At 36.7% G+C, this 131,955-nt stretch overlaps 1 protein-coding gene across 1 annotated transcript; it reads right to left on the bottom strand.

The window, feature by feature from the left end:
* Nucleotides 1–34,047: 34,047 nt before the first annotated feature.
* sema3ab (sema domain, immunoglobulin domain (Ig), short basic domain, secreted, (semaphorin) 3Ab) lies at nt 34,048–76,721 on the bottom strand. The gene is made up of 17 exons (XM_067390033.1): nt 76,172–76,721; nt 64,528–64,688; nt 59,124–59,186; nt 54,338–54,457; nt 54,000–54,093; nt 52,528–52,647; nt 51,436–51,578; nt 48,608–48,722; nt 48,426–48,495; nt 48,132–48,276; nt 47,810–48,029; nt 47,612–47,703; nt 47,366–47,407; nt 43,238–43,395; nt 42,497–42,564; nt 39,274–39,419; nt 34,048–38,358 (listed from the first exon to the last, which is right to left on the bottom strand). The coding sequence occupies exons 1-17, from the start codon at nt 76,284–76,286 to the stop codon at nt 37,888–37,890; spliced, it is 2,343 nt and encodes a 780-aa protein (XP_067246134.1). The 5' UTR covers nt 76,287–76,721; the 3' UTR covers nt 34,048–37,887.
* Nucleotides 76,722–131,955: the final 55,234 nt, after the last annotated feature.

The following is a 131,955-nucleotide window of genomic DNA, read 5'->3' as shown; positions in this document are numbered from 1 at the left end:
AATTTGCATTTCACAATTTGTATTAAATTTAAAGAAATACTGAAACTGTTTTTGTGTGAGATGAGTAAATGTATGATCACATTTAGTCTATAGCTACAGTAACCATCATGTTTATACTAGCTCATAAACTTGACTTTCTCTTTATCTGTCAATCACAAAGGTCTTTCTCCTCTAAGTAACCCTGGATAGTTTGCATCGCAAACCCCTTTTGACTCTCCCATCCACATCTCCTGCCAGCCCAGACGGTTTGCTGTTCAAAAAAAGACAGTTTAATTCGATGTTAATATCAGAGATTAGTTTCCTTTGACCTTGTCTGGAACCACTGCTTTCATGATTCACACAGCAGTGAAAATATTTTCTCTCATGTAAATGCTATGAAAACATCCTCCGCTAGCCGAGACAGCCATCCCACAGGGATGGGAGGAGTGCGCTGTCAGCGTGGAACACGCACCCCGTGATGAAAACTCGTGGAAGAGACATTGCCATCTCAATAGGGGTGCGAGTCTGCTACGTCTGTGGCCTGCAACAGAAACTCTGTTCATCTTTAGAGCAAATTTTGCTCTGCATCTAGTTTACACAGGTGTGCATCACATGTCCTTTTAGACGCATGTATTCACAAAATATCACCAAACGTCATGCATACATAAGTGATATATATTAGCTGATATTGTCTATTTGATTATGTATTAGCACAGTTTTTAAAAAGATCTATGTGAGTTGCATATTACGTTGCCACATTATGGACGCTTGAACTTGTAATGGCAACTTGTTTCTAATCTGTTTCTAAGCAAGATTCTTCAGTCAGCATAAAGAAATTCTACACAAAAACAGAAAATTGAAAGGTTTTAGGAAGATCTTACAAAGTTTGTCACGAAATTTTATAATTCTCTGCAAAATTATAAGAAAAAAAAAATTGCGTAAAGAAATTGAAGCCAATTTTTAGGATCATTAAGATTTTCTTAACATTAAAGTAATGAGAAATATTATTTATTAAAACAAGACTTTTTTCATTTTCATTAATTACTCACCCTTGTGTTGTTCCACACCCGTAAGACGTCTTTGGAGCACAAATGAAGATATTTTTGATAAAATCCTCAGTGAGGCCTCCATTGACAGCAAAATAATTAAAACTTTCATATGCCCAGAAAGCTACTAAAGACATATTTAAAACAGTTCATGTGACTACAGTGGTTCAACCATAATGTTATGAAGTGACAAGAATACTTTTTGTGCGCCAAAAAGTAAAATGACTTTATTCAACAATATCTAGTGATGGGCGATTTTAAAACACTGCTTCATGAAGCTTCAAAGCTTTATGAATCTTTTGTTTCGAATCAGTGATTCGGAGCATGTATCAATCTGCCATAGTCACATGATTACAGTAAACGAGGCTTAGTTACGTCATAAGTGTTTCGAAATTTCAATGGTTCACCACTGGAGGGCGTGACTTTGGCAGTTTGATGCACGCTCCGAATCACTAATTCGAAACAAAAGATTCGTAAAGCTTCAAAGTTTTAATCTTTAGCAAGTAATTATCTTGCTGGCAATGGAGGCCTCACTGAGCCATATGATTTTATCAAAAATATCTTAATTTGTGTTCCGAAGATGTACGAAGGTCTTATGGATGTGGAACAACATGAGGGTGAGTAATTAATGACAGAATTTTCATTTTTGGGTGAACTAACCCTTTAAAGTAATGGGGATTTGTTGACAAAAACCCTAACGGTCCTAAAAATAGGCTTCATTTTCTTTTTTTTTGTAGTGAAATGTGACCTAAACATTTTCTTGACAAGTTTAGTGAGAATTGCCCTATAATTGACTCAATGGACCGTTGAATTTTTGAAATGTGATGCACACCATGACATGCAGCTACGGCATTAAGCATCTACTGTCATTTATTTCTCACTTTATCAAAATGGCAGTCTACATAAAGAAAATGCTGATCAAAGACAATCCCTCAATGCAAAGCTTTGATTCCAGCCCTTTCAAAGGTCTTCAATGGCGATAATCACTTGTTTGAGAGAAGTATGGAAATTCACACATGGAGAGCCCTAGAGAAATGGATCGGCCATGACCAAGCAGGCAATTCCCTTTAAAGTTTTGAGCGTGTATCCATCACAATGCCATGGTCGGGCAGGCAGAGCGATTTAAGACCCTCAAGAGAAAGGCCTCTCCGCTACACTTAACACAGAATGAAGTGCAACTTTCCAGCCAGTACCACAACAAAGCCTCACTCTGTAGGACCGCGGCAGAGCAGAGGATTACCCGCAAAAACATTCTCCATAAAACCCAATTCAGCTGAGGTGATTTCTCAAATGTCAGCAGCTGTTGGTCCATATTCAATAGAAAGTCTGTTAGTTGTTTCCAACACAGATGCCTGGATGATTCAAGCAGTTGATCAGGTATCACTGTTTTTAATAGAACCCTCATCACTTTTTCATTAAGGAGATGTTGTTGTTGTTTTAATATCTGCCCACAGCTTCATGAAAGAGATAAGATGACCATCAGAAGACACAGACCTCTCTTAAAAAGAACTGAGATCTTGCCAACAAAGTCTACGATGCTGGATCTCTGCCTCTCTGCCTCTCTAAACTAATGCAATAAGACAGGATTAAAGTTGTATTAAGGTGAATGCAGGAATCCGATAACACAATTTTGAAGTTAACAAAGTTAACTGCTCTGTAAGTCAATCCTAGCTGCTGTATGATAAGGCTAAATACACAGAGTAAATATTTGTTTTACTTGCACTATGCTATTTACCCATTTTCATCAAATATACAGTAACTTATTTGATGAACAATACTGGCTAGGCCACACTCTTAAAGGAGTAATTCACGCAAATTTTGTCATTATTTACTCCTCATGTTGTTCCAAACCCATATGCCATTATTCTTATTCTGCAAAACACAAAAGGAGAACTTAAGAACATTCAAGTACAAAGCATGTCAAGAAATCTGGAACATATTTCACCCAAAATCAAAAAATTAAATTATAGTTTGTGCACAGTTAAATCAACTCTGCTCAGAGTACATTTGGTCCCTCTCTAAATAGTGTTAAAATAACACTGAAGCAGAGTAAAGTTAATGAGATAATTAAACAATTAATTGATGATTGAGCATTATTGATGAACACCTGCTGTTAACAAGCAGAATCACTGAAGAAAAGAGAAACACAATAACTATAACTGACTCCAGTCACAGCCTTATTAATTGCTTAATTTTCTCATTTTAACTCTGCTTCAGTGTTACTTTAACACTATTTAGAGAGGGACCATATGTACTCTGAGCAGAGTTGATTTAACTCTGGGGATTTTACTGTGTGTAAAGGAATACAAGTCTACATTTAAGGCAATTCATTGTGATTTTTTTTTTTTTTATTCTACCCCTTAATTCTCATTAATACATGTTGATGTTTTCCATCCTTTTAAATTATGATTTCTATTACTGTAATTACATACATATACAGTTAATAATTAAGGGTACACTATGTAACTTTTTTGTACAAAATTACCAAAATTCTATATATCATCAATCCTTCTTCCAAAACATATTTTTATCTTCACTATTGTAAGCCTATAAGGCCCTGTTTACACTAGTGCATTTTCATTGAAAATGATCCTCGTCTACACTGGCATTTCCGCAGCATTTCGGAAACCATGTCCATCTATACTACACGACCGTTCATGCATACTTGGCATGCGTGGGTAAGTGTAAACAGTTGCCTCTTGCGCATATAGGTAGCTGCATTATTTAAAAAAATGAGTTTAACTGAGTTTAACTGCACAATGGCTGCTTAAAATGACAACAAAGCCAGCAAAGATTGCAGTTCAGTCTCAATGTTATTGTTTACACGATCGTCAAGGATACGCCATCGTTTTCAAAAGTGTCCGTTTTGGTCCATTTATACTGAAACGCAATTCCAGCGTTTTCAAACTAAAACGGGCTCTGCAGCGTTTTCCAAGTCTCTGTTTTCGAGGTTCGAAAACACTGGTGTAGTGTAAATGACAGGCTTAACCATAGCAAAACGTGAGTGTTTATATATTAGACCTATAGCGGGATGGTTTTCACGGGAAATTGCGTACGTCATTTGCCTGTGTGTGTCTCGTCATATCCATAAACAGAGAAAAGGCTACTTTGACAAATGTATGGTGTAGGAGTGGCATAGGTTAATTGTCGCAGCAAGCGAGAAATGTTGACATGGAATGCTAAATTTTGAACCTCTGGACCGGGGAATCAAGAAACATAGTTACATAGTGTAGATTTAAATTAAATTATCCATAAAGCGACACCATTACAAGCGAACATGGCTGTCGAGCTCCTAATGGACCAACAAACAACATTAAAATAACATTAAAAGTACCTCTTATGATGTGCATACCATATTCTTACTAGCCATATTATAGCTAGTATATATGCAAGGAATGTTGTGAGAAGATTTACGTTACTTCCTGCCAGACATTTATCAGGAAAACAAGTTTTTGGGACATTGCATGCCAGGCAGGAGTATATAGCTGTATTAGCACACAGTTTCAGCTGTGATTATTCTTAACTGTCTCAACGTATCACTAATTTGGCAAACATAATGTCTGTCTGAGTCAGATAAAGCTTTTAGCTTCATAAAGTGTTGCAAGGCATCTCTATTCCTGACAACTTCAACTCAAAACAGAGATAAAAATCTAATCTAAAAAGTCTGATATCAATAATATTTTGCTACCACCCACTGAAACCAAAAATAAATGTTACCTTAAAAGTTCCGAATATGGAGATATGACCATGTCTGCTGATAGCTTAAGTGAAACCACATGTCCATTTCTGTCTGTGTGAACACATACAAAAATTAGACATAAACATTGAGTGCTATGGATGGGGTAAGGGTTAAGTAATTCAAAATGAAGTTACAAGATACTTTCAGATTTATTTGTCTACATTCCTTAATTGATGAGTTAGTGACTAAAAACACAGAATGACCTGAATGCCAGTGTTCTGAGAGCTACTGACGGTGAATCCAGGTGTGTTTTCACTGCCTCACGCATCACTGCACACACAAACATCAGGCTCCATGACCGAGGGGAGTTTCCCTGGACCCTGAGGGGCTACAAGAATGTCCAACATACAAATACATACACAGAAAGACAAGGTTGTATAAAAGAACCACCTGACCCGTCCAATGCATGTCAGAGAGCATCTGGAGAGAAAAGAAGGGCATCTATCATACTATTCTTTAGCAGTGTGTTATGAAAGTATGGTTCAACTTGCAACAGCATACATAATGTGACATCTTAAAGAGTTACTTCACACAATTACTCACCCTCATGTCGTTCCACACCCATAAGACCTTCATTCATCTTCAAAAATGCTACAGAAAAGTGGTCATTGTGACAATTCAGTAGAGACTAAAATTAAATTACAGTTACAGTTTCTGCGGTTAAAATCACTGAATGAAACCAGCGACCACTTCCAGGGATACTAACCTCTTTCCCACATAAACAAGAGCTAAAAAACTGTTTGGACTGGAGGTCTTATGTGGTCTTACTACAAAAAGATGACTCATATGAGTGAGTGGAAGTGGGTAAGAATAGTGCTTGAGGTAATTAGATGAGAATTTTAATTTGTACATTATTGTTCCAGACAAACTGCACTGACGATGACCCCTCTCAATTTACTGTATCTTAATATTAGAGAAGATTTCTGGACTTTGTCTATGCCACAAAAAAAATATTTTTTTGAAATCAGTAAATTTCTCTAGTTTCCAGCAGAAATATCTAAACATTCTTAAAATGAGATACATTTACTGCATAAGAAAAAATTGTGTTAACTCATGCTTAAAGGGATAGTTCACCCAAAAATGAAAATTCAGTTATCCATTACTCAGCCCCAAACCTGTATGAATTTCTTTCTTCTACAGAATGTGGGTAACCAAACAGTTGATGAGACTCCATTGACATTCATACAGAAATACATACAGGTTTTGAACAACTTAAGGGTGAGTAAATTGACAGAATTTTCATTTTTGGGTGAACTAACCCTTTAAAAGAAGAAAAATCTATTTACTAAATAAACTTGATTAAAGTCATATTCTCTGAAATTCTTCTTTGCTTGGCCCCTAATAAACTATAGCCGCGTTTCCACCGAAATTACCTGGAACAATTTGTCCCAGGAACTTTTTTCCCCCCAGACCTATTGCTAGCTATGTTTCCATAGCGGTCTAAAGTACTGTAAAGATAGTCTGGTGACGTAGGACTGTGCGCGACTTTCTAGTTCCAGCTGGATTTCATCCTCCGCATATACGTTTAACAATGCCTGAACCTCATCGTCAGTCCATCGGTTGTATTTTTTAAACTCCACTGTTGATTTTAATAGCAAACAACATTTACTGCAAGCATCGCAACAGTCTTTAAAAAAAGGATGGTTTAAATAATATGCTGTGTGAACGCAATCAGCATGTTCCCAACAAGTGCCACCCCCCAAAAGTTTCGGAACTTTGAAAAAGTACTACCTAGCGAGCAGGTACTTTCAGAGAGGGAATTTTTTTGTACCCAGAACTTCATTTAAACCCTGGTTTCTGCAGTTGAAACACGACGAGTACCACACCAAAGTTCCTAGTTCCTGGGTAAAGTTCCTGCGGTGGAAACGCGGCTTATGCTAACTGTAAACATTCTCTTTTATAGACAGCATTTAAGACCAAAACGTGTTTAATACATAAGTACAAAATATCAATCATTTTGGTTTATCCCGGCAGAGAAACACGAGCTATGTTTCCATATTATATTATATTATATATATATATATATATATATACACATTATATATTTTTTATTTTTTTCCCCTTTAAAGGGTTAGTTCACCCAAAAATGAAAATTCTGTCTTTTATTACTCACGCTCATGCAGTTCCAGACCCGTAAGACCTTTGTTAATCTTCGGAACGCAAATTGAGATATTTTTGTTGAAATCCGATGGCTCCGTGAGGCCTGCATAGGGAGCATTGACATTTCCTCTATCAAGATCCATAAAGGTACTAAAAACATATTTAAATCGGTTCATGTGAGCACAGTGGTTCAATATTAATATTATAAAGCGACGAGAGTATTTTTGGTGCACCAAAAAATAAATAAATAAATAAATAAATAAATAAATAAATAAATAAATAAATAAATAAATAAATAAATAAATTATTTAGTGATGGCCAATTTCAAAACACTGCTTCAGGAAGCTTCGGAGTGTTATGAATCAGCATGTTGAATCCGCAGTTCGGAGCGCCAAAGTCACGTGATTTCAGCAGTTTGGCGGTTTGACACACGATCCGAATCATGATTCGACATAGAAGAATCATAACACTCCGAAGCTTCCTGAAGCAGTGTTTTGAAATCGGCCATCACTAAATAAGTCCTTTTTTGACGCACCAAAAATATTCTTGTCGCTTTATAATATTAATATTGAACCGCTGTACTCACATTGAACTGATTTAAATATGTTTTTAGTACCTTTATGGATCTTGAGAGAGGAAATGTCATTGCTGGCTATGGAGGCCTCAGTGATCCATTGGATTTCAACAAAAATATCTTAATTTGTGTTCTGAAGATTAACGAAGGTCTTACGGGTGTAAAACGGCACGAGGGTGAGTAATTAATGACAGAATTTTCATTTTTGGGTGAACTAATTCTTTAAATGTTTTGGTTCAACATACTTATCTGTTGATCAAACATTGCCTTAAACTTACACCAGACATTTTTAATTTTGTTTTATTTAGTAACTTTTGGAAGGGTGTACTCATTTTTGCTACACAACATTTTATCACATTGGTAAGAAAATCTTATTTTTCTGAATTATTTTTGACATGCTTCTTTGGTAATTGATTAAACAGACTTGCTGGAACATTATATCTCTAAAGAACCCTAACATGTCTTCTAAGTAATTCAGTAATTGCTGACTTTCAGAAGTTTCAGAAGGGGTGTACTCATTTATGTTGTGCACTGTATATATATATATATATATATATATATATATAAATATATATATATATATATATATATATATATATATGCTAAAGTTAACTTGGTACACAAACATATAGCTAGCCTCAAAGCTAATGCACACACTGACTAAAAGTTACAAAACAACAATTTGGGTTTGATGGGGTATTAAACAAGTCCATTTATCTACCACAAATGCAATGCTGACATAATAAATGTGTGACAGTTTATATACATTAAGAATTTACGTTTTTGAAATATGTGAAACGGTGTCTTAACCCATGCTTATCTTCCATACAGGTTGCTTCGGAAATGAGCAGGCTTTGATATTACTTCATCCGGAGAGGAAATGTCCAGTGCTTTGGCATGGATTCAAGTCTGTGGGTGTGTCTGAATGCATTTGTGTGTAAAATATATATGAGAAACATGATGATGAGAACAGATGAGGCCCTGCAGATGGTCGGGCGTTTTAGAGAGACTTACATGTCTCCTGTGATGTGTGTATCTGACCGTAATATCTCAAGAGTCTAGCACTTGTTATCTGCATGGAAGTTATGTAGACCGTTGAAAAACACTTAGTCCCCAAAGTAATATACAGTTACTTATCCAGGCTGCCATATTGAATTGAAAGAAGTTTGGTATCACAAAACACAAAGACATCTTTAATAAAACTGCCATTTTGTTGTTTGAATCTGGAAATTCTCCAGCTTGACTTGAATGGGGTCTCTGAAAGACTCATTAGCAGCGTGATTATGCTGTAATGACCTCTCATTCTACCTGGTTGTCAAGTTTGCATCCTGTTTTTGTTGTAAGACTAACTTTGAACAATTTTGAACCCTGTCCCTTGAGTATTTCCTCAGTGTTTTTTTTTTTCGATAACTCCATTATTAAGGTCCTAGTTCTTTTCTCACCTGTTTTAAAAGCTACTTAATTTCCAATGCATGATATATTTGTGTGTCACGCTTTGTATAGCATGTCATAATGCAGAAAAAGATCTTTCATGAGGACTTACAAGCAGCCCATTGTTCCAGTAAACAAAAATGTACAGTGGTTTGCTCCAAACCTTCTTGACAAATCAAAAGTGAAAAGCCGCAGACTTGCCAGAGAATGGAAACTGTCGGCCATCAATGATGTCTCGATGTTTAACAAGACATGTGCTTGTGTATGCACGTCAGGAAAATCAAAGCCTGGAGATTTCAGCTAATTTTCACTGTATAAAGCCAAACCAAGGGCAGGGCAGCAGTGTTTCAGAAAAGGGCACTGTACAATTTCTATAAATTCAAAATGACAGAAAAGTACATGTACAAAAATTGCTAGCTATAAAGTGCAATGACTGTAAAACCTCTATTTTTTGCACGAGATTTTATACTGTGCAAAAGTCAGATTCACCACAAAAACAGTTTTAAGATGGTTATTTATATTTTACTTTTTTTTTTTATATTTATTTATTTATAAATGCAGTATTTATATTTTTGAAAAATTCTATTTGGATTATTACAATATTAGCAAAATAAATGCTTGGAATTCTTAAAAGGGTCATGAATTGAGAAATCTAATTTTCCTTGATCTTTTGACATAAGAGGTCATTTAACAAAAACAAATATCCTGTAAGTTTCCTTGTTAGTCCAAAAATGGCTTTTATTGAAACCAAGCTCAGAAAATTACTTGTTTCAGATTTTGTCAAATTATTATGTCATAGTGCGATGAAAGACTGCCTCTGCAGAAGAAGACCAACGCCTACTTCTACGTCATTGCCTCTTTAGCCCCTCCCACCGATTCACGCATGTCATGTAGTAGCATTGCCATCCTTGTGATCCTAACATTAAGAAAGCATGGATGAACTTTATTTTTAACAAAGTTCTAGTCAGATTGAGTCAGTAAGACACAGTTTGTTTGTTTGTTCGCTTCATTTGGCTGTGGATTCATTTTTAGACAAGACAGTTGCAGGCTTTTCAGAGAGAAATAAAAGATGATGCAGTGCCAGCTATGTTGGATCCAACAGTAATGTACTTAAAGGGTTAGTTCACCCAAAAATGAAATTTCTGTACTCACCCTCATATCGTTCCAAACCCATAAGACCTCTGTTCATCTTCGGAACACAAATTAAGATATTTTTGATGAAATCCATGAGGTTTTTTAATCCTCATTAGAAAGCAATGAAATTACCACGTTCAAGGTCCAGAAAAGTAGTAAAACATCGCTAAAGTAGTCAATGTGACTACAGTGGTTCAACCTTAATGTTATGAAGCATGGAGAATACTTTTTGTGTGCAAAAACAAAACATAAATAATGACTTTATTCAACAAATTTGTCTCTCCCCTGTCAAACTACTATGCTATTTTCATTGCAGCGCTTCTGTGTTTACATCCAAGCGCCGACTCAGAACTGGCCGGCTGCTGCGTCAGCATTACACACATATGTTGTGCTGCTCATGTGAATACTGCAAAAATTGCATAGGATAATAACAGGGGAGAGTTGAATTTGTTAAATAAAGTTGCTATTTTTGTTTTGTTTTTGCACACAAAAAGTATTCTCCAGGCTTCATAACATGGATTTCATAAAAAAATATCTTAGGGTGCGTTCACACTTGTAGTTCGGTTCGTTTGGTTCATTTGGTCCGGACCAAAGAAGAAAAAAAAAACATTTAGTCCTGGTCCGGTTAGCGTTCACATTGGCAATTTTATCACCGAACCAAAAGATACCGAACCTTAAGGCATAGGGATACATTCACATCGTGATTGGACGTATTGCCTATTTTGAGACGGAACTTACCGAACATCCAAAACAGTGCTGTTTGCTGAGGTAAATGCGCTTGTTGTGTGTGCGTAGCGGTGCGTAGCCTGCATGTGATGGCATTTTGGCCAGCTGGGAACTCGTGAAGAGCTTATAAAATGTGTAAAGGAGTCAAAACACCGGCGGGAATCCATCCGTCACACACACACAAATGATCTGCTGCGTGGAGACGCGCGTCTGATGCCTGTGATGGGCAAACTCGCGACTATGACGAGAAAAACCAACATGCGTGAGGATTCTGTCCTTTTTAGGGTCTCGTCTTCCTGTTTTTGGTTCGGTTACATGTCTTTGGTCCGTGTTGTGTTCATATATCATTCGAACCGCACCGCACTCATCTTTTCAGCGGTCTCGGTTCGAATGGCAGCGTTCACACATGTTCAAATGAACCGCACTAACCGAGCAACCGCACCAGGGTTCGTTTTAATCGAACCAAACATGACAAGTGTGAACGCACCCTTAATTTGTGTTCCGAAGTTGAACGAAGGTCTTACAACATGATGGTGAGTACTTAATGACAGAAATTTAATTTTTGGATGAACTAACCCTTTAAATTATAATTGGACCTCAAATAACATTTTAAAATCTAAATGACCCGTTTATGACCCTTTTAAATTGATAAGTGTATATTTTCTACTGGCACACACTAAAGATAAACATCTTAGATGATGACGATTAATTATGAGGAAGTACAAAATTAGAGAACATGGTCTAGGCATCTGGATCTACAGTATATGTGAACCTTAGTGAAGCTCAGGGAGACAGCACAGTGCAACAAGATACAATTAATGGACTACATACAAATTGGCAGAAAGAAAGAGAGAGTGAGAAAAAGTATGGGAAAGAGAGAGAGAGAGAAAAAAAACTGCAACTTGATCTTTCTCAGCTGGCTTGAGGAAACTGAAGAATTAAAGAAGAACCCTCTTGGAGGGTTTCCTTTGTACTGGAATGACTGGTGCTATTTAAGCCTGAAAACTGAATTGCTCTTATTCCATAATCCAATGAGACCACCCTGCATCACAGAAACACTTGGGCAAATGTTCAGAGCCCATGATTTTACCCTCTGCGTTTTGAAATGCTTACCACAAAATAAATGTTCAAATACTAATGTAGCTTCTGTTAAATGTCACCATAGACTGGGCTTTTTAACTGTAATCGCAAAGTCTGCAAAATGACTTTTCATCCTGTGTGTATTCAAGAGAAAGTACTTAATAGTGATACTGCTTATTTTCACTTGTCTCAACATAACATTTGGCTCAAGTACAGAAGCTGTACAATAATGTCTTGCTTTTGATTTTTTTTAAGTATTTTATTTAGTGGCTGCTTCTGCACAAACTATATATAGTCCATATATATATAATAAAACAAAGAAAAAAAGTAATAAACTAAAGCAACTTCAGGCACTTTAAACTTTTCAGAATATTAACGTCTCTAATTTCAGAGAGAAATAATCTAACCTTCCTGATCAGGGGCTATTCAGAAATTTTAGGGAGAAAGCTTTTCTGTGATGACTAGCCTTTGTGGATTGTGCCATATTAAAATTGTGATGTAAATTCACCTGTAAAATTAAAGTCAGGCAACTCAATGTAAAATTATCAAATAAGATTCATATGTCTAAAATTGTGTAGTCTCTCATACTACTAAAACTTTCGAGAGCTACGAAACAAGCTCTAAAATACATTTATTCTGTGAAATTACAGCATTTATTTATCATTTAACGAAGACTTTCAAAGATGACTGGATAAATGAACAGATTATCATAAGGCCTCTTCATCGTCATCGTCATGCATCATTTATGATTATATGTAAGGAAATCTCTGTACCTCATGTAAAATTAACAAAATTAACCATGTTTAAGAAGTGGCGTTGATTGTATACACATAGGAATAGAATATTGCTCTTACAAAGTGATCCGATTGAGTCATACTGAAACACAGTGTTCTTAAATTAAAGGATTAATTCCCCAGAAACTTACAATATGTCATCATTTACTCACGCCCACAGTTACAAATCCATATGGCTTTCATACTTCCATGGAACACAAACAATATTTGAAGACACTATCCAGAATATCCAGAAATGTTGAGGCTGACAAACTCCAAATGAACTACGATGTGAGGGTGAGTATGATGAAAGTATATTTTTTGGGGGTGAGATAGGCCACTGTTCAGGAAGATTATGGGCCTCATTTATAAAATGTTGCATAGAAATGTTCCTACATTTGATCTTACAATCATTTCTCAAATACATGCATATGTGTGATTCAGAGAACAAACCCTCTTCCAGATGTGAAATTTATAAATCGAAAATGATCTTGAAATTGCGCGCAGCTGACTGATTTCAGATTTCCGCCTAGTTAACGCCACCTAATGAATGTAATTACCGTATAAAAGAGCATCAGTCAACATCCAAATCCTTTACTCGAGAATGGCTAGTGCCAAGAATTGTTTAGATTTCCAAATTCTCTTTCTCTGCCACAAGTAAAAGTGTGTATGTCAGCTTAGACCCTGAAGTGGCGCTAAGCACTTTTCCAACTATATATATATGAACTTTGGTGTGGATTTTAGCGTATGAACATTCCCAGCCCTCTCCTGTTCAGTAAAGAGGATTTTGTGTTTAACAAGAGACACAGTGATGATAACCTTTAGTGCCCTTCAGTGCCTGGTACAAGTATAATGGACAATAAATGTCAAGATGGTACTGAACAGCCTCAGATGTGACTATTACTAATAAAGACATGAAATGCTAAACTACACTCCCCAGATTCTAAAACTGCATATTCATTTGTTTACTCTGATTTCTTTTTATTTATTTTATTTTATTTATTTATTTTATTTGGTAGGCCATGGCATAAACCTTCTTAGTCTAAAATATTTAGTTGGGTGTTCCTCAGGGGCCAGTTGCACCAGCTGTGCGCAAGTTACAACGTAGACTACTTTTGACGTAAATGGGCACTAAGTTACAACTTACGCACTACTAAATATTTTTGTGTTGCACCATTAAACTTAGTTGAAGCGTAACTCTACGCATACACTAAATATTTGCGGAAGCCTCCTATCAGGAGTAACGGTTGGAATAAAATAGCAGACTGACTGAACTGCATCAATAAGCTCTTGTTTTACCTGACAGACTTCATTCTTTACACATATATGATGCTGCTGACATTTACACTCTCTTAAATTTTAAGAGAGAGAACATCATGTGAAAAAATTACTTTGTTAGACACTCTTCAACACGAACCTGTTAAACAGCGTGCCGCTGTGTGCATCGGTCCGATCACTCCGTGTTGTGCATGTCAAATAAAATCAGTCATAATCAATAAATGTAATTTCTTATGTTTTTGTTGTTGTTTCAGTATTTATTTATTGATCCTTATTAATTTCGTTTCAAATACAGTTTCTGAATGTTATTTACATATAAAAACATTTATGATTAAGTAGTAGGCTATTATATTTAATGGGAACTTATTTTTACTGTTAGCTACGTGAGGCAAAATAAGTCAGAATGAAGGATAAACTGAAATTCACGGAATTTCAACAACTTCTGCTCCTGTATTTTAAGGATAACTGAAGGTAAACGTCATATTATGCGACTACGCATTACTTTACGGAGACCTTACGAGCTACTAGCTACGTTCTGCCTTAAGAACAAATGGTGCAACCGAATAAAGTACAGAGTTAGTTACAAACTAGCTAGTAGTTACTAAGCCACTAGTGTGGACTTTACGTTCCAATTTAAGAAAGAACTTACGAACGGCTGGTGCAACCCTACCCAGGCCCTGATTATGTTTGAAATGCCATACCATACTACAAGGACTACAACAATACACCCATGTCACGATTCAGTTCGATATATAACACTGATTTTACAAATATGGTGCTCTCACGGTATTTTGAACAAAATACAGTTAAAATGATGCTTTTTAAAAAAAAAAAAAAATTACTTCTAACACATCTGATTCACAGTTAACAAAAAGTACTGTTCATTAACAATGTTAAATATTGGTGGTATCAACATCAATCAGGGGTCGGCATGCATAGTCTTCTCCCATGCACAGGGCAATGATGACAATTTACGATTTTATAGCACTTTTGATAGCAGATTATGAGGGGGACATTCTGATACATGACGTAAGTGTGAAGTTTGCGCAAGAAGTAATGGAGTAGAACCACTTCCCGTTCGAGCTTCACAGCGCACTTAAAGGATTAGTTCACTTTCAAATATACTTTTGCTGATAATCTACTCTCCCCCATGTCATTTAAGATGTCCATGTCTTTCTTTCTTCAGTCGAAAAGAAATTAAGGTTTTTGATGAAAACATTCCAGGATTTTTCTCCATAGTGGACTTCAATGGGCACCAAACGGTTCAAAGTCCAAATGACAGTTTCAGTTTAGCTTCAAAGGGCTTTAAACGATATGAGACAATACCAGATAAGAATAAGAGTAAGAGTAAATAAGAGTCTTATCGTATAATTACGTTTTATAAGCACAAATGCTCGCCTTGCTCGGTTCTGCGATGCGTGTTCGTGACATCATGTAATACGCAATCACTTTGAAAATGTCGCGCTTGACGTAGGCGGAAGTACCGAGTCAGTGTTTACAAGTTGAACGTGCAAAAACGAATCGTTACACTTTAAAAGACATTGATTTATCCCCTAAGGTCATATGAATTACCACCACAATAGATGTGTTGTTTATCAAGCGTCAAACGCTTATAATAAAAATAAATAAATAAATGGTCTCTCTGAGATGGATTATTATTTATTAAAAATCTTTGTTTGTGAGAAAGAAAGTCATATAGGGTGAGTAGGCCTATATGACAAGAGCATTTTGTTGAATTTGTACAAAATTGCATTAAAACCCTTAAAAAAACATTAACTTAAAAAAATCAATCTCCCAAATTATAACTCATTGCTACTTTTGAATTAAACAAAAATTAGGGAACAATGTATCACACTGTTTTAATCATTTTAAATATTTAGCTTCCGCCAGACCACCTTCCATATCAACTTACGAAAAAAAAAAATTGTCAGTTAAGCTTTTTTTCGTAAGTTGAATACTAAAGGCTTAGGATGTAGCACAAGCATTTTGAACTGCGAGAGGCACTATACTTTCGTCGTGAGTTGAATACGGAAGGCAGTCTGGCAGAAGCTAGATATTTTACTTTATAACTTATTAAAATATGGATAATTATCTTACACAAATGCATCGCTTCACTTCAGAAGGCCTTTATTAACCCCCCGGAGCCATGTGGAGTACGTTTATGATGGATATATGCGCTTTCTTGAGCTTCAAACATTTTGGCCCCCCATTCACTGCCATTATAAAGCTTGGATGCGTCAAGATATTTATTAATATAACTCTGATTGTGTTCATCAGAAAGAAGAAAGTCATATACACCTAGGATGGCTTGAGGGTGAGTAAATCTTGGGGTAATTTTCATTGTAAAGTGAACCAATCCTTTAAGATACTTATTGCTTACTGTTTCAATATTATTTTAAAAAAAATATTAGTATGTAGTAAGCACTTCTATTCCATTCCAAACATAGTCTGTGTTACCTTAGAGAGAAGGGATTAAGTCTGCACTCAGCGGTCAACGTCACTCTCTGACCTGTCATTGCTCCAGGGCTCTAGAAAGTCAGAAGAAAGTGTGCTGACATAAGGATTAGCTGGTGTCAAAAGGTCAGATAAAAGTTTTGTCATGTTATGTTTGAATGACCTTGAGTGCCACCAAATTTGAGTCATATGTAACAATAGCGCTGCAACTGTGAACACCATTTCACTAGCATGTGACACACCTCTGTCAGCACTTCAAGAAAGCTTATATTCTTCTCTGACAGAGCAGCTTAGGTTAGGTCTTATTATGCAACTGATAACCATGGAGTTTTCCACAAAGAAAAATGTAGCGATATGTTTACAAAAGCAATCTCCTAGGTATATCATTTTACTAGGCTAATCTAAAACTTTTTAACTTAATTGAATCACCCTTGAATTCCACTTAGTGCTGTATCTTTCACATCTCATTGGCCTGATTTCTGATAGCCACAGTAAACTCTTCAGGTTGTAGCCAATGGGGATAAAGCTTCAATAATTAGTGCCACATTACTAGACAGGGCACAATGCCATGAAACAGGACCACACTCCTCTCGTTTACCTCTTTCTAGTGAAACAATCCCTCAATCTTTGTTGGTATTAAAGCCCTGGTCCGTCTGAGTAGAAGAAACACAGAGTTACTGTCTTGAACTTCTGGAAGCTATTATAGGCGCCACCTCCAATATCTTGCTCATGCCAAGCTACACACCTAAAGCCTGTCCCGTTGCCCCATTGCTTCTACACAGTCTCCTTCATTTGTAAATTATGAGGTTCTATCATGAGGTTCCTCCTTATACATCACAACATGGCAAGAAGTGGTGATGTATAAGGAGGTGAAGGAACATTGAAACAGGTAGACTATGTTCATATACCATTACCACAAAATGATGAATATTTTGGGGGAATATTTGTTTAGTTAGGTTCGATATTATGTTAAAATAGGATGCACAGAAGTAAACTCGCCTTGAGTTTTCCATAAATCCATGACAAGTACAATGACTGTGAGCTGCATTTACATGCAGGATGGAAATGGTAGCTAGCAAACAAAAACAACCTCTAGCTAGCATTCATTTTGATCTTGACTTTTCTTGAATAGAAAGCTGGGGGGGGGGGGGACAAAGATGATGTGTGGAGCAAGTGGTGTTAGTTTTTGTCTCACTATTTGTTTTTGACTTGATGGTTGTTGTAGGAAAAGTCACACTGCAGGACTGTGCCTCAAAACTGACACTGTTTGAGGCAAAATTTGATCATAACGGTCATTAATCGGCTGTCGACAAATATATCAAACTGGCAATCAAAGACTTCAGATTCTGGCCTAGGATCAGAGGATTTTATGATTCACAAAATTTGTCTTAGATGGTGAAATTGTGGCCAAAATCTATATATATATAGATATATATAGATATAGATATATATAGATATAGATATAGATATAAATGAGATCTACAGGTTATTTTGGCTGAAATCATTTTATTTTTAACAGTAAATTGACACCATTGTCTTTAGTGTGCCATAGTAACAACACTATAAATTGATTTCAATAGAAAGCTGAACGAATATTTCATTAAAAAATGCAATTAAAAATGAACTGATCATGTTGTACAGGTGTGCGTTTTTGTTCATTGGTGTCTTTTGTGTGCATGTATGTGTGTACGCTTGTCAAATATCTGTCAAACGTTTTGTTAAAGATAAGAAAATCTTTGACAAAAAAAAAAAAAAAAAATCACTTTAATATTGCCTTTACCTTCAGTTAAACTGCTAACAGTGATTGTAAATTAATTGCCTAAATTATTACATTATTTGCTAACTGCATTCTTTAAATTGTAATGTTGACACGCATTCTCTGTAAAGCTGCTTTGAAACGATATGTATCATGAAAAGCACTATACAAACGTGAATTGAATTTAATTGAATTTAGACTTAACATTGTACTGTACTGACATCTTCCTTTCTTTCCCTTTCTCTTATCTCTTTCCTTTCTTTGCTTGTCCTCCTGCCATACTGTCTGCAATGCATTTTTTTAAAAGACTTAAGATTTTGTATGGATACATCTAGGCCTATAAACCTATCTTCACCCTCAATTTCTGTGTGTATGCAGCCCATTTTAGCTGAAAATTGTGGCCCATTTTAGCTTAACCAATTTCTAACTAAAATGACCTTTTTCACAAAAATTTATTTTTTAAATTAAACTTTTTTATTTGAAAGAGCATGCCAAAACATTGTTCATAAACATTAACATTATAATTGCTTTAGTACCCTGAAGTACCCTGATGAATGAAAATTACTATGTCAGGCTCACTTTCCTTTCCCTAGAAAATCCAGCCTCACCACTATACCAGCGGATGAGTCTGGTCGGCCATTGAATCAATTCGATTTCTAGGGCGGAGCAAATCTTAGCAAACAGGAAGCGGAGTAAACCAATCAGAGAAGGGCGGATATGATGTTAGCAAAGCGACAAGAGAGTCAACAGCGAAAAGTAAATAATGAATGTGTTTTTGGTCATTTAAAACAATAGGTTACTTGCGCAACCCCGGTTCTCTGATAGCATTAAGTGAGGTGTCTCACTGTGGGATACGCTCCTTCCGCGTATTCGGCAGAAGCTCTATTACATTACGCCAGCCCCAATTGGCTGGCAGACGTGACGTCGTGTCAGGGAGTGGCTTCCCCACCCTTAGTATAAAAGGAGCGACACAACGACACTAAGACATTCAAAACAAGCACACCTCTTCCTCGCTTCACACAGCAAGGAGGGTGATCTGGTGAGACACCTCACTTAATGCTATCAGAGAACCGGGGTTACGCAAGTAACCTATTGTTCTCTTTCAAGCATACGTTTCGGTGTCTCACTGTGGGATATCCTAACTCCTGTATTGCCAGATAGCCTGTCTCGAAGTCTCCTGCCAACCACACCACAATCACTGTATCCGTGGCCGAATGGTCATGACTCGTGATTCACGTTTCTACACTCAAAATTGCATGTGCTAAAGTTTGAGCTGTAACGTCCAGTTTATAAAACCTTGCAAATGTATGCGGCTAGGACCAACTCGCCGCTTCACAAATCTGTATCGTGACTCCTTTAAATAGAGCCCATGAAGTTGGCATTCCCCTTGTCGAGTGTGGCCGTAATCCAGGAGGGGACACAAGACCCTTACTAGAATATGCCAACGAAATCGCTTCTACTATCCAGTGCGATAAACGTTGCTTAGTAATCGGCTTCCCCGTACGAGGTTTCGTCCAAGATACGAAAAGCTGATCGCTCTCCCTGAACCCTCTAGTTCTTTGTGTATAAATGCGTAAAGCACGCACTGGACACAACGCATTCAACTTTTGCTGTTCTGATGAAGCAAAAGGTGGTGGATGAAAGTCTCTCAGCTCAAGAGGAATGATAGCACCAAGTATTTTGGGCATGAATGCAGGATTGGGCTTCAGAACTACCCCTGCATCACCAGGCATGAACTGCATACTGAAAGTAGTGCACTGAAAACGTGTGAATCTTGCTTACGCGCTTTGCCGAGGCCAAAGCTAACATCAGCGCCGTCTTAAATGATAATATCTTGGAATCAACCTTGTCCAGCGGCTCAAATGGGCACATGGAGAGAGCATCAATCAAATCCCATGAGGCGCGCACCCTTCATAAACCTGCACACAAAAGGATGCTGCCCCACAGTTTTATTATCAAAACCAATGTGGCAAGCAGATATAGCGGCCAGAAACACTTTTATGGTTGGAAACGCTTTCCCTTGATCTATCAAATCCTGAAGAAATGATAGAACAACTGCCACTGAACACTGAAAAGGAATTTTGCATTTGGTTGCGCACCAGCGCTCAAACACGCCCCATTTGCATTCATAAAGAGACCTAGTTGACGAGGCTCTAGCATTTTGTATGGTTCTGATAACGCTGTCAGACAGGTCAGTTGTATTTAAATTGAACCACTCACAGGCCAGGCCCATAGTGCCAGGCGTTCTGGATGAGGGTGAAAAATCTCCCCTTCTGCTTGTGACAAGAGGTCTCTGCGCAGTGGGAGAGGCCACGGGTCTATCTCCGCTAGCCAATATTTCCCTGGCCACCTCAGAGCTATTAGTATTAGTGTCAGTCCCTCCTCCCTCACTCTGTGAAGTGTTGGGGATATCAACGCTATCGGTGGGAACGCGTAAAGGAGAGTGCGAGGCCATTCATGCGCCAGCGCATCTATCTGTGCAATTTCCACTCCCCGTAGAGGGGATTGCCCCTGGACAGCAGATCCGCACCCTGGTTCATGATACCCTGTACGTGCGTCGCTCTCAAGGATAAAAGATTGGCATTGCCCCATAGAATCAGTTTGCGTGCTAACGTGTGCAAGGGAAGTGATCTGAGACCTCCCTGTCTGTTTATGTAGGCCACAACTGTTGTGTTGTCCGTTCTCACGAGAACATGATGCCCCTTCAGAAAGGAGAGAAAATGCTTCAGCGTCAGAAAAATGGCTAGCATTTCCAAATAGTTTATGTGAAGACTGGACAGATGAGGACCCCATCAGCGGGACTGTGTGCATTCTCGCCAACTGTTTATTTGCAGCGTTCTGGTGCCATCGTGTGGCTGAGCGGTGGACGAGTTTGGGGTCTGTGCTGCGCATGCGTGGGGACTTAGCGCTTGGACAGAGTTTAAGCGGCTCATCACCTCTAAGGGTGCAATAACTCCCCGAGGTGATGTTGTATTGTGTTCTGTTAATATGTTTTGCAACATTTTTGGGGGAATTGTGTTTTGCAACATATTCTGGGAATACAGTGAAAACTTTGAGTTTTGAACATGAAAAGTGCTTGTGACTTGTGGGTTGGTGTGCACCACTGCACCATCTCTTGTCCTTTTCACTGCTGTGCTTCCCCTGGCCCAACCGGGCTCTGTTTTCCACACAGAACATCTGGGAACTTCGAAACTCGTCCCTTGTCGAACGCTGAACATTTGGGGGTTGGGAGCTCGCGAACAGGGGGGCTGTGGGCTCCTTTCCCCGGGGAAGACCCCATCAAACTGCCGCCTTCTTCCTCCTCGCTCCCTGAGCGTGGGATTGAGGATGAAGTTGAGGAGCTGGCCGAACCGACTGAGCCGTAGCAGGCGGGAAGCTCTTTCTAGGCCAGGCAGTTCTCTGTTCTGGGACTCCGTTGTGACCCGCTGCATTCACATTCGGTCTCTGTCGCCTTGGAATGCGATAGCTGGGGGGTGGGCGGGCCGTAACTTGAGCGAAGGTCTGCCGAGGTGGCTGAGGGGGTGCAGTCTGTGTCTTCCTAAGCAAACAGAGCTGCAAAGCCTCATCGTCCCTTTTCTTTTCCTTGCATCTCTTTTGCATCAGCGTCAGAGCCGAGCCGAAGATGCCATCTGCGACGACCGGTGCGTCCAGGATGGCTTCTTTTTCCCTGTCAGAGAGATTTGCCAAATTAAGCCAACGTCCTAATCGAGAGCGGATCCTCCCTGCACGGGCAATTTTCTGGTGAACGGTTTGTCCTTCCAGGTGATTGGAAACACAGGAAGGAGCTGCCATGCTGCCCGTTTCGCACTCGGCAGCCTCTTGCCCTCGTAGCGAGACTTTACAGTCTCCGCTACCACGGTCGGCCATGGAATGTTTAGTTTCTCTGCAGCGCGTTTGCACACATCTTGCTGATCAACACTGAGAAGCGGGGATGGTGCCCCACCCGCGTCTTCCGTGGGTCCCGCCGTGGCGAGGGGTATTACCGAGTGCGCAGGGGGAGGGAAAGGGGAGTCCTCGAAATCCTCCTCTTCCTCAGAGAGGAGGTAATCCGATTGTCCCTATTCCTCAAAATCGAGTGCGTCCTCCTCATCATCCGTACTGAGCACGTTGGGCAGAGGGACGCAAACATCGAGCTGTTCACCCCAAGATAAAGCTGCCGTGGTGGGCAGCTCTACAGGAATGGGTACCTGTGGAGTGGTAGCTGGAACAGGGCTAGGTGACATGAGGGGATCCTGGCCTGACAGACTAGCTTGGCGTGCTAGTCTGCTAAGGCTCATCATTGTGAAGCATGCGCAATGTTCAAAGGAACCTGGGTTATCGATCGCCAGTTGAGCATGTTTCAGCCCAAGACATGCAGAGCAGACTTGGTGTGTGTCTTTGCATGAGATTTTGTTCCCGCATGAACAAAGTCGCACAGCATCTCCCTCACTAGCCGGAACAGCCTGCATTGCTGCAGCCATCGTATTAACGAACAATCCTTGCAATCGAAGGAGTCAGGCGAAGAATGGCTTGGTGGCCAGTCGTTCGTCCAGGAGTTCGTAGGCTTCTGGTGTGAAGCGAGAATAGGTTTTTGAATGTCTTAGTGACGATGTGTTGCTCCTTTTATACTAAGGGTGGGGAAGCCACTCCCTGACACAACGTCACGTCTGCCAGCCAATTGGGGCTGGCGTAATGTAATAGAGCTTCTGACGAATACGCGGAAGGGGCGTATCCCACAGTGAGACACCGAAACATATGCTTGAAAGAGAACTGAATTCACGGCTGAATAGAACAAACTCTCGGGTCTCCCGTGTGCAGTCTTTGTTAATATTGAAGGGACTTTCGCCGCACTAGAGTGACGCTGTTTGCGTCACTGAAATAAACTAATCTGATTGCACGGTACGGTTTGGAGTTGACTCGAGGCGCGATGGAGGGCGGACTGACCAGACTGATATATCTTGTAGAAGATATATCATTCTGGACTTGCCAGGCAACACTTTCCTTTCTCTGACAAGCTTCATGTAACACTCTTCCCTGCCACCTTAAACTCAGACCAGTCAAAACTATTCTATAATTGATTCCGAGCTTAGTTTTTAACAGCAGACAGCACTGCATGCTTTAGAAACACCCGTACTCAGCCTGATTCCAGTTCCTTTACACACACCACTTAAACCTAAAATAATCATTCTTAAAGTTTGAAAAGGTTGAAGCAAATTACAAGGGTGTTCACAGTGGGCTGTGTTTACATTCATCTCGCGTCATAACTGCATTCTGAGCCGATGTGCAAGTATTTAACCACTTACATTTGGCCGAGCGCACAATCGCTGTTCAGCACTCTTCTTCATGAGCGTTTGAGTGTGCGGTTACAAACTAGCCTAGAGCGCCATCTGCTGTTAGAACTAAGCTCAGAATCGATTTGAGAGAGAACATATCAGGATGGATCCAGATTCATTGTATCGCGAATTGAGAATCGATGTAATGTGCCAGGCATTCCAATTTTAAAATTCTGTTAAATTGTATTAAAAATAAAATACTAAAAACAATCATTTTAAGTAAATTTTAGGCATCACAACATAATATATGGTGCAAAAATTGTATATTAATTTTAAAATTTGCTAAAGCTTAGTTTTAACAACATTATAAAAAATTATTAGTGTTTTTTAAAGATTACCTTTAAATGAACATTAGTTGATTGTAAAGGTCATCTAAAACGTAAAAAAAATAATAAAACTGCTAATTTTAATTTTGAAGGTGCACGTCATATGGATTACTATTATGGTACTTCAGTATCTCTTTGTCTTTTTGGGAGCAAAAGGGGGAAAACATTATTAAAAGAAAAAGATCTTATGGGTTTGAAGAAACATGGGTGAGTAAACAATTAAAGAAATTTTTGGTGAGCTACTACTTTAAAGGGTTAGTTTATTTAGTTTACAAAATGAAAATAATGTCATTTATTACTCACCCTCATGCTGTTCCACACCCGTAAGACCTTTGTTCATCTTCAAAACGCAAATTAAGATATTTTTGTTGAAATCCGATGGCTCCGTGAGGCCTGCATAGCCAGCAATGACATTTCCTCTCTCAAGATCCATAAAGGTAATAAAAACATATTTAAATCACTTCATGTGAGTACAGTGGTTCAATATTAATATTAGCGACGAGAATATTTTTGGTGCGCCAAAAAAACAAAATAATGACTTTCAATGGTGATGGTCGATTTCAAAACATTGCTTCAGGAAACTTCGGAGCATTATGAATCAGCGATTCGAAGCGCCAAAGTCATGTGATTTCGACAGTTTGGCGGTTTGACACGCGATCCGAATAATGATTCGACACAAAAGATTCATTCCACTCCAAAGCTTCATGAAGCAGTGTTTTGAAATCGGCCATCACTATACAAGTCGTTATTTTGTTTTTTGGTGCACCAAAATATTCTCGTCACTTTATAATATTAATATTGAACCACTGTACTCACATGAACTGATTTAAATATGTTTTTAGTACATTAATGGATCTTGAGAGAGGAAATGTCATTGCTGGCTAAGCAGGCCTCACTGAGCCATCGGATTTCAACAAAAATATCTTAAATTGTGTTCCGAAGATGAACTAAAGTCTTAAGGGTGTGGAACAGGATGAGTGTGAGTAATAAATTACAATATTTTCATTTTTGGGTGAACTAACCCTTTAAGAGTGAGAAAAAGAGAGAGAGAGAAAAAACTTAACTCAACGGGTGGTGGTGAAATGAGAGTTAGCAAAACCTGATGTGACATGGTGATGGCAGTGCGCTGCTAAACAAACACACTGCAGGCCGTTCTGCCTCCAGAGCTGCAGAGAGACGCATTGGTAAACTGACTCACTGCATAAACAAACACTTAATAAGTCCTAATGCCAAAGCAAACATTATCTTCCCTCTCTCTCATGAGCGCACACACTAAACAGTCTAAAACCTCCTCCATTATGCTAACACCATTTTATGTTGAAGATTATGGCCATGAATTTGTCACACAGAACACCGAGCCAACCACCACAGCAGGAAAAAACTCTGGACTGCATGTATAGTGTTATGTGGACTGAAAGGTGAGTGTAATTGATGCTGTACAAATACACACGTCTGCTTTGTTGCAGCGCTGAGGGTTTGGCACTCGCCCTCAGCCTGCCAGAAACCGTGACAGAATAATGCTCATACACACTGTGCTAAACAGGAGATACGCCAATACAAATTCAAAACAAATATCTGTAGAGTCTCACCTGGGTGTGTTTCACCGTCTCCATAGATCCGTGCCAGTTTAAACAAGGACAAATGGAAAGATCTGAGTGTAATGTAAAATGAAGCATTATGCTAGAATAACTTTTCATTACACACTTACAAATGCTTACAACAACCGAAGGGAATGTTACTTGATCCGCTAGTCATCGGTGGACAGGATTGTGGGATTTGTTTGATTTTGTTGTGGGGTCTGTAACGCTTTGTCATTTTCAGTAAAAGTTAAATAAAGTGATTTAAGAATAAATACACAGTCGTTCAAAGATTTTTAAATGTTGTTGAAAGAAGTCTTGTGTTCACCAAGGCTGCATTTATTTGATCATAAATACAGTAAAAACAGTAATCTTATTACAATTGAAAATAACTGTTTTCTTTTTGAAATGTAATTTATTCCTGTGACGGCAAAGCTAAACTTGTGCTGCTTAATATTTTTGTATTTGTATTAATACTAGAATTAAGGACAATAAGGACTTATAAGGACAATAATACTTTAAAGAGTATTCCAACAAGAATGTGTTTTTTTTCCTTTCAGTTTTTGCAGGTGTCTAGCTTCTGTCACCCATGACACTAAAGCAATCACTCTTGTTCATGTAGTCGTTAAACAGACATGCACTCAAACAGTGTCTGGTGTTTTATCGCAGTCATGGTTCCCCTCTGCTGGCTATGATCAACGCCTGTCTATCTGCCTCAGTGAACATCTCCACATGTGTGATAAGACAAGAGCAAGAGGGCTTGATCTCTGGCTTGTGATCTAATTTTGAAGAAATAAATCACTATATATATATATATATATATATATATATATGTGTGTGTGTGTCTCTCTCTCTCTGTGTGTGTGTGTGTGTGTGTGTTTGTGTGTGTGCTTTTGTTTATATTACATTGTGGGGACCAAATGTCCCCACGATGTAAAATAAACCTGAGTTCACCTACATCGTGGGGACCAGCCACCGGTCCCCACAATGTAAATTAATTAATAAAAATACTAAATGATGTTTTTGTGAGAAAATAAAGGTATGCACAGTTTCCTGTGATGGTTAGGTTTAGGGTTAGGGGTAGGGGGATAGAAAGTACGGTTTGTACAGTATAAAATGCATTGCGGCCTATGGAAAGTCCCCACAATTCACAAAAACAAACGTGTGTGTGTGTGTGTGTGTGTAAGTATGTATGCATGTTTTAGACTCAATTCTGAGCCTACTGGCTAATAAACACACAAAAATAAACTACAAAGCATCTACAAAGTATCTAAATCCAGCACATTACCTCCTTTTAATAAAGCAAACCCATGTAATCCCTTGTATATTCCGTGTATATATACACGGAATGTTGTAAATAAAAAAATGAAAAAAAGAAGCAGAGTTTCTAATATCCCCTTAATTTACTATTGTATTTTGCATTGCCTTTTATAAAACACCAGCAAAAGCAATTGAATAAATGTATCAATATTCTGGCCAAAATTAAAATTCTATACTATTTTGCATGCATGCATAAATATTCAACCATTCATTTTGAGATTTTTTAAAGATTTAACATAATTCAACATATTATTAATAATGAACTTTAATTGAACATGACAGCAAAGGTAATCTATCTAATTGTAAAAACAGCAGAGCATGCACAATTAAATATACAACTAAATTTATCCTCTTCTTGGTCTTTATTGTTGTCCCCATGGGGAAATTTTGATTCAAAGACTGTACAACATGAGAAAAAAAAATGAAAAAAAAAATATATATATATATGTAAATTTAAATTAAATAAAATCTCTCATATCAACTGATAACTGATATGGTACCAAAATATTGTGCATTCTTTAAAAATTGCACTAATTTTATACTAATTGCATTAATTAATGAAAATAGTAGCCACTCTAAATATTACCTCAAATATAGTCAGCTAATGCTTTTAAAATGATCAAATTGTTTGTACAATTTGACTACACTTAAAGGGTTAGTTCACCCAAAAATGAAAATAATGTAATTTATTACTCACCCTCATGTCGTTCTACACCCGTAAGACCTTCGTTAATCTTCAGAACACAAATTAAAATATTGTTGATTAAATCTGATGGCTCAGTGAAGCCTGCAGAGACAGCAATGCCATTCAAACTCTCAAGGTCCATTAAGGTACTACAAAACATATTTGAAATGGTTCATGTGAGTTTAGTGGCTCTATCTTAATATTATAAAGTGAACAAGAACAAACAAGAATACTTTTTGTGTGCAAAAAAATAAATAATATAAAGACTTTTCATCAAATATATATATATATATATATATATATATATATGAGCCATCGGATTTCATCAACAATATATTAATTTGTGTTCCGAAGATGAACGAAGGTCTTATGGGTGTAGAACGACATGAGGGTGAGTAATAAATTACATTATTTTAATTTTTGGGTGAACTAACCCTTTAAGTGTAATCATAGCTCCAAGAATCCCTCCAGAGGGCAGCAGAGAATCATGAAGTAATAATACAATATTGCATCAGAATTAACAAAGTGGAGATTCACTAATATGGCTCACTGTAATAAGATGATAACAAGCTAATATTTCCTTTAAGTAACATCTAACACAACACAAATAATGTGACAACTTACAAAACACTGTGTTGTATTTGGAAGTGCAAATGCCATAAATTCTAAATATGTTTACACATACACACATATATACACAAATGTTTGTAAGAGAAGGTATATAAATAAACTGAATAATATATATATATATATATAATACAGTATAGACATATAGGTAGCATGTGTTAGAAGGCATTGGAGGAATTTTCCATTAAAGCATGCTCTTGTCTCTCAACCATAATAAGCACAGTGCTGTCTCACATGAAGGCTTTCACGCTCTTTGATAAAGCAGTGTAAACAATCCTGACACTAAGAAACATTCTTCAGGCAAATATCTTTTACAAGACGACGGCACAGAGGGCACCCAGCTGGTAAAAATGTTGGCATCCTGTTTTTCTAACCTTAATAAAGCTAAACAAATTGTTAAGATTGCACTTTAATAGTGTGTTTTGCTTATAGTTGTAATGTGTAGACCACAAATGACTCTACAAATAGTTCACTACAACATAAACCCACTAGGGCCTTCTGTTATATATTCTATAGTATTATTAACGAAAGCTCTGAATGGCCTTCTGGATTAAGTGTCACACAGACATTTTGCAGTGCATGCAAAACACATGGCTCAACACATCATGGAACACACAGGCTCATTTGGTTTAAAGCACTCCCAAAGGTGAAAACTTCAAATAACTGAGCTTTGGGCATTTATTCTCAGTGTCAATGGTCTGGACCATGGAATCCAGCCCAGTTCATTCATCACACAACCACTAATGCACTCGTTCATAGATATGGACATTTACGACACACATCTGTGTCCACAGAGCAGTCTGTGGGGCAATCAGGCTGACCTCTGACCTCTAGACACTATACATGACCGGCCGTCACCTTTGAGTGTGAGGGAGTTCAAAAGTCCATAAGCAAAAACAATTGACCCAATGTCTTTGAATACTGGACTGCCAGTCTTGATAACCCCTTCACTTTTGTATCTCACCTACAAATATAAATCTGTTCCTCACATTTGTTACAACTGAGCTAGATTTACAGAATGCTATAAATGTGTTTATAGATTCATTTAGAGGTGATGGCCTTGTCGTAAATCAACTCTCTGGAAAGCTCTGGATTTTTAAGCCTGTAAATGCAGTAACAACCTCTACCACTAGATGGCAGACATGTCTTTTGTTTATGTATTTTAGAGTAACCAAAAATGAGATCTTTACATTTTTCTGGGGAAAATGTGAGTTGTGCTTGCCCAGTACATAGGCAAAAACAAGATACAGAGCTAGGTTGTTGCCAGGGCAATTCTTTGAGGTTGCCAAGGTATTCTGATCTGGTTTTTGCTTACTGGCAAAGAGGGACTCTGTGATATCCCCAAATTTAGTTGATGTGAATGAAAAAAAACTGACCATAATAGAAGAAATACCTGCTAAAGCAACCCTTAGCGTTATTAATTGCACTGTGACACATTTCATGATGCATTGATTCAACTGAGATAGCATAGTTAGAAGTGCTTGTGTTCAAGAATATGTTTTAGACCGTATGGTCCATAAACACTATATTTTTTGCTATAAGGAGAAGCAAGAAAGGAAAGGAAAAATGCAAGGGCTTGCGAAAGGTTTCCATTTACTGTCAAGTTAAGAAAAACCTGCCACACAGTCTGGCTACATCCAGTCCTGTTTGCTGTATTTACACTTGATTTCAAACTGAATCAGTATTAGTTTTAAAGTGGATTTTCCACATTCCCATCTATTAAATGCTAACATTAGCTGCAACGCAGTCTGACATAATCATCCTTTGTTCAGTGAGAATTTCAGATAGATGAGTAAGGTTGTACCTTTAGGAACACAGTTTGTTGTATTCACACTTGATTTCAAACAGAACCAGTGTCAATGCGGATCTTAGGCAAACCTATGAGTTTGTGGTAATGGATGGGATGTGGCTGCATCAACATTGAATGATAAAACTAATTTTAATGGCAGAATAAATCACTACACCAAAAACTGGTGTGGCAACGTTGTTTACCACTTAGGATTACAGGTTTGTTCAAATTCATAATCCTAAATATGAATAATGGTCATCCTTACACTGCTTAGTGGTGGCCTATAAAGGTTCAACATATATTGATCCACAAAAATAATAAATTAATTTAAAGCCTAAAGCCTTATGCATTATACTGTTGTAGTCTTCCCCAAATTATATGTACGTTAGGCCATACGTTTCAGTATATACTGTTTATATAGATAGCCTAACCGTGACCTTCCAGAAAATCATTAAATAATTTTCACACTGGTTTAACTGTAATTTTTTGCTAATACGCTTCCACAAACAGATGAGAGTTTTGATTAATGACGCGTTATAATATTTCCTATCAAAAACTCAACACAGCGAATGAACGAAATAAATCAAGCGTAGTAGTGGCATTTTAATAACAAACACAAACAGTCAGAAGCGAATGGAGAGCCCCATTCCATCTAACTTCTACTTATCTGTGTGAAGATAACCACCGTCCTCCACTCCTTCGTTATGACAAAGACCCTGTCATTCAATCTTTCTCTTGTTATCATCCAATACTTTGGATAGCATCGATATTTTAGCAACAATCTTTCCACATGCAGTTCATGCAGGGTGACGCTAAAAGATAATGAAAATAATGAAATATGATTGGTAAGAAATTTAATTTCTGATGATGATGGTTACGGAATGATACACATTTAAGCCTGCCCCCCATTTTAACTTTTTTGGGTGTTTTTTTGTTGTTGTTGGTGGGGTGGGGTTAGGGGGTGGTAGGGTGGTTACGCGTATGTCATTTAAATATCAATACTGATTGGTCAGTTTACTAATAAACTTTCCGTTACAACAAACAAGGAAGGAATGTGTATAGTATGTATTTATTTATTTTTATTGTATTATACAAACATCTAGGTGTATATGACTATCTTCTTTCAGACGAACACAATCAGGGATATATTTAAAAATACCCTTGCACTTCCAAGCTTTAAATTGGTAGTAAATGGCGCTCCTGATTTTGAAGTCCAAAAAAGTGCATCCATCCGTCATAAAAGTAATACATACGACTCTAAAGGCCATCTGAAATGTAGCGATGGGATTTGTCAGAAAAATATCCATATTTAAAACTTTATAAACTAAAATAACTAATGTTAGATTCCGGCAGACGGGCTACGCAAATCGACTTGAGACAAAAGAGTAACTTCTGAAGCGATGTAGGATGTAGTTAGCTTAAAGGGTAAGTTCACCCAAAAATGAAAATAATGTCACTCACCCTCATGTCGTTCCACAAATTAAGTTATTTTTGATGAAATCCGATGGCTCATTGAGGCCTCCATAGACAGCAATGGCACTGAACTTCTCAAGATCCAGTAAGTGATTTGCCAAAGTCACGTGATTCCAGCAGTTTGGCATTTTGACATGCGATCCGAAAGTCGTTATTTTTTTTGGTGCACAAAAAGTTTTCTCATCTCTTTATAATATTAAGATTGAACCACTGTACCAGGGGCGATTCTAGGATTTTGATTTTAGGGGGGCTCAGCCCCCAATAAGGGTATGATTAAAAAAATATTATTTGACTGACTGTTGCTCATTTGCAGACGTACTCCCGCACGACAAGAAAAAATGTTGTATATCCATCTACAATGAAATATAAATTATTTTAGTTTTTTAGCCTTTTAGCCTTTATAATCAACAATACGGTTGGATATTCATAAAGTCACCCCATGAAAATTGATTTCATTTTAAGTATTTTAACTAACCAGCTAATAATCATTAAGAATATAGACAAACCATGTATTAATGTAATTGTCTATTGGCAATATGATTAATCTGTTCTATATTTATTTCTATTTATTAAAAATAACAACATGAATTATCAATTTGCCACTTCTATAAATCAAGTACAAATCTAGTATAAATAGTATAAATCAAGAAAATCAAAAATCCCTTTACACTCCTCCTGATTCATTATTACTTAATACAAAACTATATTTAATAATACAAAACAAAATAACTCCACATTCTCTCTCTGGGCCATCTAGTGCTTTCAGACAATGATGTGTGTCATTTCTGTGCATGGCTGCATAATCTAATGTCAAAATGCATTATAATATGTCTGTAATTGTAAAAAGTAAATTAAAATAAATCATGATCGTTTTCTGAATCTAAAGTCAGTGGTGGACGAAGTACACAAATCAAGTACTTGAGTAAAAGTACAGATACGTATAATAAAATATTACTCAAGTGAAAGTATTTAGTACTCGTTTTCAATTTAACTTGAGTGAAAGTACAAAAGTACTTGATTTTTAATGTACTTAAGTAAAAAAGTAATTGATGAATGTTTATTTTGTAATTTTATATAGGCCACTTATATAATTTAATTTAATATTATATTATATATTTTATATAATCCTATTGCTCAAAATAATTATGAATGATTATGAATTGTCAAAGATACATATGGCTAAATACATAACATTTTAAAAAATTGCAGCAAGGGGGAAGATGAATGTGCATGTGTTATTTTTATTTGTGTTAGAGTTGCACGATTCTGGATAAAATGAGAATAAAGGTTTCTTTTTGTTTCTTTTTTGTTGTTGTTGTTGTTGTTTGTTTGTTTCAAATAGAAATCATGCTTCTCCCACGATTCTGAATAGACAATTTAACAAAATAGCCTATAATTATTTACTAGAGGACAAAATATTAATTGCTGCAGACAAATTAATTTAATTATTTAAAAAATGGGTTTGAATGAATGATTCAATGACTCACTCATAACTACTTCACTTTTATCATTAGTGGATTAAACAAACAAATCTTTTGAATGAATCATTCATTGTCAAATACATTTTAACAGTCACTTGTCGCCTCCTAGTGCCATAACGATGTAATTGACAAAACCGTTATTTGAAGCACCAAGTTAGTTTTAAAATGTGATTTGATCTGTTTGAATCGAAATCGCGATCTGTAGACATTGATGTGGACTTGTCAGTGGGCTTAAACAGATCGCCCTTTACAGCAGATTTAGTTCAAAAACAACTGAAAGTTGTGACCTAAATATGATTTTCAGTTACAATAATTAATCCTAAAATTCAACATTAGTAGGCTGACTTACTTTTCACCATCAGACATGTACGCACTCAGAGGATCCCCCAGTTCTTGGCTAATTTTCAGATTTTTAAATTCATTTACTGGAGAGTCGCTTTGAACGGATCATTGAATCAGTAACTTGTTGACTCGATAACAGCTGCAATACGATCAGTCCAATTCGCGAATGAATTGTTGATGTGATTTGTGAACCGATTTAACAGGATGATTGAAAAGAATCAGTTCGTGCACGAAACGTCTCTGAGCATGTCATAATTTCTTCCATTTAAAATAATGAGTAACGACATGTTTTATGAAATGTAGTGGAGTAAAAGTACGATCTTATGCTTTGGAATGTAGTGAAGTAAAAGTAAAAGTTGCTAAAAATAAAAAATACTGAAGTAAAGTACAGATACTTGAAAATGTACTTAAGTACTGTAACGAAGTAAAAATACTTAGTTACTGTCCACCACTGTCTAAAGTATGTTTTCATGGGTGTTAATCACTTCATTTTTGTAGGAATAAAAAACAACTATCACACAAGGGCTGAAGGTGAACGCAGCGAAACGTATTTGTATTGGATGAGTGCTCCCAATGCTCCAGTAACATTACATTATGTAAACTGCAATGCATTTATGACAAAGAACTGCACCGATGCAGATGTAATATCATAGCATAATAGCAATCTATCAATAAATGCACGCACACGCGACACACACCTTGTGCTCTCTGATGTTCGCTCTGCTCGGCGCCCCTGCAGATTGAAAAATGCGCTAAATCCAAGCAGACTCAGATAAGAGGAGGAGCCGAAACTTGACGCAGCTTGCCGCCGTTTCAAATGAGTTTTTTTTAAAGGGGACTGAAGCGATCAAATATTTATTAATCAAATATTTTTTTAGGGGGGCTGGGCAGAAGTTTAGGGGGGCTGAAGCCCCCCTAAAAAGGGCCTAGTGACGCCCCTGCACTGTACTCACATGAACTGTTTTAAATGTTTTTCGTAGCTTTATGGATCTTGACAGCTGAAATCACGTGACTTTGGTACTCCAAATCACTGACTGGATCTTGAGAAGTTCAGTGGCATTGCTGTCAATGCAGGCCTCACTGAGCCATCGAATTTCATAAAAAATATCTTAATTTGTGTTCCGAAGATGAATGAAGTAATAAATGACAGGGTGAGTAATAAATGACATTATTTTAATTTTGGGTGAACTAACTTAGATGCCTCTTGTTCAAACAATAGGGCTGGGCAACAAACTCAAACTCATCTTCTCTTATATCAATATCCTCTAATATTTTTCTTTAAATATTCTCATTTTAGACTTCTAATTCATGACCGGTGTTTTGTTTTGCTCTATCCTCTGCTCTTCCGTGTTCATCATTGCATCATGTGTCAGGTCAGAGGTTACTCTTTTGGCGTAAATTGATTTGACGTTTGCCGGAAGCTATTTATTTTAGTTGATAAAGATTTAAATATGGATATTTTTCCATCATTTCACTTCAGAAGGGCTTTATTAATTCCCTGGAGATGTGTGGATGATTACTTTTATGGTGGATGGACTTCAAAATCAGGAGTGCCATTCACTACCATTATAAAGCTTGGAAGAGCTGGGATATTTTATAATACATGTATTACTCTAACTGTATTTGTCTGAAAGAAAATGGTCATATACACCTACAGCTAGAGGGTGAGTAAATCATGGGACAATTTTCATTTTTGGATGAACTATCCCTTTAAATCACATTGTTATTGTGTGTCTGTGTGTCAGTAATTTCACCCTGAACATTACACTTTTGCTTTTCTCAGCAGTATCATAAGTTCCATGGTTGAGATTGAGAACCCAATGAACTCCAGCATGAGAGAAAATAACAAATAACATAAGACAAGGAGCAATTTTCCCTGGGCCCAGGTGCAGCGGTCAAAGGACCTAGAACACAACAACACTGCCAAGGCAATCAGAAACACAAACTCATCCAGCGGTCCACCCCTCTAAAACAGAGACATTTATTTGAACAGCAGAATGCATGCCAGAAATGAATAATTTACAGCAGCATTTTCATGTCTTTGTCCCCAATTTCCAGTTCAGGAAAGTCCCTGCGAAAGTCTAAAGCAAGGCAGGTGTCCTTTTCTGCCCAAGGTCCATCCAAACAGAGCAGACCATTCGAGTTCATACTTTTAATTGTTGCATTTGAAATCCTTTAGTTTAAAGCGGTTTCCTGTTGGTTATATATTTAGCTACAATGGGAGAGAGTTTATCAGGCAGAAGTTATGCCCGCTGATAACACCATCTGTCATGAATAACAGAATATTTTAAGCACCACCTGGAATCCAACGCCAGACAAATCACTCATTAACAAGAACAGCTACTGTAAACGAGTATAGAAGTGAGTGGTGCTGTAAATTCACATGCAGTTTGTACACAGTGGCATATATTTTGGACCATGTTTTCATAAATAGTCTATATGTTCACAGCTACATTCAGATATACGTGTGCTGTAGGTGTGAGTGTGTGCATGGCAACAATAGGGGGCAAAATCGTCTAGCTAAAACTAATTCAGTGGGAGGGGTGAAAGTAGGACTTCTCAAGGAGTCAAAGAGCCTTGTCCCGTGCTGTGTTCTGTCTCTGATCCCAGCAGTTTTAGTCACGCAGCTGTCCTTTCCTCAGCCGAGGGACAGGCGCAGTATATTATATAACAGTTGTAAATTTGTCCTCCCTTGCCCTTCATATTTAAAGTCAACATAAAATCAAAATCAACCCTATTTACTTCCGATTTAATTAATCTTAATCAGACCATAAGTTATTCCCCCCAAAATAAAAAGTTTGTTTTCGTAATCTTTAATCAAAATGTAATAACTTGCTCTATCTCTAAGGCATTTATATATAGGCTATATAAATGTATGCCTTAGAGATGTCTCAAATAAAGTCCCTATTAATTACATTTTAAAGAATATTTATATACATATACATGCATACATACATACGCAAAATGTAATTCATACGTATAGTTTATTAGCGACATTTCAAAATCCTAAAGTGAGACGGATTGAAACAATGGTGCCACCCACTGGTTCAGTCTTACTCCGCTTTTGTCACACGGATAAACGTCTCAAAGATAGAGCAAGTTTTGGTGAGAGTTTACCAAAACAAATGTTTATTTTCTTTGAAATATCTTATGGACTACAGAACATTTATATATAAATATTCTGTAGTCAATTTAATGTATAGTAGAGAATGCCTACTTTTCATAATTCAATTAATTCCCTGGGAATAAAATTTATAAAAAAAAAAAAAAAATGCTGTTTTAATCAAAATTGTCACATTATAGTAACAAAAAGGGACATAGTGACTTTATGTTGACTTCAACTATGGGCTTGAGTGTCACATAAAAAGGACGGATTAAAAAAAAAATAATAATAATAAAATATAAACACTAGAACCTCTATTTCTTCTTTAGCAGTTACAAAGGTCATCAATAAAAAAGGATAATGAAGTTATGCTGTTAAACAGAATTATTCTTCAGCTGACCGGACCATTACTTTACAGCGTTTGCAACTAAAAACGAAAAAACTTTTTATGCGTTTTGGCCGTTCATTTACATGCCAATGGCGTTTTGGTGGCCTGAAAACGCAAACTTTTGAAAACGGGTTTCAAAGTAAAAGTTTCTGAAAACGGTCTCCGTGTAAACAACAAAAACGAAAACGATGACGTCGTGCACGTGCGTATTAAATGTTCAGTCTATAGTGTTTCATCGCCATCTAATGGCATGCCAGCAGAATACGGCGTTTTATTCATTTTCACGGATTCGTATGAATGGGGATCGTATTGACAATGGTGTCGTCTTGTACAAGGAAAAACTTAAGCATATCGTTGTTGTGTAAACGTACCCTGCGTCTCCATAGTGGTTGTGTGGATTGGTCTTTTCATAAATTATTTGTATTTGTCTCTTGTAAATGTAGTGAAAACCAATATTTCCCAAATATGTGCAGCAAACTTATCAAAAAGGATCATAATGGCAGTACTCCTTAATAAATGCCACCATGTTTCACATACTCAACCACAATGGTTTATAAACGTGAATGTGAACATAGATTAAATCATGTCAACAAATAACTTAACTGAGGAGAAAAGTTATAGTGAAGAGGACTTGTGTACCCTCACAATGCAGTGGTTTACAATGAGGACAACAAATAATAAAATAAAACTATTATGTAATATTTTAGATATACTCTGGCACAGTACAAAATTAAATATTAATCTAAAAAAATAGCAGAAAAGATTTTTTAGTTGTTTTTTTCTTGTCAGGAAGAGCTTATTCAGAGGAACAACACAGTTCCATTAATGGATTTGCTGAGGCATTGCTTTCGCAGCAGATCAAAATAGAAAAACACAAGGAGGAAGATGGAAAGGGGGGGGGGAGAAGAATAAACTATAACGAAGCAATACCTTAATTAATGGATACGTACATAAACAGAAGGGCCTACAGTTCTGATACAAAGATATACAGTATATGTTAAGGTCAACACACTATACACATAATATTACTGACAAGTTCATTACCCAGAATGCGCTGGGGTTGTGCTTCAGCTAAATGGAGGTTAAACAGTGGTCTTTCAGTATCCATGTTTTGTCCCTCATAAAATGAAACAGGGTTTTTATACAGACTGAAACCTGTCTCACAGTATATTTTTGTATTCATGTCATATTTACAGGTATTTCAGTATCTGTTAGCATCACATTACATCCTCTCAGGGTTCGAGTCTCAATACGTACTGTAGGTGTGAATGAAGATGTGCTCTGGTTCACAAGTAAATCTCTCTCGCACTCACACTACAGGAAGTGGAATTCCGTCCTTCCTGTTTTCAGTCTCAGCGTTATGTCTGTGGAACAGATTTTATTTGGTGTCCAGGTCACACGCTGCGCGGTGCTCGCTGCATCTCGTGGGTCCTGCGGTTGCGTCCTTTCTTGTTTTCCTGTAGCAGCTTCCACTTACTGGCATGTGATTGGCTGGAGTGATGAAGCTGGCTGGTGTGTGATTGGCTGGAGTGCAGCAGATTGGCTTTCTGCCTGCGCTGTTTCCGTTCTCTCTTCCAAACCTGTTCGCAGAGCTGGTCGACGCTGTTTGGGCTCGGCGGGCTGATGAGGGACAAGAAGTCGCGGTACCACATCTTGCCATTGGCCGGATCGTTGCTGTCGGGCGTGTCTCGGTGCAGGAGATCGTCCAGGTGTTCTGCAGGAATGACGTTGAGGGTGAGGCGGAGGAGGGTCTGGATAAAGCCGTGCTCGACAGCGTGGCAGTAATACACACCCGAGTCCTTCTGATGGAGGGTTCGGATCAACAGACCCTGTTCAGTGCCTAACACCCGCTCATCTGACTTTATCTAAAACACACACATGGACATACGGATGAAATCACATGCTCTGAGTACTGTACATTTTGACAACAACAGTTTCAGCATTTTTGGCTGGATTCACCCCATAAACCAAAGTGATTATATTTTTGATTACACACACACACACACACACACACACACACACACATATATATATATATATATATATATATATATATATATATATATATATATATATATATATATATGTGTGTGTGTGTGTGTGTGTGTGTGTGTGTGTGTGTGTTTATTTTTGCACCTTTCTGTGTGAAACTTTATATACAATTATTAATATATACAATGCAGCTCATTAATTATTTTATGATATCAGGGTAAATCAAACACAATTTTGAGGAATTTTGAGTAAGATTGATGGAAAGCTTGCATGAATCTAATTTATGTCTGATTTATTAGCACACTGGATATTGGAAATGTCAGATTCAGTGTGATTTCTCTGTTTATATAGTCACTGGTCATATGTTTTGTTATAAATAAATAAATAAATGAATAAAAAATAAATATAAATAAATAAATAACCATGAATAAGAAATATTTAAGATTCTATTTTTTAGGTCACTAATCCAACCAGCACATCTGTAACAATGATCATGTGAACTCTTGTACAAGGTCAGGCGTTCTTTCTTCCAATAAAGCACATGATGCTCTTTGGATTATTATCAAATCATGCTGGAGATCATCAGGTTTGAAGTTCATGTGGCTCTAATGCTGCTATCATTTAAATAAAAGAGGGGAAAACCAAATACAAATCAGTTCAATTTTTCAGTTTAACTTTTTACTTCAAAATGTTGTGCTGATAATGTATAATAAACCATAGAAGAGGATTTACTTGTGGTCTCAGACTTTAGTTTTCACTTGTGGACATTTACACAACAGAACATATACCTCTTGTTTGCGGTCCTCTCCGTGTCTCTGAAACTGCCAGTAAATAAGGGCACGTTGGGATTTAGGACTGCACTCCAGAAAAGAGCTGCTGTTCTCAACCCCATATACCATCTTATCCAGCAAACCTCTCTCGCCATCTGCCTCATCTGCTCAGATAGATGAGAAAACAACACAGAAACAGAAAAAGAAGTTAGAAATCTTGATTCTGAGATAGGACATCCAGCAGTGAGAATACAAACTGATAGTTCTGACCATATGCTATCACACTAACAAAGTCACACCCAGCATGTCTATATCACAGCTGTATATATCTCAGTGTGTCTAGGGATCCAAGGCAGAGAGAGAGAGAAAATCACTTGTGTAAAGTGGCATCTATTCATCGGTCTTTCATTTTCTTCTGCCATTCTTTTAAGTCTGAACTATGAAACGTCAGAGCGCAGTGCTGTGGGTTAGTGGTCCCACTATAATGAGGTGTGTTAGACCAGAACTCCGACACAGGAAATCTGTGTGTGGTCTCCATTATTCCAGTGCCCTTGCGATGTACTACCACTACCATTCGAAAGTTTAAGCTCAGTAAGATTTTTTTATTCTTAGAAATGAATACTTTTCTTCAGCAAGAATGCATTGTTAAAAAGTGACAGTAAAGACAGTATAATGTTACACAAAATTGTATTTCAAAATAAATGCTGTTCTTTTGAACTTTCTATTTACCAACAAAATGCATTAAAAATATTAAGCAACACAACTGTTTTCAACATTGATAATAAAATAAAAAGATTGGAATGATTTCTGAAGGATCGTGTGACACTGACGACTACCGTAGATTATGAAACTTCAGCTTTGCCATCACAGGAATAAATTACATTTTAAAATATAATAAAATAAGAAACAGGTATTTTACATTGGAATAATATTTCAGAATATTAAGTATTTTATTCTGTTTTTGATCAAATAAATGCAGCCTTGGTGAGCCTAAGAGACTTTCAAAAACATTCAGAAATCATACAGACCCCAATCTTTTGAACGGTAGTGTATATCTATGAGGATGTGTATAAGTGCATGTTCTAGAACCTGTATTTTTGCAACAGCTGTGAAACGTTTCTCAGCTGTTAGACATGTCATTAACATAGTGGAATAGACTTTTTAGGCCTTGTTTCATTTTAAAAGCTTTAATTAAACACTAACCCAGCATGTTCGGCATGTATGCAGAGCTTTTATTAAAAACACTGTTATGCACAGTTTCAAATATCTCCTCTGCCATAAAATGTTCATTAGTCTGCACATCCGGAATTTTATTTTAAAATATGACGCCCTGTTCCATTAATGACACCCTGACTGCCTTCTAGCTCGCATGCTATCATGCTTAAAGGGTTAGTTCACCCAAAAATGAAAATTCTGTCATTTATTACTTACACTCATGCTGTTCCACATCCGTAAGACCTTCGTTAATCTTCAGAACACAAATTAAGATATTTTAGTTTAAATCCGATCGATCCATGAGGCCTGCATAGGGAACAATGACATTTCCTCTCTCAAGATCCATAAAGTTACTAAAAACATATTTAAATCGGTTCATGTGAGTACAGTGGTTCAATATTAGTATTAGTGACAAGAATATTTTTGGTGCGCCAAAAAAACAAAATAACGACTTATTTAGTGATGGCCGATTTCAAAACACTGCTTCATGAAGCATCGGAGCATAAATGAATCAATGATTCGGATCACGTGTCAAACTTCCATTGGCTGGAATCACGTGACTTTGGCGCTCCGAACAGCAGATTCGATACACTGATTCATAACGCTCCGAAGCTTCCTGAAGCAGTGTTTTGAAATCGGCCATCACTAAATAAGTCGTTATTTTGTTTTTTTTTGGCACACCAAAAATATTCTCATCGCTTTATAATATTAATATTGAACCACTGTACTCACATGAACCGATTTAAGTATGTTTTTAGTATCTTTATGGATCTTGAGAGAGGAAGTGTCATTGTTCCCTATGCAGCCCTCACGGAGCCGTCGGATTTCAACTAAAATATTTGTGTTCCGAAGATTAACGAAGGTCTTACGGATGTGGAACGGCATGAGGATAAGTAATAAATGACAGAATTTTCATTTTTGGGTGAACTAACCCTTAAAAGTCATCATGAAATCAAAATGGACCCAATTTACTTTGTTACTAGTCTTGTGGTGAACAATTAATCTAATTAATTGCATAAAAAAGTTGTTTGTCGTGGTAATCTTTAATCAAAATCTGAAACTTTGGAATGGCATTCCTTCTTTGATGACATCAGTTTGACGGCTTGGGTTGAATATCATTTAACCACTCCTCTCCAACCATCAGTCTGCTATGAGCGAGGGATGGAGAGGAGGTGCGATAAAACAAAACTCTTCCCTCTATTCAATATTCCGTTTCACTTGGAAATCCGTCACAACACTGAAGTAAAGTCAGTTGCAACTTCCAGTTCGTGGGGACTTTAACGTAAAGTTAAGTAGTAAAAGGCTGAACTCGTTTTTCCATTCCAATGCTTTTTCCATGTAGACGTGCTAGACGGATGTGCATGACCATTGTGCTCGCGTCTTGCGTCTTTTGCCGCGTCTCGCTCATGATGCGGCTCTCTAAAAAACGAGCCACTCAAGTCTCGAGACCTTGTTTTTTTTTTTTCCATTCCACTCCCCATGTCTAGCATATTTCAAAGCAAAAACCTGTTGTGATTTCTATTTGAATATATTTAAAATGTAATTTATTCTTCATGGCAAAACTGAATTTTCAGCTTTCAGCAACATTACTCTTGTCTTCAGTGTTAAGTGATCCTTCAGAAATCATTCTAATATGCTAATATTATTTGGTGTTCAAGAAAGATTTATTATTTTTATTATTATTATTATTATTATTATTATTATTATTATCATCAATGTTGAAAACAGTCATACTGCTTAATATTTTGGTGGAAATCATGATACTACTTTATTCTTAGATGAACAGAAAGTTCGTAAGATCTATTTATTTGAAATAGAAATGTTTTGTAGGATCTTAAAAGTATTATTTTCATTCATCTTACTGGTCCCAAACTTTTAAACGATACTGTATATTAATCTAATTATCAAATAAAAACTTAGAAGAAAGCTCTAGATTGTAAAGGTTTAGATTTGTGATTGTTAACCTACAGTAACACTGTGTTGTTGGACATATTATAAACATGATCTGAGATTCGCTGGTGTTTACCGTGATGTTGCAGATCTGAACATTGAGTCAGAGGGTCTCCGTTCCTGATATCCTGACGCCTCGTTCTCCTGCAAGCGTACATCACACAGCAGAGAATTAGAGAGGGCAGGTGAGTGTGAGCACACTGAAACTCACATATCCACTCCTACACACATCTGTCTTCCAGAAAAGCTCTCACTTTGTTATGCTCGAAGTAAATCAAATACAGCTCTTCATGAGCATATAAGTGTGTCTGAAATGGAACCTGTTTTAGCTCTGGGCTGTTTAGTCTCTAACTTTTATGAAAAGACATATCATGCAGTATATGTCCTGAGACGTCTTGTCTTGAATGTACCTTTAAGGCAACTCGGTAATGCTGGCAATATGTGAGGCATTTTCAGCACCAGTAGTGCACAAAGAACCTTCTGAGAACCTCGTCCACAAACATATTACTTGCTACTGCAACATGATATGGACTGTGAATGAGAGACCCGTATTGTTCTTGTTTGGGAAATTGAAGATGAAGTATTAAGTAGGGGTGTGCTTGCTTTTGACAGCCCAAAGGAGATGAGTTTCTACAATGGACAGCTGGGAAGTCCAATGAGGTTTTGATGGACACTTCAAAAAAGTTCAAGAAGTCAAATATGAAATGATATGTAGCAGTAGCAGTAGCTTTTGATATATATTAGCCATCAGATAGGAATTCATAAGCTCATTGTGGGAAAAACATAGGTCAACATGAAACAGCATTCCTCACTGTACCTCTTAGCAGTTGGGAAGTATCGGGAACATTGTGAGCCATCCCAGGCACAGTAAGGATCCCGTGCCAGACAGCACTCAGCGCAGGCCTTTCCGTACACGTCACAGCGATGCAGTGGCATCTGAGAAACCCCAATGGTGGATCCAAGATAGAGTTGTTGCTGTAAAGATAGAGCAGAGAGATTGAGACTTCCTTGAAACAATGAAGGCAAACTTTTTATGGTCTGTTGTGGTGTGATAGCTGAGTTAATGACTGTTTCACTGAGGATACGGGAACTTTCTCGGGGCTTGTACGCAGCTGTTTAATTATATATCGCTTCAGATAACCTCTCAGTGTCTGTTTGATTATTCACACAGTCTAAAGGAGAGCTCACGCTGCAGTCCTGAGTGTAAAACCAGCTGGTGTGTGTGACACTGTGTGTGTATGTGTGGCCTCTAATGGCAGTACCTTGTGTTGCCGTGTTGTGTGAGTGACTGTGACAGCAGCCCCTGCTCTGCGTAATGTAGACTGAGGTCAAGAAACGTGTGTGTGTGTGTGTGTTGGGGTTTTTGGTACATGATAAGTCTGGCTGGTCTATATCACCTCTGTCAACAAAATGCAGGGTGGCATGGCAAGTTCCCTACAAAACAATCTTAGCTGATCAGTTGACTCTTTTTCAAAAGTCTCACATGCTAGGCTAGTTCTGCCCTTGGGTGGTCACCTGACTTATTGGGTCTTATTGTGAGTGAATGGTTTCCATGAACAAATCATGATCTATCAACCAGTTTGTACATTTTGTACATTTAACCAACTTAAAACCACAAGTATGCAAAAATCACAGATTCCTGGCCTTAAAAATCAACCAACCATCCAACCAACCAACCAACCAACCAAACCAACCAACCAACCAACCAACCAACCAACCAACCAACGAACCAAACCAACCAACCAAACCAACTAAACCAACCAACCACACCAACCAAACAAACCAACCAACCAACCAAACCAACCAAACCTCCATCCATCCATCTATTCATCCATAAACAGGAGACACTTTGCTGTGTTGGTGTTCAGCCATTAACATAGCGAACTTCTGAGTTCGCTACTGAGATAAGTGAACGTTCTACACACTCTTGCAGCCATACGCTTCATTCGCGTTTTATCTGTGAGGACCGACAGTTGGTTGCATGCTGCGAAGTGATGTTATGGGATTCACTGTCAATTGCATCGACTGACATAACCATTGCATATGAGACAAAGATATAATAGTAATGCATTAGCATGCAACTCAGACATGCAACTCAGTGTAGATAGAATATTCATTCAAAATATTCAGTTTTTATTGAAATCTCATTCATATTATGACGTGTAAATCTTAATGTTTCACGTACCTACAAACCCCATTCCAAAAAAGTTGGGACACTGTACAAATTGTGAATAAAAACAGAATGCAATGATGTGGAAGTTTCAAATTTCAATATTTTATCAAATGTTTAAACTGAGAAAATGTATCATTTTAAGAGAAAAATAGTTTTTAAAAGTTCATTTTAAATTTCATGGCATCAACACATCTCAAAAAAGTTGGGACAAGGCCATGTTTACCACTGTGTGGCATCCCCTCTTCTTTATATAACAGTCATATAACAGTCTGCAAACGTCTGGGGACTGAGGAGACAAGTTGCTCAAGTTTAGGAATAGGAATGTTGTCCCATTATTGTCTAATACAGGCTTCTAGTTGCTCAACTGTCTTAGGTCTTCTTTGTCGCATCTTCCTCTTTATGATGCGCCAAATGTTTTCTATGGGTGAAAGATCTGGACTGCAGGCTGGCCATTTCAGTACCCGGATCCTTCTTCTACGCATGATGTTGTAATTGATGCAGTATGTGGTCTGGCATTGTTATGTTGGAAAATGCAAGGTCTTCCCTGAAAGAGACGACGTCTGGATGGGAGCATATGTTGTTCTAGAACTTGGATATACCTTTCAGCATTGATGGTGCCTTTCCAGATGTGTAAGCTGCCCATGCCACATGCACTCATGCAACCCGATACCATCAGACATGCAGGCTTCTGATAACAACTTGGGTTGTCCTTGTCCTTTTTAATCCGGATGACATGGCATCCCAGTTTTCCGAAAAGAACTTCAAATTTTGATTTGTCTGACCACAGAACAGTTTTTCACTTTGCCACAGTCCATTTTAAATGAGCCTTGGCCCAGAGAAAACGCCTGCGCTTCTGGATCATGTTTAGATATAGCTTCTTTTTTGACCTATAGAGTTTTAGCCGACAACGGCGAATGGCACGGTGGATTGTGTTCACTGACAATGTTTTCTGGAAGTATTCCTGAGCCCATGTTGTGATTTCCATTACAGTAACATTCCTATATGTGATGCAGTGCCGTCTAAGGGCCCAAAGATCACGGGCATCCAGTATGGTTTTCCAGCCTTTACCCTTACTCACAGAGATTGTTCCAGATTCTCTGAATCTTTGGATGATATTATGCGCTGTAGATGATGATAACTTCAAACTCTTTGCAATTTTTCTCTGAGAAACTCCTTTCTGATATTGATCCACTATTTTTCGCTGCAGCATTGGGGGAATTGGTGATCCTCTGCCCAACTTGACTTCTGAGAGACACTGCCACTCTGAGAGGCTCTTTTTATACCCAATCATGTTGCCAATTGACCTAATAAGTTGCAAATTGGTCCTCCAGCTGTTCCTTATATGTACATTTAACTTTTCCGGCCTGTTATTGCTACCTGTCCCAACTTTTTTGGAATGTGTAGCTCTCATGAAATCCAAAATGAGCCAATATTTGGCATGACATTTCAAAATGTCTCACTTTAAACATTTGATATGTTATCTATATTCTATTGTGAATAAAAATTAGAATAAGAATAAAAGAATAAAAAAAGTTTATGAGATTTGTAAATTGCATTCCTTTTTTATTCACAATTTATACAGTGACCCAACTTTTTTGGAATCGGGTTTGTACATGTTTCGGGCTGGGTCAGCTGATGCATGTTGGAGTCATGCCCATTAATTTCCGTTCATCTGAATGAGTTTACCTTAGGAGTATACCGGGTTTGACAATGACATTATCAATTGATGCTACATCATTATACTATTATTTGCTCAGGTGGTCGTGGAGGGTTTCTTATCTCTATTAGCCTGCAACATTTTACCATTTGTTAAAGCCACACATAATGCGCATTCTAATTGGTATGTTTGAGCCTTTTGGCTCAGACACACATAGACATAGGCCACTAGAGCCATTCTGCGTGGTAGCCCAGGCACACATAGCCATATCGTTCACCAGAGCTAAGCCATTCAGTGTGGTAGCCCAGGCACACATAGTCTAATATGCCACTAGAGCCAAGCCATACAGCCCAGAATTTCTTAGCTGTGGCAAAATTGATTCAGGCACACATAGATAGCACATAGATATGTTTTGGTGGTAGATCTGCTAGGGGTGAGGGTGAATCATCATCTTGCCTTCTGCATTGATGGGGGATCTCTGACATACAATACACCGGGCTTGTATTGTCCAATATCATGTCACCTGCTCTGTTGGGGGGTTATTCATGTCCGCTATATTGTACAGGAGCAGCATGTCTTACTTGCTCACAGCAGCGTGTCGTGTATGTATTGGCAGTAGCAAGTCCCATACTTGCTCTGCAGCAGCAGCAATAATCAGCAGCAGCAGCAATAAAGCAGCAGCAGCGTAGCAGATCTATTCCGCCAAGACCAAACATATCTACATTGTCATATCCACTACCATTCAAATACTCCAAGAGTTGTCATGACAGAACTGCATTTGTGATCAAATAAATGTAGCTTTAGGGAGCATAAAAGACTTCTTTGAAAAACATCACAAAATCTTACAGACACCAAACTTTAGAATACTTGATTCATCAGTGTTAGAACAAGGGTAAGAACAAATGTATGTACATATGCACCTGTGTTCTGTAAAGTATTATGCCTGTTTCGCTATTTTAGATTCACTCTGTTCCCTGCACTTCACATATCAAACCAATTATGTTGCTCAGTCTTGCCTAATGGAATCATGTTCAATGCTGCCACATATAAAGAGCTGCTTTCACCACCTTTATTGCATTAAGGGATCAGTTGTTTGCAGCTCTAATAATACATACCTGCTTTGTGGAGAGCTCCATGGCAGTAATGGCTGTTGGTTCCTGTAAAAAGATATTTATATACTTACATATTGTTTATCACCAAAATAATACAAACTATATCTCAGTATGAAAAAGGGTGAAATTGATAAAAGTCTATAAATAGTGCCTTTGGAGTGTGGACAGTAAATTGTTTTTCTAAGGGAAAAAAATACTACTTATAAAGCTATTACAAATAAATCAGTATAAAAGACTCTATAAACGCACTCTGAACACAGTCATCTCTTCCAACAGGACTTCCTCAAGGTCATGCCATGTTCCTCTAGGGATTGAAACCACCTTAAGAACTGTGCCCATGTCTATGGTAGAAAAATAACATGATTAACTTGTGTTTTGCATAAAGAACATGCTAAAAAAATCATATAAATCACATTATTTAATTCTACAGATTATTATTCTACACACCAGTGCCGATAAACATGACATCATACTGGCCGTCCTCTGCCTCTACCCTGTCCACCACTATCTGAGAGAACTGGTAGTCAACATCAGTTTTGATTATGATTGGACGGTTGTTAATGGGGAACACTGGGTTGTACATGGCCGGATGGCTTCTGGCAAATGTGATGACGTCGTCAGGAAAGTCCTTTGTTGATTCAAAACCATCAAACGTTTTGCTGGGGCACTGTAAGCATTCAGGAGACACGTGTTAAAATCGAAGCAGGCAATTCACTTTCATTTGAAAAGTAAATTGTACATTGGTGTCGGCACTGATTGGCCGTCTTACCGTGCCAGGTCTTGGGTATGGAACTCTACCCAAAAATGGTACCCATTGGTAGTTGGGTCCATCTCGGTGGGCATACGGGCCCAGAAACACCCTCCTGATATCTGCCATACTGTACATGCACACCGCTGAGCCCTTAAAGATATTACTGTAAACCAGAGAAAAAAGTAATTATGAGTTTTTTCACAGGTTCACCTTTAGGGACTTAAGACACAATTATCATGCTTTGAATGCAAAAAGACAATAGGCAGACAGGCTTTTGACTGGGAATTTGGTGTAAATTGGATGTATTAATACCTGGATGTTGTAAATACAGCATAGATAATAGGGTTTTTAGGATCCTTGGAGCTCATGAGAAAAACATCCTCTGGAAACAATCAAATACAATTTCAGTCACAGGCAACTGTGAGTGGCCAACTAAATACTTCAAAGTACAGCACAAGAGCAAAATTTGAAGGTATTGTAATAGGGTCACTTACGTAGTTCATCAAAGTGTGTGTCGATGCCGTTCAGGCCAGGAACGGAACAGATTAAACGAGCCTTTAGGAAGGTGGTCCATTTGTTCACCAAACTCCTGTGGCCTCCAAAGTCGTTCTGTCAAAAACAAATTAAAACCTACTTGTATCATCTTACTTCACATTTACTTCAGAGAAGCCAATGTGTGAAAGAATATCATTAAAGGTTACTTAGTTCACATTCAAACTCAAATTAGCCCAAACTTTACTCACCCTCAAGTCATCCTAGGTGTATATGACTTTTTTTTTCTGATAAATACTCTCTGAGATATTTTAATCAATATTCTGATGCATCCGAGATTTATAATGGCAATGAACAGGACCAATGAGTATGCGCTGAAGAAAGTGCTTCCATCCACATCCATCCATCATAAACCTGTACTCCACATGGCTCCAGGGGGTTAAAAAAGGCCTTCTGAAGCAAAGCGATGCATTTATGTAGAAAAAAAAAATCCATATTTAACAAGTTATAAAATAAAATATCTAGCTTCCGCCAGACCGCCTTCTGTATTCAAGTTACGAAGAAAGTGTAAATTGGCGTCATGTCAGTTATAATTTTCCGTAAGTTGAATAGGGAAGGCGTAGGATGCTATTTGAACTGCAAAAGTTTTACACTTTCTTCATACGATGAATACAGAAGTTAAATATAGGATTAAATATGTTTTTTTTGTTTTTTGTTTTTGTTTTTTTTCGCATCGCTTCAGAAGGCCTTTATTAACCCTCCGGAGCAGTGTGGAGTACATGATGGATGGAAGGATGGAAGCACTTTCTTTAGCTCATATTTGTGGGTCCCGTTCATTGCCATTATAAACTTGGATGCATCAGGATACTTATTAAAATATCTCAGAGAGTGTTCATCAGAAAGAAGAAAGTCAAATATACCTAGGATGGCTTGAGGGTGAGTAAAGCTTGGGCTAATTTTCATTTGAAAGTGAACTAATCCTTTAACACTACTTTTTTTTTTTTTTTTTTTTACATTTTCAGAGTTATATGTTGAGTGTTGCTTGTCCATGCAAAACTGAACTAGTTTTGAAATTCAAATTTAAATTTATCGAAGTCAAATTAGAAAATTCAAAGAAATTCCTATAATCCCAATAAGTGTACGTTTTACCAATAAAAAATAAAGTTTGTTAATACAAACTCTGAATTATAACTTGACAACTGCATTCTTGTGGGGCAATGCCAATTTAATTCAAATTTCAACTGAAGTTGAAACTTACTACTTGTGTTTGTTTAGAGATAGTTCAATTTGAGGTATCATTTGGTAACACCTTTTTTGATAGTCCACTTAGACATTCTACTAACTACAGTATAAGTAACTTTGCAACTACATGTCAACTACCAGTCTTTAGTGTATTTATGCTCCCCCAGTCTACTAATACTAAAAGAGAGTTAGATGACATAGTAGTAGTAGTAGCAAATTAATGAGACATAGTTGACATGTTTTTGAAAAGTTACTATAGTTATATAGTAGAATTTCTAAAGTGGACTGTCAAAATAAAATGTAACCTATCATTTATTTCATATTTTATCATGTTTCTTGAGGTGCACTTATAATGTTAGCAAGATTTTTACATCAAAAATTGTCATAATTTAGAAATTTAGTGTCTCATTTAAGATACTTTTCAATGCTTTTCAACATTTTTTAAAACATTTGACAACATTTTTTTTTTTACAACATTTTACTATTACAGCTGCCGAGATCAACCAATTGTGCAAAGTGTTGATTACAGCATTCTACTGAGACGTTCAGAATTTTATTTTTTTAATTTCTATTACATAATAGAGTCATTTTGGCAACTTTGTTAAAAAAAAAAAAAAGCTGCTATTAAACCGACAAGGAAATTTTGAGCTCAGAAACCTGCAGTGTTTTTATTGTACCATGACATCTTACATGTCAAAATATCAAGAAAAATTATAATTCTCAATCTATGACCAATGTAAAGTAGATGCAATTCAACATAACTCTCAAAAAAATCATCCATTGCACAGATAGAGAATTATTATTGATACTGTTCATTTGAAAGAGGTGTGTGCATGTGTATTTACTCACACATTTTACACCAAAACCTGGCAGTCGGCATGTGAAACACATGAGCAATATAAACAGTCTGGATTGATCAGCTCTAATTAGCAGGGCTGGAAAATGCATTGCATAAACTAAACATACACTCTGCATAATGAGACAATTGTCTGCACCAGTGAAGGGAGGATTCCAGTCATACCGGAATACCGAGCAAGCTGTAATTGAGAACACCTTTCTACCGCTTCAAGCTGTAGACTCGCACTTGAGCTGAACGAGTCTGCCAAAGTCTCACATTTTCTCCACAGAGGAGTCTTTGTTCTCTTGCCTGATGGCTCCTGTGACATTTTAGGCATCTCTTAAGTTTCACGGTGGGGGGTGAGAGCAAGGCCGCAAAACAGCAGAGGTGAAGCCTAATGCAAAAACACTGGCTCTGGCCATGCTCCTACCTGTCTCGCCACCATGAGAAGGAGAGGAATGGAGCAAAGGTTTGTGTGTATGCAGCTTAGCAAAGAGAAATCTCATGATATGAAATCTTGTTAATATTTCAACCGTCACTGCAGTGAATTGTATGTATAGGAATCTTTTTGGAGTTTTGCAAAAAAAATGTAGGAAAGGGCACAATTTTCCAATGAGCCTAGGTTGCATTTGGGGTAAAGTTGAAACATAACTGATAATTCAAGTCTTCTGAGCTATAAAATGAGTTTATATGTGTGTGTGGATCAGCCAGTGGAGTCATGTATATGGGGTGTGCGAGGAGTCTTTGTACCTTGCATAGCTGTCCGATTCTGGCATGTGTGGCTTTGCTGATTTGCTCCCCATCAATGGCGTTCTCTCTAAAGAACAGATAGATCTTGTCATCTTCAGGATTGTCACTCTCTGGGATGAGATGCACGCTGACAAACCTAGGATCTGGATGGACAACAAACAAATAATTTACAAAACTAGTGTGGACCAATAAGGAAGAGAAGCACCCTTGTTGTAATCCTAAACTTGACATAAAATGTAAACTTGTCACTCAAATCTGACTGGTTGCTTGGAATGTTGTTCCAGGATCAACAAAGATGTTGATTCAGGAACATGCTGCACTTGGTGAAATCAGGTTCTGCCACACATATGCTACTATGACGCAAAACATGTTCACTGGAGGCAAAGGTATTCGTTTACTCTTTAATTCAGTAGTTGACAAAAAGAAGTATGAGGAAATTAGGCTATTTAGTATATAATCCTAATTCACACATACATGTTAGCACACAAGCTGTAAGGTGATGACATTGATAACTTTTTTCTTTTTTTTTCAGATTAAAAATCCAGATTTTTTTGGTTAAAGAATTTTCTGTTTCTCTCTCACACATATAACTGCACATTTGTGTGGGTAGCTCATGCAAAACCATAAAATATTATTTGTAGCAACAAAATTATATGTCCTGTGTAATAGATGCTGTTCTTTTGAACTTTCTATTAATCAAAGAATCCTGAAACAAATGCTTTATGGTTTCCACAAAAATATTAAGCAGCACAACTGATTTCAACATTGATAATAACAAAGAAATGCTTCTAGAGCAGCAAATCAGCATATTAGAATGAATTCCGAAGGAGTAATGAAGCTGATTCAGCTTTGATATCACAGGAATCAATGACATTTGAAAATATATTAAAAGAGAAATTGTAATATTGCTATTTTTTCTGTATTTTTCAAATAAATGTAACCTTGGTGAGCATAGGAAACATTTCAAAAATATTAAAAAATCTTTTGAATGGTAATGCATGTGTATCCAGTATACTTATTTACTTGCATTCATTTTAAATATATAAAAAGTCATGAGTACTGTGTGTTAATGTGTTTTTTTACATGTCTCACCGTTGAGCCATCTGGAGTCGTGCTGCTCTGTTCTGATTGGATGGTGCTTGCCTAAAGTTCGGAAAATGGCAAAGTCCCGGCCCATGAAGTCCGCTGATGTCCCAGCATACAGTTCCCCATCTGATGATCAAACATGCAAATTAAAACTCATATTCAGGATGGTTAATGTGAGTTCAACGTGGATGGAAAAAATATATATCAGGAGATTAGAGGATCTAGTTCAGTCTTGGTTTTTGTAAACTTTAATAACAGCTCAGGTGAGGATTCAAAGAGGTGTGATAGTCAACACTCGCAGGCAATTTCACGCACAGGGACGGCATGAGAGAATGGGACTGTTTGTGTGTCTGTATCATAAGTGACCTTTAATCTGAGACGAGTGATTTAACAGTAAAACGCTCTGCAGGTAGAGCACAAAACCAGAGGAACAGTCTGCACCGGTCATCTTGAAGAGAGACCATTAATCAAGGGTGTTGAGTTTCCATTCAGAACACTTGAACCAGAGCTAAACATGCGCTGGATTATGCACTGCCACACACCAAATACGCACACACAGAGAGACAGAGAGAGAGAGAGAGAGAGAGAGACAGAAAGAGACCTATATTCATTTTCACTAACTGACCAAATCTTCTTTATGTTCAGTTTATAGTTTAATTAATTTCTTAGAGTGCTAAATAAACCAGCTCATTGAAGCATAACAAAACTGCTATTGAGAAGAAAAACATCTCTTTCTCTCCAAATAATTATATTATCGACATAATTTGAGTGACAGATTGAGATGAAAATGATATATGAATTTCAGTTATTATAGGTATTATTTTTCAGTCATGAAACTATTTCCAGATTTAAATTAGATTTTGAATCCCAGATTTTCCAGTGTGGTTTAATACAATGGACCCCGCTAAAATAAAATAGTAATTTATATTAATTTTTTTTTAATATACTGCTATAATATTGTAGTAATATATAGTGATATTGACTTTATATATATATTAGAGAAATGTATAAAAATATTTATTATTATTTTTTAGAAATAATACAAATTAACACAATATGATGAAATAAGTTCAGAGTAAAGAAATATAGTAAAATAAATAATTATATTATTGAATGAGTCAGATACCAACATCAGTGTTTCAGTGTTTTTAAATTTGACCATTCATATATTTACGTAGTAACCTATTACTTGCTTCATTTTATGGATATCTGACACAAACATCTTTCAGAGGGGCAATGGACCTAGTCATGTGACTATTTAGTACACCACCCATGTTAAAAGTCAAGAAAATGTATGATTCCAATTTACAGTTTAAATAAAATCAACAACCCTTTGAAGACCTTTCATATTAAATTTTGGTCAGAAATGTGACTGGTGGAATTACACTAAATTTATATAATCAATTGTTATTATTGTAATTGTTATTAAGTATTTTCAGCATCTATCACTTCAGCATCACATTTCCTCACACACTCACCGATCAGCATGGAAGCAGTCAGCAGTTTGGGGTCATAGGGACTCTTTCCACGGCCATTTTCAAAGTTTGATGACCCTAGCCGAAAGATGTTGTCCTGGGTAGAAACAAGCACATAATCAATCTCATGCAAATCCACAATGAAACATTCATCAAATTTCCCTTACATTTCACCCTTAAACACTTCTTGAAGAAGGCTACTCGGTGACTCGGTAACAGGGAGGAGAAATTGTATGATTCATTTTATGATCTGTGACCTCTAAATAATCAAAAATGACATCATAATGTGACAGAATAGAGTAGCCAAAAAACTAAAAGAATAACTGATGTGATGTGTTTACCTCCGGGCGTTTGCCAACTTCCACATAAGCACAGACGGGATGGAAGGCTCCTGTTCCACACACATACAAGTGCGTCTGATTAAACGGCTGCAGAACCTTTATGAAGTTAGAGCACTCCTTCTGCAGAGAGAGAAAACGAGTCAACATTTACTGAATTTATGATCAGAAAACATAGCATTTGTATTGATGTAGCCAATGTTTGACCAACAGGAACTTCCAAAACAACACCTTGAACTTGACAGAGAGAAAAGCAAACTAAAGCCATGGTGTATCGGCACGTCTTGATTCACAGTCGTCACTGCGTTCTCAGATAAATAAACGCATCCCATCTGTGTCAACAAATGGCAACAGACAGCTTATCACCTACACACACACGGACACACACACGTTGGGTTTTCATGTTTTATGGGAACTTTCCATAGACATAATGGTTTTTATATTGTACAAACTGTATATTCTATCCCCCTAAACTAACCCTACCCCTAAACCTACCCATCACAGAAAACTGTCTGCTATTTTAGATAATTCTGTATGATTTATAAGCTTGTGGGGACCAAAACTTTACTGGTATTACTTGTGAGGACATTTGGTCCCCATAATATAGGGAATACCAGGACCACACAACCGCCCACCCACACACACACACACACTAGAAAGTATTTGGACACTTAAGAGTACACTTATCGCCTGAACAAAGTGCAAAATAGCAAATAAATTTGACTACATTCAAAAGATTGGGGTCAGTAATTAAAAAAAAACAATATCAACAACAACAAAACAAATCAATACTTTTATTCAGCCATAATTTGTTAAATTAATCAAAAGTGACACTCATATTTTTACAAAAAAAAAAATACATTTTTCAAATAAATTCTTTTGAAGAATCCTGAAATATCAAGTTTTTTTTTTTTTTTTTACTAAGCAGCACAGTTATTTTCTACTAAGCAGCACAGTTATATTTCATAAATTCATAATATTACCTTTGTTTTTGCAGTATTTTGTTTAATCAACAACCTCTGTGAAATTAAGACTTCAAAACATATATATATAAAAAAAAAAAAAAAAAAAAAAAAATTTTTACCGACCCCAAACTTTTTAACAGTAATGAAATTGAATGGAGTATTTGTGTACTTTCTGGTTTTCAACATAGTTAGTGGAACATAGTTAATGTGGTGACCTAAACCTGTGATTATTCTGCTATGACACCTGTGTGAACCTGAGGGGAACTGACTTCATACATCCACTAATAATTACCTTCAAATTATCACCTTTTTTTATATGGCCCACGCATAAGTTTATGTTGCATGACCATATGAGTTTATTACACTGTCATCTGTGGAATGACCTAATAATTTGTAGTTCTATAATACTGCATAATTCCTCTGTTGATTGTGGCAAATGTCATTTCTGTATGCGCCAAAATCCTGCTCTCTCACACATGCAGCAGAATTCCACACACAGCGGCACAGCTGACCATCACACTCCGACAAAGCGCTTTATTAAAAGGAAAATATTACAACAGCTGGAGTTGTTTTTCAGCAGGGTGTTTAGTGCATTTGCAGGGAAATCCTGTTATGGGCGTCCAGAGCTCCCCAGTGGCCTATACTCTCAGGGACAGTGTGTGTGTACGTATGTGTTTGTGTTTGTCAGCTTCACTGTAGCATCTGAGCTGGGATTTTGCCTATGGAAATGTGTGTGCGTGTGTTCAGAAGCTCCTCAGTTGTGTTAAAGCCACGTGTCTGAGCAAGCCTCATCTGGAACAAACTGAAGTGACTCATCTCATGTGGAAAAGGTTTACAGAAATGTATGACAACATATAATACATGACTCAAAGATCTGGCTTTTGTAATAGCTGAAACTAAATCTGTGTATAAATGAAACAAACAAAAAAGTAATTCTACAATCTCCTATACCAACTCATTTGCAGTGTTGGGGAAAATTACTTTTACAAGTAAAGCATTATAATATTGCCTTACTGCCTAAAAAAGTAACTAATTGCGTTAGTTACTTTTTATGGAAAGTAAAGAATTACATTACTTTTTTCTCATCTGGGCTGGGTTGTTTTTTTTTATAACAACAAAAAAGTTCTATTTTGGGCAAATGTAAAGGCCCTTTCACACCAAAAGTTAAATGAATAAGCCTCAGGCTGAAGGAAATAAAATTTTATGACTGTACAGTAGAGGGCGCAGCTCAAACAGGCCTTTCAGCTGTGCTGCCATTCTGGAATACAGAAGAATAGGATGCAGGAGAAGAAGAAAATATATGTTCACAAGAGTAAATATATGTTCACAAGAACTACAATAACCATATTCATAGAGCGCACACAACGCCTCGGCACTTATGATTTCCCTCAACATGGGGACAGGAGAGGCGTCAGTCAATAAATGGGAAAAACAAAGTAACTATTTGAAAAAGTTACTTTTTCAACTATTTGAAAAAGTAACTCAGATATTTTGTTGTAAATTTAAAAGTTACTTTACTAGTTACTTAAAAGTAATCTATTTACGTAACTCACATTACCTGTAATGTGTTACCCCCAACACTGTTCATTTGTAGACTAATTTCTGAGCAAAAAAAAAAAAAAAACTTAATTAAAAACATTTTTAAAATGACATGTTTCAGCACACAGGCCTTCATAAGGACAAAAACACATGGTTTTAATTCAAATTTAAGTTCTCCTATCAAAATGTTGCTGGTTTACCTTTTTTATAGTGGTTTGTTATTTCCATGCACCCTGTTAGATAGTGAAATTGCACAATAACCAATGGGAAATCAGTTTGTGATCTTGCTATTGAAAAAAAAAAAAATACTTTAAAAGGTTGCTTTGTCCATGAACATGGTTTCGACCAAGCCCTATCTGTAATCTAAAGTAATGGAAATAAAATAAAGTTGCAATTTAGTTAAAAATAATTTATTTCAGAGTCCACAGATGCATTTAAAACTAACAATTTAACCTAACATGCAGCACCGCTGTCAGCATAAATGGATGTTTTTGTGAAGACTGTGTCTCATGAGCATTGATCTCACTCTTTTTTTGTTTCTTACAAATTGAGTTTGTGATCCTTCAACATAACCAGCAGTTTTCTGCCTTCATCGTCCCTCAAAAGGACCCTAAATTGACATTGTCCCACTTCACTTCAAACAAGCTTGAGTCAACCTCTCTTTGAGAAGACCAAGTCTCAGTCAATCTGTCTCTTTTCACTGGCACCCCTCTCTTCACATAAAAGCCATCTTTCAGTGAGTACCCCGCTATTCATCAAGACCATGTTTACATCAAAATCTCACACAATGCATGTTATTGCAATTCAAATAAGAGCCATTGAGAACCAACCAACCTTATGGTTTCTTTATGATGCTAACCAGGCAGAGGGACGCTTTCTATGGCTCTATATGTTAAAGGAAAGAGCCTCGGGCAGGATCTGCATTGGAATTTATGAGAGCAAATGGCAGCTATGCCTGGAAAGTGTTTACACACCATTGTCCCTCAATTCAGTGATTTGTTTTTTTATTCATTATTTCATTGACATCTGCTGAGCTGATCTTGTGGGAGAAACTTTTAACTGTGTTTGTGAAGGAAAAAGACGGATGACAGACAAGCTTTACCTTTTCAGAACAAGCGGTTCCTGTCAAAAGCAAACCTATCATGTCTTGTTTTTGGATCTATCTCAAATATTACATTTACTTTCAATAAAAAACATAATGGAAAACGTGATTTTACTCTTTTGAAATGTGATGTACAATATGTAGACATAATGTATACTAAGGGTGGGGTTGGTAAGTCTCTTATTCTCACCAAGGTTGTATTTATTTCACTAAAAATACAGTAAAAAACAGATATGTTGTGAAATATTATTACAATTTTAAATTGTAATTTATTCCTGTGATAGCAAAGCTGGATCTTCTGCATCATTACTCCAGTCTTCAGTGTCACATGATCCTTCAGAAATCATTCTAATGCAGTATGTTGATTTGGTGCTCAAGAAACATTTCATATTATTATGAATTTTGAAAACAGTTGTGCTGCTTATTATTTTTGTGGAAACTGTGATAAATATTTTTAGGATTACTTGATAAATACAAAGTTCAAAAGAACAGCATTTATTTGAAATATAAATCTTTATAAATGTTTACTGTCATTTTTGATCAATTTAATGCATTCTTGCTGAATAAAAGTATTAATTTCTTTATAAAAGTACCTGCTGGGGGTCTTACAGATCCCAAACGTTTAAATAGTAAACATACTATAATGTTCACAATACAACGCTCCATTGAAAGCGAGTTGTTCATAAATTGTACATTAAAATATGACTGCCCACATTTACATATCGTCTATTATTCAGATGTCCCTAATCATAAAAGCGGTAATTTACAAAGATGACAGAAAAAAGGACAGAAGCAAAAACAGGCTATTTAATTCTAAAGGTCGGAGGGAGGGTGGGAAATTATCATTACTACTGTTTTTGGCAAAAGAAGCATTGACAAAGATTAAAGTGAAGAATTATTGTGCATAATATGGTCCTTTAAAAACATTATGACAGATAATAGTTTTGTTCAAAGCTAGAGTTTTATGTAATCATTTAGTCTCATCTTGTTGAGTTTATATATCACACATACAATAAAAAATTTACTACAAAGTGAGATATATGAGAGATGAACCAAAGACAAGTGGAATGGTACAGACAAACAAGCAATTCAGTGCATTGGTGAAGTCTTTCCGACAGATCTCAGGGTTGCAGAGAGGCCAGAAGAAAGAGGATGGGAAGAAAATAAAGCGAAAAGCACTTACCTGGACGTCCTTCCCAGCCCACTTGCATTCATCTCGTCGAGAAGGTGAAGAAGGCCAAGATATCTACCAGTCAGAGAGAGAGAGAAAGAGACAGAAAGTTAAAGGGGAAAGAATATTTTATTTTGATTTATTTAGGAAATACTGGTTGTATACTCATACTCTATCTCTCTTTTCTTCTTTTTCTATGCTCTGGTTGTCTATTAAACCTCAGAGACCTACAGTAGTAACCTATTTGTTTAAAGCTGATAAATACTACACATTCACTCACTGAAATGTAGCATAGCAACAAGTTTAGCAGGAAAATATTTACAATTTGAATCCTCCAGCATGCCAAAGTCATACACTTCACATCAAAGCCACTGTTTACTGATGCCACCATTTTGGATCAAATTTAGCAATCTTCACAAAGTATTTGAAATGCAATTATATATGTTTATATAATTATATAACATCATTTATTTCACACTTTATTTCTCAACATGTATAGTAATTAAAATAGGGGACATTACAAAAAATATAATATTAAATGCAACAGTGGTCAACGATTATTATTGTTACTCATGAGAGGCTATTATTCAGTAGATCATACAAAAATATTCCACTTGATTGTCAACACAGGAAACTTCAGAGCATCTCAGAAGATGGAAATGAGATTCAACCTTTACTGAGAACACTTTTATATCAAAGCAACTACACTGTAGGCCTCTAAATATGCAATTTCACTTACTTTACAGGAGGGCCAGGAATATTACAGGGTGATGAAGAGAAAAAATTACGAGAAAAAAATCATTAGATTATGAGAACAAATTCGTTAAATTATGAGAAAAAAGTCGTTGAATTTCAAGAAAAAGTCGAGATAAAATGTTGAGAATAGAGTCATTAAATTACGAGGAAAAAGTCGTTAAATTATGAGAACAAATTAGTAATTTAACAAATTTGATCTTGTAATTTAATGACGTTTTTCTCATAATTTAATGAGTTTATTCCCAACATTTTATCTCGCCTTTTTTCTCAAAATTTAACAACTTTAATCTCGAGATGGTTTTATTTTTTTATTATTGCTTGGCCCTAATCCTTTTCCGTACTATCAAAAGTTTGGGTTTGGTAATTTTTTTTTTTTTTTTTTTTTTTTTATCTCTTATGCTTATCAAGGCTGCATTTATTTGATCAAAAATACAGTAAAAATAGTAATATTGTGGAAAATTAATAGAAACTAAAATAATTGATTTCTATGTAAAAATATTTTAAAATATAATTTATTCCTGTGATGGCAAAGCTGAATTTTCAGCATCATTACTCCAGTCTTCAGTGTCACATGATCCTACAGAAATCATCTAATATGCCGTTTTTATACCGTTTTAAACATAAAACGTAAAACTTATAATGCGTTTGGCTGTTCATTAACACTGTTAACAGTGTTTTGGGTGCCTGAAAACACAAGCTTTTGAAAACGGGTTTCAAAGTTCAAGTTTTTGAAAACGGTTTCTGTGTAAACAACAAAAACGCAAATCTGTGGAAATGATGATGTCATGCACATGTACATTACATGTTCAGTCTGTAGTGTTTCATCGCCATCTGTCCTGGCAGAAGAATACAGCATTTTTAGTAATTTTCGCAGATCCGTATGAATGGGGATTGTTTTGACAATGGTGTTGTCTGTACGCAAAAAACTCAAAGGAAAAACTTCTCAGTTTTAAGCATATCGTTGTCGTGTAAACGTACCCTAATATGCTGATTTGGTGCTGAAGAAACATTATTATTATCAATGTTGAAAACAGTTGTGCTGCTCAATAAAAAATGTGATTTTTTTCAGGACTCTTTGATGAACAGAAAGTTCAAAAGAACAGCATTTATTTAAAATAGAATGTTTTCATAACAGACGTAAGTATTTACTGTCACTTTTGATCAATTTAATGCATCCTTATGAATAAAATTTTAAAAAAAAAATCCAGATGTGTAAATCCTAGGAATGGTGTGAGAGGGCTTTAGTGAAAAGAGTAATGGAATAGCATGAGTGGGAAAAAACAAGGTTTCTATGGGACTGCTGTCACAGCGAGTTACTGTACATTCTCCCTGTGGGAAAGAGTTGAGTGTGCTGTAATATAGCTCCTGTCTGATGGCTGTGAATGTGTGAAACTGCATCCTGATCAGATAAGCTCTGAGTGAAATTGTGTGTCTGTGTTTCTAAGGGAGACAAAGAGAGAGAGAGTACTGTACAATACTGAATATTCACGATTTGGAAATTTGTCTGGAGGAAGAAAGTTTTCTTTGGTAGCGGTACATGTTGCCCTCATTAGACCCCGATGTCACTGTTCCTGACAATAACAGAATTTTTCGACCCACTTTTTTATTTTAGAGTGGGACAAATAACCAAATGGGAACATCTCTATTATGGTAACCACATTCAGATCCTCTTTCAGTGGTCATGGAAATTTTTCTCCATCATACAGTCAGATATTCAATTTACACACACACTCATATTGGTGCACCTATAATTATGAGGACATTCCATAGACATAATGATTTTTATGCTGTACAAACTATATATTCTATCCCCCTACACTAGCCCTACCACAAAACCTGCCAGTAACAGAAAATGTTCTGCATTTTACAATTTTACAATAAAACACTGTTTAGTATGTTTTTAAGCCATTTTAATGACTCAGGAAATGTCCACATGAACCATGTTTACGTTGTAATACAAGTCTTATACCCATGTCATTATACAAATTTATGTCCTCATAAATCACATAAACAAGCATGCGCACACACTTGTTGCGTTTACATGTTTTATGGGGATTTTCCATGGACATAAGGATTTTTATACTGTACACACTGTATATTCTTTCCCTTATACCTACCCTACCCCAACCCCTAAACACAGCCCTCACACAAAACATTTTTCTCACACATTTTTCAAAAAACATAATTGACTTGATTTATAAGCTTTTATGCTTATATAAAGAAAAAATTTTTTTCCACAAGTCCACGGAAAAACACGAGATATTCTCCATTCATCTTCACCAATAAAAAAGTGATCGCAACTATCAGACATGACTTTATCCTTATTTTGATAGTTATAGCATCAATTTAATGCATGAGCACAAATCGCTCAGCTCCACTTAACGCTGGGTTCTTTGGGAAGCAAGGTTTTCTTTCCCTCACAACCAAAAACACGCTTCTTTGGTGACATTGATGATTTCGTGGTCTAAAAACGAAGTGACAAATCTTTCTCGAGCATCCTGTGCAGCGCTGCCGATGACTTCCGTAAAGCCGAACCAAGCGCGTTGATTGAACCAAAAATGTGTGAGAAAAATGGCCGTGCTCTTGCTCTCTCGCTCTGGTCGCTGTGTGTGCACAAAGTGTCCATACAAGGAACTTACGCCCCTTTATTACATGAAGTTTGTGAGGAATCGGAAGAGTATTTTTGGCACAGAAATACTCAGTCATACGTTTAACTCGTGTTTTGAAACTTTGGCCATGTTTAGCATGAAAATCCAACTCTTTAACAGTGAAAATAAGTCAGAATGCATGAAATAGCATTAGACCCCCCCTTTAAGGAAAACATTCCAGGATTTTTCTCCATATAATGGACTTCACTGGGGTACAACGGGTTGAAGGTCCAAACTGCAGTTAAAGTGCAGCTTCAAAAGGCTCTATGCAATCCCAGACGAGGAATAAGGGTCTTGTCTAGCAAAACGATCAGCCATTTTCTTAAAAAAAAAAGTACAAATTTATATAATTTTTAACCACAAATTCCTGTCTTGCACTGCTCTGCGATGCACCACGCACTACGTGATCATGTTGGAAAGGTCACACGTAACGTAGGTGGAACGGTCACACGTACAGCAATAGGGTGAAAAACTTTTTTCCTCCAACTTCAAAATCATCCAACATCTTTGTTTTACCTTTTTTTTGTAAAGGGGGTTTGACTTAATCTTTGTACGTTCACTTTGTACTTTCGCCTACGTCACGTGTGACCTTTCCAACGTGATTACATCATGTGTGGTGGATCGCAGAGCAGCACAGGACAAGCATTTGTGGTTAAAAAGTATATCAATTTTTAGAAAATGACAGGTCATTTTGCTAGACAAGACCCTTATTCCTCAGCTGGGATCGTGTAGAGCCCTTTGAAGCTGCACTGAAACTGCAATTTGGACCTTCAAACCATTGTACCCCAGTGAAATCCACTATATAGAGAAAAATCCTGGAATGTTTTAAGAAAGAAAGACATGAACATCTTGAATGACATGGGGGTGAGTAAATTATCAGGAAATTTTAATTCTGAAGTGAACTAATCCTTTAATGCAACAACATGTCTTGTTTGAACTGCTCTTTACAATATAACTAAGCCATCTAACTAAAGTAATTTTTTCAGGATAACTTACATATCCTGTATTTCCTCATATGGCAACATTTATATTACCTTTACTCTGTGAAGGTTATGTTTATAAAGTTACATATAAGCTAAAGTGGGTTGCGGTTTTGCCCTGGCACCGTCCGTACTTCGCTATGTTTATTATTTATCCAGGTGAATGGATAGCAGCTCTCAGCCAGACTCTATGTGATCAGTATGACAGCTTTACTCTGAAATATTCATACTCTTTTCACTAGAAACAGATCCCCCTGTGTGCTGATGTGTTCATTTGTATGTATAAGGCAGAGAGAGAGAGAACAAGAGAAAGACAAAGAGACAGAGAGATTAGCAAAAGTACAGCTATTTTACATAAAACTTGAACTTTATATGAAGTATTTTAGCTTTAATTTGTTAGCAGTGGTGGTTTAAAACAGATGGACTTTAAGAGACACAACATCCCTGAGAGGGTTTAGAGTGCTGACAGCTTTAACATACTAACCGTTACACTATCAGCAACTTACAGCTAAATTGCGTAAACTCTAAATTCTGTCAAAACACAGTTTCTGTAACAAATTCACCATCTCTAATAATAACCCACAAGACAATAACTCTCAAGACTTCAAAACAGATTGTGTGAGCAATGTTTTGGTTTTCAGTCTCTGTTTGACTAGTCCCTTATGGATGTGACCCTAAACCAGACTAATTATGCATGGTTTCCCTAAGACCAAGTAACAAATTAGTTTAGACTTACCAGGCATTCAAGTTTGAAGTAAACTCTAAAAAATGCTGGGTTGTTTCAACCCAATTTTGGGTCAAATATGGACAAACCCAACCGTTGGGTTAAATCTCTAAATTAATTTTTTTAACCCAACAGTTGGGTTTGTCCATATTTGACCCAAAATTGGGTTGAAACAACCCAGCATTTTTTAGAGTGTATGCTTTGCACATCCCTACAACTAGCAAATCTACATTAGTTTCATTTGAACAATGTCCCATGTGCAGTGCTGATCGCCAAAATTGGTTTAATAGCAATTCCCATCTTCTTACCAGTTGCTGGTCCATATTGATGTCCACCAAGTTGAAGGACAGCACATGGTCTTTTGCCCCCACAAAAAGCCGACCTCTCTCCTCATCCAATAAAAAGGTGTGATAGGCAGAGCTGTTGGCCAGTCCATTGAAAGTAAGCAGGTTGTTGGATTCCAACATTTCTGTAGGGAAAAAGTGAACATAGTAAATAAGATTTACTGTACATATGAGAGATGGTCTCCAACAAACTTCAAAAGCAAACGCTGAAAGAAAAATGACCACACATATGCGGAGCTTTAAAATATGGTCAATAATATGCAAAAACCTGATGTTTGTAATCTTCATTTGAGAGTTATAAGGCTGATGGGAAGACTAAAAGATGGACCTTGGCACTGACAGCGAACAGCTCAGCAGGGATGGCAGCTCTGCTCTAGTGTGTGTGAGACGTGTGACTGTGGTTTTGGCTAAAATACAGCTGGGAAAGCTGGCGGTGCTCATGGATACACATAGATATTTGCTTGTAGATTTTGCTTTTGTTCTTCATGTAGATTTTTCTCTACAGAGCAAGTAACTGAATGAAGCCAAGCCATAAAAAACATGAGCGATCTGTAAAAATTAGTTTCAAGTAGCTTCAAAATATTGATGGGACACATTTGCTAGGGATTTCTTATTTCGTTTTCGTTTCCTTTATTATAGAATAGTTCATCCAAAAATGACAATTTTGTCTTTATTTACTCACCCCCGTGTTCCAAACTTCACTCATTGGCTGTCAAGCCACAAGAAAGCACAATAAAAATACCACACTAAAGTATCAAGTCTTCTGAAGACATGCAATAGAGCTTTGTGTGAGAGACAGAATAAAAATTGTTATCTTTACATTCAAATTTGAAAATGTGCATGCAGAGATGATAACTGTGGGGTACAGTGGGGTACTGTGAGTTCAGTGAATAATGACCGACAATTTTGGCCTGTTCCTCAAACAAATCTATCATATTGCCTCGGAAATCTGGGAACATTGTCACGGGTAGCTGTGAAGAGTCCAACAAAGATTTGTGGTGCAGAAAGATTATCAAATAATATTTAATAAACACCATGAACAATCAAGCACTAAGACTATACAGAACAGAATGACCATGATAATTTAGTGCATGAGTTATATGGAACACTTTTATGGTATTTTTACATCCTTTATGGAGGACTTGAGAGCACTTTTGTCATGCTATATGTGCACTGTGAACATGCTGCCTAACATCGCCTTATATATTCCACAGAAGAAAGTCATACCATGACATGAGGGTGAGTAAATGACGGCAGAATTTCTATTGGTGGGAGAACTGTTTCTTTAATGAACAGCAAGCTATAATTACAGTATTTGTCCTTAAGGGAAGTAAGATTTTCCCTGCCGTCACATTTAAATTGCTCTCCAGATAGACATTAATAGCAGCTGAGAAATATGGCAGTGTCGGAGTGACAGCATCGGAGTGAGGAACAAGAGAGTAAAGTGAGAACATTTTCCCCTTTAAAGGCCTGTTGGAGGGTCAAGACTTGGTTTTAGAGATAAGGTTATAAATTGGTAAAGGGTAAGGGTTCAGGTTAAGCACTTACTGAAGTTTTGATAGGAAGGGTTAGGGTAAGGGGCTAGGGATATAAGCCCTTTTCCTCATGGGGACCAAAAAAAGAACATTTTTAGGGTTAATCTAAAATGTAGGGTTTGCCAGGGACACACACACACACAGACAAACACACACACAAACACTATTCAACCTTATGCGCTCAATAAACGAGTGAATTAAATAATAAAGGAATAGTGTTTTGTTTTCAGAATTCAGTGTGACAGAAGAGTTTTTCAAATGGCCAAAGAGGAAAAACAGGAGTAACAGGAGAGAGGAAAGAGTGAAAGAGGAGAGTGTGAGAATGGAAAGACAAGACCTGTGGAGTGCCACAGAGGAGAAAAGAAGAACAGGTTGATGAGAGGTTAAAATTAGGATTGAGATGACTTAAAAGAGGTCAGCAAGACAAGAGGAGAAAGAGAGAATGACAGTGAAACTCTCACTTGGGTTTGGAGAACTCATTTTGGAGTGCCTGTGGTGTTTCCATTTGGCACTATGACTAAAAAACACTCAGAATGCCTTTTACACACTCAGACACACTTGAAACACCAGGAATTCATCTCACCATCACTTCAATGTGCATTCATGCAATACACAGGCTTTTTCTAAGACAAAGCAGCATCTCTTAAAATACAAATTGTTCATAAAGCTATAATGCTTCTATTAACCAAAAACTCACATAAAATCTGACACTTTTGTCTCTGTGCTCAGGGTTAATTCATCCAAAAAATGAAAACTCTTTCATTAGTTACTCACCCTCATGTCGTTCCAAACCCACAAGACTTTCGGACATCTTCAGAATACAAATAAAGATGTTTTGGGTGAATAAACTTTCAATGGAAGGACAGAAATCTCTCAGATTCCATTAAAAATATCTTCACTTGATGAATGAAAGACTTACGGATTTGGAACAACATGAGGGTGAGCAACTGATGACAGAATTTTCATTTTGGAGTGAACTGTTCCTTTAAACATGGTAAAATGTGTTAAACAGAGCACTGTAATTCATAGCTGAAAGCATTAGCAAATTGGCAAAACCGTAAACATAGTGAAACTTTTTTAAATAAAAAAAATATAATAATAAATGCAATCAATACTTTGTAACATTACAATATATTGGCTTATTATAAGTCAATATTTTATATATATTTATTTTATTTCCATATAATTGAAGATAAGCCTCTACAGTTCAAAGCAATGCATTTTGCAACCAAGTTAAGACTTTTTTGATGAGGTTATTTCTATTACTGTGAGGAAATAAAGAGCATAAAGTTCAATGCGCATTTCCTTTGAGCTGTATGTCATAGAAACACCTGTTGAATTATGCCACCATATGTTGCCGTCATACTCTCTCCTTCCTCTTTTATTGTGTTTTACGATCACTTCTTCCGCAGGTGTAAACGAGTGACTGTGTGCATTTGGTTGTTTCACATGAGTGTGGAACATCAACTGGCACTGGCAGTCTCATCGGATTGTCAAGTGTCTGCTTGCGTAATGCACTTATGTAGGGAAGAGGTCTAATTAAAACTGACACACATACTCATTCAGCAAGAACACACAAATAGTCTCTAAAAACTCAAAATGGCTACATCAACAATCACAAACATTCACTTTTGAAGAGGAAATTAACTGTGCACTTGATTATTGTAAATGGGAAGCTTTTGAAAAGCATTACATTTGAACAAATAGTGTGTGTGTGTATAAAAATGTGTTTGTCGTTTTGAAACAGCATGGCTTTGTGTTCTTTCCGTGTCATTATCGAAACAATAAATCAATCATCTTCACACAAGTTTTTAATCAGGCAATCAGGGGAAAACAAAGCATGATGTAATGTTTATTTATTGGCACCTTTGCTATGATCCAGACAGTTGCCAGGGCATTAACAAACACATAATCAGATTCCAAAGGTAGAACATCATGTAATTAGTACATCATCCTGCTCATTGTGCATGTCTTTGTGAGCGTGTGATCAGGTCAAGGTGTGAGAAGTGCATTTATTTGGGCTTGGTAATCAAATGCCATCTGAGAACATGAAGTTTCCAACCAAGTAATAAAATCTGATCTTGCGCAAAATGTGAACATGAGATTTATTATCTAACTGCCTAGTAAAAACGTGAAAAAGTCTTTTTTTTTAAATCAGTAATGTCGATTACACATACATACAGAGAGAGAGAGAGAGAGAGAGAGAGAGAGATGACAAAGACTTGAAATGTTGAAATGAAATGTTTGGCAAGTGGCACTAAAAAGGTTACTGCTCTATCCTGTTTGAAAATAACATAGCACCTACGCTAAACCATACACTAACCGATAGTGTTACAAAAGCAAACTTGAGATAAAAACGCATTTTCTGAAGCAACCATGCCATTTTAACTCGCTTCTACAAGTCTTTGAGGTCCTTTATCGTGACTTGCACCAGAGTGCTTTGTGTGAGCAAGTTAACTACGAAAGAAGAAGAGAAGAAGAGCTAAAGCATTATGACTGTCTCCCTAATATGTTGTTTGTCCTCCATGTGCTACTAAAACGGCACCGACCGAAGCATGGATTCAACAAGACCCCTGAGGTGTCCTGTGATATCTGGCACCAAGACGTAGCAGCAGATCCTTCAAGTCCTTGAGGTGGAGTCACCGTGGACTGAACTTGTTGGTCCAGAACATCCCACAGATGGATTGGATTTAGATCTGGGGAATTTGGAGGTTCAATACCTTGGGAATCTGGGGAATTTGTGAACACCTTGAACTCATCATGTTCCTCAAACCATTCCTGAATAATGTGTGTAGTGTGGCAGGGTGTATTATCCGACTGAAAGAGGCCACTTCCACCAGGAAACACCATTGTCATGAAGGGGGTGTACCTGGTCTGCAACAATGTTTAGGTAGGTGGCACGTGTCAAATTTACATTCAGCATGAATGGCCAGACCCAGGGTTTCCCAGCAGAACATTGCCCATCCTGGCGGCATTACTTCGTCTGGTGAACAGCGCACAGGTATCCATCCACGCCATCCACGTTATGTAAATGAAAGTGGGACTCATCAGACCAGGTGACCTTCTTACACTGCTCCAAGGTCAGTTCCAATGCTCGCGTGCCCTTTCTGCTTTCGATCACATGACGACAGGAATGCGATGACAACAGTATTTTAATATAACACAAAAGCCGCGTTTCCACTGAAATTACCCAGAACAATTTGTCCCTGGAACTTTTTTCCCCTAGACCTATTGCTAGCTGCATTTCCATATGGGTCTAAAGTACTGTGAAGATAGTCTGGTGACATAGGACTGCCCGTGAATTTCGTCCTCCGCATATAAGCTTAAAAAAGCCTGAACCTCATTGTCAGTCCATTGGTCATATTTTTTAAACTCAATTGTTAATACGAATAGCAAACAACTGTTACTGTACACACCGCAACAGACTTTTAAAAGCGATGGTTGAAATAGACCCCTTAATTGCCTACGTCACTGTGACGTCACCGCTCTAGCTGGAGGCAAAACATAAGGAAGAACTAATAGCGGGCGCGCTAAAAGTTTGAGATTTTGACTTTAAATTGTCATCTTGATGTGTTTTTGACAGCCAGAATAAAAGGAACAGCACTTTTGGATCAAAACTAAAGTTTTACCAGATCCCAGCAGACATTCCTTCACAGAAATCAAGAAGACAATTGTGGTTGAATGCAATACGGCATACAGACGGAGACGATCATAAATAATACTCGTGTTTGCAGTGCACACTTCATATCAGGTAAAATAATCGATGCATATGTAATGGTGAGTTGGTTTTATCTAGTACAAATCAGCAAGTTTCTGTTTTATAGGTGAAAAGTCACCAACCTTCAGTGCACTAGCTAGCTTAAATGTTAAACAAACATACAGCGATAGATGAGTGTGCCATCCTTTGAATGGTCTCTTAAAATAATCCACATTGCTAGCCATAATCATAGTTAGCCCAGCGTTAGGTTACATTAGACAATAAGCCTTGAAAAAATTCCCCGAACCACCCGAAAGTAATTCATATGTTGTCTAGGAAATATCCAAAACTTAATTTAATTTACAAAAATAGCTGTCAGGGTCCCGCAGAGTCAGTGACAGTACATATTCGGACAGTTCTGAACCTTCTTCTGCATCTATGTTTAATAAATCCCTCCTAAAACATGCTCTTATGCTTGTCAACATTGCATCCAGCGCCTCTTTTTGCCTCCAGCTAAGACCCCCCCACCAGGAAACGTTGAAATGTTTACAAACTTTTAAGGGGTCTATAAAATGCTGCATGGAGTCAACCAATCAAAATGCTGCATGAACTCAACCAATCAGCATGTTCAGTGCCCAAGTCCCACCCCTGAAAGTTATGGAACTTTGAAAAAGTACTACCTAGTGAGCAGGGACTTTCTGAGGGGGACGTTTTTACCCAGAACTTCATTTAGACCCTGGTTCCTGTGGTTGAAACACACCAAGTACCACCCCAAAGTTCCTAGTTCCTGAGGAAAGTTCCTGTGGTGGAAACGCGGCTAAAGGAAAACTCTGGAGAATGTGCATATACAGCCACTTGTATAAATGAGAACGGACAAAGAAACAGATTGAAACTCAGGGAATAAATACAAGAGAGGAAAACAAAGGGAGCTAATCAGGCACAGCTGAATAGAATAACCAATCAATCAGTAACCAAGGAGAATAATGAGAACTCAAACATGCAGGCAAACAGGAAAATAACCAACAGAAACAGAACATGACAATGCAAATGTTAAAATGTTTTAGTTTACAAATCATGCACTATGGTAAAATGTTTGTGGTCATAATATAGCACGAAAATAAATCTTTATTAATCGATCATCTGTCCCTGCAAACATAATTTGTGTGAAAAGGATCAAAAGTTGGTAGGTAGAGGCAATGAGCCTGAGTTTTTATTTTTGGCAGGTTTTGCTCAGATACAGCTACAGTGACAGTTGCTGTGTGAATTAATACCGCATGAGCTGTAATCATCATTTAGCCCAGAGTTATTTATCTATTAAAGATTACCTGAGAACACCCTGAGGAACAGGTTCTCAGAATCAAGGGTTTGAGCTGACAGAGACAAAGACAAGGAAATTCAAACAGTTTCAGTCTACAAGGATGTAACCAAATATTCAAGATTGTGGGGATCAAATGTAAAACTTTAGGAATCAAATCACTGGAAGGTGCTATAGTCAGACTATTGATGCTACAGAAACACATTTCAGAAAAAAGTGTAGGTTTGTTCATGAACTAATAAATGGTTAAAGTCTATAAGGACTTTGCAGATTTATTATTGAGTAATTTGTGTATCAATATATATTGATAATCGATAACCTTGATTAAAAGTGACATTAAAGACATTATAATGTTGCATAAGATAAGAAAAAATGCTGTTCTTTTGAACTTTCTATTAATCAAATAATACTGAAAAAAATACCACAAAAATATTCAACAAAAATACTAACCAGCACAACTGTGTTTAGAATGATTTCTGAAGGATCATGTGACACATAGAAAACAGCTATTTAAAATTATAATAATATGTCATAATGTTACTGTTTTTTAACACTGTTAATTTACACATCAAATAAATGTAGCCTTAGTGAGCATATGAGTTTTCTTTCAAAAAACATTTTAAAAATCTTACCAACCCCAAACTTCGATGGTAGTTTATCATAACTTAGCTGAGTCAGGACAAAAACAGGCCATGTTTTGTGTTTGAGATTCCAGAACATACGGTGCCCCTGCCTGGCATTGTGGGTAATCTACAGCACCAGCACGCAGTCACACAGGAGGAAGTGGCTTTAGACATGCTGCTAATCTGAACCTCACCGGTTTAAACAACACACAAACAGAAGAGCTAGTCTCATCCTCTATCAAATCACTGACACCATCTCTCTGTCTCTTTCCCTCCATCTATTGTTGTGGAAAAACATCTGAGAGCACGAGCAATGAGGGGAGGGCAGGTGGAGGCAGAGGAACAGTCCCATCTGAGGCTGATAAAAATAAACTTCCCTACCCTACATACTGCCTGCACTCTCTGCTCTGCAGGGCACATATGTGTGTGTGTGTTTGTATGTGGGCAAATGAAACATGAGTGCTATCCACACTCACCTTTTTCCATTCATCACAGAATGCATGTCCTTCTAATCAAATCTGGAGTTCTGATTATTTGTGTATGTGATCATTTGAACCCTTTCCACAGGGTCCAAAGATCATTTCAAAGCAATCAAATACCTAAAATCAAATCTAATCCAATTTGCATCATGTCTTTTTGCTTTCCAAGGGGAAAAACTGTATTATGGCATAAATGTTTTCCATTTCACAGGAATTTGGCGGAGTATTGTTTTAGGTGTGTGCGCTCTAATGCTGTGGCTTTATTTCTGAAGAGGATACAGAGTTCACATGCTGCAAACGCAACCCAACACCAGATTCTTGGCGTGTTTGTGAATTAAAAGCTTAATTAAAGCGAAATAAAACTTCTCTCATTCCTTCATGAGATTATAGCCGTCTTAAAAAATTCACTTTGGAATGGGATAGCTTTACACCAAAAACATTATTCCATCACACAAATTCGCACACACACACATGCTCACACTAAAGTAGCCAATCTCTTGTTTTTGTACTAGCTGCACCACTTATTCAAGACAACATGCGGCCACATATATTCTCGTGTTCTTTATGTCTTTCCACACCACTTCACTTTTACGTGAAGGTGTTATTGTTAACCTGCTCTGGGAACTTTCGGCTCAGAAGGGACACTGATACCACTCTTGTGAGGAACACCAGAGCTCAGTCAGGACTTCCTCACACGTTTGTGTACAGGTTTGATTGTACATATGTGTGATGGTTACTTTTTGAAAATATTCTCACAAATATATTAAAAAGTATAAAAAAAAATCAATATCTGAAATGCATTTAATTCAGTAAATCATGTAATCATGTTTAGCATAATTTGATAATATAAACAAATAAAGCATAAAATAAAATAATAAAATAAAATAAAATAAAATAAAATAAAATAAAATAAAATAAAATAAAATAAAATAAAATAAAATAAAATAAAATAAAATAAAATAAAATAAAATAAAATAAAATAAAATAAAATGTGACCCTGGACCACAAAACCAGTCATAAGGGTCAATTTTTTTGAAATTGTGATTTATACATCATATGAAAGATGAATAAATGTTTGTGTGTTTTCCATTGTGTAAAAGTTTTCCATTGATGTATGGTTTGTTAGGATAGGACAATATTTGGAAAATCTGGTATCTGAGGGTGCAAAAAAATCAAAATATTGAGAAAATCTCCTTTAAAGTTGTCCAAATGAAGTCCTTAGCAATGCATATCCGCTCAAAAAAATACATTTTTTATATTTTTACGGTGGGAAATTTACAAAATATCTTCATGGAACATGATCTTTACTTAATATCCTAATGATTTTTGGCATAAAAGAAAAATCTATAATTTTGACCCATACAATGTATTGCTGGCTATTGCTACAAATATACCAGTGCGACTCATGACAGGGCCACAAATAAAATAAAATAATAAATATTTTTGCAATTCCACTTGGTGACAATAGTGCCAATTGTGAAATTACACAACTCATCTTTAAATAAATACAAAAACAATACATTTGTGTTTTGTTTTAATAACTAATCCAAAAAACCTGTCTCTAAATTAAGTAAAGGCAGTATAAAAAACAAATGCCTGCTCTCCATGAGCAATTACTTCCACAAACCCACATGCATTTTAACTGATGAGAAATCAGCAAAAGATGAATCAGCCAGACTGTGCTGACAAATGTTCACAGGTGTGCAAGCTTGCTCCGGTGCTGGTGGATATTAAAATCAATCTTGGCGTTTCACCAAGTCGTGTTTGCTCAGATCAGCCTGCATACATCGCAAACACACACGCACACTGAGCGCAAAAGCACAAACACATACACATTCCCTCTCTCCATCTCTCTTTGTCTCTTTCTTCATCGTTTTCCACACAAACAGTGTGTGCATGCCTGTAGGTGTCAGTGTTTGATACGGCGAACAGTTCCAGACGTGTGTGCATCTGTGTTCGGGCAGATGAGAGCTCTGGGTACTTAAGAAGCCCCCCTGTGTGTTTGTGCCTGTGTGCGTGCTCGATCTGTCGCCTGACAGTCACACACCGAGGTTCATATAGAGCTCAGCTTCCACCAGCCAGTTAATGAGGAGCTGTCAGTGCAATTAGAAAGCTGGCAGAGAGAGAAATGGCTCACTTTCATACAGCCATCTGCCCTGACTGTTAAACCTCTCTCTCTCTGTGTCTCTTTCTAATTACAGAGGGAGGGTGGAACGAGCTCTTTCATTTAAACACTCTTACTGTGAATTCACTCATGACAGCTCACTTCATCATGAACACCAATCGGATGGGAAGAGTTGTAATGTTTTAACAAAACCGCACCGTTAAAAACACCTTGCGTATTACGTCTGCAATTATAATAACACACTCCCTCAAAACACTGAGAATCTTATAAACAATTTACTCTAACTGAGCAACAACAAGTGAAGGAAAGTACAGTACATTTACACGTAGAGAAGAATATGAATGATCAGTGGTTCTCAAGCAGTGGGTCACGACCCAAAAATGGGCAAGTCTGTTCTGATAGGGTCACACTGTCAAACAAAACTGTAGATACATTTCCTATATCTGTTGTTGACATTAAAAACTGCATATCCAATTTATTTCTGCGATATTATGGTACAAATTTGGTATCACTTGAAGCTAATCACCTAGATGCCAGCATAGATAGTCTGAATGAACAAATGAACTGTGAACAAAACTAAGCAAGGTTCAAATAATTCATGAAATAAATTATAAATTACAATTATGGTATTGTGTTGGGTACTGAAGCAAAGCCACTGTGATAGATCATTTACGACTGACTAATATTAATAAGTTAGATTCAAAATGTGCCAGATATAAATTTAAAAAAGAGTTTGGGCTGTATTTTTGGCATATGAATTGTAGGTGTTTCAGAGAAACAATGAATGCCAGCAGTTTAAACATTCCCACCTGTGCATCCAGACAAACGCATTCAGCCCACAGGCTCTGCAAACACACACACACACACTCAACTACACAAGCCCTGATTTAATCTGTGCATGAAACTCAAATTAATAGCAGAATATCGTGCCATACATAATATGCGTCTTGCAGAATTAATCCTAAATGCTTTCATACATATAGTTAAACCCTTCCTTCTAACATACTGCTATATATAGATTATATATATATATATATATATATATATATATATATATATATATATATATATATATATATATATATATATATATATATATATATATATAATATAATCTATAGATTAAAAAAGGTTTTTCTGGTAACCTAGAAAATGTAATTTATGTAGGAACAGCTAAGATAACTGGATTTGATCAAGTCAAATATATTTTTTAATATTACCGATTTAGGTTATACCAACAAAAATAATATTTAAGGGTCAGACCAGGTAGATGTATTAGCTCAAATAACTATTGTGCAGATGCACTTAAGGTTAAATGTTACAAAATAAAAAAAAAAAAAAAGAAAAGAAAATGCCAATGTTTCTTAAATACTACTTTTTTACCACTTTAATCTTTAAAAAAAAAAAAAAAAAAGTATCATAATGAATCATCTGGTTGCGCTAATTCAATCTGTAATTTAATCCCTTTAGCACCAGCCAAACACAAAACACCATATTACCTTCAATACCACAACTCTAATATTTTAGCTATTAAATATGAATGCAAAACTTAACCATAAGAATCCATGTACGCCTATACTGTCAGTTTGAAATCTAGCTCGTTTTCATCTTTCTAAATTACCCACCATGCATAATTAAACCATGTGAATCATATCAATGAAATATCCACCAGAAGCATCCAGAACCGAATGCCAACTCTAAACAAGAAAGCATCTACAACACAGACTGAACCTATCAAACTTTAACAAGCCTATAAGATCTGCTCTACTTAATCATTCTGACTGATTTTTGATATCTCTCCTTTCCAGAATCCCAACAGCTGGAGGTGACTGACCTTTATACGAGAGTTTGAGCCGGGGTATGTTGTTCTTGCTCCTCTGTGCGTCGGTTCCTCTCTCCTGCACTCCGAGAGCCCACAGCAGCAGTACAATCCCCCACAGGTAGTCCATGTTCTTCCCTGGCTGTGTGCAGTCCAGTGGCCTCTGGTAAACACTGTGTTGTTTCAGCAATCCAGTCCTTCGGAACGCCACCTGAGGATGGAGCAGGTGTGCCTGTGTGTTGAATAAGTCAGCGCATGTGAACCACACAAAGATCACATCTCTCCTGGTGAAGCAGCCACAGCATTAGGTGATGACCATGAGTGTCCACTCCACTCACTGTTTCACTTTCAAAGTGTGCTTGTTCTGTTCCTGTGGTTGTTTATCTCCTAGATGTTGTGCGCTCTTCCTCTCTGACTTTTAAATAGTAACTTGGCTGAGACTAAACTCAACTAAAGCTTGGTGAAGCCCTAGGCACTCTTCTGTTGCTCTCTCTCTCTCTCTCTCTCTCTCTCTCTCTCTCTGTGTGTCTCTCTGTAAAGCTCAGCGCACACAGTCACAGCGCAAGACTGAGAGAGAGCAGAGCCAGCTGAGAAAGACTGTGAGAGAGAGAGAAAGAGAGAGAGAGAGAAGGGGAGGGCTGTGCTTCCAGCAGAGGATCCTCTAGGTAGATGGGTTTTTTTTCCTACTTCCACATCCCACACACTATAGAAGCGTATTTTCCCCAGGGGAGGGGAAATAAAAAAGAAGGAATAAACTCACAATTTTGAGAAAAAAAAGTTAGAATTTCATACACAAACACACACTTTCTTGCACTCACTCTGCAAGAATCATTCTGACATTAAAGGGCATGTGTGGTGTGGTAGAAATGTCCTATCATCACTGAGATTTAAACTCGCAATTGCGATAAAAAAATCTATGACAGAAACAATAAAACAAAATTGTGAGATGCAAACTCAGAATTCCAAGAAACAAAGTAAAAATTGTAAGATTTAATTTCAGTATTGCAAGTTTATAACTCACAATTCAAAGTCAGAGTGGCGAGATATAAACTCGCAAGTGTGAGATAAAGTCACAATTACTTTGTTATTTTTGTATTCCATGGCAGAAAACATTCTGCATTTTTATATTTTTAATAAAACATTGTTTAGTATGTTTTAAAGCCATTTTAATTACGAGGACTCAGGAAATGTCCTCATGAACCACTTTTACATTGTAATAACAGTGTAATACCCATGTCATTACACAAATTTGTGTCCTCATAAACCGCACACACACACAGTCAATGTTGTACTCACTCTACATGAATCATTCTGACATTGGAGGGCATGTGTGGTGTGGTAGATATTTCCTAACCTCACTGTCACAGTTTCACACTGTTTTTTCCCTCTATATCTAATGCAAGAACAAACTTTACGTCCTACTTGAAACATTAGGAAGTTGTCTCTTCCTGTCCATGTCTCACAATGTTCTCTGCCGCCCAGGAGTCAAAAAACACTCACTGAACTCCACCCTCACACCAGACGTTTATTTTTAGCACGTCTCCCCTTGTGAGGTATAGGCGTGTGGCAGAAAGGATGATATTCCATGTTTAAAGAGAGGCTGGGGGAACTTGTGGAGTTAAAGGGATAGTTCATCATTTACTCACTTTCATATTGGTCATTTATATTGTTGAACTCCAAAAGAACTGCATAAAAGTGTCATACAAGTCAAACCATATAAGTTGTGTGCAATATTTTTAAGAATGCACTTTGTGTGAAGAACAAACTGAATTTTAAGACATTATTCACTGATAATCTTCTCCTTTAATGGGGCTAACTAATCACACTTTTTTTATTTTCTAAATGCATTTAATCATCCCACACAATATACAATATATATATATATATATATATATATATATATATATATATATATATATATATATATATATATATATATATATATATATATATATATATATATATATATTAAAATGCATAAAAAATATCAATATCTGAAATGCATTTAATTCAGTAAATCATGTAATCATGTTTAGCATAATTTGATAATATAAACAAATAAATAAAATAAAATAAAATAAAATAAAATAAAATAAAATAAAATAAAATAAAATAAAATAAAATAAAATAAAATAAAATAAAATAATGTGACCCTGGACCACAAAACCAGTCATTAGGGTCATTTTTTTTTTGAAATTGTGATTTATACATCATCTGAAAGATGAATAAATAAGCTTTCCATTGATGTATGGTTTGTTAGGATAGGATAATATTTGGAAAATCTGGTATCTGAGGGTGCAAAAAAAAAAATCAAAATATTGGGAAAATCTCATTTAAAGTTGTCCAAATGAAGCAATGCATATCCACACACAAAAATATATTTTTTTATATTTTTACGGTAGGAAAAGAACAAACTGAATTTTAAGACATTATTCACTGACAATATTCACCTTTGATGGGGCTGACTAATCACACTTTATTTATTTATTTATTTTTTAAATGCATTTAATCATCCCACACAATATAAATATAAATGTAGATAGAAACGTTTCCAAAACAAATACTTTTATTCAACAAGGATGTATTAAATAGATCAAATTTATAATGTCGCAAAAAAATGTTCTATTCATCAAAGAATCCTGGAAAAAAGTAACACGGTTTCCACAAAAAATGTTAAGCAGCACTGTTTTCAAAACTGAAAATAATTATAAATGTTTAAGAATAGAGAGAGAGAGAGAGAGAGAGAGAGAGAGAGAGAGGAAAAACTTCAAATACATAAAATCTTACCAACCCCGAATTTTTGAATATATAAAAGTAAAAAAATTCACATTTTTACTTGTGTTTTACTTGAAACAAGTGCCTTGGAAATTCCTTCTCTTTTCAAATCTCAAAACAGAAAGAAAATAACAGGGAAAGGATGACATGTGGGCGAGTAAATTATGTGCATGTTTGATTGGCACCAGTTGCTGTGACTCCGCCCACTCCAACCCAAAACCATTGACCTCATTATCTGTGATTCCTCCCCCACAAAACATACCTCTTCTAGAAGACAATGGAGCAGTCCTTTCAGCCTGATCTCTTTTTAATATCCCATAGCCATGATGCTGCCTATTGTAACACGATAATGTTGAACTACAGGCCACCAGACTTCTCTTCATATTTCTGTTTGGCACAAACCACACAGGGCATGAATACTTCAGTAATTGGGATTTAATAGGTTTTGACAAACGAGCTTGCGATTGTCAGGACTGTCCAAAGCTTTCAGCAACTGATGCCATATGAGAACAAAAACAAAAAAAAAAGACACTGGGAATATCTCGCAAGACATGATACAATCACTTCTCTGTAAATTACATAATTAAGCGATAGTCAAAAAGTCAGGACCATAAAACTTCATTTATACACATTTTATATTGTTTTTGAAAGTCTCTTACCAAGGCTGTGTAAAACGATTTTTAGAACTATATCTTTATCATTATCATTATAGTTATCGTCCTTGGTGTAAACGGGCCTTTAGTGTGAATAGGCTTTTAGTCCAAACTTTTTGCTAATAGACAACACAATGTTTTGCTTACTGCGTGAATTTAAATGTCATTTTGTCATAATGAGAAATGCCAGCTGTAAATATAGGCTGAGAAGACTAAACTCTGTTTATTCAAATTGATGTGGAGTCATGATAAAGTAGCAAGTGTTTGCCTGCTATATAAAGGTTTGGACAGAGAGTTTGCTAATGGGTAAATAATGAGGCCGGCATGCAGAGCGAGAGCGGCAGTCTGCCAAGTTAGTTCAAGTGGTGTTCAATTTTCATTAAAGTTGCCTCCTACTACAGTGAGCTCCCCACTGACTCCCTATCTAATTGATGTCTGCTTCCAGTGAGAGACGCAAACTCAAGCAATTGAACTTCACACCTAAATTTACACATCAGATTCTACTACTGAACTAAATTGCTGTTTTATATATATATATATATATATACACACACATATATATATATATATATATATATATATATATATATATATATATATATATATATATATATACACACACATATATATATATATATGATATATATTACAACAACTTAAGCCTATTTAGATCAGTAGTAGAATCAGATGTGTAAATTTAGGTGTGAAGTTCAATTGTTCATCTGCTGAACCATATTCCTGCATGACTCCAGGGTCCAACTATTACATAATGTAATTCAATGCCACTTACTCACACAAGGCTAGCGTGGCGTCATACAGTGTTCTTGGTCTTTTCTAGCAAATCTCACATTGGAATCAGATGACCAAGGGCCTGAGGTACATAGTTTTAATATCAGATGGAAAGGATGAATGTCTACGGAAGGCAAACAGAGTATGCATATATGTAATTCATTGAATATTTCTGCTTTTCATGTCCGACAAATGCAGCACCAGTAAACAGGCATAATTTGGACAAATAAGTATTAACTGTGTCACACATAAAAAAATAAAATGTGAAACTTGGTGTTTAATGCAAAAAATCAAATGTCAATGTTGAGATGCCGAGTCCTTGTGGCTCCAAGAAGCTGTAGCATACGTAGCGCCCACACCCTGGTTAACCATCTCAGTAGACAGGCTATACCTTGTGAGGGTAGCCAATGGGTCGAAAACCCTCTGTGAGTTTGGGACTAGCCTATCCCAGCACGTGAAGACAACATCAGCATAGGGAGTGCAAGAGGTCAATATGAACCCAATGGTCATGAAGCCAAAGTTGCAACACTTGTGGTAAGGCTCCTTGGGAATCATATAGCCATACACAGGGTCTGTAGAAGGATGGGCAATGGCAGGTTTTACTCTTAGCTCAAGACACACACAATGATGATAAACGGCTCTCCAAATGCCATGTCGGATCAGCCATTGCCCCAGGAAAACAAGGACCATGCTATTGCTCCTTCTGGTGACCAAAGTTCAAGTCTTTGTGGTAGAAACATCTTCACCATAGCCACATGAAATGTCCTTGTGTTGCAAGAGAACTTATGCAGAACTTATTCATGAGATAGAACAATACTTCTGGCATCTCTTAGTTCTTTGCGAAACTAGATGGAAAGACTTCAGAGAAATGGCAACAGATGAAGGCCACCAGTGGAGAATCTGACAGACACATGAACCACGTTGGTTTCCTTGTACATAAGGACAGCAAGAAAACTGTAGGCTGTCAACCAATCTCAGGAAGGCTTATTACCATCCACCTCAGTGCAACACCTTTCAACATTACTATCATCTAAACCTATAGACCCACCTCGGATTACAGCAAGGAAGACATAGAAGAGTTCTACAACCAAGTGCAAAATACCATCGACAAGACTTCAAAGAAAGAAATTATAATCATTCAAGATGACTGGAATACCAATGTGGGCATTGATGCACAGTCAGACTGAAAAGGCACCAGCTTGCAACCCCAAGACCAACAGCAGGGGAGAAAAGCTATTGGAGTTTGCCACCTATGACAACCTTATACTGGCAAACACACTGGGAAACCAAAAGAACTCATGTAAAAGGACATGCCATGCACCTAATGTAATCTACCACAATCAGATTGGTTACATCATGATCCCACAATGTTTTAAGAGCAGAATAAAGCAAGAAAGCACCCACACCTTTTCAGGGGCAGACATTGGAAGCAACCATGACTTAGTCACGATGAACTTCTGCGCATGTCTCAAGAAAACCAAGAGGCAGCAAAATCCATGAAATAAGTTTGACCTTGAATGACTTAATGATCCATAAGTCGCACAGAGTTTCCAAGCCTTCACTGGTGGGAAGCAACTGCAACACTGGCAAAATATTGCTCTGGGTCACTGATAAGATACTTCAGCATTGTGACACAAGGCGTCAGCTCAAGAAAGAAAGAAATGGGATTGATGGCTCAAATAAATACAAAGAGGACAACATCTAGAAGAGCATGAAAGAAGCCAAAGAAAAGTGGATTGAAGATCAATGCAAAGATACCAAAGGCTGCATCAGCAACAACAGCAGCAAGAAAGTATTTCAAGTTTTGAAAGATATCACCAAGAAGCAAAAGTCAGCAGTATACAGAACAAATAATAAAAGTCATAATTAATCTCAATGGTTCTCAATTTTAATTCTATAGTACTAGACCCTATAAACTGCATAGACCCAAGAAAAATGACTGACATGACAGACTGAATAGGAAAGTTTGTGTCTTATTGCTATAAGCATAAAATAAATAAAGTCCTTTGGAGAAGCATGAAAGATTCAGAACTGATTCTCTTTCAAACACACTCAATGATATGAAAACTGAAGCTCCTGAGAGTTTGTATATTCAGGCTGGAAGAAAAACCTTCATCTGGAAGATCGTTTGGTTATTGCTTATTGTCTTTGCAAAGTAACCCAGTCTATAAACCCTCCCAATCCACGTGTCAAGCTAACTAAGGGCCACATCATGGACTAAGGACCAATTCATGAAGCCATTTATTGGCCAACTTTATTCTAACTTTTTTTTAAAGAAATTAATCATTTTATTCAGCAAGGATGCATTAAATGGATTTCAAATAAATTATGTTCTTTTGAACTTTCTATTCATTAAAAAGATTTTTTCCACAAAAAATATTAAGTAGCACACTTGTTTTCAAAATTGATAATAATAAGAAATGTGACTGGAGTAAAGGCTGTTGAAAATTCAGCTTTGCCATCACAGGAATTAATTGTATTTTAAAATATATTAAAATAGAAAACAGTTCTTTAAAATTGTAATAATATTTTGCAATATTACTTTTTTTCTGCTATTCTTCATCAAATAAATGCAGCCTTGGTGAGCATAAGAGACATTTTTCAAAAACATTAAAAATTCTCACCGACCCCAGACATTTGAACGGTGGTGTATATTACTTCAAACAATGCAATAATATCCAAGCTTTGCATTAATACTTAATTTTACATTAAACCAAAGCTAAAAAGCAAAATGAAATACTCTTACACCGAACACATATCATCAACAAGTTATAATAAAAGGTTAAAAAAACGACTTGAATTATTTGGAAGCAATTCTAAAGGGGTCAAACAAGATAAGCAGATAAGCAATCCAACTACATAAGCAGAAAAAATAAACTGGAAATTGTAGTTTCAGTTTATCCAATAGGATCTTATTTGATTCTCAGCATATTTGTGTATAATCTTCTTTGGACCGGCTGCAAATTATTGTGATAGAAATTCCATTAGCATTCTTTAAAGGATTACTGACTAAATGAACTATTTACAAAGGGATCTAGGCATTTGGACCAGTTCTTTAGTTAAATTTTAAAAAGTTTGAAACTAACTGTTCAAAAACACTGACAGGGTGAGTTTATTCATGGAGTTATACACAAAATTAAATATTCTTCTTGATTTTTTAATGATCTATTAACACACAAAGTAAAACCACAGGGAATATGAAGATCCTATACTCAGCACTTATTAATACAATACAAACCCTCCCATCAGCCCACACAGAATCCCCTCCATCCATACAGACCCAAAGACAAAAAGACATGCCCACACCCACTCTGATGCCCACACCTCTACTACACCTCCGTGATTCTCTCTATGCCCTTTCAGGCTCCATCCACCCTTCCTGGCCCCCTCTCGACCTCCACCCACTACTGACCACTTGGGTGGAGTGTTCAAGCCTCATCTGTTTAAAGACTCTGGGAAAGTAATCCCATAAATGAGGCTATTTAGCTCAGCCATTTGTCCAAAAGCCCACGCAGAGTCTGTCCCGGGGACTCTGGGACCTTGTGACAGGTGTGAGAAGATGCAAAGGGAGGCAGTGTGAGTCATGATGAAAGAAGTAGTGAGGAATTATGCTTTACCTACTCTAATAACGGTAGCTTAAGAGTTTCTAAATCCTCATAAACACTATTGGGTTAGGGTAGGATAAGGGTTTGGTTGAGGGTGAGTTGCATGTAATTATGCATAATTTACTGTTATTACTATGGTAAGTACATGTAATATATGTAAAATAAAGTGTTACCAAAAAAGGTATTACACTGACATAATAGTACCATAGTAGTAATATGGTATTTTGGACATGGTACAATAATAAAGGTCATATCATTTACAAAATGTGCTATGGTACTACTATGGTATTTTAGACATGTCACATCACTTATAAAAAGTACCAGAGTGGTATTTTGGACATGGTACAATGGTAAAAGTCATATCACTTACATATCATATTAGTAAGGTATTTTGGACATGGTACAATGATAAAAGTCATATCACTTACAAAATGTACTATGGTACTACAATGGTATTTTAGACATGGTACAATGGTAAATGTCACATCACTTAAAAAAAGTACCAGGGTGGTATTCTGGACATGGTACAATGGTAAAAGTCATATCACTTACATATCATGGTATTACTAAGGTATTTTGGACATAGTACAATGATCAATGTCATATCACTTAAGTACTGTGGAACTACTATAATAATAATAATAATAATTTGTTTCATTTATATAGTGCTTTTCTGGGTACTCTGGGTACTTTATGGAAGGGGGCATCTCCTCAACCACCACCAATGTGCAGCATCCACCTGGATGATGTGACGGCAGCCATATTGTGCCAGAACGCCCACCACACACACTATGGTATTCTAGACATGATATAATGGTAAATTACATATCACTTAGGCCTACAAAAAGTACAATGGTATTACTATGGGATTTTAGACATGGTACAATAAATGTCGTAAGTATCAAAATTCAGTTTTTTCTTAAAACCTGCCAATGGGGTCAGAAAAATAATCTTGTTTCTTTTTGTATAATCACTTACAAAAACACCTTTGCAGTACCATGATACAGTCCAGTGATGACAAACTATTAAATATGGTATTGGATTTAATTTACAATACTATACACAGTATATGATGTTGCCATAGCACCATGATAAGTACCACAGTACGTTTATAAGTGATCTAAATACTATGGTGTATGAATACAGTAGTCACATCAAAAAAGTAGCAAAATGCATTATAATACTTCCATTTTTTTGTTTGTTTTTTAAAACCATGGAAGATATTCCTTAAAAAAAAACATTGAATACAATGTAAATTCCATGCCATTTACAGTAGTATATATCAAAATTTGTGAGAATGCCAATGTGCCACATCTAAACAATTGTAATATCAAGGTACATTTTGATACTCAATATGTTATATTTCATATATTTAATATATATGGTATATATCTATGGTGTTGTCAGAATGCATAAAAGCCTCTAAATATGTAATGCATTAATCTGAAATGATCTACTATCATAGATTCTACAATATTCTCAATTCAAAAAGCGGGACAGATAAACAGGAGCAGGGAGAGAGAGAGACATCAGAAAGTGGGGTAAAGGGGAGTGGCCTAAATTCAGAATGTCCCCTTTTGATCCAAACACAGGCCGTCGCCTTCTGGGTGTCGTCAACATGCCCTAACCAGGAGCAATTATTTACTCTATAAACATTTCATGGTAGAATCCTGGCTGAGACCGGCATGCAGTATTAATGGACAAGAACACCATGCCGTGTGAGTCAGTTTCTCTCTCTCAATAAAAAATGGATGGCAAAATAACATGAAAAACCACAAAGCCATGAATAAATTACTTTGCGCGATGTGTTCTCCTTCCCACCGTGCAGAGGTCGACCCACCCTTCCCTTAAGTGCCACCGGGCACATGGTAAAACTGGGACTTCATGGTATTGACCTTTAACACAACTGTTAAGTTGCACAGAAGCCGCACATGTGGTTCAAATCAGGTAACATTTCTTTCAGCCATTTTGCTTCATTTTACACATAAATGTAGGTGTGTGAGTACGTATGCATGCTGAATAACCTTTGAACTCAAACATGTTTCATTTTTGCCCAATTTAAATGCATATACACTACCGTTCAAAAGTTTGGGGTCATTACCATTTTGTAATATATTTCAAAGTCTCTTATGTTTACCAATGTTGCATTTATTTGATCAAAAATACAGTAAAAATTGTGAAATAGTCTTGTGAAGTCTTCTCTATTTTATTTTAAAATGTAATTTATTCCTATGATGGCAAAGCTGAATTTTCAGCATCATTATTCCAGTCTTCAGTGTCACATTATCAGAAATCATTCTAATATGCTGATTTGCTGCTCAGGAAACGTTTCTTATTAATATCAATGTTTGAATCAGTTATGATTTTTTTTTTTTTTTTTTTTTTGTGGAAATCATGATAACTTTTTTTTTAAGGATCCTTTAATAAACAAAGTTAAAAAAAACAGCATTTATTTGAAATAGAAATCTTTTGTAACATTATAAATGTCTTTACTGGCACTTTTGATAAATTTAATGCATTAATGCATTCATGCTAATAAACATACATTTCCTTCCAAAAAAATTCGCACAGACCCCAAACTTTTGAGCGGTAACTGTAGTTACATGTATGAATCACTTCATTTGGTTAGCTGAGCTATTAAAACACAGAAACACATTAAGGAGACAAGTTATGTGGTAAATAAATAAAGATTTCTAATGATCGTATACATAAATATATTCCACGGACATTAATTATCTCTACAGCATGTAACATCCCTCTACATTCAAGCAACCTGCTGAAAAGGTGCGTTCTGGGACATGCACCACTGCCTACATAAATTTATTATCACTAATGCATTTTTCAGACCCATTCTACTTAGAATTAGAATAGAACCACCTAGAACTGTCATGAGCAAACATGAGCTAGAATTTATCTGATTTGTTAGGCACAAACCAAAGTAGTAATGCAATGTTTGTATGTGCCTCCATCTCAATGAGCCCATAAACCGTCACTTTCAAACCTAAATATGTTTGAGTCTAAAACTAAATCCACACTGCTGCAATTAACCTCATTTATGAGAGCTAAACCCAATTACGATGCAAATTCCCAGAGACTGAGAAACTCCTACCTGTAGCTTAAGGCAGCTACGGCCTTGAAGAAGATTTTACCCTGCAGCCTCAGGTCTGCTAAGAAGGATTAAAGCAGTTCATTCAAATCTTTTAGCTGTAGACAAAAGCAGGTTTTTAAAGCACTACTCTTGACGCTAATCATTTTCCTAACACACATACGCGGTGGCCCATGCCAACCTCAAGAACAGTGAGGGAAATACGACGACAAGCAGACGGAAAAGGGGATGTGAGAGAGTTTGAGGAGATGAAGGGATCAGAGCGGCGTCTATGTTTTAAACTATGCAAAGCTCAACTGAAAAGCACCAGAGCTGAAAGAGATGTCACTATTTTACTCATTTCAAACTCAGAAATGACTCCTTTAAAAGCATATGACAGATTTTTGATACAGTAATGTATACTGTATTTAATATCATTACAGAAGTCCAAATTAATGATTACATTAGGAAGTGAAGTCAAGAGTATGATTAGTTTTCTACTTCAAACACAATATGAACATCTAAAATACAAGTATAGTACAGTATTACTGCACTGTTATGTGAACAATATAAGCTCTTGCCGAAGGATCTTGGAACATTCACACTACTTTGGCATCCATCCCATTTCCCTCACCAACACTTGGTCTTGGTATGGGGAGGAGAAATGGCAGCAAATTTCCAGTTTGTACTTATATAAACTGGATACATAAGCACTTTGAGTTTTCTGTCCATATGCAACCACCAGCCCCTGAAAACCATCCATCATCTAGTCAACATATGCAGGGCCACCTTGATGTCAAAACCCAAAATAGTCATGAATACTCAACCCTTCACAGAAGCTGTTCTTGAACTAGTTCACATGCACATTTTTGCACACATCCATGAATGCCATTACAGCGGTAAACAATAACAACTTAACAAAACCAACCAAATAATTCATTAATTCTAGTAACACTTTACTATAATGGTTTATTTGTTAACATTAGTTAACATCTAACATGAATGATACTGTGGCGACCAGGGCGGGCGAGAGCCGCGAGGGAACGTCGCAAGGCCGGTGACGTAAGTGATAACGAGCATCACCTGGGAGGCGCACCGGCCTTGAGTCTCTCACGGAGGAGCTCCGGGAGCATAAAAGGAGGAGCAACGACAGTGAAGGACGAGAGAGGACCAGGCCTGGACTTTACGTTATGTTTTATTATGTTTGTGTGGCCGGCAGACGTCCGCTAGGGTCTGCCGGCATTACCTTCGTTTTGTTCTTGGTTTATTTTATTAAAGATTATTGTTTGAACGTTCGCTGGTTCCAGCCTCCTTCTTCCCGTATATACGAACTGTGTTACGTTGGTGCCGAAACCCGGGAGGAAGGAGGGACATGCTGTCGGAGAGCCCTCGCTGCTGAGAGGGATCGCGGTGCTGCGGAGTTCAGGCAGCGCAGGAGTGAAGACCGCAAGAGGCTGCCCGAGGCGGTGGTACTGGAGCCTTATGAAAGGCGGGACGGAGACCCGGATGCCGTGCTCCTGGGACGAAGTGGGGTGGCTGCCGGCTGCCATGAAGGGGAGGAGCAGGGGACGGCGGACTCGCTGCCGGCTGCCCTCAACCGGAGGAGCCATCACCGGCCGCCAGGAGGCGGTCGAGGATCGGGCCGTCCACCGAGCGTCCAGTGCCATCGCAGGGGGGGAGTAAGCACAGTCGCGGGAGTACCACACGGCCTGCGAGGTCATGAGGGAACGGCGCCAGGCCAGTGACGCAAGTGATAACGAGCATCACCTTGGAGGCGCACTGGCCTTGAGTCTCTAACGGAGCAGCTCCGAGAGCATAAAAGGAGGAGCGACGACAGTGAAGGACGAGAGAGGACAAGGCCTGGACTTTACGTTATGTTTTATTATGTTTGTGTGGCCGGCAGACATTAAAGATTATTGTTTGAACGTTCGCCGGTTCCCGCCTCCTTCTTCCCGTATATACGAACTGTGTTACAGATGCTTTCAAATATTTACTGATTTAGGTAACTGTTGAACTGAAAAGAAGATATTTTAAATTATGTTGGTGACCAGACAATTGAAGGTAACCATTGACTTCTATGGTATTTTTTCTTCTTCTATGGAAGTCAATGGATACCGTCAGCTGTTTGACTATCAACATTATTTAAAATATTTTCTTTTGTGTTCAACAGAAGAAAGAAACTCATACATGTTTGAAACAAATTGAAGGTGAGTAAGTGATGACAAAAATGTAATTTTGGGGTGAACTATCCATTTAAAATGCCTTAATTTGTGTTCTGCATAAGAAACTAATTTATACAGGTTTGGATTGACATGAGAGCGAGTAAAAGAAGACATGGTTTTCATTATTGGGTCAACTATCTCTTTAACTAACGTTAATGAATTGAACCTTAATGTAAAGTGTTACCATAATTCTATTCCTATGACAAAAGATACCAATGGTAATTGTTAAGTGAATGTATTAATAACAATAATCACAATCAACAATTCAATTAATTTAATCTCATATTAAACAAGCTCAACTGAACATGTTGTTATACTGTTATCATGAGACCACAGAGTGGCAAACTGACATCAAGAATTGTGGCTACGCTGACACCACTGTCTCAAGACTTTCTGTGGAAAAGACTCCAGAAGGGCTTGTCAAGGCTAGCTGAGATCATTTAACAAAATACAGGGAGAACGTCTGAAAAGGAGGAGAAAGGGGGTGGACAGAAAGTGAGTGGCCTGCATGTAAGGTTACACCTCCACAGAGTAGTCATAACAAAAAAACTTCACCAAATCCATAAAGCCGGTACCTCTGGCTTCCATTTTCCCCTATAACAGCGCCCACACATTTGACATGTGTCACAAAAACCTCCAAGAGTCATTTATTGAAGAGTTCAGCACAAAGTCAGTCGAACACTTCTGTACAAGACACTGTAAAACATCATATTCCATCATTTATTTAGTTTGATCACATCAGTATTTGTAGCTATTACTATTACAGCTATTACTGCTGTCATTTTTACACATTTTTTTATGTTTGGATATACACTTTAATGTTTTAGATGCTATCAATACATCCACATACATTTCAGTGTTTATGTCCACAGCTTCAGAAATGTAAAAATATATTTGTATACTTACATTTCACTTTGATATAGATATTTTTAACCCATATCTACCTTAAGCCTAACCACTTATCGACAATATAAGACAAATAGGCAGATAAATGTAGTCACAATAATTGTAGTTAATATATAATATAATATAATATAATATAATATAATTAATAATATAATTAATATAATATAATATAATATAATATAATATAATATAATATAATATAATATAATATAATATAATATAATATAATATAATATAATATAATATAATATAATATAATATAATATAATATAATATAATATAATATAATATAATATAATAAAGATACAAAACCATTCAAACGTTTGGGATCTGTAAGATTTTTTTTAAAGAAATTTAAACTTGTATTCAGGAAGGATGCAATAAATTGATCAAAAGTCACAGTAAAGACATTTATAATGTTACAAAACATTTCCATTTCAAATAAATGCTGTTCCTTTGAACATTATATTCAAAGAATCCTGAAAAAAAGTATTACATTTTCCACAAAACAAAATTTCAACATTGATAATAAGAAATGTTCTTGAATACCAATAGAATAATAAACACAGTACATTTTAAAATATATTAAAATAGAAAACAGCTATTTTATATTGTGATAATAGTTCACAATATTACTGCTTTTACTGTATTTTTAATCAGATAACTGTATTTTTAGTAAGCATAAGAGACTTAACCATAAAATGTCAAATTAAGTAAATACATTTGAATGTAATGGCATTTAACATATTTAATGAACCTTATTTATAAAATACACTAAAATCAATCGATTAATTTCATTAACTCAATATTCAATGAACCTATAAGCATTTCTGAACATTAGCATGTCTCTAAAGTTGTTAATACATAAAATGCTTACATTTTAATTACTATAAATACAGTATGTACATAATGTGAAAATATATGCATGCTAAAACTATACTTTACATACAAATGCCTGCCAAATAACATGTCATACATTCTGACAATCACAAGAAAACAAAGTAATGGAAATTTCAAACTTATTGTACATGTTTCGTTAATCAGTAATGGATTTGAAACATCAACGTAGGATTTTGTCAATCGCTTCCACTTAACAGATCAATGCACTGCTGTTTAGTGAACCTCTCCAGCAATATCTAGCAGTGTTCACAAGGGATAATTTTACTAAGTAAGCATCCAGCCTTTCCACTAAGGCAAACTAGACAATAGAAAGGTGGTAAAACACTTAAAATGAGTTCAAAAAGAAAGTTCAGAAGGAACACGTCCATCTAATCCTACTGATCACATCCCAAGGAATATAAACATCTGGCTACTTCACTCCTGAAACAATTCTTCCAGCAACCTTCCACCCACACGCCACCTCTTCTATTTTCCTATTTCTATTGTTAATTAACTCTGGGAAGGAGAACTTAGAGCTCAAATTGGGTCAACTGCTCAAACACTTCCCCTTCCAATAATCCTCAGTAATTCCATGACCTCATGTAAATATTGTAAAATTCTGGAGCTCAAAAGTAGGTAAATTACTGGTGACACCAACCATCTAAAACTCAAAGAGAACCTTACATCAGAGTTTAAGCAGATCATCTCCAAGTGGGCAGCAGCAGAAGGTAGGATGGATCCATTAAAACCTCATTAAGATTGAATGGGGGGAAGCCCTTCAGGTAACTTTGATCAGCAGTGAGAAGCTCAATGCTTGCAGACATGTGCCACACGGCATTAGGTGTGAATGCCCCCTTCATAAACCCAGAAGAACGGTGGACTGTAAACACTAATAGAGAATAAGTGTGACTGGAAAAGGTTGTGTGGGTTCATCCCAGTGAGAGTGCTTCCGCTGGACTCTCTCGTTACAGTAGATTGATTTCACCTGTGCACGCTTTCTCTCTGCGTCATAAATCATGGCACGCTGTCAATACGGCCTGTATTGTTCCAAAGCAATTATTTCCTAATGAGTCATTTGAGTAAAAGCCACAGCGACAGAGATTGATATTGTTGTAAAATGTCTGAATGTGCTTTTTTGTGACCCATGGTGAAGCTAAAAGTCAAATACTGCTCAAAGCTCAATGTATTTGGCATAATTTCTCTCCTGTGGCTTAAACTGACTGAATTTCACACTTTTAATTGCTTCGTAGACAAATTCAAAAGTTTAGGTTGCATGAATGAAAGCCAGTGCGTGTGTATTGTTCAGAAGCTAGATCAATGGAGAAAAAAAACATCTTGACTGTTGGAGATTAATAGCAGGTTGAGCTGTAGAAAATCAGCCATCTTATCAGCCACCCAACAGGAGGACAGTAGTAATGACCCTGATACATTGCCACCTATGCCTAGAAAAGAGTGCTGCCATTTATGAGTTTTTGAGGAATTCTTTTTTTTTTTTTTTTTAGCATTTTAGTGATTCTAACTATACTTTCCAGCTCAGACCAGTTTAAATTTCAATATAGTATGGTTTTACATGGCCATTGCAGGTCTGTTACTGCCACAAATTGGTTATAATTATTGTTCCAGGTCAACCAGTATGACCAAAAACACACACTACTATTGAAAAGTTTGTGGTCGGTAATATTTTTTTTATCTTTTTAAAAGAAGTCTCGTATGATCATTTATTTGATCAAATATACTGTAAAATTATGAAATATTTAATTTTAATATATTTAAAAATGTAATTTATTCTTTCAAAGCTTAATTTTCAGCATCACAACTCCAGTCTTCAGTGTCACATGATCCTTCAGAAATCATTCTAATATGCTGATTTGCTTCTCAGAAACATTTCTTATTTTTGTGGAAATCATGATACTTTTTTTTTTTTTTTTTTTTTTTTTTTACAGACTTCTTTGATGAATAGAAAGATCAAAAGATCAGCATTTATGTGAAATAGAATCTTTTGTAATATTATAACTGTCTTTGTCAATTTTGATCCATTTAAGACAGTCCTTGCTGAATGAAATATTAATTTATTTAAAATAATTTCTGGTTACAACTACTTGATTAAACTGTTTACAAGAAAATATTTGAAGGTATTAATGAAATGGGTAACACTTTACAATAAGGTTCATTAGTTATCATTAGTTAACTACATTAGTAAATATGAACTGCACTTATACAGCAGTTATTAATCTTTGTTAATGTTAATTTCAACATTTACTAATACAATTTTAAAATCTTGTTAACATTAGTTAATGCATTGTGAACATGAACAAACAATGAACAACTGTATTTTTATTTACTAACCTGAACAAAGATAAGTAAATACAGTAACAAATGTATTGCTCATGGTTGGTTCATGTTAGTTAATACATTAACTAATGTTAACAAATTAACCTTATTGTAAAGTGTTACAATTAAATATTTACAGAATACTATGTAAAATGTGAGGATGCACCCTTCTAAAAGTTTTCTTTGCTGCTTGTAGGGCTACAGTTCAGGTTTCTGTCGGGTTAATGGTGTGATTACATCTTTACATGGTCTCACTGACATTGATAAGGAGGTGTATTGATCAGCGAAGTGTTCTACACTGACTGTAATGAGTGAGGCTGAGGTCACAGTGAATGCGATGCTGAATTCACCTCTCCTTTTCAGGAGATCCTGGACAACAATGCAGTCCAGTAATCACCTCTGAGTTTTGTGCTGCCGGGCCACACAAATGAAAAAAGACATGGCAGAAGATAGATGGCCTTGGACTTACTTAAATACAGGAAAGAGTGGGAGAGAGCAGACAGAAGGATGAAGAGAAGGATGAGTAAACTCTCAAGAAACTCACAAAAATCACCCTGATTATTTCATTGACAAAATTTTAAAGGAATAGTTTACCTCTGATAATATGGTCAGCAACATACACCAGTCCAAATGAAAAAGACAGACAGAGAGAGAAGGGTTCTGCTCCATGATGCTGTTCTGTGTTTTCATTCTCCTTTTTATTCTTGCTTTTCAAGAATGAAAACAGTCAAGGAACATTGCACAGCTTTTACAGCTCAACGAATGGCAGATGCTTTCCATTCATGGACCTGACCAAAGCGCATAGTGTTTTACCATGTGAGCACGCACACACACACACACACACACACACACGCATTTGGTATCCATGTTATATGGGGACTTTCTATAGACATAATGATTTTTATACTGTACAAACTGTATATTCTATACCCTAACCCTACCCAATCACCAAAGAATTCTGCATTTTTACATTCACAGAAAAACAAACAAACAAAAAAAAAAAACAATAAAACAATTCGGTATGATTTATTTAGAAAAAAAAACAAAAACATTTGGTCGCCACAACATATGGTTGACCAGGACCACACACACACAAGCAAATGCACTGAATACATATGCATGATCAGAATTACTACCCTTAAAAACCTAGCTGCTCTGTTAATAGGATTTCATAAATGTTTAACTTACATTAATATCTTATAGTTTAGGGATGTCAGTCAAGTAAAAATGCAATTCAATACATAACATGCTGAATTATTGAATAAATAAATAGCAGTGAATCTTCTAAATTATGAAATTACTGTCACTGTGACCGTTTTTATCATAAACAGTGATCAAACATCAAAGCTAGAGTCCCAAATCCCTCTAATGATACACATTTTGTCAGGACTGAATAGGAATGCCTTGGTATAGCGTGCAGTGAATGTAACAGTAATTTGGAGCCGTCAGCAATCAGTCAATATATTGTTTGTATTGGTTAAATAACACGGTTATATACATTTTTACCAGTTAATTGTATTAAATTTAGAATTAACTTGTTAAATTGATGATGATCACACAGTGTAAATATAAACTGATGTAAACAATAATAGAAAAGACATAAAATATAATTTTAGGATAAGTTAATGTGATAGTATCAGGTATTCCATCACTCGTGTAATGACATGTCAGTCTCTCTCTGTACCCTTGGGCAGATTGGCTAAACAGACAATGCCAAGTTACTGCTAATTAGACTGGAGGAAATTGCACCTCGTTTTAATTTACTGCTCGACAGCAGCCGATATTTGACACAACACACCCATATGCCACGTCTATCCAGGTGTTGAGGGAGAAGAAAGAGAGAGTGATAGAAAAAGATGGACAGACAGCCATAAAGAAATATAAACAGAGAGAGAGAGAGAGCTTGTCTTTCAAGTCCAGGCAGTAATGATGGCCACTTTCTAGGATTGCAGTACAAACAGGTGCATTGCAACACTTTTCCCTCTGTATCCACACAAAACCAAACAAAAAAAAATAATGAGTTATGTTTTTTCTTACAATGTATTAATATTCATTTTAAACTTTTCCTTTCCTTAAAGGGGACAGTTTGCCCCCCAAAAATGAAAAATCTGTTTATCATTTAATCACTCTCATGTCTCTTCAGATTATGTTTTTTTTCCCCCCTTTGAAAAACAGAACATATTCTTAAGATATTCTTTAAGAATTGTTTAAGCTGCTCTTTTCCATATAATAAGGGCATAAAAAGGATCTAAAAGTACTTAAAATTGTATCATAAAACTCGCAGGACTCATAATCCAAGTCAAATGATAGGAACAGTGTCAGGAAGAGACCAAAATTGTTTCAGTTTTTATATTCTAACTTGGTGCAAAATTCAAGCAACCTGGCCTCATGAGAAGTTGTGATAATTCATACAGTGATATTTGAGATGTGAAATTGTAAAAATTGGGTTGTATAAAAACTTACAACTCAAACCTACCCTAACCATAAAGTGTAGCCCATTAACAAGATTCTCTACCATGATTGTAACCAGGAAAACAATAAAAAAGCCAACAAAGTCATATAATAATTTACATTTTTGCCATCTTAGAAGTAGTCATGAGACATCTCAGGGTTACGTATATAACCCTGGTTCACTGCGTCAGTTGGTTGGCACTATGGGAATGCATCCCAAATCTGATGACGTGTAATGCAGACACCCTTTTGTATGCTCAGGGGCTCCATTTGGCGTCATCGGACTGTCATTAGCTAAGAAGATTGCCATGAATTTACACATGCATCAGCAACTGATGCAGCGTTGAGTTCCCTCGAAAGGGAACCAATGTTGTTTGGCATCTCTGGCACATCACGTCTTCATGTGCCAAGTTTGTTTATGCATGCAGAAGTGCAAATGAATAATAAAAATATTACAATAAAAGTTATTTGTGTAGCACATTCAAAACATAAAATTTTGCTCAAAGTGATAAAAAAGTATTAAAAGTAGCAGTCAGTAAGTGGTGTGGCCACCAGCTGCTTTAAGTGCTACAGTGCATGTCATCTTCATGGACTGAGAAAGATTTGCTAGCTCTTGTTGTAAAATGTTGCTTCACTCATCCACCAAGGCACTGGCAAATTCTTGCACATGGTATTGGAACTGTGACAATTTTCTTTCGCCTGTAAACTGTTAGTGTCTTAAAGACTGTTCCACAGGTGCATGTGCAAAAATGGTTTATGGTTCATTGAACAAGCATGAAAAACACTGTTTGGTCTAAAGCTATTTCATGCATTCTGACTTATTTACAATGTTAAAGAGTTGGATTCTCGTGCTAAACATAGCCAAAGTTTCAAAAAAACAGTTGAACATCTGAGCCAAAAACAGATTTCGAACCTTTTTTTTTCTAGCATTTTGCAATAAAGGTCGGAATTCCCTGTATGGGCACTTCTCCCGGAAGAGCGTGCACACACACATCGACCAGAGCGAGAGAGCAAGAGCATGCCAATCAACGCGCTTCATTCGGCTTTACAGAAGTCGTCGGCAGCACTGCACAGGACTTGCACAAGAAAAATGTGTCACTTTGTTTTTAGACTACGAAATCAACAATGTCACCAAAGAAGTGTTTTTAGTTGTGAGGGAAAGCTAATCGTGCTTCCCAAAGAACCCAGCATTAAGTGGAGCTAAGAGATTTGTGCTCATGCATTATATTGATGAGCTCTCAATATTTGTCTTTAAAATAACCATAGAAACCACCTTAAATTATCAAAATAAGGACAAAGTCAAGTTTGAAAGTTGCAATCATTTTTTTGGGGTTAAAATGAATGGAGGATTTCTTGCGTTTTTCTGTGGCTGCTCGAGCCCTCAGGATCAGCACTTATGGTTTTATAAACAAGGCCCAGTTCAATGCTGGATTTACAGATCGTTTGAAACTGAAAGATGGAGCGGTCACAGCAATAATGATCCTGGTCATGAGTCAGAACTGCAGGTGGTGAGTAAAACTGCATCAAATGTCTGTTTTGTTGGCAATATGCGCCTAAGTGCATATAAAGTAATCAACACGAACATAGTGAATTCATAAATTCATTATTCATCATTCAATATATGCTATATTCATAAAAGTTATCCAGGGATAATGCGATGGTGTATTTTGTGTGTTTAAATAGAGTTGTTTAGCTGACCACTGATAGATGATCGTCACACAAAAGCTGCACGTGCTCGTCACTCTTTAGCTTCGCCCACGGCACGCCTCTGGCAGCTCGGCTGTTTTCGGAAAATCTCAGTACACTGTATCTGTCTTATAAATCTGATAAAACTAAAGACTCTTCGGAGATATGAAGGATGCTATACTACTCTATAGGTACTCAAGATTAACATGAGATTGGCAGAAACTGTGTGTGTTATGTACCCTTTAAACACTTTTCCAATAAAGATTTGTAAAGCTTCTTTGGATTTTACAGTATCCTGAAAAGGGATGTTACTTTTTTGCTGAGAAAAAAACCACAACAAAAACTAAACAAAAAGCAAGTCAAAAAGAAGACAAAATAATAATAATAAATACAGTGCATAAAGACATCCAAAATACATTACTCAAAAGTTTAAATGCCTTTGCCTGCTTTTATAAAATATGAAATGTGAAGCAGAAAAAAGTAAAAAACAAAGAAAAGTTAAATATTCCAAGATAATAACAATTAAATTTTTTTCAAAATATTTCATTTTTTGTTCCACTGAAAGTCATACAGTTTTGGAATGATATGAGGGTGAGTAAATGATGAGAGGGTTTTTTTTTTTTTCTTTTTTTGAGTGAGCTATCTCTTTAAATGTAATTTTGACTTAAATTGGTTTCAAAGTGCAGCTACTTAGTATGCTCCTGCTAAAAATCTAAGTGGAATTTGAGCATTTCCAGGTAATCTTGAGCTTGCGTTCAAGGAAACCGTATCTGCCAAGCCACTTAACCCCTGTAAGCCCCGATCCCTGAACCCACTTGCAGTGTTATTTTTACCAGCAAACCCTCAACTGCTGTAACACACAGGTATAAGCTTTGGAATTTGGCATGGAAGGAAACAATGCATAGAATAAAGAAGGAATCATCGCTCAATACATTCTGACCCATACCTGACTGCAAAAGACCCTGTTACCCTGAGGAGAAAGAGTATAAACACACACACATACAAAGCTCCGATATCCGATTACAGCCCTGATAAGCAGAAACACTTTCCCCTGGCAGATCAACTGATGTGTGTAATACGTTGAGAGATGGTTTCCACAACCTCCAGTCATCAGGACCCTGAACATATTGAGCCATCCCTTTAATGCCCGACCAGAAACTCACAGCACATTAGTAGTCAATGGCAAGCCAAGTGTCCCAGTGCCAGCCTGAGAAAGGCCTCATTCGTGAGGAGAAAGGGAAAGATAAGGATAAAGAAATGCAAAGAGAAAGAAAGCGGAAGCTTCGATCTTCTTTGCCCATCTACTCTACATACGGTTGTGTTGTAATCGCGTGACAGCCAAGCTGATTTACCATTCAAAGAAGGGGCCCCTTGGTTCTGTAACCTGTTTACCGCAATTACAAACGACCCCCCTCCTCTCTCCCCCAAATACGCACAAACGCGCATGCACATATCACATTCTGTGTGTCTCCCGCATTCCCACACCCTCTTTACAGGAAGTCTGCTGGGATATTATACGATTGCTGGTTGCAAGATCAGTCGGCCCCTACACAAGTGATTCTCAGCTGGTGGGTTATAACCCAAAATTGGGCTTCAGATAGCAGGGAAAATATGAAGCCAAATGCTCATAAATGAAATAATAATAATAATATATAATATACATAGTGATCCATAATCCTGAATGTAAAAACATTTTATTAAAAGCAAAAAGCATAACAAAAAATAAAAAAGCAAGCCAAAAAGAAGAGCAAATGAGATGGATAATAATAAAAATCACAATGATTAAAGAGATCCTAAATATATTACTCAGAAGTTTTGGTGGATGGATGGATGGATGGATGGATTGATGGATGGATGGATGGATGGATGGATGGATGGATGGATGGATGGATGGATGGATGGATGGATGGATGGATGGATGGATGGATGGATGGATGGTAAAAAAAAAAGTTGAGAAAACTTAAAAGTTTAAGGCAACCAGCTGCAGGAGATTTTTGAGTTCTCTCAACTTCTTGTTGTATAACAAGTTCAATTTACAAGTTGAGAAAACTCAAAAATCTCCTGCAGCTGGTTGCCTTGATCTTTTAAGTTTTCTCAACTTTTGACTGATGTATGGATGGATGGATGGATGGATGAACTTTATGACAATTTTGGATGTCATTTTGGCACAAATTCATATCACTTGGTAATAGGGCATATGCTAATTGGGAAAGAACAGAAGGGAACTTGACACTGCAAAGACACAGTGCTGAAAACATTGAAAAAATTTACATTCACTTTAGTGTGATAAACTATTTTGGCACCATGCTGTGTTGTCACTTGATGTCCAATATAAAATCTGAGTCCTAAAGCAAAACCGCTGAGAACCACTGCTCTAAGCCAAAATGTGTGAGTGTTTGCGCAGTGAAGGAGCTCTCTAAGTGTCTCTGAGAGAGGGTAAGCCATACAAATCCCCGCACCCCCAAAAACAAAAGCACCCTTGACCCCTTGAAACTCTGAATGCACCCAACTCAATAATGAAATGAGGCAGATAGAGGGGCAAATTGTTCTCAGGGTCGTTTGATGTATCTATCTAGAGTGAGGAGTTCTTGGCAATAAATAAATAAGTACAAAGACAGAATGAGAGAAGTGTTAGACCATGAAAGCTGTTCATTAGGTTGCATAACGATAGAGTCAGTTACCAAAAATAGCATTTTTGTTTGAAGTAGACTCATTTGCATGACATTGCGATCACATGCTTTAATCTTTTAAAGTACCACTTTTGACCTGATTGCCAATTTTTCTATTTTTCAGAGCAATTAAACAAACAAGCATGAAAGCTTTAGAAATGGTCACTGGCAGTATAAAGTCTGACATACTGTTGCATAATGCATAATGTGTATCTGCTGTCCCCCAGACTGTGCGCTCCATCTTGCTCTAGTCTCATGAACTTTGCCAAGAACAGTGTCTTTAGCTCACATTAAGTGGGTCATGCCACTTGTTCTATTGTCCCAAGGTCTCAAACTGAAGCTGGTTACAAGAAGAGCCATAGGAACGCTGCTCACGCGATGAGACCTATAGTGCAACTATAGTCCAAAGCACCAGAGAGGACCCTGGAACCTATATTTTTATTATTATTAAATCATACTTTGAAAAACTGCTAACCCCAAGTATTAAACTTTGGCAAGCAACTTGTCCTGCACCATTATGATACCTCAAACTGCATCCTCTTCTGAGGTCTAATGTTACTTTTCCACACAATTAGACAATTTTCACCTGAAAAATTATGTAAGGAAAGAAAAAGTGCATCAAATTAGATCGATGATGACCAAAACATCATAGACTTGAGACTGTCGCATAGCAATGCATGAAAACCACATAGTTTTGTGTTGCAATGCAATGAAGTGGGAAGACTAGAAATATTTTGGGAAAAAAAGATTTCTTCAGTATAAAATAAGCACAGAGGGAGAGAGAGAGAGAAGCTGTGGCAGACCCAAACAGAAAAGATACAATAGTTCTTGATGACAGTAGCACTCTAACGAGGGTGTTTGATGATTCAATTGTTCTTATCTAAATTCAATTTTACATTCATTAACGTTATCTTAATTGGCTATTCATCTCTGTTATCTTAATTTCTCTGCCCAACCTACTCTGCGTTTAGGTAATGAAGTGTTCATAATGAACTCATGGTTTGCTTAATTAAGATATCTTTCCTTTTGTTTTTCAAAAACCTTGAGCTAACTTTAAATTTTGAGCATGTCTGTAACCACTTCCTACAAAATGACAACTCTATTAAGAGAATTTTACTGTGCTGATAACCCCACATCTTATCTGAATTTACAATTAAGTGAATCCAGTTAACTGTGTTTTGAATTTCAAAAGGTGCTGCATATGGTGGCCCCAAAAAGTTTTTGGGATATTTAAACCACATTTAAAATGTCTGATTTCATTGCACTGGACACTGCACAGTTTTAATAAACACTTTAGCCAATTATTTTTATAGTTTAATAGTGGGTGGATGTATGAAGTCACTTCCCCTCAAGTTCACAAAGTAGCAGTTCATCATATTGTCACTTAAAATTAAAAGGTCTTTATTGGCAACTACGGTTCCATGAAGAACCTTTAACATCCATAGAAACTTTCCATTGCGCAAAAGGTTCTTTATAGTGGAAAAAAGTTTTTTTAGATTATTAAAAATGGTTCTTTTAAAAGTTAAGTTCACTTTCAAATGAAAATTACCTCAAGCTTTACTCACCCTCAAGCCATCCTAGGTGTATATGACTTTCTTCTTTCTGATGAACACAATCAGAATTATATTAATAAATATCCTGATGCATCCGGGCTTAATAATGGCAGTAAAACTCTTGCAGTTCAAAAAGCTTATGGAAAAAAAATCTTTTTTTCGTAAGTTGAATATGGAAGGCGGTCTGGCGGAAGCTAGATATTTTACCTCATAACTTGTTAAATATGGATATTTTTCATACACAAAAGCATCACTTCTCTTCAGAAGGCCATTATTAACCCCCCGGAACCGTGTGGAGTATGTTTATGATGGATGGATGTGGATGGAAGAACTTTCTTCAGCTCATAACCATTGATCCCGGTCACTGCCATTATAAAGCTCGGATGCGTCATCAGAAAGAAGAAAGTCATATACACCTAGGATGGCTTGAGGGTAAGTAAAGCTTGGAGTAATTTTCATTTTAAAGTGAACTAATCCTCTAAGAGCTGTACACTGAAAGGTTCTTTGGGGAACCAAAAAAAATGGTTCTTCTATGGCATCACTACGAAAACCCAATTTTGGAACCTTTATTTTTAACAATGTCTTACAACCAGAAAGTTCCCAAATATATATATATAAATACATTTTTAAAAAGTCTTCAGTGTTGATGGTTTTCTTTTTTAAAACCTAAAAACTATATATTCACATATAGTTTTAAGTGAGCTTTTTTTCTTGGGATGGGGGGGGGGGGGAAGGGGTGGACAAAGTTTGTTCTGAAAGAGCTAAGCAGATGCAAAAGTGATCGATTCTGCCATAGCTGGAGGATGAAATGCTGACAAGCTGTTTTGTGGTAGCTCAACTAACATCTCCGGATCAGGTGCAGAGACCAAAAGGAGGAGACCGGAGGTCATTCTGGGTGATGGCAGACACACAGAGCAAGGACACAGCTTTGACACAGGCTTTGGAAAGCATTCACCCCTGACCGACCCTCTCTGTCCAGACGCGAGGACCCACTAAGGTGGGCCGCACATCGCCGGAACCAGTCGGCCTCTCCACGCTCACTGCATCCTGTCAAAGAGGAATCTGATACTCACACACAGTTTGCAAACAAAGCAGGGTTGGAACAGGGGCTACCTGCAGGGTGATATAGCAGCAAGAGAACCGTGCAATGCATGTGCTATATCACTCAAGACACAGAGGGGGAGAATGAATGAAAAACGAGGGGAGGAAGAGATAGAGAGATAGAGAGACGCATGACTAAAGGAATGAGTTTGGGGGTATTCTATGTGCTATATTTTACTACAATCTACACTACTATTCTAAAGTTTGGGGTCGGTAAGATTTGTTAATGTTTTTGAAAGAAGTATTTATGCTGACCAAGATTGCATTTATATGATCAAAAATACAGGGGAAAAAAACTGTAATATTGTGAAATTTTATTACAATTTAAAATAACTGTGTTGTATGTGAATATATTTTAAAATATTATTTATTCATGTGATGGCAAAGCTACATTTTCAGCTTCATGTTTTTGAGGAAACTGTGAAAGTTTTTTTTTTTTTTTTTTTTTGAGGATTCTTTGATGAATAGAAAGTTCAAAATATTATTTGAAATAGAATTTTTTTGTAACTTTGAACATGTCTTTACTGTCACCTTTGATCATTTGAATCCTTGCTGAATAAAAAATAAAAATAATAATCTAATGACTACAAACTTTTGAACAGTGTACATGGAGAACACAACTTCATACAATAAAATTGAGGAAAATAACACCAAGTTTATAACATTTGCTCCAAATACACTTTAACTGTCAATATACACATTAGCAGTTCATATACAATCATATATGGATTCAGTATAGGGATAGACTGATATTAACATTATATGATAAATTATCAATATTGTATACTATTATATATTATTTTGATTAAATAAATTGATGATCAAAAAATAAAAATAAAATCATTTTAAACACTATGCAACAATTTCAGCATTACTAAAATATAATTTTAGTAATGAAATATTTAGTAAAAAAAAAAATTTAAATGGGCTAATTATTACATTAGAGTTATTAAAGTTCTGAGAACTTTAAGTGAGTGTTAAATGATGGCAAAAGGTAATTAAACATAAAAATAGGAGAAATGAGCATAATAATTAAATATCCTATATATCAACTGATACAGTTCATCAATTAAAAACGGAGTGTCTATTTACACTAAGTGCAAATAGTGTCCTTTGTTGGCAAATGCTATTTACACTAGCTACGCCCACCAATGTATGGTTGGGCCACTCAAGTTTTAAAAAAGACGCATGGAATTTAACGTCTTCAGTGGAGCAGCAGTTGCGAGTAAGCTCGCAGACCTGGCTTTTAACACGATCGACACGGGTTTGAATCTGCCTTTTGCCAAGCTCGCATTTATTTTTAATAAAAATTAAATAATGTTCTAAAAGTGGACATGAACTGCGAATGAGTGTTTAATAATATTAAAAGCGTTTATTGGGTTAGGGGAAGGTGTAGGGAGGGTTTTTATTCTCCCAATAAGGCAGCATCCATTTAATAATTTTAATAAATATAATCATTTAAACTGAAAATGATATTATTGCATCCTGTGCAAATAGTATCTGCCAATATAAAGTATAGATAACAGTTAATTACTATTTACTCTTATTGCAAAGAACCGATACTTTTACCTGGCGTAAATAGAATCTATTGCTATTTTCACCTAGTGTAAAAAGCACATCGCTAAGAAAATGCTGCCATTGTCACTTAGTTTAAATAGAATAAATTGCTAATTTCACTTAGTGTAAATAGCATCTATCGCTATTTGCACTTAGTGTCTAAAAAACATCTAAAAAATCTAAAAAAAACCCATCTGCTTATAACAATATGGTACTGATATATATCAAATATTTATGAAAACATATGCATTACAAAATTCATTACATTTCAAACTATTTTAAAGTATATTCATTCGCAATCTAAAATGCAAGTAATTTTAACATTTTCTGTAGATAACATCTATCAACAGGAAATAAATTTTAGAATGCCTGCTTGTGAAAAAGTCACTGCCATGTTGCTAGTTATGTTATGTGCCAAAGTACACATGCCACACAGTAATTACACATGGCACTTCAGTAAAAATACATTGTCGAAACATATGAAAATGCATTAGCCAAAAGAAGACTGCTGTGAGACCCCTTTCATTTCAGCTTAACCTTTATATCCATTATTAAAATCTTTCTAGGTCATCTCATAGTAATTTAAAAGCTTTTAGGACTGGTATTTTAAGTGTTACCCTTATTAAAATGCTAAAAAGTAGCTAATCCCATCACAAGACCTTAAAAAAAAAATCATGATGTTTGATGTGATTCATGGTTCAAATCATTAGGATTCCACATGTAAGATATATGTATATGATATATGTGCCCACCAGAAGCATTCCAGCAGTACGGCTGTGTTTGGTAGATTGTTTAGGAGCCATGGGGCGAGCAGGTAGGCAGTGTTTTAAAGGAAGTCATTTGTTCAGGCAGACTGGAAATGTGGAAGAATGGAAACCTGAGCATTCTCTTAAGATGACCTTATAGATACAGCTAGACCTAAAAGCTCTACAATGGCAAAGCTTGTGCTTTTAATGGCACACGTGTGCAAAGGAAATACTTTTATTGTGCTTGGGAAAAACTCTCACAAAACTGTCACAGAAATATATAGAAATACACTGAAATAGTTCACACTGAAAGAAGTTTTAAAATGGTGCTTTATAAGGAACAATTTATAACTTCCAAATTCAGCAAGTCTATCTATCTATCTATCTATCTATCTATCTATCTATCTATCTATCTATCTATCTATCTATCTATCTATCTATCTATCTATCTATCTATCTATCTATCTATCTATCTATCTATCTATCTATCTAGTGTATATTAAACAGATGCAAGAAGAAAAAATATATAAATTATATATTATATACATTTTAAGCAAGTACATAACCAGCCATTGCTCAAAACTATCTCCTTACCTTAGCCCAATTCACAATGTTAAGCTTCTAATAATGTGTTCTAATTGGAGTGGTACTGGTTGGTTTCCACAGGAAATTCAAGCATGCCGCCATTCGTCTTTGCATCATTACGTCACGCCTGTTTACATAAAGGAGTCCTAGCTAGTAGGCTATATTGCATGTGAGGACGCTGCAAGTGGCGGCTCATTTATAGCCTTTTCTCACAGCAGCTGGAATAATTAAACTTATTATTTTGATGGTGGATTGTATGGTATGACAAATTAATGTTAGAGATTAGACTGTACTGTAATTGAAATCTACAAGTAACGCTAATACAAACTAAATACACATAGTCACACAATGCTAATGTTAACATTAACAATTTGAGAACAAAGTATAACAATAATTTGCACGGCTTGATGTGAAATGAGCTAAGCTATCATTAGATTTAATCACCATTGGTTGCGCGATTTATTGTAATGCTTTTTTTTTCTCAATTGGTCAGAACAAAAGTGGCAGATTTGTTGTCAGACGACATTTTCTGGTGAAAATTCTTATTTTGGTCATACTTCCAAGACTACAATCTGTGATTCCGAACTACAGTATCCACACCGGTGCGGTGACTGACAGCAAACATTAGATTCATCAGCGCTGAGGAGCCGTGTCGATGCACAACCCATGTAAAGATGATAATTCCGCAAATAACTGCAATTGCAGGTTTCAAACAGAGATGTCGACAAAGAGGCAAAACTTATGAACTGCAGCTTTAAAAGGCACCTATTATGCCCCTTTTTACAAGATGTAATATTGGTCTTGGGTGTCCCCAGAATGTATTTGTGAAGTTTCAGCACAAAATTCTCCACAGTTCATTTATTATAACCATTTGAAATTTTTCTTTTTTTAAAATGTTTTAAAAAGAGTTGTTTTGGTGTGTACCACCTTAAATATAAATGAGCTGCATATCCCCGCCCTGCCTTTGGATGAGGGCGTAACTTGCAATAAACAGTCGGTAGAAGCAGAATGGCTGAGAGTGAGAGACCCGCTGTTTTGTATGGCATTCAGCCGTACATGTTTGAACCGGAACCAGACCCAGATGATGAAGAGACTCCGGCAGAAGAAACACAATTGAGAATGGAGCAGGACGTCTCTGAATGGTTATTTGATACATTAATGTACTTATAGAGTTTTAATCGCGTCCCCTTTGCAATTATGGATGTGCAACACACACACACACACTGTGATAACGTTCGCGCAATTTTTTGAACTACAAACACAAATACTGTGATAACGTACTTAGCAAACGTTAGATACACACTATACAAACAAGGTTTAAATTATATACACAGACATTTTACGACGACGACAACAACTTTAGATGCATTTGTTATTGAATTGGCTGACATCGACTGAAATGACTATTTGCTCAAAAAACATTAAATACACTTACTTCTTCTGGAGGTGACGTTGGATCGCGAACAGTAGGCAACGATCCACACTTGAGGATTAACTTTGAAGCAAGACCTGCTTTGAATTGACCCTCGTTCTCAAAACAGGTGTGGGTGGGGCTTAGCGCAATTCTACGTCACAGTGAGAGCAATCTTAGAACAGGGCGTTCTGAGACAGTGCTTATGAATTATTGAGATTGTAAAAAAACCACTGGGTGGATTTTTCTCATTCTAGGGTGGTTTTGCTCACACACTGCCAACACACATTTATGGTCAAACACCATGTAAAAGTGAATTTTGCATAATAGGCGCCCTTTAAAGAAATAAATAAATAAATAAAAAATAAAAATGCTGTCTTTTTTATCTATTAAAACAAGCTTCGGTGGAGCACATTAAGCATTTAAACCTAATTAATTGCAGAATTTAACATTTAGAGTTTAAAACAAATCCTAACCTATTTGAGGAACGCCAATACAGTTCTGCCCAACAAGAACTGTAATAAATGTACATTTAAGTCTAAAAACCATTTATAAGTGATTGCAAGAGCCTAATTTCGTTATTTTACTTAGCATAACCACAGATCACTTTAAAATATGCTTTAAAAAGAATACAGTAACAATAAATGTAAGTGAAATGTTAATAGGCAATATTAGAAATGAAAAGAAGACTAGAAGAATGAAATTATTTCATGTGAGACAATGATGTAGCTTAAGCAAAGGCTCATTAGGAACTGAATTTCATCCACATGGAACGCAATGGTCAGCTGTCAGTAACCATTTCAAAGCAATCCTCCATCCTGACAGAAACCACTGTGGTCATTAGCTTACTGTTCAGTAACACAACGCTGAAGTCTCAGCAAAGGGAGACAGGCAGCATACTTTCTACAACAATCCAGAGGTCTTTTCCTGTCACGAATCAATTACCCATGTGTGCAACTACCCATATGCCATTTAAGAAAAGTGGAAGCAATTACATGGAATAGTTTAAGTGACTCCATGCGTACAACATCCATGAATAATACTAATAAACCTTGCAAAGGCCACATTTGTAAATGGCTCGCTGAATTCCGCTGTAATTCACTGCTATGAATATGTCTTTCATGGGACCGTGAATGTTACCTCTTTTAAGGTAACATTCTGGAAAAATATTAGTAGCAAAAGAAAAAAAATTGCAACATGCTTTTTAAAACAGTTTGAACTTTTTCTTCACGGTCATACATATAGACTATTAATCTGATTCAATGTTAACAGATAAGATTATTCTGAAGCAACTTGAAGAGACAATATGCAACATGGCCATATTCTTCCTCTTTCACCTGCTCCATGTTTTGATACAGTTAATTGGGAATATAAAGGGGGGGAAGAAAGAGTGAAAATAAGTTAGAAATTGATTACTCAGATTTAACTGTTTGTCACAGTGGTCTCAGACTGACAACAGAGCGTCTGGTGTATATCACACACAAAATGGCAAAAGCATTTGGAAATTGCCAGTCACAATCTGATTGAATGGCTTATTCTCAGGACCCATCCCAAATGCCATCCTTAGCTCTCTGAGTTCATACTTATGTGACGTAACATCAAATAGACTGTTGCCCCGTACACAAAGACAAACTACCAAGAAGGTAATCTGACATTTTTTGAATCCATATTGCCATGTGGATATCAGTCAGCCACACCAGAAACCAAGCACAAGACAACATTTAACATGTTTTTAAAACTATGGTTTGATTGCCTCCTTCCTCGAAAGCGATCGAGTTTTACAAGAAGTCATTTGGAGCTGTATCCAATGCAAGACACTCATGGCCACATGTTAGCGGTCAGCTCCAGCTAATGAAAGGTGTAATGTTGCATTATAAATCTACACATGGAAAAAACAAGCACAGAGTCTGAATTATGTGGCCATCTGAAGTCTGTTTAACACTTATTATGTACACTGTTAATGTTTGTACTTTGATGCTAAACAATAAATCAACAGATGTCTAATAATGTTCTTTATGCAAAGGGTTCATCTGAGTAATATTTAGTTATTGATGCTTATCAATCCAACAACACCCACAATGTTCCACCAACTCCCTAGAAACCACAAATAACCTTAGCAACCCCCTAGCAACCACCCTTTAGTTGCACCCTAGAAACTATGCATATTCCTAGCAACCATTCACAGAACACATTTGCTACAGCCCATCAAACACTCACCTTTTCAGTAACTCTCTAGAAACCACTCAGAGCATCTTATCAACACCCTAGCAACATCTACAATTCTCTAGCAACTCCCTAGAAACCTCTTAGAACTTTGAGACTATAAAACCACCTAAAAAAATCCGTAGAAATCATTCAGAACACTTAAGTAACCTTAGCAAAACTCTAGAAACCACTCACAACTTTCTAGTAACTTCCTAGATATAGCACAGAACCTTGGTAACTCCCTAGCAACCACCCAAAATGTTAACTCCCTAGAAAATATGTAGAACCTTAGCAACTACATCAATGCTCTAGCAACTCCATAGAAATCACTCCAAACACATTAGCAACTGCCTAGCAACCACCCACAGTGTTCTAGCAACTCTCCAGAAACCACTCAGAATACATTAGTAACCACCTAGCAACCCTTTAATAACTCCTCAGAAACCACTCAAAACCTTAGCAACCCTCTAGCAACCGAGGAACCTTATCAACCCCAGCAACCACTGATATTTTCTAAGAACTCCCTAAAAACCACCCAGAACCCATTAGTAACCACCTAGCAACCCTCTAATAACTCCTCAGAAACCACCCAGAACCTTAGCAACCACCCACAATGCTCTAGCATCTCCCTAGAAACTATATGCAGAACCTTAACAAAAAAAAAAAGTCAAAATCTAGTTTAATTTTATAGAACAATTTTACACACAAATACAAAAAATAATGTAATGTAAAATTGTACCATAACATTTGATGAATTTGTGCTATTCTGTAAAGTAATCATTGTGTAGCCTCGCTTCTGTAAGAACAGTGAGTATATAAAGTCTTTGTGAAGTCTTTGAAAACCGGTACAGTCAAATCCCCTGATAGCTATCTGCCAGAGCAGCGCTTTATAGACAGTCTGTGTTGAAAGAAGCGAATGGGACATTTGTCAACATTAAGCCCTCAGAAAGCAAGGTCAGACATATCTCCACAGCGCTACTAACAACCATCTTTCGCTCTTAATTAAAAAGAAATGCACAAAGGGAATGGCGAACATTAAAACCTTGCAGTGACACGCACATTCAAACATCTGAACAGCTGGTAGATATGTATTTCTGCCTAATGGCCCAGAATTTAGCCAGCAGGCACAAGCGAGCATGCTCACCCTTAACTAGTCCCTCTGGAATAAGATGATCACATAGAACTGTTCTACTGTCTGTCAGCAAAACCATCTCTCAATGAGATAATCACCATGGCATTTACATTACGATTCAATATGCGTGATGGCTGAACAAAGTCCCACTCTATTCCAGTCACATGATTTGATATAAATAGCACAATTATCTTGAACAAGAAGCATCTAAGAAAGATGGTCTCATAAATATGCATGGAGAGCAGTTAATTTATTTTATTTTTCACCTTTTTCAATTTTTCACACACTTTGTGAGGTAAAGTACACACAATTATCAAAAATCATGATTTAATATGGATATTACAACATGGTTCAGTTCTTTACATTAGTTAATGCATTAGGTATCATGAACTAACAATGAAAAATAATTCTGCAGTATTAATCAAATGTTCATTTCCACATAAGATACTAATACATACTACTAATAATTTTAAACATCTTAAGTTGTAGCTATAAATAAATAAAACTTTAATGTATCATAAGCTAATATGAATTAACAATGAACAATAGTACTTTTATAAATTAACATTAACCTTCTAGATAAACAAAATGTGTTTAAATCACTTCTAAAATCTTCAGTTGTATAAATAAATGAAGCATTTGTTAATGTAACATAAGCAAATTTGAATTAATAAACAGTAGTATTTTATAAATTAACAAATGCTGTTTAAAAAAAATGCATTAACTAATGTAAACAAGCTGAATATTCACACTTTTGATTAGGTTCCAATTCTCACTATTAACTACGATTTTTGCCTCGAACTCTTAATTGCTGCTTATTATTAGTTAGTAAGGTAGTTGTTAAGTTTATGTTGGATAGGATTAAGGATGTAGAATATGGTCTTGCAGAATAAAGCAATAAGCCCCAAGAAGCCGTGGTTTACAGTGAATTTATAACAGCTAAAGCCGGGGACACACCTAAGGACTGTAAGGCCGATTATGAATGTAATTTACCTGCGTGAAGTTGGCCCCCCACCCAACGCAAAACGTCGGCAAAATAGTCTCAATCGTTTGTGCTCTGTTTGTGCTGGTTTGTGCCGTAAAAAAAATTGTTTGTGCTGCTTTGGTTTTTTAGATATTAAAAGAATATTTATAGGTCATTCTGAGGTCACCCAGCCCCCCCACATGCTCCAAATTCACCGAAAATAGTCTCAAACGTTTGTGCTTCGTTTGTGCTGGTTTGTGCCGGTAAAAGTTTCGTTTGTGCTGCTTTCGATTTTAAAATATTAGACTTTGAATTATAGGCGATGACGTCACCAGCCCCCCAACAAGCTCCAAATTCACCCCAAATAGTTTCAATCATTTGTGCTTCGTTTGTGCTGGTTTGTGCCGGTAAAAGTTTCGTTTGTAAAATATTAGACTTTGAATTATAGGCGATGACGTCACCAGCCCCCCACATGCTCCAAATTCACCCCAAAATAGTCTCGTTTGTTTGTGCTTCGTTTGTGCTGGTTTGTGCTGGTGAAATTTTCGTTTGGACTGCTTCGGTTTTTAATATATTAAAAGAATTGGCTATTCATTCTCAGGTCACTCAGCCCCCATATGCTCCAAATTTGCCCAAAATAGTCTCAAACGTTTGTGCTTCGTTTGTGCTGCTTCCATTTTTTATTTTAGATATGTTTATTAAAATAATATTTATAAAATCTCTGGTCACTCAGCCCCCACATGCTCCAAATTCACCACAAACAGTCGCAATCGTTTGTGCCGATAAAAGTTTCATTTGTGCTGCCTCGCTTTATAAATATTAGACATTGATTGCATTGAAATGAATGACACTGAACGGCTGCAAATGCAAATCGCATAAGAGCATATTATAGTGACTATTAGGCTATATACCAAAGCATATACTTTAACAGAAATAGGAGCAATGTGATTTCAAATTAAGTCTCTGTTTGCTTTCTTTCTTTTCAGTGACAAGCGCGTGTCAGAAACGGAAAGTTGTTGCATCAAAAAAGCTGCATCAGTCCCTGTAATTCCTTCAATTAATTACCCTATGTCGAGAAAAAACGACTTATTTAACTGTCTAACTAAACCAAATCGAAAAAAACAAATAAAGACATTCGTTTAATTTGATTTTACTTGAAAATAAACAAAGACAAATAAAGACTTTAAGAGTTTTTTTGTTGTTGTATTTTTGGTTTATGGGTTAAACAAATTAGTTTATGCTTTAAAACTCGTTTCGAATGTGTGGGTGGCCCCTAAAATACTCATTTTGGCTTTATGTGGTCTAAAACAACATTGAGGAAATTTTTATTTATTTGTATTTATTTTATTCTTAAAAGGCCTAAGTAAAACCTAATGATGCAACTCGTTATGATGTTTCACTCGTTATTACAAGCATTTTTTTTTATTATTATTATTTTTTTATAAATAATACCATAATTTGTGTTTCATTAGTAAAACCTAAAATATCAGAAAACAATGGAAGGGATTGCGCAGGCGTCTCCGCGGACAAGAGAAGTATTGTGCTCTCTGATGAGTGATTGATTCCTAGATAGGCCTATGTGTTTTATGTTTTGTATGCTTTATATTAATTGTGCCTTGTATTTTCTCCATTTTAATGTACAGCCGTTTGGACAACTTCGGTTGTATTGAAACGTGCTTTAATAATAAATACAAATACAAATACAAGTAGGCCTACAACGTTGTTGAAAGGTTTATATTGTGTTTCCTGAAGGATAATTGATCATGATTACATAATTAATTGATGATAATTCTATATTTGTTTTTTGTTTTTTTTTTTTGTTTTTTGGTTTTGTAAAGAAATAATGAAATAACAATATTAGATGTTTAATTGGGTCCGGGTCCGTCATCCGTGCGCCATGGTATAGGCTGATTTGATTTTTTACTTAAAAAGAAATAAAGAGAAATAAGAAAGAGTTTGATTTTGTGTGTGTGTTTGTGTGTGTAAAAAAAATGAAAAATGAAAAATAAAGCTAGATTTTTCGTAATTTTATTCATGGGTAAAAATGTGATTATTCTTTAATATTTGTTTCGCATGAGTGGCGCCCTGAAACGCCATTCAACTTTCCATTTCTGACACGCGCTTGTCACTGAAAAGAAAGAAAGCAAACAGAGACTTAATTTGAAATCACATTGCTCCTATTTCTGTTAAAGTATATACTTTGGTATATAGCCTAATAGTCACTATAATATGCTCTTATGCGATTTGCAGCCGTTCAGTGTCATTCATTTCAATGCAATCAATGTCTAATATTTATAAAGCGAGGCAGCACAAATGAAACTTTTATCGGCACAAACGATTGCGACTGTTTGTGGTGAATTTGGAGCATGTGGGGGGCTGAGTGACCAGAGATTTTATAAATATTATTTTAATAAACATATCTAAAATAAAAAATGGAAGCAGCACAAACGAAGCACAAACGTTTGAGACTATTTTGGGCAAATTTGGAGCACATGGGGGCTGAGTGACCTGAGAATGAATAGCCAATTCTTTTAATATATTAAAAACCGAAGCAGTCCAAACGAAAATTTCACCAGCACAAACCAGCACAAACGAAGCACAAACAAACGAGACTATTTTGGGGTGAAATTGGAGCATGTTGGGGGGCTGGTGACGTCATCGCCTATAATTCAAAGTCTAATATTTTAAAATCGAAAGCAGCACAAACGAAACTTTTACCAGCACAAACGAAGCACAAACGTTTAAGACTATGTTGGGGTGAATTTGGAGCATGTGGGGGGCTGGTGACCTGAGAATGACCTATACAAGTTATTGTAATATTTTAAAATCGAAAGCAGCACAAACGAAACTTTTACCGGCACAAACCAGTACAAACGAAGCACAAACAAACTAGACTATTTTGGGCGAATTTGGAGCATGTTGGGGGGCTGGTGACGTCATCGCCTATAATTCAAAGTCTAATATTTTAAAATCGAAAGCAGCACAAACGAAACTTTTACCGGCACAAACCAGCAAAAACGAAGCACAAACGTTTAAGACTATTTTGGGCGAATTTAGAGCATGTGGGGGGGCTGAGTGACCTGAGAATGACCTATACAAGTTATTTTAATATTTTAAAATCGAAAGCAGCACAAACAAAACTTTTACCGGCACAAACCAGTACAAACGAAGCACAAACGTTTAAGACTATTTTGGGGTGAATTTGGAGCATGTGGGGGGCTGGTGACGTCACCGCCTATAATTCAAAGTCTAATATTTTAAAATCGAAAGCAGCACAAACGAAACTTTTACCGGCACAAACCAGCACAAACGAAACACAAACAAACGAGACTATTTTGGGCGAATTTGGAGCATGTGGGGGGCTGAGTGACCTGAGAATGACCTATACAAGTTATTTTAATATTTTAAAATCGAAAGCAGCACAAACAAAACTTTTACCGGCACAAACCAGCACAAACGAAGCACAAATGATTGAAACTATTTGGGGTGAATTTGGAGCTTGTTGGGGGGCTGGTGACGTCATCGCCTATAATTCAAAGTCTAATAATTTAAAATCGAAAGCAGCACAAATGAAACTTTTACCGGCACAAACCAGCACAAACGAAGCACAAACGTTTGAGACTATTTTCGGTGAATTTGGAACATGTGGGGGGGCTGGGTGACCTCAGAATGACCTATAAATATTCTTTTAATATCTAAAAAACCAAAGCAGCACAAACAAAAATTTTTACGGCACAAACCAGCACAAACAGAGCACAAACGATTGAGACTATTTTGCCGACGTTTTGCGTTGGGTGGGGGGCCAACTTCACGCAGGTATGTAATTTGATACTTATGACTGATCATGTCCAATCGGCCTGAGTCAGAGCCAGTTGCGTTCAGTCGGTGTTTACAGTTGGTGCTTAAAATCGTGCAGTGTGCTGCGTCTAACGATTCTAGTCTTAGAATTTTAGAAACAGTCATTGCCAGTCCTCCTCACAAAGATTCTTCTCAAATTTGATAATTCCCACTTCTGAAGTAGTGGTTGCGAGCAAATTCGCATTCAAGTTTCGTTATTTTTTTTTCAAGGAAAGTCATCTTTACAATATCACTGAGAGCACGTGAAGGCAGCATAATATTTGTGACCGATGACGTCTCTGTTTCCTTGGAGACTGTGTGTCAGGCGATTGTAAACAAGCGGCGAAATGGCGTCAAAAAACGTTTGAAACATAAAAACACATTGGACAACCGGTATGGAAGAAAAACTCCGGCAAGAGTACGAATACAATATCTTTGAAGGAATACCATAATAGATGCGATAAGGAAAGAAGCTGGGCTGTTATTGTGGAAGCTTTGAACGTGTCAGGTAATGTACAGGACCGGATTATCCATAGACGGCATTGGGCGAGTGTCCTGGAGCACCAGCCAATAGGGGGGCAACAAATGACAAAGATAATACTTTTTTTTTTATCATGTTTTGTATAATATATTATTTATCTGATACGGATACAAAATTAACAGTTGATACAATATATACAGAGAGAATATAAAGAGCCCTGCCCCTTTGATCGCAAAAGTGAAAGTGCCCTTTGAGGTCGCATTGTGGTAGTATAAAGTTACTTCTGTGGTAATTTAATGGTCTGTACAGTGCCGTTTCAAGTCGAACAAGCTTCATTGAGGATCGCAGCTTATCGTTGCTTAACAACGGCTGACACCACCGGAGTGCAAGCTCTAAAAATAGATTTAACAAAGTTTACTCACCTCAAATTCTCTCTGTAGAGAACATATCCATGTTGCCTCTCCAGCCAAGACCTCATACATATCCTGCACGTTTTTCCACTTTTTTAGTTATTTTCCGCACATATATAGCTGCAGATGAAGAGCGCGAGCTGTTTGTTTACATCCATTTTCAAGATCCGCACACAGTGTGTTGCTTAGCAGCGGTCTCAATCATAAACGTTTGTGTTCTTCTCCGACTGTCAACGATTAAAATCGGCTCCAGTCGAAGGAAACAATCGGTATGTGTGTTCAGTTCAGTCTTAGAATGTTTCAGCTAATCGTTAGGTGTGTCCCTGGCTTAAGGGTAGTTGTTAGGCACGTGGAGCTAAAACCCCCTTAGCTGTTATAAATTCACTGTAAACCACGGCTTCATGGGGCTTATTGCTTTTATAAAACAGTTACCACACAATACAAATATTAACACCAAAAAAATAGGTATCAATGCAACTTTCATGAAGTAAAATCATTAAAATGCTTCGCTGGAAAAAAAAAAAAATCCCTGACAGTGAATAGCAACAGAAGTTACATTATTACGCCATTAGATGGTGGCAAAGATGGTCTTTATGAGCGAGGCACTCAGTCGCAAAGACTTTTATATTGAAACTTATTGTGAACACGGAACAAGACCCAAATGCTTTCACTAGCGCTGTCAGTGTCAGCAGGGAACGGGAAAACCTATTAAATGTTAAAAGGACAAGATCGCAGCAGACATTCAAACAGATTTTTATTATGAACATAGGACTAACCTGAAGGAAAATGCTAAATTTGAATGCAGGTAATACACTTGGTCACTCAATATCTCTCTCACAATACTCTTCTACATAATGCAGTAAGCTTCAGTAAACAAAATCAGTAGAGAACAGACATATGTTTACGTTGCTAAGAGTGGTTGCTAAGACTGACGCAGCAACATACACATTCAGTGGTGCAGTAATACTTATGTAATGCGGTCAGCTGTATTTTCGGGAATTTTACAACAGCTTCGAACAAGGCTCAACCAATCAGAATCAAGGGCTGGAACTATACGTTTTATATTAAGGCATTAATATGTGCTTTCTAAGTACTTATAAACAGCCAATATCCTAGTTACACGCATGCTATTAAAGAAACTAGTTAATAGTGAGAACTGGACCCTAAACTAAATTGTCACAAAATATTTTTGTAAAGTGTTACTCTATCTGAATTTAGTTATGCATTATGGAAACAAAAAATATTCCCAGCAACTCTGATGAAAGCTTTCCCTAAATTCTACTCAGTTAGAATGAGAAAAAACAGCTTTTATGTGCTATGTTCACATATTTTGCCATTTATGTGACTTTCTCAGTAAAATCCAGAATTTAGCCTTTTTCATAGGATACTAAATCATAAGTTCTCTCAATGTATAGTAAACGCTCTTGCTCGCTGGTGTCTATTTAGTATAAATACTATGACTAATGTATTGCTTTTCCACCTGAGCTACGGTATTACACATGGGCATTAACTTACTATTATTGCAAGTCTCAGTGCACATCTACTCTCGGTCGGCCTGCAGGGCTTGTGTCTGGATATCCCTGCGTCATCCACCTTCATAACAGCTGGATTCACCAAATCTCTGATGTTCTCTGTGCGTTCAACACCTGCAGCCGTCACAGTCTTGTTACCAGGGCAATAAATCTCTGACAAAGACAAATAAAACTAGAAGAATTGCACGTAATTCAAAACTGAAGCAAACAGTAAAATCATTATAAATAGGAGCAATCGAAAGGTTTTAACTCACAGTGGATATTGGCAGAGTCCTGAGACCCAAGATACACCATCCAAAATCCTGTGAGAATGAGACACGGACCTGGATGAGAGTAAAGCCCATGAATTTGTGTGTCTAATGGTAGTTGTGTATGCCACACCCCTTCACGCTTTCACACAATCACACACAATAGATGAGGGGACCCTCCTAGTTACAGCTCTAAATTGGGCACAGGGCTGCGGGTCTCAAGGGCTGAGGATGGTGTAACCCCACCTGAGTACACGCTGACGTCAAGATGCTCTTGAACTTGGGATTAATAATATCAAACCCTCAGTGTGTTTGTGCATGAGTAAAGGGGAGGTGCGAATTGAGATCTGCAGAAATGTGTGCATTTGTTCCAGCAGTATAATGTGATACATCTCATTTGCAGTAACGATGCTTCATATGGGAGAGTGCAATTCCGGTGATGTTAGCCAGACTCTGCAGGTGAGAGCTTGTCTGAAAGGCCAGTCTGCATGCTGAAGGGGGGCGTAAGGAAATGTGCAGTGATTAGCATGAAAGTCAGACAGAGTGGGACCGGTTGACTTGAGTGTGTTTTATCCATTTTCATTGTTTCCTTAAAGATTTGCAATAAATATATTCCAAAGATCGCAGGGTCCATCATCTGGAATGTTACACAGAAAAGCGTTCAGTTCCAAGAGCTGAGCGAAGGCGCATCCAAGTTAAGCATTCCTATCACATAGAAAACAAAAGTGTTTTATTGCTTGTGCAAGGTCAGGACAAGAGAGAGCATATTTAAATGACATGACCTTTATAAATTCTTAATACAATTTATATTGTTTAAAAACTGCCATTGGATAAAGAACAAAAGTATATAAATGAAATGACCACTCACTTCTTTTTAGTCAGCCATAACAAATGCACTGAGCTCCAGTATAACCCAATGTAACGAATGTCGAGTTATCCTAATTTTGATTTATTTAAATGTCTTATTTGGGAACACTAAGCACTTAAGAGATAATTTTAGTTCACCGAAAAATAAGATTTTGCATAAAATCTGGCCTGTTTGTCATACAAAGCTTCAGAAGACTTGAAAAGTTCATTTGCAAAAACCGATAAACGCCACTTAAAAAAAAAAAAAAAGAACTGCCGCGCGTTATTCTCCACATATAGCACGTTCTGAACCCTAAATACGTTTTGTCAGAAAAGCCGGTATCCAGTGTCAAGGCATGACCAGTTCACATTTTACAGCAGAAACCGACAAACACCCTTGATGTTTGTGTACAGAAACCGATAAGTATGTTTTAGCGAATCAGAGCGCAGTATTCAGGTCAGGTGACAAGGGTTTTATTCACTTCAAAAAAACTCGTTGGCTGTGGAGAGTTGCGTCAACTCTGACTAGAAGTGATCGAGGATTTATAATTTCGACTCCTGCAAGTCCTTGTACACCATACACGTTACATGCTGAACCCTTGGTTGTCCTTTTGCGTTTATGTTTGTGTGTGTGCACAAGTGTGTTTGGCTGAATCCCAAATGGCTCACTTCTATGCACTTTCGGTCCTGTGGATGATCAGATGGCCCGACCATAGACTGTAAAAAAAGATGGACGACGCGACGTCGCTTCCTTCCATTGTAATGAACTGAAGCCAAAATGGCCGACCGAATGGGCGCTGACATGTTACGCAATACGTAAGTTTGGAGCCTGGGCATGCGCAGAAGGAACCGTCAGTGGAGCCGGAGGCGGAGTCGCGATATCAAACTTCCGCCCAGACGACTGCGTCATCATTCATGTATTTTAAATAGACTATAAAAATTATATACAATTTAAAATTCTACCTATAAAATAATAGGCTATTCTATTTCTAGAACAATAATACTTTTAAAACGGCAAATTCAGTAGATAAAATCAATATAAAATGCCACTAGAAACAACTAAATCGTCAGAAACGGTCCTGCCATTTTAAATCAAGTTCAACTAATGTTACAGGAGATCGATTGCTGTAATTAGAGTAAGCTATCATTAGTTTTGTCCTGCTAATTATTATTTTATACCCATAAAAATAATAAGTAACTGCCAGATAACGATCACCTGCTTTTTCCCGACATTGTTAACATTAGGTGTGTTATCTTAACTAATAACATTTATTAATTAGCTTATAACACCCATATTTAATGTTACAGAAAAAGGTTCAGTGATCCGTCAGATCCTGTAGGTCGGTTAGTACAGTTTACTGCTGAACAACTCATTTTGTTGGTGTTAAATAACAAAGAAATCGAAAATTAACAGTTAGTTAATACATCTTCAATCTCCCCTCGAAGCTCCGACAGTCCTCAGACAAGCTGAGCTGTCAATCAAGTTCGAATCATGACGACACGCCCCGTTTTTATAGCATCAAATTGCTAGCTAAAATCTAAATCATCACAAAAACGAACAATTGAATATATATCAGTGTGATAACAACTACCTTAAATGACCAAAACCATTTTTCATAAAGTTTTATTTGAAGCAGAATTTATTTTTAAGTTTTCACTGAAGTCTCATTCGACTGCATTGAGAGGGCGGGGTTTATGACCTGTACTGCATCCAGCCTCCAGGGGGCGATCAAAGAGCCCGTGGCTTCACTTTTCAGAACGTATGAGACACACCCGGGCCCGACGGACTGACGCCGAATCAACGGCTGCGTCCGAAAACTGGAAAATTCTGCCTTCTGAGGACACATTTCAAGGTAGTAAGGCATCAAGGCACGTCCGAATCCAATGTTAGCTTCACTTCCTGTCTCATGAGAATAATGAGATACCTTCATTTGATCGATTTTTGAAGGAAGCATGGATGTATCCTTAGCTGCCTTTGATATCCCACGATCCTGTGCTTTCTGCTTTCCATTCTGTAACAGTTGAGCTAGAAAAATAAAGATGGCGTCCGAAAGTTGCGTTTGCTGCTCATTTTGTGTATAAATGTACGATTTTGACCAACATATTTAAATTTTTATATAATTTCTATCGAGAAAAACTACTGTAATAATTAAATATTTGTTTAGTTCTCACCAAAGCTCACGCTATATTGCTGTAGATCATTAAACCGTTACGCTGCCTCAGAAGTCTGTCCGAAATCAATTTCATGAGGTGCCTCCATGCACAAACACTACCATGCAAGTCATTCTCTTATAAGACAGCGAGGCAGCAAACCAGCTACCTAGGTTTTCGGATGCAGCCAACATTTCGAATCGGCCGAAAAAAGCTGACGAGGACCAACTTCAGCCGACGGTGCGGAACACACTGAGAAACCCTCGACTAAGTTTTCTCAAACCCTCAATCGTAGTGATGGTTTAGGGTGCCGTTTGGGATTAAGCCTATGAGTGTGTTTTAAATGCAATTAGGCTCCTTGATTTTGTTCAAAGGTGCTAAAGAGGATGTTTTGTTTTATAAATTTTTGCAATATTACTTGAAACTGTCTTTACTAACTGATAAAAGACTATTTATTAGGTGCACTGAAAGGAATAATATTAATATACATCATCTGTGCACGAGGTAGGGCCTTAAAAACATCAGCCAATCGTTTACGCGATCAACGCATAAACGATTGGCCCTCTGGCTTGTCAATCACTGCCATGACGTTCCTTGTGAGAGACGAGCGCAGCTGCACGCTCCAGTAACTTTCCGCACTCCACAGGCACTGCATGCAATGTTTTTGTCCGGAGACAGGAGTAACAACTGCAGATTATGAGTCACCTGCGGTGAGTCCGACATAATGAATCCACTAACACGACACAGCGAATGCCGGTGGTAAACACTCGTGTTACAATACTCGTGCACGAGTTTTGGGAGGCGTTCCCTCGAAAGCAGGGGAGGTTGTTCTTACGCATGCGCTCATTTCAAAAACTCACTAACAGTCTTTGATTTCTCAGTCGACGAAAAGATCCTCTTTAGCACCTTCAACTCTGAAACACGAAATGTGGAGTTATCTGCTTTTACCAAAAAAACGACTGTTGGAGTTATCTGCTTTTGCTAAGAAACAAACTTTTAATATATATATAAAAAACATACTTTCAATGAACTTTAATTTTGTAAGTTACCTGTATTTTTTTGAGTTATTATTACTTAATCAAAACAACGCAACTGCAGTTTGATTGATATTACTTGAAATGCACAATTTTAAAAAAAAAAACATTATTTGTGCGAATTAATAAAAATGGAGTTATCTGTTTTTGCAAATGAACTCTTCACTTGTACACTAGTCCATTGCAAGGTAGCACATGTAGTATGGACTACTTTTTTGCACTTTTGAGCTTTATACTCAAAAACTTTGCACTTTTGAGCTTTATACTCAAAAACTTTTAAAGTAGTCAGACATTCTGTTAATCATCTCATTTTGTGTTTCAGAGAAGAATAAAATCTCTTATGCATTATGAACAACATGAGGAAATGACGAAAACCTTTAGTTCAGTGTATCAAAACACATACATGGGTTTTTTATTTAAAATCATTGAAAGTTTTTACTTCAAGCTATTTACATTAGCATGGCTACTGACACCTCAGAGGCTTGTGGGAAAAGTTTGAGCTGCTGATTAATATCCAAGCCTTGGACCTGATCCTTTTAATCAATGCAAGCTCATTTGAACTTTATAAAATTTTTATATGCATCAAAAAAAAAATCATATAACAGTTTGTTCATTTTTCATTACAGCAGCTGGGGGAAACGATTTCCTTCAGAGTGTTTACTGAGAAAAATATACTGAAGTTACCATATTTAACCACAGTAAACAAACACATCATCATCTATCCCACCATTTTTATGGAGTGGTGGAGCAGTCTATTGCAAAAATTGCAGTGCTGGTCTATGGAATATCATTAAAGCTTTATTAAACAGATTACTCCTGGAAATAAGAAAAGGACATCTGGCTTGATGCCATTTATAAACGTAAAACTGAAAGAGTTTTATGTATAGTTTAATCAAACACACATTTGGTCTACATGCAAACACACACACCGAATTCTCTCAGGGTCATTTCCTGTATCGATTTAAAGCTGCACACACGAGGACATGACCTCTCCTGCGGCTCTCCTAATGAACGAGGACGAAACGGGCAGGAAATTATTTTTCTGGTTGATAATGTTTGGAATTTTTTACCACCCTCGCAATATTAATATGAATTAGTGCGGCAACACTAAATGAACGTGAATATGCAATTTTTTTCTACCCAAAAACATCCATCATTCCTGTGGTAGACCCTTTAACCTTGACTTGCAAACAGGCAAAAAAAAAAAAAAAAAGCTTTCTTCAACTAAAAGCCGTCCTGATTCTACATTGAAGGGCATTTCTATGCACAAGCAGCGTAACCTGGGGTCATTCGATTTGGATTTCTTTAAAGAGCTGTCAGCCTGTGAGGAAATGCATTTCCTTTTTTAATGGATCATATCTGCAGACTAAAATATATGTGTCCTTCTCCACCTTAACTTTTAACCTTTATGAGAGACATGCAACATGCCTGGAAATTTAAATTTAGTTTCAACTTTACTTAAGTTTTGCATGCAATGGTATTTTTTCCCATGATTCACTGAGCCAGCAGCCCTTGGTGAAAATGCCAATTATCATGACTCGACTAATATATGGAAAAGTTCACCAATATATATATATATATATATATATATATATATATATATATATATATATATATATATATATATATTTTTTTTTTTTATTTTTTTTTTATTATTATTATTATCTATACAAAATACAATAAATAATCATATTATGAATGTTGACTGCTAAAAAAGGAAGAAAAAAAACTATTTTTCAAAATATCTTTGTTGTGCTCCACAGAAGAGGGTAAGTAATAAAGGTTTGTAATGACATGAGGGTGAGTAAAAGATGACAGATATATTTAGGTGAACTGTCCCTTTAATCATTTAAAGGGTTTGTTGTCCTTTAAATTTTTCAAGGAATAAGAACACTAGATATTTTATCCGTCCATATGTGATTACACAAAAACAGCATGTGAAAAGGAAAACAAAAAAACCCTGATATCCTCCTATATTCCATCCGGAGCAATTGCTCTGTTTATTATTGCAGGAAGTCAGGCAATCAATGATGGGAAATAAGAGCTGCTTCAGGGCTGCACTGTCCAATAACATAGTACATATAGGCCTAATAAAGAACTGTCATTGTGATGTGTGTTTACTGAATGCACTTCCAGGATTACTTGTGGCTATATAGTATCTGATGAACTTAACTGTTCCGTGAGCACATGATTGAAAAGACCCATTACTCATGATCCAAACGCAGGTATTCCTGAGGTACTTTTATGTCAATTAACGAGTTTGTTTGCCCATATAATCCTTAGGGTATTAGGTTAGCAATTTTAGCTTGGTGGGCTCGATGAAGCAGCTTCAACTGAAGCTCTGATAGCCCCCTCCCCCCCTTATTTTCTAAATATAGAATATGATTACATAGGGCAAGGTTCCTGAGACGAAGGTGGACTTTGGGGAGGTAGAGGGATGCTGGAACAGCTGAGACTGAAGAGAGGTAAGCAGCTGCTTATATACTCTGGCTGTTGATTGGAAGATTTGATGGGCTCGTATGGAGTCAAATTAATGCCTTAAAGTTTTGCACAAAAATAAAGTTTTGTAAAAAACAAAAAAGAATTGAGCTATAAAAAAATGTTTTGCAAACAAAAATAAAGAATTGCAAAGGAAAATAAAATATTGAGTGGAAAAAAAATAAGTTTTGTAACAAAAATAATAAATTGCAAAATAAAATAAAGTAGTGCAAAAATAAAAATATAATCAATTACAAAAATCAATGACAGCTGTAATCCTATTTTATCTTTGCCACATATTTTTCATGCTCAAACCTACTAAATCATTTGCAACGCTCATTTTATTCTGCGTTTCAGTCAAGCGTGCGCTTACGATACCGGTTTTCTTTTGCGCTGCACTTTTCTGTGTGGATCTCTTTATGGCACTGGTTTGACGTGGGGTGGAGTCAAGAAACGGGGGCACGCCCCCGCGAAACACGTCATCGGCAGGAGACGCAGATCGCAACAGAACAGGGCAGCGTTTCCCAAAAGCATCATAAGCTTTTGGAAACCAATGGAGCTACGATCAACTTAGGCTTACGATGCTTTTTGGAAACGCTACCCAGATCAGATCAAGCATAGAGACAGAGCGCATTTATTATAATCTGAAAACCACGCCCACCGGGGGAAAAACAATCCAACCGTCTCCATTGACTTTGTATTGCGTGAGGCTGCCTTCTTGTCTTTTCTGACTCATTACAATAAACAGAACAATGCCTAAAAGCTGCCGTGTGACAAGGTGTACAGCTAACAAGCTAAAAAAAAACAGAAATACGTTTTTATAAGCAGTCGACCCCAAAAAACGAATGTTTAAGGACACAAAAGTGGATACAGACAGTGAGACAGAGCGCAACGGGTCATATTACTATAAGAAATGCATTGGAGGGGGTCGTAATCGGTGACAACATATGCTAAACAAACCAACAAAAACAAACCATGCATTATTTTTCACCATGTCAAAGAATTATTTCACCTGTCGCCGATTACGTTCCCTTCCAATGTATTTCGCGGGGGCGTGCCCCCGTTTCTTGACTCCACCCCCACGTCAAACCAGTGCCATAAAGAGAACCGCACAGAAAAGTGCAGCGCAAAAGAAAACCGGTATCATAAGTGCACACTTGACTGAAACGCAGAATAAAATGAGCGTTACAAATGATTTTGTAGGTGTTAGCATGAAAAATATGTGGCAAAGATAAAATAGGATTACAGCTGTCATTGATTTTTGTAATTGATTATATTTTTATTTTTGCACTACTTTATTTTATTTTGCAATTTATTATTTTTGTTTGCAAAACTTATTTTTTTTCCGCTCAATATTTTATTTTCCTTTGCAATTCTTTATTTTTGTTTGCAAAACATTTTTTTATAGCTCAATTCTTTTTTGTGCTTTGCAAAACTTTATTTTTGTGCAAAACTTTAAGGCATTAATTTGACTCCATAGGCTCGCTCCTGCCTAAATTATGTTTAGGAACTTCACTACTTGTACTCCCCAAAATGAAAATTTAGTTTCCTAACCCTCATGTTGTTCAAAAGCTGTATGTAACATGTTCTGTGGAACACAAAAAGAGAATATTTGTAGGATGGGGGTGAATTCAGGTTGATTGGGATTTTTTCCAAGTCATCTCAATGGCAAAAATGTGTCCCAATCACCCTGAATAAGTCCATAGTGACTATCAAGCTTTAAAATGGACAAAAATCTGTAGGAACTTGGGAAGGATGTGTCCAATCGGACAAACATGAGAGTAAATAATGACAGAATTTTCACTTTTGTGTGAATTACACATCTAAATTAAAGGGGACCTGTTATGCTCCTTTTACAAGATGTAATATAAGTCTCTGATGTCCCCAGAATGTGTCTGTGAAGTTTCAGCCTAATATACCCTACAGATCATTTATTGTAGCTTGTCAAATTTGCCCCTATTTGGGTGTGAGCAAAAACACGCGTTTTTTTTTGTGTGTGTCACTTTAAATGCAAATGAGCTGCTGCTCCCAGCCCCCTTTCAAGAAGAGGGCGGAGCTTTAACAGCTCATGCTTCGGTTGCTCAACAACAACGAAGCTGGAGAATCTCACACAGCCAAAATGACGATTGTCAGTATTGTGTTCAGCCTTACATTGTTCAAACTGGATGGAGAGACTCAGGAAGAAGTTACAGCTTATAGAAAGCATCTAGACGTTTCTGAATGGTTAGTGGATAAATTTATGTAGTTTCTGTGGAGGTGATTCAACTCATTGACTAGCATGTGCCGTCATGGTAATCTTTTCCCATTAATCTTTGCCCCCGTCGTGTTCCCGGGGGCAGGGTTTATGAAGAAGGAAGAAGCTCGTTGTAGTCCCTATCAGCCGTTTGTTGTAGTCCTTAAAAAAGCGATTTCTGTAAAAGAATATACCTCCCTTTGCAATGAACCTTGAGCATCGTAACTTTGCAGATGTTTTTATGCTCTAACAGCCACATTACATTTAAAAAAGCTAAATCATAATCAAGGACCCCTTTAAACAAAAATGGTGGGAAATTGAAAGTAGGTAATCTTTACAGAAAAAATCCTGACCCAGCAGAGAATACCTGTCATATGTTCTCTTCCATCCCTCCACCTCTGTCACAGGATATCCTAACACAGGAAAAGGCTAAATGTTACCTTGACAACAGTAGCATGAATCACCCAGGGTTACTGTAGTATCCTGCTGAGGACTTCCTGTACCGGACCATCAGGCTTCAGTCGATGACCTTTTATCTACGGAACAGCACAATGGCTTAGGCAGTCTTTTCTTGTTCCTCCTGTCAGCACAGAGTGGACATCTGAATGTATTCAGTAATTATATATTTGCTCAGAATTTGTGATTTTACAGTGTCTACTACAAAAACAAAGGAAATGACAATTTATCGTTAAAAAGTTTGATGACAGACTGGAAGAGGAAGTCAGGTCCTGTGATGAGTAAAAGGAAATGAGAGGGAGGAGGACATGCGATGCTGTGACAGCACTAAAATGAAAGCTTTTGCGGGAAAGGAAGGCAGGGGTGTGCAAGTCTGATGTGATCAGTTCATGAACAACTATCAACCCTGTATGTACATTTGACATTTGACGTAAATGAGTCCCATTAGAACATCAGAACAGAAGGATGTGTCTCTCAACAGAACATCTCCCTGTTTCTGATCTCACAAATGCATATCTCACAATATGGAAGATCATGAGTTCTGAGAACATATAAATACATGTTTAGTCTCTCATAATTACAGCCTTGCCTTCCTCCAAACTTTATGATCATTGATACATCCATGAACATGTACCCACATACATAACATACATTTCAACTCAAAAGATTAGACACGTGACTGAATTTGTATTTTTCATGATCTTAAAGACATTTGATGTAAAGGTTTCTGCTTAAATTGTTTTTGAAGAATAATAAGTTGTTTCCAACTGCTCCCAGCTGTTGTAACTATATTTTTTACAAGATTGAGTTGGACTAGAGAATCAGGAAAACTAGCGAACATAAGCAGAAGCTCAATCGAACCTGAATGACGCGTGAGAACACACCTCTTCCGGAAGCTCAAACGTGCTGCGTAACACACGAGAACGAACGTCATTGGTTGCGCAGCACATTTGAGCTTTGTTCTCACACGTCATTCAGGTTCGGTTGACCTTCTGCTTTTGTTCGCTGATCAAAGTTAACATGTGAGTAAAAGCCTAAATTAAATCTGTTCATCATAGAAAGCGATCAAGTCTCTTCAGATTATTCCATATATCCAAATTCATATGGATTCGTTTTACGATCTCTTTATTAACTTTTTTAAGCACCAACATTTCAATTGCGTAGCCTATCTATGGAAGGACAGAAACCTCTCGGATTTCATCAAAAACATCTTCATGCGTTCTGAAGATGAACTAAGGTCTTACGAGTTTGGAACGACATGAGGGTGAGTAATTTGACAGAATTTTCATTTTATAATTATCTAACCCTTTAAATGTACAACATATTACAACAAAAGAAGTCTCAAACGAACAAGGGAAAGTTCAGTGGAACTGCAGAGCTCATAACTGAGAGGAGAATTAGTGAAATGAGCCATTGGGAGCTGGAAAATCAGTCCCTGGATACCAAAAGAAACTGTTATTGTTTTTAGATCAGTGAGGTGTATAAAGAGGGAGGGTTAAGACACTTTTTTCCTCTTCCTCTCTTGAGAAAGTGGTGGTATATTTCACAGGTGGCAGTAGTTAACAGCAGGAGTGAGCTGATCTGTTTTTACACACTCTCTCTGTTTGTCTTTCTACCTTTCACTCCGTCTACACGAAATTGTTGAGTTGCAACAACTAAAACATTTCCATTCTAATCATCTGAGCTTTTTACTGAAATGCATAGTGGGGATTGCAAATCCTTAAGAACATTGTTCAAAATCAAACCGACAGAGTCTAGTTGTTCTTAGTTGCTTGTTATCCAGTACACCATCATCAAAAAAAAAAACCTACTAGTTTGGACAACTGTGTAGGCGATTGACTTTCAAGCAGGTGTTGTGGTGATGATTTACAGACAGGGGAACACTGGTCACTCTGTCCGTCAGAAAAAAACAGTGGCACTAAACACAGCGGCAGGAGTGGTAAAACTATTAGGTCAGTGTGTGTTTGAGAGGGGTAAAGCAGGACTAACGTTATTCTAACAGCTCTTGGGTCATTAGCACTCTGTGGGGAAAGCAGCAGGAGAGCGTTTCACAAGACCAACCTCAGCACAGACACCTGAACTCGTATCCAGTGAGATACAGAGATGACAATCTGACCAGTGGCCCATGAATCTCTGTGTGGGAACAGGTCAGGCTTTGGTGAAAGTGAATGGAGATTCCATTTGAATGTCTCATCTGGAAAAGACAGATACACACAGATGTACATACATCATTCTGGGGTTGAGCCCTATAGCTGTTTGTGGGTTTAAATGCAGGTAAAAGAAAGAAAGAAAAAAAAGAATAGACTTAAAATAAGTGCTAAATAAATACTTGGTGTTGATTAGCAAATCATAGTTATTATTTTAATTCATCAGAACTCACCCTCATGTCATTCCAAACCTGTTTTTTTTTTTTTCCCCATGATGAAATTTAGAAAAATCTTTTCTCTAATTTTTCCATGCATGCTCCAAATAAACAGAATACAAGAAAAAGTAAAGAAATCTTATAGGAGCCGCAAATAAAATAAAATAAAATAAAATAAAATAAAATAAAATAAAATAAAATAAAATAAAATAAAATAAAATAAAATAAAATAAAATAAAATAAAATAAAATAAAATAAAAAAAATAAAATAAAATAAAAAAAATAAAAAAATAAAATAAAGCTTTGAAATCTAATTAAGAGCTACTTTCAGTAGAATAAAATAAAATATAAAACAATAAAATAAATATTTGAAATCTTATCAAGAGCCACTTTCAGTAGAATAAAATATTTTTTTCATGCATGCTCCAAATAAACAGAATACAAGAAAAGTAAAGAAATATTATTAGGAGCCGCTTTCAGTGGAATGAAATGAAATGATAAGATAAAATAAAATAAAATAAATCTTTAAAATCTTATTAAGAGCCACTTTCAGTAGAATAAAATAAAATATAAAACAATAAAATAAATATTTGAAATCTTATTAAGAGCCACTTTCAGTAGGATAAAATAAAATATAAATTATAAAATAAAACAAAATAAAATAAATATTTGAAATCTTAAGAGCCACTTTCAGTAGAATAAAATAAAATAACATATAAAACAATACAATAAATATTTGAAATCTTATTAAGAGCCACTTTCAGTAGAATAAAATAAAACAAAATATAAATTATAAAATAAAACTAAATAAAATAAATATTTGAAATCTTATTAAGAGCCACTTTCAGTAGAATAAAATAAAATAAAATAAAATAAAATAAAATATCTGATGTTTTATAAGGAGCCACTACTTTCAGTAAAGTACAGCACAATAAAGTAAAGCAAAAATAAGTAAAATAAAGTAAAGTAAAGTAAAGAAATCTTATTAGGAACGGCTTTCAGTAAAATAAAATAAAATAAAAAATAAAACAAAATACAGTAAAATAAATCTTTGAAATCTTATTAAGAGCCACTTTCAGTAGAATGAAATAAAATAAAATAAAATCTCTGATGTTTTATAAGGAGCCACTACTTTCAGTAAAGTATAGTAAAGTAAAGTAAAATAAGTAAAGTAAAGTAAAGAAATCTTATTAGGAGCCACTTTCAGTGGAATAAAATAAAATAATAAAATAAAATAAACTTTTTCTAGGAAAAGAAAAGAAAAGAAAAGAAAAGAAAAGAAAAGAAAAGAAAAGAAAAGAAAAGAAAAGAAAAGAATTTTTTTTTTTTACATGTTGTATTGAATACCTTTATGGTGTTGTCCTTGTTGGAGCCTGACAGCCTTGGTCACTATAAGCTGTGACTTAATAATGATACTAATAAAAAATGCATATACAATGGAAAAATAACAGCATACAGGTTTCTAACAACATGAGGGTCACTAAATGAAGACAGAAATGTCATTTTTGGCTGAACTATTTCTTTAATGATTAAATGTTACAGACCATTAACCTTCAAGAAGAAGTCATTGATATTAAATGTTGATGTAACGCTGCTCACTTAGTCTGCATTCCTACCAGACGCATGTTAAATAAACACTACAGGTTAAAGTCTATTCCAGAACATTGCTCCTGCAGCATCTGGATTCCTCAGTCGGATACGTTTCAGTCATTTAAGGGAGCCCAAAATGAGCTCCAGCACAATGGTGCCTGTCTCCTGAACCACAAGCACTCGGACAGAACGTTTCCCTGACATTGACCATTCTCCTCACATCCTGCACGTATGCGTGTTTTCATCCGTCACGCCTGGGCCCTGCCACCAACATCTGCAGTCCTGCGGGAGCTGCAAACACAATATAAACCTTTTTGGAACACAGATCCCTGGAGACAGGCTACACTTTTGTCCATCAGACCCAGTTTCCTGAGGAGAAATCTTGAGTCCGGCCACTGAAACCCAATCTGAGTGCGGATGAAGTACAGAGAGCCTCCACCTTCCTCCCCATGAGACGCTTTTTTTTTTTTTTTTCACTGGGGTTTAGCCAGACGTCAACATTCAAAACTGCGCTTAACCTTTCGAGAAAGAGAAAGGAAAACAGCCTATGGTGGATCAGAATAGGGTGATTCTTCATTTTGGGGTAATTTTGACTATACTTGAAGTCTTAAAACTACTACTACTAATAATCTAGAATGATTGTTTTTTTAAAAATAACACCAATGCCAAAGTCATACTTATTTATTTACTTATTTAAGAAAAAGGGGGGAACAATGCATATTAATAAACATTAAGACAATGTAAATATGCCAGATTATAGCCTTAGGCTAATTTCCATCTACAGACCCCCTGGCAGGTAAATGAACCACAGCAGTAAATAGAAATATACAAATATC

The sequence above is a fragment of the Chanodichthys erythropterus genome, chromosome 7 (assembly GCF_024489055.1).
Source record: "Chanodichthys erythropterus isolate Z2021 chromosome 7, ASM2448905v1, whole genome shotgun sequence".
Lineage (NCBI taxonomy): Eukaryota > Metazoa > Chordata > Actinopteri > Cypriniformes > Xenocyprididae > Chanodichthys > Chanodichthys erythropterus.
This window is presented reverse-complemented; position numbering and strand designations above follow the sequence as displayed.

Coding starts and splice junctions, on each gene's coding strand:
- sema3ab (XM_067390033.1), bottom strand. CDS start 76,286: ATGGACTACCTGTGGGGGATTGTACTGCTGCTGTGGGCTCTCGGAGTG. Junction 48,496..48,607: donor CACACACTTTGATGAACTAC/GTAAGTGACCCT, acceptor GATTGTTTCCAG/AGGATGTTTTTCTCATGAGC. Junction 48,030..48,131: donor CATACCCAAGACCTGGCACG/GTAAGACGGCCA, acceptor GAATGCTTACAG/TGCCCCAGCAAAACGTTTGA.